The sequence below is a fragment of the Peromyscus californicus genome, unplaced genomic scaffold, assembly GCF_007827085.1.
Source record: "Peromyscus californicus insignis strain IS unplaced genomic scaffold, ASM782708v3 Scaffold_16__1_contigs__length_79575227, whole genome shotgun sequence".
NCBI lineage: Eukaryota > Metazoa > Chordata > Mammalia > Rodentia > Cricetidae > Peromyscus > Peromyscus californicus.
Genome location: NW_026294458.1, coordinates 27,898,674 through 28,016,465, shown reverse-complemented (window position 1 = coordinate 28,016,465; position 117,792 = coordinate 27,898,674). Strand labels below are relative to the sequence as shown.

General features: G+C 43.3%; 2 protein-coding genes across 11 annotated transcripts; both read left to right on the top strand.

Moving 5' to 3' along the window:
* The first annotated feature begins 10,422 nt into the window (after positions 1-10,422).
* Gramd1c (GRAM domain containing 1C) lies at positions 10,423-99,960 on the top strand. 6 transcript variants are annotated; one of them, XM_052740731.1, is made up of 18 exons: positions 10,423-10,521; positions 16,530-16,679; positions 32,079-32,163; positions 45,487-45,590; positions 46,145-46,240; positions 48,134-48,214; positions 65,268-65,386; positions 72,003-72,135; positions 75,722-75,884; positions 82,871-83,008; positions 87,994-88,112; positions 89,671-89,813; positions 90,875-90,978; positions 92,407-92,586; positions 93,770-93,827; positions 96,839-96,949; positions 97,202-97,307; positions 98,138-99,960. In XM_052740731.1, exons 1-18 carry the CDS (start codon positions 10,495-10,497, stop codon positions 98,216-98,218), a joined length of 1,998 nt encoding a protein of 665 aa, XP_052596691.1. In that variant the 5' UTR covers positions 10,423-10,494; the 3' UTR covers positions 98,219-99,960. The 6 variants fall into 6 exon arrangements, with proteins under 6 accessions (XP_052596691.1, XP_052596694.1, XP_052596693.1 ...); XM_052740734.1 differs by lacking the exon at positions 92,407-92,586; XM_052740733.1 differs by lacking the exon at positions 16,530-16,679 and having other exon boundaries at positions 10,480-10,521.
* Positions 99,961-100,535: 575 nt separating this feature from the next.
* Positions 100,536-117,383, top strand: Zdhhc23 (zinc finger DHHC-type palmitoyltransferase 23). Of its 5 annotated transcripts, none has more exons than XM_052740747.1 (5): positions 100,536-100,729; positions 101,300-101,463; positions 106,861-107,571; positions 109,458-109,625; positions 112,372-117,383. In XM_052740747.1, exons 2-5 carry the CDS (start codon positions 101,321-101,323, stop codon positions 112,637-112,639), a joined length of 1,290 nt encoding a protein of 429 aa, XP_052596707.1. In that variant the 5' UTR covers positions 100,536-100,729; positions 101,300-101,320; the 3' UTR covers positions 112,640-117,383. The 5 variants fall into 5 exon arrangements, with proteins under 5 accessions (XP_052596707.1, XP_052596704.1, XP_052596706.1 ...); XM_052740744.1 differs by having other exon boundaries at positions 100,612-100,729; positions 101,199-101,463; XM_052740746.1 differs by having other exon boundaries at positions 100,614-100,892; positions 109,569-109,625.
* The last annotated feature ends 409 nt before the right edge of the window (positions 117,384-117,792 follow it).

Genomic DNA, 117,792 nt, shown 5'->3' with positions numbered 1-117,792 from the left:
ACAGTAATGGACTAAACCTCTGAAACTGAAAGCCAGCATCAATTAAATGTTTTCCATTATAAGAGTTTCTATGGTCATGGTGTATCTTCACAGCAATAGAAACCCTAACTAAGACAAAAATATATCCTTAATTCCAAGTAGTCACATACCAAGGTTAAAGATCAGGTTTTCTCAATGGGGTCATTTTGGAAATGAGAGTTTTAAAAATAAGCAATGAAATGTGTGTGTGTGTGTGTGTGTGTGTGTGTGTGTGTGTGTGTGTGTGTGTTGAAGATCAGAGATGCTAAGTGAAGGAATAAAGAGTCACTCTATATTCTTCATAAATTTTGTCCTTTAAGACAATTTCATAAACACTTGTTTGTAATTCTCTGTGTCTATAGCTAAGCCCACTATTCCATATAAAAAATGCAGTATTTTGGGCATGGTTGTTAATAGACGCTTAAAATTTCAGAGTGTAAATAATATGCCCAATAAGGAAAAATTATATTTTGTTTCTTGAAGGAAAATTTTCAAGACTTGTTCACCATTTTGGGAAGCAATGTCCTTCACTGTTTTCTCTGTTTGCTTTTTAACACAGGGCTCTTGCATGGAGTACTAGCATCACAGTAACTCTATAAACATAAACATCTGATTATGCTTATTAATTAATTAATTGATTAATGTATACCTGCATACATTTATGAATACCACATGTATGCAGGTGCCCATAAAGGTCAGAAGAGGCTGTTAGATCCCCTGGAACTGGCACTAGTGACCTGATATAGGTGCTGGGAACCAAGCCAGGGTCCTTTCCAAGACAGGTAAGCACTCTTAACCACCAAGTCAGCTCTCCATTCCCCATAATTATGTTTTCCTTTGTAGAAATGCTTGCACATTTATATATTGAATTACATATTTCATGACACCTTTCTTATATTTGAGCTAAATGTTACCTTTTATTTATAAAACATGTACCTAAATTATCAATTTTATTTCTGGATAATAAAAAGGAAATGATCAAGCTGTTTGTGGTGGCACACATTGGTATTCCCCACACTTTGGAGGCTGAGAAAGGAGAATCACAAGTTCAGGGCTAGCCTGTGCTACATGGTAAGTCTATCTGAAAATAACAACAACCAAATCCAAAGATATTTTTGGGGCGTTTGAGGGTTGGGGATTTAGCTTATTCTCAGAGTTTCTGGTCACTGTGTAAGAGGACCTGGGTTCTGTCCTACACACACACACACACACACACACACACACACACAGATGCACACACACATATATACACAAATGGACACACACAAAGACACAAAACACACACAGACGTGTACACACCTGCACATATACACAGACACAAACTGCACACACAAGTAGGCACATACACACACAGAGACAGGCATGTACACACACACACACACACACTGCAGTTATTGAAGAACATGTCCGGTAGTTCCATTTGATATGCAATATAATCCTAAAAGTGAAGGGGAGAGTGGGTATCGGAGGGTCACTCACTGCCCCTTCTATGCTACTACATGGCAAGTTCTTGATTGTCTTATGCTACAGAGTGAGAATATATCCCAAAACAAAGCAGACACAGGGTGACCCTGAACACAGCTCCAGGGCCTATAGGGCAACTAAACTGGTCTAATGCATGCACATGTGTGGTTGGAGGAGAAAAAAGAACACTACATGAAGAAATAACTAAAAACCTGATGATGATAAAAAAAAAAACAAACCTCAGATCAAGAAGGTCACTGAAAACCAGACAGGCTGGACACTCTGCAGAACCTCCCCAAGGCACATTAAGATCAAGCTGCTGAAAGCCAGTACAAATGAAAAAGCTTCATGATCATGTGAAAGCAATACAGACTCCATCTTAGGGAAGGGCCACCATCTTAGACCACCTGCTATACTCAGTTCCAGGAAGGATCTCAGGAATGTGCCATGATGACTCGAACAGATACAGGGCAGTATGCTCCTGTAGATATTCTGTCTGCATTTTATGGCCCTTGAAGATAGCTAGATAATCCTGCTGAGCAGTCCAGATAATTCTGTTATGGTTCCCCACCAAAAAGTCTAACTCAATGTTTCCAAATGTGGTTTCGTGCCCAGAGTCTAGACCAATAGTTAAAAAAAAATTACCTTGCCCCATATCCCTTCTACCCAATCCCAAGTTGCCAAAGCATGTAATTCCCAGCTTGCGGTTTTTCCCTATAAAAACTCTATCCCTGGCCCGCTGCCACCGCCACTACCGCATTTCTATCCATCTGCCTGGCGGTGGCCCAGGTTCAAACTTGACAACTAGCCATGACATTTCGTAGAGAAGAAATAGGTAGGGCACAACTGATTGTCATACAACCAAGGTAGTGAGCCCTTAGAAGGTTTTGTCTCCACGTACACTTTACAGAAAAGCCCTTTTAGCAAAACACCTATACACCACACTTACATTGAAGACATTCGCTTTTCTTTATGGAAAATAACTTAATCTTTTTTTTTTTTTTTTTTTTTTTTTTTGGTTTTTTCAAGACAGGGTTTCTCTGTGTAGCTTTGCACCTCTCCGGGAACTCGCTTTGGAGACCAGGCTGGCCTCGAACTCACAGAGATCCGGCTGCCTCTCCCTCCCGAGTGCTGGGATTAAAGGCTTGCGCTACCACCGCCCGGCCCAACTTAATCTTTTAATTTTGTTTTTGAGAAGTATTTTAACTAGCAATGACCCTAGGTTCCAAACAAAGAGGCATTTAAATAATTAGAAGTCAGATTTATTTTTAATTTATTAATGAATAGTATTAAAAATGGTCTTGAGGGCTGGATAGAGACAGATCAGAGGTTAAGAGCACTGGCTGCTCTTTCAGAGGTCCTGAGTTCAATTCCCAAGTAAATAGTGAAAAGTTAGGTCAAAAGGGAAAAAAACTCACAACATATTACATGTAGTAGTTTCTGTTGGAGAACTGGCCTTGGCCTATCACTGGGCCAGTTAGAAGTGGATGGCTAAAGACTCACAGCACTGAAGTGGGTCCTTGGCCCATGGGAGCGGCCATGAGCCCTCTGTCCCTCCAGGATACCAACCCTCCTGCCTCAGAGTGGTAGTCTGTGGTGTCTTCATGCTCCAGAGCGCCTGTGGGGTCAGGCTGAGGCTAAACTTTAGGTGCACCCGCATGGGCGTCTTCTAGTCTCTGCTGCTTTTCTCACTCTCGTGACACCTGAGAAGGTTTCTTCCTGACGTCATCACAAGCATCTCTGTTGGAGGCCCTGCTCTGGCCGACAGAACTGAGGCTCTTCTGTCTTCCATGGGGACCTTTGCTGAGCAGAAAGAGCTGTGGGCTTGCCCAGTCTTTGCCTGGGGTCAGAACAGCGGCTTATACTGAGATGTGCTCATGAAGACAAGACCTTCAAGGGATATGAGAGCAGTGTAGACTTTAGAGCTAGGGATAAGGTTCAGGGGCATGCACAAGGCTCTGTCTTAATCTCTAACACCACCTGCCCTAGAAAAAAAAGGAGTGCAGTATTTCCCCATCAGGACACCGACCAATGTTGTTCATTTAAATTTTCTCCTACAGTATAAATGTATGTGTATGGGCTCTTTTCTTGCATGTATGTCTGTGCACCACATGAGTGCAGGGCCTGCATAGGCCAGAAGAGGGCGTTGGAAGTGAAGATACAGACGGTTATGAGCCACTATGTAGGTACTGGGATTTGAACCCAGGTCTTCTGGAAGAGCAGCCAGTGTTCTTAATCCACTAGGGCATCCTTTCAGACCCCTGTGGTCTTCCATTTTTGTCTCATTCTATATAAATCTTCAGTGTGCAGCTTTTGGGGGTTAGCTGAAGAGAAGATTCGGTCCTCTTTTTTTTTGGGGGGGGGAGGGGTTCTGAGACAGGATTTCTGTGTAGTCCTGGCTGTCCTGGAACTTGCTCTGTAGCCCAGGCTGGCCTCGAACACGCAGAGATCTGCCTGTCTCTGCCTCCTGAGTGCTGGGATTAAAGGTGTGCACCACCAGGCCCAGAATTCTGTTCCAGAATCTAACTCACAGGTAGATTGTTTTCTAAGTTGTGCTTATTTTTAGGTGCGCCATTTTGAGAATGAAGCAAGATTCTCATTGGTATTTGTATTCTCTTCTCCCTTTTCAAGAAACATAGCTACCTTAAATTATCAAGCATTTCATATTTCATACATTTTTAGCACAGGTTTACAATCATTATGAACACCATCTCTCTCTCTCTCTCTCGTGTGTGTGTGTGTGTGTGTGTCTATGTGTGTGAGTATGTATATGTGGGAGGGGTATTTATGTGCCTATGCATGAGGGTGTGTGTGTCTCTGTGTGTGAATGTGTGTGTGAGTATGTGTCTGTGGGTGATTGTGTGTGTGTGTGTCTGTGGGTTATGTGTGTGTGTGTATGTGTCTGTGGGTGTATGTGTGTGTATGTCTGTGGATGTATGTGTGTGTGTGTGTCTGTGGGTGTATGTGCCTATGCATGAGAGTGTGGAGGCCAGAGCTGCTAACATCAGCGGTCTTCCTCTATCATCCTCCATCTTGATTTTTTGAGCCAGGATCTTCTAAGGCACCGAAGCTCACTCACTCAGCTGGACTGGCTGAGCAGCCAGCCCGGAGGCTCTTCCTGTTCCCATCTCCGTGTGCTGGCACTCATGAGGGCACTGCTGTATCTTAGGGGGATACAGGTCCTCAAGCTTGCACCCACAGAACCATCTTCCTACTCTTGTGGACACAAATTCTAGTCTTATCTTCCCTAGGCGGCATTAGCATTTACCCATGAATTATAACTGCTAAATTGCTAGTGGTCTCTAGAGATGTTTATTAAATAGTACTCCAATGACATGTTAGAGCCAATGAAACGGATCCTACGGTTTCTGAAGATGTCTACTCTCTAGGAAGAGTCTTGAATAAAGGAGGCATTTGCAGCTGCTGGCTGCTGGGGAAGGGAGAGTCACTTTTCTTTAGGAATGTGGCCACTGGTAGGTTCCCCAGGCCCCAGTGGATGACACCCACCCATGGGAATATGGGCAGCACTAACTGGACTCAGTGAGCTAAAATAAATAGAACATGAAGTAAGAAGGGAGATGTGATGGGCGGGGAAGTAGCATCCTGGGAGGACATTGGAAGCTGGAATGAGGGGTGGGTATGATCAAGATACATTTTACACATGTATGAAATTTTCAAAGATTGAGTAAAATTAGAAAAAAAAATTTTCAACACATTTAGTGATCTCTGTAATTATGCCATTGATAGTTTATCAGAAAACATTAGCTTATATCTTTGCAATAGCAAAGCAGTTCTTTTTTTTTTTTTTTTTTTTTTTTTTTTTTTTTTTTTTTTGGTTTTTCGAGACAGGGTTTCTCTGTGTAGCTTTGCGCCTGTCCTGGAACTCACTTGGTAGCCCAGGCTGGCCTCGAACTCACAGAGATCCGCCTGGCTCTGCCTCCCGAGTGCTGGGATTAAAGGCGTGCGCCACCACCGCCCGGCGCAAAGCAGTTCTTAAAAGATGCATAGAAACCTTTGAGGATCAGAGAGGGTCAAAAGAAAGGGCGGTTCAAGTCAGCTGTGCCTGTTTATTTAGTAGGAGATGTCATAGTGCAGCCTTAGATAGCATAAGGTATCTCATTTTAGAAACTGGCTCAGGATGGAGTTAAATAATTCACAGTTTAGTGAAACATGAATCGAGGAACCCGGAGCAAGTGACCTAGGAACTCTACAGCTTGTGTTTTTTCCTTTTTCTTTTTACTCGAATACTAATTTCAGCTTCACACTTAGCTTATTTTAGCATTCTAAATTCTGTCCTGTGGCGCTCATGCCTCTACCTAGGAAATCTTGCCTCTCTGGCTACCCTTCTCTTAAACCTCCTTCCTTTCTTGGCCCTTTCCTATCAGGTTATGAGTAAGTTCTGGCTAATTTCATTTTACAAAATCTATCCAAATCATAATAAAACTTTGTCAGTCAACATCCAACAGGCAATATCTAGGCCAAGTATGATGGTACATGCCTTTAATCCTAGCACTTGGGAGACAGAGGTCTGTGAATCTTTGAATTGGAGACAGCCTGGTCTATATAGAAAGTTCTAGGCCAGTCAAGGCTACATGGTGAAACTCTGCCACAAAACAAACAAATAAACAAAAACAAAACAGCTCCAAACAATACCTAAATTAAAAGACCATTGCTTTCATTAATTGTTTGCTTTATTTAATATATGATCTGTATCATACAAAGTAGAAAAATATGATATTTACACAAATAATTTAAAAAATAGTGTATGCACCCGTTACTCGGTTTGAGAAATAGAACATTGGTGTGACATAGAAACCTTTATGTTCCAACCCAACTGTTTCCATTTTCTTTCCCCCAAAGATAAACATTACTTTTGTATTAATCAGTAGTTGTTTTAAAGCTAGGTCATCCACACATGTATCTCTAAATATATTCATGTATAAAAAAAAGAAGAGCTATGAATAGCAAACACCAATCTTACTGTATAAAAAAGCCCTGAGAGATGACTCAGAGGTTAAGAGCACTGAATGACTGTTCTTCCAGAGGTCCTGAGTTCAATTCCCAGCAATCACATGGTGGCTCACAACCATCTGTAATGAGATCTGGTGCCCTCTTCTGGCCTGCAGACATACGTGCAGACAGAACACTGTATACATAATAAATAAATAAATCTAAAAAAAAAAAAAAAAAAGCCGACATCATCACTATCATAGAGGCTTTCAGAGAAAATACAGCTACCAGTGCCTGTGGTCATGATTTGACCTCAGTTGCTTGGGGGTTCATGAGTGTCTATCCAAGAAAGTCAGTGTGAAGGGACCGAGGTTGTCCTGGAAGGTACAAGGCCCTGGTCTTTAGAGCAACTGACCAAAAGGTGCATATTTGGCAAAACTATGGTCAGAGAATGGATTGTCTGATGTTTTCGACTTGTAAACCTTCTACAACTACCTCCAGCTTTCCGGGGCAATCAGGGGAGCCATCTGTGGGGGGAAAGCAGAACACGAAGGACCCTGTCCTGGCTGTGGGAGAGTTCTGTCCTCTGGGAAAAGGGAGGGAGAGGACAACGGGTCTGGGAGAAGATGGGCTCCTCTGGATTCTTTGGTAGGTGGGCCTGCTCCAGTCTGAACCAGTCACCTTCCGTAGCCAGTCCACAGTGGCCATTCTGGAAACGGGCTCCGGCCTCCTCTGGCAATTCTGTTCATCCGTCTGCCTCTGCTTCCCGTTATTTGAGTTCCACATTCAGTTTTTATTTACTTCTCAATAAACGGTTTCTCCAACGCTTTATTTCTCAAGGAGGGTAAGTAGTCATTTTAAGGAGACACTGTACATATGAGAAGTATAATTTGCTGGGAGCCTGGAGGGAGCAATTGACCTGGAACACACCCTTCTCATTCCTCTCCAATTTCAGAGGCATTTTAGTGCAGCTGTTTCTCAGGCTTTTGAGGACTCTGCTGCAAGTCAGCCGGCCCTCAGCCTTCCCCATGCTCAGTTTGGGACACGGCTATCTCAGCTGTATGAATCCATTGCTATTCCTTGCTTCACAGCTTACAGAATTCCCTTGCTTTTATCTTTCCTTGTCCTTTCTGTCTGTGTACAATTCTTCTTTAGTTTTGGTACATTTGAGAAAGAAAATTAAACAAAGTACAGATTGCACTCTCTCACTTAAAAAAAATGATTTATTCTTATGTATGGGAGTGTTTTGCCTGCATGTATATATGTGCACCACACATGTGCCTGGTGCCCTTGGAGGCCAGAAGAGGATGTCGGATGCCCTGGAATTGAGATTATAGACCACTGGAAGCTACTATATTGGTGCTCATAACCTCTCAGTCATCCCTCTGGCCCCGTATTTGCTCACTTTTGATGAGGTGGCAACACTAGAAATATGTGATTTAAAATTATTAGTGGCATTTCTTGAGAACTTTGGACCAAAGCTAATCACACTGAATGTTATGGATTTTTGAAGCCAGATATGGTGGTGCACACTTGTAATCCCAACACTTGGGAAGTAGAGGCAGCAATATTCCTAGGACTGGGGGGGGGGGGGGTACTCTGAGCTACACCATGATGCCCTGTCTCATAAAAGTAAATCTTAAAAAAAAAAAATTGTGAAGCTTCTAAACTCCTTAAAACTATTCACAAAATGAAATATAAGTTAGAGAGCTATACTTCAGGGAACTTTCACTTAGTAAAGAGTAAAATTACAGCATACAGAATACCAGCTTGGTCTGTGGGTCTCTGGGATAGGGTAAGGGGGAAGTCCCACGATGCTATGTGATCCTGGCAATGCACACATGTTCTTTCAACTGATATCTTTACCACCATTTCTGTCCCCCAACTCTCAACCTCTTTCCTTAGTGTCCCATGGAATTCAAGATGAGACATTAACATAATCCCCTTAATTCCAAGTTCTCTGCGTTTCCTACGAAAATTCTCCAAACTCCCTCAGCCTGGCTCGCCTCTGAGGATCTCGTTCTCTCTGCAGGCCGCTCAGGTTGTTTTCTTCCTGAGCGTCACCTGAGGTAGCTGTGTTCATGTCCAGTATAGCTACCCTGTTAGTGATACAAAGCAGACTGGTCCCAGTAGAATGCAGTGCGACAGTGTGCAGCTTCTAACGTTAGGTCATAGAAAGCATCACAGCCTTCACCTATGTCTCTCGGATCACACATTCTGAGGAAAGCCACGGCCACAGCATGAGGACTCACGCTGTCCTGAGGAGAAGCCCCATCGGGGAGGAACCGAGGCCCCAGACCCATAGCCAGTACCAGGCTGCCAGTCCTGTAAGTAAGGCTGTTTGGAAGTCAACGCTCCAAGCTCGGCCAGGCGGTCTGATGACTGGAGCGCCCGCCCCATGGTCACCTAGGGCAGTCTTGTGACTGACCGTGAGCCAGAACTTCCCACCCGTGCTGTTCTCACATCTCTGACCAATGGAAACCACAAGAGATAGTGAGTGACTATTCTCGCTTTCAGATTCTAAGGTTTTGGGTGACGTGTCACGCCATGATAGTCGCTCAAGCACACACCAAAGCCACACAGAAAGGGCAGTTCTCTTCCTTTCCTTCATTCTTAAAACCCCAGCGTTGAAATCTATGCCTGAAAACTGTACCCGGGACTGCTTCTATTATAGCCATCTACCAGCTCGTGCATGTTCCTCTTTTGGTTTTCTTTTTTGAGGGGCGCTGGTTTTGAATCAGGGTCTCATGGAGCTGGACTGACCTCAAACTCATTAGGCAGCAAGGTCCAGCCAAGGCTGGCCTTGAACTCCCAGTCTTGCTGCCTTCACGCCTTAGTGCTATGACTGCTGGCATGTGCCACCATGCCAGGCTGAGGTTTCTTTTCCCACTGAAGCTTATGCTCCTCTCCCTCTTCACGACCTTTCTCTTTCGACAATACTTGTTTCAATAACTAAGACAAGGCTTTCGATTCCAGGCTGCTGCTTTTCTTACCTCTCACCTAATCATCTTAAATAATAGTCAATCACCCACTCTTAACATCATAACTGCAAGCTGTCCACAATCACAGTGCTTTTTCCTTTTCTAGTCCATCACCTCTGTTACCATCCACCCTTCAACCCCATTAGATGTTAACATTGTTCATCCTAACGCTTCCCACTGTTTTATTTTTTATGTTGATTTTTAAAGTAGTGTGTGTGTGTGTGTGTGTGTGTGTGTGTGTGTGTGTGTAGGGTTGTGCACTTGAGTGCCGTGTTGGTGGAAAGCCAGAGGATGTCATGGAGCTTGAGTTAGAGGAGGCTGTGAGTCTCGGGATGGGGGTTCTGAGAAATGAATTCTGATCCTCTCAAGGACTGAAGTATCTCTCCAACCCTCTGGTATTTTTAATATAGTGTGGCAATGCTAGAAGTCAGGCTGTGCCTCTTTACCGGGCTCAGTCTATCTCGTTGTGGTTATTTTAGTACTTGTGGAGTTTGCTTGGTGAGTTTTATAGGTATAAAAGAGAAACATAAAATTTTACCGGAGGCGTTTGCTTGTTTTACTTTTTTCTTATTTTCTTGTGAGACAGGGTCTCACCTGGTCTTGAACTACAATGTGGCCCAGGCTGCTCTCCAGTTCATGGTCTTCCTGCCTCCCTATTGCTAGGATTATGGGTATGTGTTATGCGAACCGCCTGTTTGTTAGTTTTTAAGCGTACAGTTCAGTGACGTCGAGTGCATCCATCCTGGAGAACGACCATTCTATCTTCTTCCCAAACCGAAATTCCAGCCCTAGGAAGGACTGCCACCCCTCTGCCTTTCACAGCGGACCCAGGAGTCTGGGTCAGCAGTTGAGGCTCATCACTGATCCCCACTAAAGTGTGGTGGCCGTCCCGGCTTAACCATTAGCTTTCAAGGTCCTCGCCAAAGGCAATAGTCACTAGCTGCCGCCAGGGGACGCAAAGCGCGCGGGCTGAGCTGGAGGTGGGATTCCGAGGGCCGTGGCCGGGCGCGCGCGTCGGGCACGCGCCTGGCCGGCCCTCTCCCGGCGGGGGCGCGCGGGGGTTCGGCGGGAGGGCGCGGCGATGGAGGGCGCTCTGACGGCCCGCCAGGTAAGCGGCCTCGAGGGGCAGGGTCCCGAGGGGTGGCTCCGCCGCCGCCGGCCGTTTCCGCTGCGCGGTGGTTTGAACCCGCTCCGATTATGAGGGTACTCCCTCCCTTCCCTCTCCTCCCCGATATGCTTCGGCGTAATTCGAAAAGTTGTTACCAAGGAAACAGGTTTTCTGTGTCTCCTGCGAGCCTGATTCCCGGCTGGGCGAGGGTTAAGTGTTTGAATTTGGTCCCCGAAATGCCCCCAGTCCAGATGTCCCAGCCCCAGACCCCAGTGAGTCTGGTTCCGTGGTTGTGATTTTTGACTGGGGGTCCCTCTTGCCAGCCTCCCTTCACCATCATCAGCCCTCGGTTAAAAAGGACTCACAAAGTTTAAATCCCCCAGGTTCTCAACCGAGTTTTCTGGTTTTCAACGAGTCTTGTCGTTTGTTTACTACCTTCTCTGACACATGGGGAAAGTTGGTGATTGGTCTTGAAGGTGGAAGGAAGCCTTTTGTTGCAGGAGACTCAAGGTGCTCAACACTATCCTCACCACATTACGGTGGTGGTGCGTACTTATTTTAGAGAAGTATTTTAGTGCACCGAAGGGTACAGTTCGAACACTTGTTGGGGTGAACAAATGAATGAACGCATTATTTCGCTAGATTCACAACCATTACTATGAAATAGGATACAGGAGAACTCTTTCTGTCAACTGTCAGAGTAAGAGAGTGAACCTATTGGCCGAGTTGGGGTGGGATTGGGGGCGGTGTGTGTGTGGGGTGTCATCCCTTCTGTGGAGTTAAGAGACAGATTGAGAGCGAGGGAGGGACACAGCTAATACGGAACTAATGATGCCACGCTCAAACCTTCAAGGTGTGGAATGATGTGTCTATTCCTGACTTAATTGAGGTCTCTGGGGGAGGGCAGGGAAGGCCTTTCCAGAGCAAGGTAAAGAGCGGGTTCCACTCCTGAGACTGCAGAAAGGGATCTCAGTGAGTTTCTGTAGTTGAACACACAGAGAAACCCTGTCTCGAAAAACCAAAAAAAAAAAAAAAAAAAAAACTAGCTTCCAAGAAAACAAAAAAATTAAATATCATTTTTTTTTTTTTTTTTTTTTTTTTTTTTGGTTTTTCGAGACAGGGTTTCTCTGTGTAGCTTTGCGCCTTTCCTCACTTGGTAGCCCCTGGCTCTGCCTCCTGAGTGCTGGGATTAAAGGCGTGCGCCACCACCGCCCGGCTAAATATCACTTTTGTAAGTCATCCATGGCTTCGAGGGTGACTGAAATGTACCTTTTTTTTTTAAATTGAACTTTTGTTGTGTGTGTATGCAAGTACACACATGTATGCAGATGCATGTATGTACTGTAAGAGTGCTCAGTCACTATGGAAGTCACAAGTGAACTTCACGTGTCATCCCCCAGGTGATACCACCTTGCTGGCTTGAGCGAGGGCCTCCGACTGGCCTGGGCCTTATAGATGAGACTAACCTGGCTGGTCAGGAGACCAAGGAGCCCAGAGGTCTCTGCTTGTTTTCACCCTGCATGCCACCATGCTGGGCCTTTGTGTGTGTGTTTGGGGTGGGGGGCACTCTGGGGATGAATTCAGGTCCTCATGCTAGATGGCAAGCGTTTTACCTAGTATGCTAGCTCCCAGTACTATTTAGCTGGATGTTTACCTTAAGAAAGCTGCCATGCTCACGCTGTGGCCTGCAGCCTGAAGCCAGTGAGAAAAGTGAAAGTTCCGCTGAAAACCTTGCTCAAGAGCTCAGAGTCCTATTTTGATAAACAAAGCCTTGGGCACTGTGGGCATATCTAGAACTCTGTGGAGGGTCAGGAGTGACTGGTGAGGTCTCGTCTTTATAGATTTAGTATAGATAGACACATGTGTGACCTTGCTTTATGCTTTGGGGATCAGTGAAACTGCTCACTCCAGAGGGGCAACACACACCAATGACCTGAGAATCGTTAAAATGTACAGATGCAGCCAGTTGTTGGCCAGAGCATTTCCGTGTTAGTGTTAAGAGGTCTTCCTGAAGTTTCAGTCAGTTGGGTCAACCCTTAGGGCCTGCCCTTTACTAGGGGGATGTCTGGCTAAGGGAGACACAGTAGTCCTCCACAGAGCTCCAACACTTGTAGCAGTGTTGTTGATGCTGTTTGCGAAGTGTCCAAATGCCTGTTGTTGCTCACTCACTTGAACCCAAGTTGCTTCTCTGGAAGACAGACAGTCCAAGAGGGGAATGACTAGACCAGTACTGTGGCCTGTGTAAGCAGTGAGGGCAGGGGGACCACACTCTCTTGCAGTAGTTGTACCACAGAGCCTAGATTTGGCTCAGTTGAGAGCTTGCCTTTAAAGTCTGCATGTGATGGTGTTATGGCTGATATTGTCAACTTGACAGGATCTAAAATACCAAAGAGACAAGGCTCTGGGTGTGTCTGTGAAAAGCTAGACTGGATGAGACCCACCTAAAGTGTGGGTGGTAACTTTTCATGGGCCTGGGTGACCGTGAAGAATTTAAATAAGGCTTTATCTATCTATCTATCTATCTATCTATCTATCTATCTATCTGTCTGTCTGTCTGTCTGTCTGTCTATCTATCTATCTATCTATTTATTTACTCTGTGTGTGTGTGTGTGTGTGTGTGTGTGTGTGTGTGTGTGTGTGTGTGTTGCATGTACATTTTCCACCACGTGGGTTCTGGGTATTGAACTGAAGCCTTTAGGCTTAGCAATGAAATACTGCCACCTGCTGAACCATTCACCAACCCAGGGCAGTGATTTCGATGATCAAAGTCAAAAGAAGCATGCCCAATAACCTTTGCTGTTTGTTTTGTGTTGAGTAACCCCCAGACAATGATGAGTGATGCCTCGCTGGCATTGACGACAGGCACGAAGGTTTGCTAGTGGCTGTATTTCAGTAGACGTTGAAGTTAATTCAGAACTTCAACTCCTATGTTATAGAGACACAAAAGTCAACCTTTTTGTTAAGTCATTTTAAGGACAGAGCCAAAGAGATGGCTCAGTGGTTAAGAGCACTTGCTGCTCTCACAGAGGACAGGGGTTCAATTCTCAGCACCCACATGGGAGCTCACGACCTGGCTCTAGGACATCTGAAGGTACCAGGCATGTACATACTGCACAGACACATATGCAGACAAAACATCATACACAATAAATAAATAAATAAATAAATAAATAAATAAATAAATAAATAAATAAATATTTTTAAAAAAGAAAAGAAACTGGACAAATAATGAAATTTTGAAGGTTTGGGAGAAGGAGTCATATAAAAAGTTCTTTTAATAAATATTGTATTTCTAACTAGGTCAGATTATGGACTTTTGTTTGTTTCTTTTCCCTGTATCCAGGCTTGTCCAGCCCTTCTCTTTGTGGTGGCTGTATTTCATGTAGACGATGCCTTCCTTACCCAATCGTGGGTTATGAACCTCTTCCTCCAGAGAGCCACAGATCAGTATCACCAGGGTGAGGGCCTTCCATGGTGACGTCACAGGGTTTAAAAACCCAAGCTTAAACTGAGTTGACTTACTCCTTTGATGCACACCTGGCGCCCTGTGTGCTCCTGTAACTCCAAGGAACACAGTCTTGTTGTAGCAGAGGGGAAGAGGCCAGCAAGCAGCAGCGATGTTCACAGGGCCTGGTGCATCATGCGCTCTTACAATGCCTGCTGCCCATCATCTTCCCCATCTCCCTTCTAATTACAGCTCTTTCATGAGCAACCACCCAATGGTCCCCTTTGCCTCACAAAGCACAAATCATTTCTCCGAGTCCTCTAGACGGAAGCCTAGGGCCTGCTCAAGACATAGGATTCATTAATTTTAACATCAATGTTTTTATAAACCTAACTTATTCACTAATTTCTCTATCAATGGGCGATGAGGTTTCTACTTTATTATCATTAAAGACATCCTTGATTTCATGCGCATTTTAAGTTGTTGGGTTGTAGTATATTCCTAAAATTAGAGCCTACTGGGCATTACAGATAGTTCTCCAAGGTGGTCATATTCCCGTTACATTGTATTTTAAAATTTTTTATTGTTCCCCAGACCATGAACCTCAGGAGGCTAAGAACTTTGTTTTTCTTATTTTCGGGTTTCTAGTACCAATTAAGCTACCTAGCAGACAGTAGCGGTTGGAAGATATTTGCTACATGGATGAATGATGAATGGTAGAAGCAAAACTTTAGTTTGTCATTGTTGCTTTTGCTCTATTGGGGAGCCCACCACATGTAAACACACACGGAGGCTTGTTATTACTTATGAATGTCTGGCCTTAGCTTCACTTCGTTTCTTGCCAGCTTTCCTTAACTTTAAACTAACCCATCTATCTTTGGCCTTGGGGCTTTTCCTGTTCTCTTACTTCTGTAAGTCTTACTCTTACTCCGTGGCTTGCTGTGAAACTGAGTGACTGGCCTCTGGAGTCCTTCCCTGGCTCCTAGCTCTCCTCTCCGCTCAGATTTCTCCTTCTATATATTCTCTCTGCCTACCAGCCCCGCCTATTTCTCTCTCTTGCCTCACTATTGGCCGTTCAGTTCTTTATTAGACCATGAGGTGTTTTAGACAGGCACAGTAGCACAGTTTCACAGAGTTAAACAAATGCAATATAAACAAAAGTAACACACCTTAAAATAATATTCTATGGCCGGGCGGCAGTGGCGCAAGCCTTTAATCCCAGCGCTTGGGAGGCAGAGCCAGGCAGATCTCTGTGAATTTGAGGCCAACCTGGTCTACAGAGCGAGATCAGGGACAAGCACCAAAACTACTCAGAGAAACCCTATCTCAAAACAAAAACAAAAACAAAAACAAAACAAAAAACCAACAGCAATAATAATAATATTCTGTTGCTTAAGTTTTCCTGCCTGGCCCACAGTCAGGGCAAATCTCTCTCACCTGCCAGTCCCACAGCCGTCAGACCCGACCAAGTAAACACAGAGACTTGTATTGGTTTCAAACTGTATGGCCATGGCAGGCTTCTTGCTAACTGTTCTTTCAGCTTAAATTAATCCATTTTTATAAATCTATACCTTGCCACATGGCTCGTGGCTTACCGGCATCTTCACATGCTGTTTCTCATCGTGGCGGCTGGCAGTGTCTCTCTGACTCAGCCTTCCACTTCCCAGCTTTATTCTCCTCCTTGTCCCGCCTACACTTCCTGCCTAGCCAATGGCCAATCAGTGTTTTAATTATTGACTAATCAGCAACACATTTGACATACAGAACATCCCACAGCAATATTCTTCAACAGTTTCTGTCTTTTGTGTGCATATATTTGTGGGGTGTACATAAGTTTAAGGGTCAATGTAGCATGTCTGCCTCAATCACTCCCTACATTATTTTTTGATGAAGGTCTGTCATTGAACCCAGAGATTGCCAATTCAACAAGATTTACTGGCCCTAGAGATCCACCTTTTGCAGCCCTTCCCAGCACCAGGCACATGCCCAACTTGTATGCGTGTGCTTGGGATTTAAGTCCCGGTCCTCATTCTTGTTCAGGAAGCACATTGTCAGCCGAGCATCTCTTCAGTCTTTGAAGTGCTTAAATATTTTTTTCTTTAGAAATTAACTCATGGGACTGGTGGGATGGTTTAGTGAGTAAAGGTGCCTACCCCCAAGTCTGATCATGTGAGTTTGATCCCTGGGACACACATGATGCAAGGAGAGAACTGATCCCTGGAAGTTGTCTTCTGACCCTCCTCCCCACATACTCAATAAATAATTTAAATGTTTTTAAACAGAAAGCTTAAATTAAATGAATTTTAGCCAGGCAGTGGTGGCGCACGCCTTTAATCCCAGCACTGGGAAGGAAGAGACAAGTGGATCTCCATAAGTTTGAGGCCAGCCTCATCTACAAATCGAGTTCCAGGACAGCCAGAGCTGTTATATAGAGAAACCCTGTCTCGAAACAACTACAAATAAAATAAATTATTTTATTTTAAAAGTAGTTTATATATTTGGAACATGTTTTTCTTTCAGATTGTCATTTGTCAATAAATAAACTGTTGGCATTTATTTGCAGGTAGTAAATGAAGGGGGTTCAAGCCTTGCCACCGCGCTACAGGAAGAGGCTGAGGAAAATCCTAGCCCTGTTGTGGATGAGAATAATACTGTGCCAGCCAAAAAACAGGGACCGAGCACACATAATTGGAGCGGTGACTGGAGCTTTTGGGTAGTATCTTTTAATCTTGAATACAAATTTTCGTTAATTCTCCAACAGTTTATATAATTCTTCGTGATTAGCTTCTAGATTTTAGATGTTGCGACTTGAGAGACCTGATGACATTTCTCAGTATTTCTTCATATGGCCACTAGAAGGCGCTGTTGCCTGGTTGATGGTGTGCAACGGTCCGTTTCAGTTTCCTTGTGAGAACACTGCCACACAATTGGATTGTACTTAGTGTTACCAGCCGTATCGGCAAGAAGCTAACACTGCATAAACTGTGTTTCTAAGTCTCACTGAGAAACAAGCTATTTTATGTAATTTTCATTTAAGGAATCAGTTCCTGTGGCAAACGCGGCTTAACAATGAATGCTCTGCAGTGTGTAATGGCTAGATGCGTTTGAAGTTAGGAGCTTGGGATCTGTTTAAAGCGTAACTCTGTACTCCTTCCAATTTCCTCACATAAAAAGAGACTACGACTTCCTGGTAGGCACACTGAGATTGTAGAGTCTTCTAGAAGAGCATGTCTGTCACTGTGCGAATGCTAACATTTTATCATTTTAATTATTATCGATTATTTAATTAGTTATTTTAATGGGCTCGTTCTAAAGCCAGAAATTCCTATGAGGATTTTGGTACTTGATAGCAATATGATGCCTTACAACTAGAAATGGGTTTAAGGAGCGCTGCACGGCACCCGCAGTTGCCGTACTGGTTCATGGGAAACCCAGTTTCTTGGGTATTCTGTATCTTTGAGAATAGACTTTAAACGGACGTGGTATTGACAGGTTATAAAGATGAGCTCACAGGGTCCCCTTTGTAATGAACAGCCAGTGCACGAATGCTGTTGAATCTTCACACAGCCAGCAAGCTCTTACTTCCTATTAAGGAACTTAACACCATAAGGTTAATTTTAATTTTTGTTGAGCCATAACCTAAGGAAAATATGTAATTGATAAGAAATACACTAAAATGATAACAACTTAAAAATCATGCCATTTTTATCAACTATATCATTCTTGGTCACTTAGAAATCTATATATCATTTAGAAACTTTTTTTTTGGGGGGGGGGAAGAGATAGCATCCTGTATAGCCCAGGCTGGCCTCCTATTTGCTATGCAGCAAGGGCTAGCCTTGGACTCCTGGTTTTTTTTTCTTTTCTCTTTTATTGAAAAGATTTTTTCTCATGTAATATATTCTGATTATGGTTTCCTCTCCCTCTACTCTTCCCAGTTACTCCCCACCTCTCCTCCCATCCGGACCCACTTCCTTTCTATCTCTCATTAGAAAGGAACAGGTTTCTAAGGGATAATAATAATAATAATAATAATAAAATATAACAAAATAAATGATGATAAGATAAATCGAAAGCTATCACATTCAAAGCTGGACAAGACAAACCAACAGATGGAAAAGAGCCCAAGAGAAGGCACAAGAATCAGAGACCCACTAGTTCCCACACTCAGGAGTCCCATAAAAACACTGAACCGGAAGCCATAACATATACACAGAGGACCCGGTGCAGACCCAGGCAGGCCCTGTGTGTGCTGCTTCAGTCTCTGTGAGTTCAGGTGAGCTTTGCTCATATTGATTTAGAGGGCTTTGTCTTCCTGGTGGCCTCCAACCCCCTTCCCTTCTGCAGGGTTCAGAGCAAGCGCTCCCCTGAGCTCTGAGGGGAGGGATTTGATGGAGACATCCCATTCAGGGCTGCTTGTCCCAAGGTCTCTCACTCTCTGTGTAACGTCCATCTAAGCCTTATTTTGATAGCTATGTTATGACTTGAGGAAGCTTCACAGCTGTCTCCAGAGTTAAGCAGCCTTGGTGGCACTTGGATGACTTAAAACAAGAAAAAGAGTAATGAAAGAAAATCAAAACAGCAACAGAATAAGAATTTGGAAATAAGGGGGGGGGATGTGTGTGCAGTAGATGCTCACTACTGAAAGTGTATGTGGGGGCAGCAGAACCGGCGCCATCTACCACGTGAATAAAATACAGTATCTTGAGCCCAATTACTGGATCGAAATCTTTATTTTCACAAGATGTCCAGATGATTTACATGTTTCAAAGTTTGACAAGCACAGGTTGAAAGTTTCAAAGGTCTTCATTGGCTCAGTTTAGGTCCCTACACTAATTACACACAGTTTTAGGATTTTTTTTTGTATAAATTCATGTAGAATGAACTTAACAATCAAAATAACATCTCGAGAGTTTTAGAGACTTTTCCGGAGATTCCTTACCCAGACACCAGAACATTCTAGAACAGAGAAACAAACGAGACCCTGTACAGATTAACCAGGGTTCGGGCTGACATAGCTAGGAATAGGGTAATTCTTAGCATCTTCCCCTGGAGTTTCTTCAGTGTGCTCTTGCCATACTTTAATTAGCTTAAACAAGTTGACTAGATCATTGAAGATGTGATAATGACTTGATGATAATATATGGGAAGCAGCCAGAACTATCAGCAAGCACTCAAGTAGCGTAGTCAGTCACCTGGGCTGCCTAATTGGAAGGCCCGAGGTCTGTGTAGCTCATTGGCTCTGTAGCGCAGACCCACGCTCTGAGAAAAGCTTTGTTGGATGATGTCATCACTGTGCGGCCGACACGAAGTGTGCTAACAGACCCACGTGATGTAGCATCTTTTATCCTGATCAATTGTGATGGGCCGTCCATAGATGTGCGTGTTATATCTTCACACAGCTGGCAGCTGGGCAGGTTTGTTTGCAGTGGCCTTGCCACCGATGAGTGAGCAATGAGCTGTACTGTGATGTGAAGACTGCTGTAGCAGTACTACGAAACAGGAATTTTTTAGCTCCCTATAATCTCACGGAACCACCGCAGTGTGTATAATCTGAATAGTCCACTGGTGAGGAAACATGTCACGCAGCATACAACTGTACTGTAACCAAGAGAAAGGATTTTTAGAAAGTCAGAAGGAAAATGTATATCCAGCCATCTTAAATCTGTCTGTTTCTACCACGGACTCTACCATGTGGCTGTTTTTTCCTTTTCTACGTTCTAGTGAGAAGGTCAGAATTAGTACAATACGATAAGAAGGCTGAGTCCACAGAATTCAAACTCAACACAAGGAAGACCTGGCAGTGTGTCAGGAATGTCCTCATGAGGCACGTGACCTGGTATTTAACCCAAATCAAGAATGTCAGGGCCATTTCAGACTCAATGGATCCAGAGCTGTGTCTTTTCACTTTATGAAAGTTACATTTGTCTCTCTCTTTAAAAATACAACTCTAATAAGTTATTTACTTATTTAATTTTTTTTCAGCAATGCAAGTAAATCCTGAGTGCATGTTAGGTCAGTGGTCCACCACTGAGCTCCACATCTTGGTCCAACAGGTTTGCTTAATAAAGGAATGGATCATAGGGGCTGGAGAGATAGCTCAGAGGTTAAAAGCACTGGCTGTTCTTACAGAGGTCCTGAAGAGGCCCTGAGTTCAATCCCAGCAACCACATGGTGGTTCACAACCACGTATAATGAAATCTGGTGCCCTTTTCTGGCCTTCAGGGACACATGCAGGCAGAACACAATATGCATATTAAATAAATAAGAAAGAAAGAAAGAAAGAAAGAAAGAAAGAAAGAAAGAAAGAAAGAAAGAAAGAAAGAAAGAAAGAAAGAAAAGGAATGGATTGTAAAGGAATAAAACACGGGGGGAGAGAAGTATAGGATAGAAAATACAAATGTATTCTGGTTTGCTGATGTCTTTCTAGGTGGACTAGTAAAGAGATTGCTCTGGAAAACACACAACGAAGCTTCAAAGATGCAGGTCTCCCCCCAGCAAGACCAAGATGTTTTTAGTCTCTTGTAATTTGGAATAGAGGCTGTAGTCCTTAGTTTTGAGTGGGGTATTGAGTGTGTGTGTGTGTGTGTGTGTGTGTGTGTGTGTGTGTGTGTGTGTGTGTGTGTGTGTCCCAGTTCATGTGCCAGTTGGCTCAGGCAGAAGCTGATGAAGGGTCTGGTTTCATGTGGCACATAGCTACCAAAATTTCTTCCCAGAACGCAGTGCCAAGTAGGGTTGTACTTCTTCTCAAACTCCTTGTTAATGGGCTGTGTGGTCCCTCCCTCACTTCCTCCTTTTAATTTCAAGCCTCTAACCCATGGACTCTGGAATGCTAAGTAAATGCTCTCCCACTGAGCTACATCCCCAGCCTGCTCTGTCCTCTCAGTGTCTACGAATGTGTCTCCAGCACTCTAGTAGTGGACGGCCCTGAGCCCTGCTGCCCATCTTCCCATCATCTACAGTTCTGATGCCACTCTTCAGGCCCACAGGGATACACAACTAGAGTTGGTCTCCAGGGGGACAGGCTAGCTGGCACCCTTCACGCCATGGGAGGAGCTGCTGTCATCACCAAAACTGTGGCACAGCTCTAAGACGGTGTCTAGTAATCAAGTCACGGACTTCTTAAGTTTGATGTTTCAATAGCCAAGGGAGATGAGTAATGTAGACTAATGCATATAGGCAATTTTTCTATGGTAGTGAACCTAGAGGGCAGTGTGATATAAGAATGAACTAGACTGAAAATAGAACATGGGAAATAGTGTCTGCTCTGCCCCTAGTGGCTTTACTGCATGGTGACCTAGGATGTCCCAACGCCCACCTGACCTCAGTTGCATCACTTGTAAAACAGAGAAATTGAGTCACAATCTGACGACATCGGTGTGTCTTAGGTCAGTCAGAATGGCATGCCGTTAAACAGAGGGGCTCTTTGTCTTCCCCTCTTGTGAGACTGCTTCAATCCAGGGTCCCAGTTTGATTAAGTCTCCATAGTTGATAGCGAAAGCCACAGCTCCAGATTTTCTTCTTAACTCTAGTTATCAAAGCTAGGACCCTTATATGTATTTATTTATTTGTTTTTAGAGATCCCGATGTTTAACCCTAGAATATGAGAAATGACTTTTATTGTTAACTTTTATACCCCATGAAACCAAAGGTAATAACAAATGAGATTGAAAATAAAGTTAATGGCAGATAAATATTTATACTTTTTGTCTTTTACATGGTAGTAAAGAGTATATGGCAAAAGGAAAAAATATAGTTTTATTTTTTCCTTACCAACTAAAATAATGATGTATCCCTATGTGGATTAAAAGTCCCAGAGGACAAGCAGACAGATCTGCAGTGAGTCTGTTTGTTTAGTTAGCTCTCTTAGTGATGTGCAGTTAGCCACTAGTGGGAGTAGGAAGGGGCCTCTGGGAGTTTGTGCTGTGTGTGTTTAGAAGATGACATAACTCTTAGATGCAGTAGTTCTTTGGATATGGCGTTCATCATTGGGCCATTTATTCTTACGTTGGAAGTTCCTCTTTGAAAATGTTCCTCAACTGTGTATACTCATTTCCTTATTGGCTGGTTTAATTGATGACTTTATTTTACAAGTGAAAAAATCATTTTCTGAAACTTGTAACTAAAATTAAAGTCTATATATTTTCTTTAAGTGGTTGTGATTTTTAATAATCTTAACTAATATACGTAGAGTAGAGGTGATGTGAATCTTAGATATTTGATTTAGAAAGAGAAACGGAAACAAGATGGAGCAGGAGAATTTGTAAAGTGCTTAGAATTAAAATTAATCATGTCTTTCCTTTTGCTCTAAAACATTGAAGAATAAAAGCATCTGTATTTTGATCTACTACATTCAGATAACAGCCAGCACAGGAAAGTCTTTAAGCCAGCTTCTAGGTCCAGTCGTAGTTTTGATTGTCCAGGGAAGCACGTCTTAGTGCTGTCCTTCTCCCTGACTTGTGTTTGTGCTCACAGTGGTCACGGCGAAGCTTCTCTGCTTCCAGGTGGGGATGGAACTCAGCACAGCCCTGATGTATTGGCACATGTAGGATTAATTAATGCAGTACTGTATATTTGTCAAAAGAGGCCCCAGAGGATTAATTAGTGTGTTTGTGATGTGCTTTGGCAAGTTTGGAGAAAAGCTGGCCTGCAGTCACATTGTGTTCCAGGGCAAGCATAGTCCATGTTTATTCAAACCCATAAAGTCTACACACTACGTTTTACTACAATGACTTAAAGAAGGAAGTTGCGCCGGGCGGTGGTGGCGCACGCCTTTAATCCCAGCACTCGGGAGGCAGAGTCAGGCGGATCTCTGTGAGTTCGAGGCCAGCCTGGGCTACCAAGTGAGTTCCAGGAAAGGCGCAAAGCTACACAGAGAAACCCTGTCTCGAAAAACCAAAAAAAAAAAAAAAAAAAAAAAAAAGAAGGAAGTTGCTTTTCAGCTTCATTTTTTTTTTTTTTTTTGTTTTTTTGAGACAGGGTTTCTCCATGTAGTTTTTTTGGTGCCTGTCCTGGATCTCGCTCCATAGACCAGGCTGGCCTCAAACTCACAGAGATCCACCTGGCTCTGCCTCCCAAGTGCTAGGATTAAAGGTGTGCACCACCATTGCCTGGCCATTTTGTTTTTTAAGAGACTTAATTCTATTTGAAAATTACTAGGTATATATGTTAAGCACTATTTTATAAATTGAGGTACGTTCTAGTATTTTTAGATTTAACTATAAAGAAACAGGAATTAGTATTTCTGGCAATAGGAGGAGGGTGCTGTTTAATTTAAATGAACATTTTAGTAAAACTATCTAGACATGATGGATACAATATTACAAACTATGTATGTATTATAAACTATGTATGTTTGGCATATGTGTATGTGCGTGTGTGCACACACCTGAATATACAGGTGTGAAGGCCAGGGGTTGATATTAGGTGGCTTCCCTAGCTGTTTTCCATGTTACTATATGTTTTTACATTTAAATTACATTTTTAAGATTTATTTATTTATGTGTATGGATGTTTTGCCTGCATGCATGTCTGTGCACCATGTTTATGCAGTGCCTGAGGAGGCCAGAAGAGGGCATCAGAGCCCTGGAACTGGAGTTGTAGAGGGTTGTGAGCCACCATGTGGGTGCTAGGAATTAAACCCTGATTCTCTAGAAAACCAGCCAATATTATGAACTACTGAGCCACCTTTCTAGTCCAGATTTAATTTTTAAAATTTCATTTATTTTGCATGCACATATATGTACATGTGTGGACATGTGTGCCATGGTGTATGTAGTCAGAGGACAACTTGCCCCAGTCTCTTCTATTTTTGTAGGACTTAGGGATCAAACTCAGCTCACTAGACTTAATGGCAAGTGCCTTTACACCCCAAGCCTTCCTGCTGGCCCTCTACCTTATTTTTTGAGACAGGGTCTCTCTCTGAACCTAGAGCTCACTGTTTTTGCTAGACTGCCCTATGTAACATGAATTGCTAAATGATCTTATTAATAAAAAAAAAAAAAAGCCAGAGCCAGATATTGGGGTGAAAGCTGAAAGATCAGAGAAACAGAACAAGCCAGCCACATTCTTACCTCTACAAAATCCTCAGCCTCAAGAGAGAGACTTCCTGTTTACTCATACCTTATATACCTTTCTGTGCCATCTTACTTCCTTATTAGTGCTGGGATTAAAGGCAAGTGCCACCATGTCCATTGTGGCCTTGAACTCACAGAGATCCGGATGGATCTCTGCCTCCTGAATGCTAGGATTAAAGGCGTGCGCTATCACTGCCTGACCTCTATGTTTAATATAGTGGCTAGCTTTGTTCTCTGATCCCCAGGTATGCTTTATTGGTGTACACAATGTATCACCACAGCCCCAGGATCTGAAATTCTCTTCCCTCACCCCCCAAAGTTGGGGTTACACATGTGTGCTGTGCATGGCTTCTTATATCTGAATGCAGGTGATCTGAAGTACTCATGCTTGTACAGCACACTTTTCCTCCAAGTCATCTCCCCAGCCATGTTACAGACATGTTTATAATGCTTATCTTGGATTACAAAATAACAAAGAAAGTGCTTAAGGGCTAAAATGAAGAATGAAATGATTACTGGAGGTATAGGCAGGTAGGCTAATGGCAAGGCAGCCCTGAGCAGTTTTCTAATTTCATAGTGACACAGGATAGGAGACAATGCCTTGAACTTACATGGGTTAGGACTGAGAATGCTTCATAAGGCCATGACTCTTGAAGAGTTGCACCTTCTGTGAAATGTTGGCAAGGAAAGAAATCTACCTACATCTTCAAACTGAAGACAGAAACTTGTCTAGCTAAGCCTGGGCTTAGGTGCAGGTAGGAACAAGTTTCTCCTGAAAGTTTGGGAATTGAATACAATATTCTACTAGTTAGCAAAGGGAATGTTGATAAATGACATACTGGGATTCCAAAGTGTGTAGAATACAGCTATGGAGTAGCAGTGGAGATTGTAGTTTGGTGGCTAGCACTGCCTTACATGTATAAGGCCTCAAATTTGCTACTCAGGCCTGAAAAAAATATCAACCTCCAAGTAAGGACTTAACAGAAATTGATAAAAATATAAATGGGTAATAAATTTTAAGGCACCAGGCAGATTTGAGAAACAACAAATCCAAGGACTATATGGAAAATACACATTCATTGAAATAATGATGAAATGCTGAAGAAAGAATAGAACTGTGTATATTACTCAGGTTGTTCACTGAGAAAGAGTGTGAAGGGAGCAACTGTACACATAAGGGGACAATGGACCATCTACTAGGCATTCAAGGGAGCTTCAGAAGGTGGACATGGAAAATGAGCAAGGGACTTGAGAATCAGGAGGCTCAGTGAACCTCTCGCAGGACAGCTTAAGGAACGTGTGAGCAGAGTCATTATGTCAGAAGTGGTAAATGCACCCAGCAAATGAGTGGAGATGAAGACTGTCTTGTTCGTTTATTTGAGTGTCTTTGATATATATCATCGTGTTCTAAGCGAACCACCCTAGGGGTTGCAGTCAGAATGCGAGATGGATATTTTACAGATAAGCCAATGTGTCACGTTATGTCAGGTAGTGATAAGAGCTATGAGAACAAGAAAAGCAATGTGTGAGCGAATGCAGAATATCAACGGGAAGAAGAAGCAGCGCTAGTCAGGAGGCCCAAGCAAGGCTGCACGCACTCGTGGAGGAGGCAGAAGAGAAAACGCAATCGCTTGCAGGAGAAACAGGATTGTTTTCCGGCCTCTGGAAGGGTCCTGCTGCAGAAGGCTCGCTTGAAGCCTGCTGAGGACGTGGGTATAGTGAGTGAGAGGACAAGAAAGATTAAGGAAACTGATCCTAGGATTTTTCAGTGCAACTGGGTAAATTGGGAGCACCCCTCGGAAAGGAGAAAGACCAGAGCGGTAGGTTTTGAGGGGGCAGAATTAAAGGGTTTGTTTTGTTGGTGGCAGAGGTACATATTTGTCACTTGAAAAGAAAAATCTGGTAAGCTATAGGATGCATGACTTAAATCTTAGAAGAGGTTGAAGCTGAAATTGTGATACTTGAAGGATGATATTGAAGAGGATGGGGACGTTTAAGGCAAACTATGACAGAAAGGGAAAAAATGGACTTAGACGTTTAGAATCTCAGATTTGGAAGAACAGAAATTAGCGAAAGAAACAGATTTAGCAAATGAGAAAAAGAACAGAAGAAACTGTAGTGTTCACAAAGGGAAGGGAGGAAGCTTGTTAGGGCGATCGACACACTGTTTGGGTTAGGGGAGACGGGAGGGCTGGCTATTGGATGTGATGATGGGGTTGCGAAGGACATTAAACAGTATAGTTTGGGGCTGGAGAGATGGCTCAGCATTGAGTGTGTACTGCTCCTGCAGAGGCTCTTCAGTTCAGCATTGTAACCACCTGTAACTCCAGCTTCTGGGAATCCATTGGTACCTACACTCATGTGTGCATACTCCCCTTCCCATAATCAAAAGTAAGTCTTTTTTTTTTTTTTTTTTTTTTTTTTTTTTGTTAAGTACAATTTGGCTAGGCATGGTGGCTCATCCCAGTACTCAAAAGGCAAAGGTAGGTGATTTCAAGGTCAGCCAGGTCTACAGAGCAAGTTCCAGGACAGCCAGGGCTACACAGAGAAACCCTGTCTCATCCTTTCCCCTGCAGAAGTTCAATTTGATGGAAAAAAAAAAAAAACCCAACTGGCACACTGGCTTTAGATTGTGGTTCAGATCTTCCTGTGTAAAATTTGACATGTAGTTGTCCGAACAAAGAAAGGACCGAGGGGGGAAAAATCATAACTTATTAAAACCATACTTTCCTAAGGATGCCCATATTACCATTAAAAAAAATACCTTTTGGGGGCTCGGAAAGGAAAAAAATCAGTTATCTACAATGAAATGTCACTGGGTATATCATCCACACTCCAGAGCAGGTCCCATGCCTAGGAGTAGTTGTCCCACACAAAATTGTTGTGGAGTACCCCCCAGAGAAGACTACTTGGACAGGGGCTTAAGCCAATAGAAGTCTTTATTAGCAGGTCATCAGCTACATGGGGTGTCCAGGATCCCAGTGTATCACTGAGCCTTTCTCAGGGTGAGCTTTTAAGCACAAAAAAACATGTCCTAGGTTGACACACTTCCGTTAACAAAAACAGTTAGCCAGAAGCAGAACTGCAGAAGGCAAAAAGCAGGGTTAGTACATTTAGAAACTTCCCCAGAATTATGGACTTTGATGGATTAGGTCTTTGGTTTAGGTCTTTGGTTTAATTTTGGCAGGTGGTGCTGTCTGCATGCTGAGTTTTATGACCTGAATGGTATTTCCATCATGGAGTCAGTTGTGCTAAGGTCTGGGGGCCTCTTACAAAAAAATGGACTCCATGTTTTTGCAAACTTTTTGTTTTATTTTATTTTGTTTTGGTACTTTTTTTTGTCTTACTGGGCTTTTTTGTTTCTTTGTTTTGATTTTCTTTTGGATTTGTTTGTTTTTTGAGAGAGAGAAAGCATGAAGTTGGGTGGGTAGGAAAATGCAGAAGATCTGAAAGGAATTAGGGAGGGAAAAGAATAAGATCAAAATATAATGTATGAAAAAAATTAATAGGAAAACATCTTTTGGGTAAAAGCATGACTAAAAAGAAATCATCTGTTAGTTTACTTTATGTAGCTATAATGAGACCATGGACAAGCTAATTTATAAAAAAAAGAAGAAAGAGAAAAGTATCTCTCGGTTCCAGAAGCTAGCAGGGTCTGCAGGCTGAGAGTCTGGAGTCAGTTGAGGCTGCAGCGTGGAGTCCCGATTGTTTGTCTTGTATCTGACTTGTCTCTGTATCAGCCTATGACCAAGCAGAAGGACAGGAGAGCAAAGGAGGCCACACTGGTTTTGTTAGAACTCACTGTCTTGTAGTTAACCTGCTTCCATGACAACAGTACCAGTGTACTCATGAGCGTTGCCAGCTCTCACACACTACTGTCCTGGAGAGTGAGGGTTGTTTGTTAATTTGTTTGTCTAGTATTGGGCATTGAACCCAGGTTGTCACAAATGCTCTGCCATGAAACCATATCCCCAACCCTGGAAATGAACTTGCCTTTGTGTATGTGTGCATATGTGAAATTTTATCTATAGCCCAAGCTGGCCTGGAACTCACTAGATATCCCAAGACTCACACTTGTGATCCTCCTGCCTTAGCCTCTCAAATACTGGGATTGTAGGCGGGAGGCTCCACTCCAAGCCTCAGATTAAGTTTCTAAAATATGTAATTTGAGGGACCCATTTAAATCATCATGTCAATACCCCCAAAACACCTAAAGAAATATCCAAGCCTTCATGGTTTCACCAAGAAATCTTATAATATTCAAAAATTAAAGTCTAGTTCTGCATGATCTTTTCCAACACTTAGATTTAAAAAGAGCAAATCTCAAGTCATTGTGTGAATCAAGTTTTCCACCATTACAGTGTTTTATAAACTACAGGCAATTTGTAGATGTTCTTTCTCGAGTTGAGGAAGTTCCTTTGTGTTTCTGCTTTGGGGGCAATTTGCTTGTTTGTTTTAATAACAAGTGGACATTGAATTATGTCAAATATTAGTTCCATATCAAGTGAAAGCTGTTAGTCTTTTTTCTTGTTTTAGCTGATTAATACTGTGGATTAAGTTTTGCCTATTAAGCCTGCCGTGGGTCCCTGGGTCATGCTGTATTATTCATTTTTCATATTGCTGAAGGGTATTTGTCACACTTTAAGGATTTTTTGCATCTGTACTCCTGATGACATTTTTCTATCATTTTCTGGCTTTGTAATATTTCTTATCTAGTTTTGATATTAGACCAATACTTGCTTCACACAAGGAATTGAGATTTGTTCTTTTCTAATATTTGGAAAAAACTGTGCAGAACTAGAATTGAGTTTTTAAACATTCAAGATTTCTCCAGTGAAACCATCTAGGCTTAGAGATTTCTGTCTTGGGAAATTTGAAATTGTATATTCAATTTCCTTGTGGGTTGTGTGCTCACTTAAATGAACTATTTCATACTGAGTGAGTCGTAGTAGTTGGTATATTTTGAGGAACCAGGGTGTTCCTCCAAGGTGATACATTTATATGTATAGGGGTATGTCGATTTCCCCTTTTTTTTAATAATAATTGATAATTCATATCTTCTGTTAGTATCCTGTACATGCACAGCTCAGGGTTTTATGTCTTGCATCATCAGCGGATGCTGGTGACTATGTACCCGCCTTAAAAAGCCAGACGCGGACCCCCACCCTCTCTCTCTGTTCTCTCTCCCTCTGTTTCCTGTTCTCTGCTCTGCTCCTGCCCTCTTTCTTTCTCTCCAGGCCTGGCTCTCCTCCCTCCTGTCCCTTCCTGCCTTCTAACAAGCTCTTTGTAACTCTGGTAGTCGTGGCCACGGCCCGTGACTTTTCCACTGGTAACCAGCGCCGGTAACAGATGGTAACTGCCACCAGCACCGTCTGCCTTTCAACTTCTCTCTTTGCTTTTCATCAGTCTTGACAGAAGTTTTCCCACTTAGTTGTTTTAAAAGAATGATCTCTCTCTCATTTATATGTCCTATTGTTTTTGTGTTTCAATTAAAAAAAACCAACTTATTCTTTTCTTTACTATCTATTTTTTTTAATTCAAAATGTATTTTTTTCTCTTCTGAGTTCTTGAGCATGGCACTTAGATCGCCCAGACCCTCCCCTTTTCTCCTCTCACCCTGGCCTCGGTTATGTAGTCTGATTACGCTGAGGCGTCAGATATGATTGCAATTACAAACAGACATTTTATCGTCTGTTGCTCACGTTTCATGTTATATTTGCTCGCTAGTCTCTGTTTATTTATTTGTGTGTCAAACGTTTTAGGCTATTATTTTAATTTTGATTTAAAATTTTTTTTTTTTTTTTTTTTTTTTTTTTTTTTGGTTTTTTTCGAGACAGGGTTTCTCTGTGTAGCTTTGCGCCTTTCCTGGAACTCGCTTTGGAGACCAGGCTGGCCTCGAACTCACAGAGATCTGCCTGGCTCTGCCTCCCGAGTGCTGGGATTAAAGGCGTGCGCCACCACCACCTGGCTTGATTTAAAAATATTTTAAGGTATACATGTGCACGTATAAGCGCACGCATGCGTGTGCGTGTGTGTAAGCTTGTATGTGGAGGCCAGAGGGCAACCTGTGGGAGTCTGTTTTCTCCTCCCGCTATTTGGATCCTGGATATTGAGCGCAGGCGTCAGGCTTAGAAGTAAGTACTTCTACCCACTGTTCTGGTGTTATTCTGTTGCTGTCACAAACACCAGGACCAAAAGCAACTCAGGGAGAAAGGGCTTTATTTGGCTTATACTTCCAGGTCACGGTTCATCACTGAGGGAAGTTTGGTCAGGAACTCAGGTAGGAACTCGAAGCAGAGACCGTGAAAACAGTCTGCTGCCCTTCTCCCCGGCTCGGGCTCAGTTAGCTTTCTGATGACCACAAGAGCACCTGACTGGGAGTGGCCTTGCCCACGGTGGGCTGGGCCCTCCTGCTTCAGTTCATAATCAAGATAATCCTCCACAGACGTGCCCACAGGCCAGTCTGATCAGGGCAATTCCTCAGCTGAGGCTTTCATCTCGGATGGCTCTAAGCTGTCAAGTTGACGGTTGAAGCTAGGCCAACCCCTGAGTTCCTCAAGCATGGTTTTCTTTAGTTCTTTGAACATTTGGCTGATAATTTCTTTGATGTCCTAGGCTCTTAAATCCAATGCCTGGAACCATCAAAGACTGTTTTTTATGGCCTGTTGATTTTTTCTTTCCTGTTACTCCCCATGCTTTATAATTTTCATTGCCAGTGGGATAATTCGAATAGTGTTAGTGATACTGAGGATGAGGGTATCCCCAGTGGGGTTCCAGCTTCTTGAGTCCTGCTACGAAGAATTCACCAGAGACATTTAGACAGTAGCAAGCAAAGTAAAAGAATTTAAAGAAAGATGAACTTCCAAAGAAGGAGGCAGGCTGAAGCAGGCTGGCTGGAGCAGGCTTGAGGATGCCATTTTACAAAGGACCTGGGCTTTTCTGTGTATAATTTGTCTGTTGCATGTAGTTCTGCACAGAACTTCATGTGATGCATGTCATATTATTGTCTTAACCCACCATTTGGGGTGAGGTTTAGTAGTATTATGAGCCCTGGATTGTTTTCAGATACCCTGGAGGGCCTCTGCACCTGTGCCAGTTTGGGTTCGCCTCAGCTGGGGTGTCCAGCCTTTCTCTCTGCCAGAGTACTCTTTCCATATGTCAGTTTTGTAAGGCTTTGCATACGGCCTTCTGGGCCTTGCTCTCTGCCTTACTCGCTTGCCTCATTAGCATCTCTGAATTCTGATTGCATTCTCCCCGCCCAAAGGGTTGTCCTTGTTGATTTTGTTTGTTTACTTAAAAACTCACTAGAGTAAATCTGGGTTTGTCCTATGGCATGGTGGGCCAAATATCTCTGCCTTATTTATTATTGATGTTCTTTTCTTTTTAAGGCTGACTTTCTAGGAGTCACCCTATATATTGGTCAGTGTTTACTAAAATGGTATGTTCATATACAAAAATCTAGAAAGGCTTTTCCTTCTGCTGACAGCCCTGTGTGTGCATTAGGTAATGTGGTTAAAATTCAAGCTCTTCTCATTTGTCCCAGTTAATATGGATTCTCACATCTCTTGTGTTGCTAGGCAGGAATTCGTAGGTAGCTCAGGCTCTCTCCAATATCTGAGGCTCTGTTTGGTCAGGAGTGTATGGACAGTGTCAAGCCCACATGGCCTCATTTCTTTCTAGATCTCTCTAGAGCCAAGGCCCTTACTAATCTCCACTTGGCTTGTTCCATGTTGTTCCATGGGACCATACCCTCAGTCTGCCCAGATGACTTTAGGGTTTTCCCTTTTACATTTAACACAGCTCTTCTGCATTCTCCACACCAGCCCAGCCTTCTCTGTCAACATAGCTGCTAGCTTTCATGGCCTGTCCCACATTCACAGACTATCACACCAATGGCTTTTGAAATGTTCGTGCTTCTTTCATATAAGGACAGAATGTTGACCAAGAGTATATGATTTTTAAGTTTCATTTTGAACGTGTTTTCTAAGCTATTACGAGTGGGAATAAACGGTAACCTAATCTTTTTATCGTTTCAGATCTCGAGTTCCACCTATAAAGACAGGAATGAGGAATACAAACAGCAGTTCACACACCTGCCGGACTCAGAGAAGTTGATAGCAGGTACCCAGAGCTCTCGATGCAGACAAGCGCCACCAGTGACAGTATGGAGAAAACTAGGGCTTCGTGCTAGAGAGCGACTACATGAAGGAAGTGGGGTCCTACTATTACTTACAGTACTGTTAGGAAAGCAGTGTCCTATTTTACAGTTAGGCAAGCTTAAGTCAAGTGTAACCAGGGGAACATTGATTTCCGACCTGTGAGATGCTACGTCCTAAGAAGAAATGTGCCCTCATGGTTTTTCCTGGTACTTCTTTCTTTCTTTCTTTCTTTCTTTCTTTCTTTCTTTCTTTCTTTCTTTCTTTCTTTCTTTCCTCCTTTTTTTTTTAAAAGATGTATTTAATTATGTATACAGTGTCCTGTCAGCACACCAGAAGAGGGCACCAGATCTCATTATAGATGGTTGTGAGCCATCATGTGGTTGCTGAGAATTGAACTCATGACCTCTGGAAGAGTAGCTGGTGCTCTTAACCCCTGAGCCATCTCTCCAGCCCATCCTCGTACTTCTATATATGGCTTTGTAAGGAACATTTAGATTTGCTATTCATCACATAGTTGATGAATAGCATACTCTTCAACAAGTGTACTGATAGAGCGATTTAATAAGAATGTTTGAGGGATACATTTAGGAATGAGCCATTATTCACGTTATGGTTCGTGTAGAGTTTTTTTTGGCATGTAGTTGACCTTTGAGTAGCAAATTTAGTCATTTTCATTACAGAAATGCTTTATTATTTGCATTTGTGCATGTACATGCATATATGTGGGTGCAGTGGCGTATAGGTGTGCATGTGTGTGGAGGCCAGTGTTGAATGTTGTCAAATCAGTTTACCCTGTGTTGAGACTGGGTCTCTCTTTGAACTTGCAGCTCACCAGTCGGCTACATTCCTTCTGTCTTCTTCCCCAGTGCTAAGATTCCAAGCACACTATCATACTCAGCTTTAAATTTTATAAATTTAACTTAATTTTATTTTTGTGTGCATAGGTGTTTACCTGCATGTGTATCTTGGTTCTTGTGTGTGCAGTGCCTTCTGAGGCCAGAAGAGGGCATTGTATCCCTTAGGACTGCAGTTACAGATGGGTGTGGGCCACCATGTAGGTGCCGGGGGATCAAACTTGGGTCCTCAGGAAGAGTAGCCAGTGCTCTTAACCCCAGAGACATGGCTCCAGACCCCACATCTGGGGAATGAAATCAGGTCTGATGGACTTAGGTTGGCCTCAAACTCAGTACGTATCTGAGGGTGGTTTTGAATGCCACACTTTCCACGTGCTGTGATTACAGACAGTTGTCACCCCATCCAGCAGACATAATATACTCTTATGATAAAAATTTCCAATATGAAATTGAAGGAAAAGTGGTGGTGGGGTATGGAAGGATTTTAGAGGGAGCAGAGAGGTAACTGTCTTTTTGTTAAAATGGCATCTTAATTATTAAAAACAATTACAACTCTTTTGCTGTGTTACAAATGTTTCTTGCTCACCTCCCACTTAAAACCAAATGCTTTTCATAGAAACAGTTCTCAAATGTATCCTGTTCATTCCCACCTTGTTTTGTTTTGTTGAGACAGGGTATCGCTCTATACCCCTGGCTGGCCTGGAACAGCTGGTCTTAAACTTGGAGCTATCCTCCTGCCTTTGCCTTCCAAGTACTAGGATTACAAGCGCGTTATCACCATGCATGGTGATTTGTACCTTTTTGAAAGATATTAATTTCATTGGGTAGTGGAAAGTACTTGTTGTAAAACTGGAAAGCTATCCAGGAAACTGCAGAGGAAAATAGTGACCTTTCTATCTGTATAATTTGGCTAGTATTGTAACTTTTATATATTCAGTGTGTGTGTGTGTGTTTATTTTCAAGAGTTACATATTTGCATTTTTTTCTGACGGGTACAGTAAACATGTTTAATGTAGACATTTTAGAAACTGATATAAAGGGGAGAGTGGCCACTCTAGAAACTTTTGGGGTATTGGGATGGTTCTGCATGGTGTTTGGGTGGTGGTTACATGACTGTTCCTTGGTATTGGTCACATGGTATTTGGTGGTGGTTACATGATTGTTCAGTGGTCACATGGTATTTGTTGGTGGTTATGATTGTTCAGTGGTCACATGGTATTTGGTGGTGGTTATGATTGTTCAGTGGTCACATGGTATTTGGCGGTGGTTACGTGACTGTTCAGTGGTCACATGGTATTTGGTGGTGGTTACGTGACTGTTCAGTGGTCACATGGTATTTGGTGGTGGTTACATGACTGTCATTGGTCACATGGTATTTGGTGGTGGTTACATGACTGTCATTGGTCACATGGTATTTGGTGGTGGTTACATGACTGTCATTGGTCACATGGTATTTGGTGGTGGTTACATGATTGTTCAGTGGTCACATGGTATTTGTTGGTGGTTATGATTGTTCAGTGGTCACATGGTATTTGGCGGTGGTTACATGACTGTCATTGGTCACATGGTATTTGGTGGTGGTTACATGACTGTCATTGGTCACATGGTATTTGGTGGTGGTTACATGAGTGTCATTGGTCACATGATATTTGGTGGTGGTTACATGACTGTTCATTGGCCACATCTTTGTTGAGGAACTTGGTTGTTTAAAAATTTTAGTGATAACCAGTGTATCAGGGACATCGCAGGATAGAATGCTAACCGCGACAATGAAGCTAACTGAGTCAGAAATGAGTGGAATGATTCCATCACGGGTGGGTTGGTATATATAATTGCCCTCTGATATGTCAGGAGATTGGTTCCAGGAAGTCCCCATGGATACTCAAGCCCTTATGTAAAGTAGTATAGCATTTACATGGAACCCAACCACATTCTTTTGTGTGCCTTAAACCCTCCCTGGATTACTATTAACGCCTCACACAAAGTAAGTGATATGTAAGTGGTTATTATATGTATTATTTAGAGAATAGTGGCCTGAAGAAAATTTGTGCATGTTCAGTACAGATATAAATTCTTTTAAAAAGAAACATTTAAACTTACCTTTGTGATATACTCTGAAGAGGTAGAACCCAAGGCTATGGAGGGCTGACTCCAGCTGTCTATTCCCTATCTCTGTCTGCTAAGACTCTAGCAGCAGGAAATTTGTCTAGAGCCCATGTCTTGGTTTCTTGAACACCACTCTTCCTGAAGAAACTGCTGGAGCAGTGTGGTGGTTTGAATAGGAGTGGCCTCCATAGACTCATGTGTTTGAATGCCTGGCCCATGGGGAGTGGCACTACTAGGAGGTGTGGCCCTGTTGGAGTAGGTGTGGCCTCTTTGGAGGAAGTGTGTCACTGTGGGGCAGGCTTTGAGGTCTCCTATGATCAAGCTACACCCAGATCCAGTATACAGACTCCTTCTGCTGTCTTTGGATCAAGATGTAGCACTCTCAGCTCCTTCTCCAGCACCATGCTTGTCTGCATGCCACCATGTATCTCCCCATGGCGATAATGGACTAAACCTCTGAAGCCAGTCCCAATGAAATGTTTTCCTTTATAAGAGTTGCGATGGGCATGGTGTCTCTTCACAGCAATGAAACACTGACTAAGACAAACAGTAACAACTCAAGACCAGTGAGGATGGAGCATGTCATTGTTACAGTACCAACAGTGGGTTAAGAAAGTGAAAACAGGCAATAACTTGAAACAGCTCCTGATGTTCAAAGTTAGAATATCTTAAGCAACAAAATAACAATGATTTGGGCTAACAACCGGAAGAATCAGATAAATATCCATGAGTCCATATTGCGATGAATAAATGCTTGAATAATTAAGCAATTATGGAGGAGCAACAGTCTTTCAGAATCCCAAGCATATTTAGGTAATTTATATGCTTGCTAAAATTTTAAGTTTCAGAAGTTTAGGGCCTGGAGAGACAGCTCCTTTAGTGAAGTGTCTGCTGAAGAAACTCAAGGACTTGAGTCTGGATCCTCAAACCCAAATAAAAGCCGTGTGTGGTAATTGCTCTCCTGTGACCCCAGCACGAGGGAGGGGGTAATCACTCTGAGGCTTATATTAATTGTAAATGCTCAGCCAATAGCTCAGGCTTATTACTAACTAGCTCTTACATTTAAGTTGATGCATATTTCTTATTTACCCCCTGCCATGTGGCAGTACCTTTATTAGCAGGGCACGTTCATCTTCTGCTCACTCTGCATCTGCTGGCAACTCCTCAGACTTTGTGATTCTCCTTCCCATCATCCTTAGTTTGGTCATTCCACCTATACTTCCTGCCTGGCTACTGGCCAATCAGCATTTTATTAAACCAGTTCAAGTGACAAAACTTTACAGTGTACAAGAAGATTATTCCATAGTACTCGTGGCCGGTTGTCATAGAAAAATTGATGAACTTTATTTTCAGTGAGAGACCCTGTCTCAAAAAATGAGATGGTTCAGCATTGAAGAGCCTGGGTTCAATTCCCAGCACCCACATTGCAACTCACAACTGTCTGTAACCCCAGTTCCAGGGGACCCGACACCCTCCTGCAGACATACGTACAGGTAAAACACCAATGTACATAACATAAAAATGAAGAAAATACAGGGGCTGGAAATTAATCATTTGGATTTGGCCAATTAGAGGTCACTAGTGACTGAAGAAGAGGAGGCAGCGGCAGCGGCTGTGATGTAGGGAATGAGGTGCACACCTAAAGTTAAGGTCTCCTCAGCTCTTGTTCTCCATACCTACGGATGAGAAGAGTTTCTAAAATACTTTAACTGACCCTGAACATTGATAAAACTAACTTAACCAGCATTAATCCCTGCCTAGCATCTGACATCCTGATGGATAAAGGACCAGTGTCACCAATGGAAACCTTTCTCAAATGTGCACACGCTAACTAACCAGCATTTGGTATTGAACACTGATAACCATATTTTTTTTTTTTTTTGGTTTTTCAAGACAGGGTTTCTCTGTGTAGCTTTGCGCCTTTCCTGGTACTCATTTTGGAGACCAGGCTGGCCTCGAACTCACAGAAATCCGTCTGCCTCCGCCTCCCGAGTGCTGGGATTAAAGGCGTGCGCCACCACCGCCCGGCCTGATAACCATATTTTAAGGACTTATGGCCTCCTCTCACAGATGTAGACCTTGTGATTAGATTGTTAGTCTATCTATCTCACGTGTAAGTGCAAAATTACAGCAATTTCTAACTATCCCATGGAAAAATTTTTCCCATCCACGTCCTAACTAGGTCCAGCCCTGCTTAGTTGTGAAATCAAGCGCATTTGCGATGGTATGACCATAGACATCTTTGAAAATTTCCAATTGTCTGCCTTAGCATGGCTTTTTTTTTTTTTTTTACTCTTAAGACTCACTTGGGCCTTCTCTTTTTTCTTTACTAATCTTGATCAAAGAACTCTTTTTTTTTTTTTTTTGGTTTTTCGAGACAGGGTTTCTCTGTGTAGCTTTGCGCCTTTTTCCTGGAACTCACTTGGTAGCCCAGGCTGGCCTCGAACTCACAGAGATCCGCCTGGCTCTGCCTCCCGAGTGCTGGGATTAAAGGCGTGCGCCACCACCGCCCGGCTTTGATCAAAGAACTCTTAATTAAAATCTATAACTACATTTGAGCCCCCAATTCTACTTGTAGGAAAATGATACTATCGAGGCATATCAATGCCCTCAATGCTTCCAGCTAACCATGAGTATAGCTAGATCAGAGTGAGGCTAGGACATGGAAAGGGGAGCCTTGGGTGAGATGATTAAAATACTGATAGTTGCCAGATGTGGTAGTATGCACCTTTTTTTTTTTTTTTTTTTTTTTTTGTTGGTTTTTCGAGACAGGGTTTCTCTGTGTAGCTTTGCGCTTGTCCTGGAACTCACTTGGTAGTCCAGGCTGGCCTCGAACTCACAGAGATCCGCCTGGCTCTGCCTCCCGAGTGCTGGGATTAAAGGCGTGCGCCACCACCGCCCGGCTTGGTAGTATGCACCTTTAATCCTAGCATTCAGGAGGCAGAGGCTGGTGGATTTCTGTGAGTTTGAGGCCAGCTAGGGCAACACAGACTCTGTTTTAAAAAAGAAAACAAAAAGAGTTGGGCATGTATAGAAATGTCTTGAAACCTATGTTTTATTTGTACGTGTGCTTCACCTGTATGTATGTATGTCACCGTGTGTGTGCTTAGTGCCAGCAGAGGTCAGAAAGTGGCCTCAAACCCCCTCAAATTGGGGTTACAGATGATTGTGAATTTCTTTGTGGGTGCTGGGACCAGAACCTGGGTCCTCTGCAAGAGCAGCAAGTCAACCACTGAGCCATCCCTCCAGCCCCACACTCCTTAGGTCTTATTAGTCAGAAGTCTCTCCAATCTGCCCAGATGTTTTCACAGATACTGGTCATCACGTTTGAAGTAACAGATGGCCCAAATTACACAATGGAAAAACTCAAATTTTCTTTCCCTTTCCCCCTACTCCTCTCTTTTTTCAGTGATTTTTAGCCTTGCAATGATTTGGGTCTGAGTGGCAGGCTAGGCTGGTGTGAGGAAGACTGTATATGGGAAGAGTATGAACTGTGTAGTCTATGGCTGTGAATGAATGAAGGAAGGACTAGACAGACGAAACAGTTGGAATGACTTACCTCTGGAGGTGTATACCTCTGTTCCCCCCAGAGCACTCTTGCCTGTGTGTGGGAAGGTGGGAAGAAGCATGCTGATGGACCCGTCTCATGGGCCACTTTCTGTGCGGTTACAAAACACTCGAGGTAATCAACTTGGAAGAGAAAGGAAGACTGACTTTGGCTCACGGTTTCAGATGTTCCCATTCATGGCCCGTGTTGCCATTGCTTTAGGGCTCGTGTCGAAGCCGTTAATTATTGCAGGGACTGTGTGGTGGAGCAGAAGTCGCCACTCCACAGTGACCCAATTTCCTCCCAATAGGCCCCCCCTAGTTCACGGGTTCCATCACCTCCATGCAGTGCTGCAGGCTGGGAACAAAGCCTTCAACTCACGGCCTTTGGATGACGTACGAGATTTCAAAGGCACTGCCCTCCCATCCTTGCTTGTCAAAAGGTGACGGCTACCCCGTGACACTAACACTCGAAGCAGAGGCTGCGCTCCTTTTATGTGGCCCCACAGTGTCTGTTTTTCTTATAGAGAAGCTGGGGGATTGGTGCTGCCAGTGTTTGGAGAGGAGGTGAGTGTGGCTAAGGCCGGCCCGAGGAGCCTGTCAGTCAGTTCCTGGGTGGCTGTCCCTGTTGCAAACCCACCTCTGTGCACACATAGGGGATGAGGACACCCTCTGCCGCAGCCTTCCGTAGGTTTTGGAGCCGAGGCCCCATTCATTGGTTTTGTTCACTTATTTTATACGAGGGGGGGGGGCATTCATTGGCATTCTAAAACTGTCTATGATCTTCCAGTCTGCTAATGAACCTCCCCCCCCACCCTCAGCACTGTTTTGAGTTTAATTGACCAAATGTCTTCTTTGTTATCTCAAAAGAAGTTTGTAGAAGAAGAAGAAAAAAACACATGTCTAACTAATATCCCTTCCAACCTGCACCAGTTCTATGTACTGCTTTTTTTCTTTTTAAAGTAATGGTATTCATACTTTTACCCTTTTGAAAGAATTATTTAGGAGACTATTCTTTTTCTTGGTCATTTTATTGCTCAAAATTTAATTTTGAGTTTTCTGATTATCTAAGTGAATAAGATTGATGTACAAACAGGATAATGTTCTATTGAGGACATATAATCCAGTACAAAAATCTCTTGCCAACTCAGAGTACCTCTTCATAAAGGCAGAAGAATAAAAAAAAAGCACTTTGTTATTGATTAAACATAAACTAAAATGCGAGCCAGCCATGGTGATACATGTCTGCAAGTCTAACATTTGGAGGCAGAGGATACCAAGTTTCGGGCCAGCCTACGACACATGAGTTCATCACCAACCTGAGCTACACAGAGAGACCCTGTCTGAAAACAATAATAATGAAGTAAAGCATACAAACAAGAATAAAATTCAGAATGTTGTCTGTTTAAGGTCGCAAAAACTGACAGCCAGGCAGATAACAACTGGCTGGAAACTGCTTCTAAAGTTTAGATGTAGCTGGGTGCTGAGGATGCCTTCAGTGTGTAGAGTGCTAGCCTCATGGGTTTCATCCCCAGCACCGTATAAACAGGCCTGCAATTCCAGCCGTGGAGGGGTGCAGGCAGGGGATTAGGGGTTCAAAGTCACCCTTAGCTATAAAGTGAGTTTGAGGCCCGCCTAGCTAGGCTGTATGAGAACCTGTATGAAATGAAGGAAGGAAGGAAGGGAGGGGGGAGGAAGGGAGGAAGAAGAAAGGATGACCAGTCCTGAAATAAGCCAAGTTGACAATCACCATGCCACATTTAATTCATCTCAACTTTACCTAGCGATTGGGGAAACCAGCAGGGACAGCTAGTGGGTAAAATCCCCGGGAAAAGTAAACTCACATCTTTATGACAGAGGTAGTCTTGTGGCTGGAAGCCAGGGAATTTAGGCTCTTATCTTCCTGGATGACTCCTGGGTCCTTGAAGAAACTTCCCTGGGCTGTGAAGCTGGTGAGAAGCCTGTTGGGCTTTTTTTTTTTTTTTTTTTTTTGAGACAGGGTTTCTCTGTGTAGCTTTGCGCCTTTCCTGGAACTCACTTGGTAGCCCAGGCTGGCCTCGAACTCACAGAGATCCGCCTGGCTCTGCCTCCCGAGTGCTGGGATTAAAGGCATGCGCCACCACCGCCCGGCTCTGTTGAGCTTTTTGAAACGATTCAGATCACCTTCAAAGGAGCAGGAAAGGAACTGGTAAGTCATTAAAGAAAATGCCCTAAGAAAAGCCAAAGGGACCGAATATTCTTCTGTTAACATGTTCCAGGTGTGGACTGTGGCTTTCAGTATAGCTAGTATAAAACAGTGCAGGGTGATCTACATAGCGAGGCGGGCACTATCTGACAGGCCGTGACATGTTCCCCTTCCCGTTGCCCCAGGCCTGTTTAATCAGAACTGTAGGGAAGAGCTGGTACTCTGTAGTATCAGCCAGCCAGGTATTTCTGAAGTCTGAGAAGCACTGGATGATAAAAAAAAAAACTTTCAGTGGTTACGATGAAAATGTCATAGCACCTGAAGATGAACTTTAACCCACTGGGTTTGGGAGACACACGTTAGTGAAAGATCAGCCTAATATGCTCAGTTCTTTACTGAGAGTGTTTGTTTGGTGGCATCTCAGTTTCTTGTTTGTTTGTTGTTGTTGTTTTTAACTTTTTCTGAAGGAAGCATTATGAAAGGCTGACTACCTTGCTCAGTTTTCAGTGTTTGCTTAGAACTTTAACACAACTAAGGTTAAGTATTTTGAGGCTTATTCAACTTTTTTGTTGAATTATGTTTGTTTTGTTTGAGACAGGGTCTCGTTATGTAGTCCTGGCTGGCCTGGAACTCCCGGAGATCCACCTGCCTTTGCCTCCTGAGTGCTGGGATTAAAGGCGTACACCACTGTGCCTGACAACTTTTATTTTAAAGTAAAAAAACTTATGCGATTTTAAAATTTAGCAGTTATCTGAATCACCTTACAGAAACTCTTCATACCATGTGTTGTCCGTAGTTTGGCCCTGTGGTTCAAATTAGGCCCTAAGCAGGATCTAAATGGTAGAGGCATGATATTTGTGCTGGTTAGTTTTTACCAGCTCAACATCGACTAGAGTCATCTGGGAAGAGGGACCCTTAACTGAAGAATTGTCTCCATCAAACTGGCCTGTGGAAATGCCTGTGAGCATTTTCTTGATTCAGGATTGATGTGAAAGGGCTCAGATCATGTGAGCAGTGCTAACCCTAGGCAGGTGGTCCTGGGTTGGATAAGAAAGCAAGTTGAGCAAGCCATGGAAATGGAGCCAGTAAACAGTGCTCTTGGATGGTTTCTCTCAGAGTCCTGCTATGATGATAGACCGTGATGTGGAAGTGTAAGCCAAGTTAGCCCTTCCTCTTCTCCCAAGGTCCTTTGGGTCTGTTTATCACAACAACTGAAAGCAAACTAGTCTTTGTTTCTCTTCAGCTGCTCAGACAAAATACCCTGACAAAAGCAACTAGAGGAAAAGGGTTGACCAGCTGTCAGTTCCAGGTTATTATTCCCTACAATGAGGGAGCTGGTTACATCACATCCATAATCAGGAAGACGAGTGATGAATGCATGCCTGCATTTGCTCAATTCTCTCTCTCTCTCTCTCTCTCTCTCTCTCTCTCTCTCTCTCTCTCTCTCTCTCATATCTTACATGGGCTAGGACTGAAACCCAGGGAACAGTGCTTGCTACCCACAATGGTCTAGTCTTTCCACCTTAATCAATGTAATCAAGATAATTCCCTAAAACATGCCCACAGGTCAGTTCAATCTAGATAGTCTCTCACTGAGACGCTTAGGTAATTTTAGATTATGTAAATTGTCAATTAAAACTATCACAATGGTATTATTAACTTGTTTGGTAGGCAATAACATCGTTTCTTCCTTCTTCCTCTCCCCCCTCCCCTCTTCCTCCTCCTCCTCTTCTTCTTAACAGAAGACTTGATTTTAAAAGATTTTAGTGTTGATGTGGAAGGGATCAGCCTGGAAACTGAATTAAATTGTATACAGGTGTGTGTGTGTGTGTGTGTGTGTGTGTGTGTGTGTGTGTGTGTGTGTGTATGTGTGTGTGTGTGCGCGCGCGCGCGCGCATGCATGTGTGTTTTGCTAAGGATACAAACCAGGGCTTTGTGGATGTTAAACATACATGCTAGCATATTCTCTAGCTTCACATATTTTTCTGATCATCCTCTTATTCTTATCCAATATCTAATCAATCACCAATTCCCTATTAGTGCTATTTTCTAAATGTCTCTGAATCTTAACATTTCTGGTCTGAGTCACTATCAACTTTTTCTAAGACTTGTAGTTGACTTCCCAGAATCTGGGGAGGAAGCCCTGAGTGGATGTGTATTGTTGACATGAGCATATCCATGTCAAGGGCCCCAACGCCTCAGATGCATGGGAATGGCAAAGCCTTCCCTAGGTCAGGCTCAGGGAAATGGCAAAGTCTTCCCTGGTCCAAGAAGAGCTTTGACGAAAGATTGACTTTTAGCTAAAACAGTGTATACAGGAACTATCAACAATAGCTTCTTCTTTCCCAATGACTGTAATATGAGACTGTTCTCCTGCAGAACCCCCACCAGGTTAACTAAACCAGCCTCCTTGTTCAGTTGTACATCATAACCCTGCCTCGATTCAGATGCATAAAATAAAAGATATGTCTCCAGGCTGCTGCTGGTGCATCTCCATCAGAGTGCATGACCCACCCAACCCCAGCTTTTCGGTATGTGTGTCTGCTGTTTCTTCACTCCCTGGTGCCCCAGTTAGGTTCATCTCCAAGGTTGTGAGAGGTCACAGCAAAAACCCTTTTCTACAGCCTGAATAAAGTGGTACTTAAAAAACATAGATCTAATCATGTTTCTTCCACTTAAAGCTCAGGAGTTGTACAATGAACTGTGAGACCTTTCAGGGTCCACCTTCTCCAGCTTCTCCTAGTACCCTATCCCTCCCCTCTTGCTTTCTCTTTTGAGGCAGAGTCTACTTACATATCCTAGCTGGCCTGGAACTCACAGGGATCTGTCTGCCCTGCCTCCCGAGCTGGGATTCAAGGTATGTGTCACTATACCCAGCCGGTCTCTCTTAGCTCTCAAACGTGCTATGTGTTTTTCTACCACGGGGCCTTTGCATGTACTGGTCCATCATAATTCTGTCAACTTTTTTTTACTGATCTTCAGATTTTTTTGTCTTTGTTTTTTGAGACAGGGTTTCTCTGTGTAGCCCTGGCTGTTTTGGAACTCTTTCTGTAGACCAGACTGGCCTCAAACTCAGAGATCTGCCTGCCTCCACCTCCTGAGCGCTGGGATTAAAGGTATGTGCCACCACCTCCCCTAATCTTTGGATTCTTTTTAGAAGAATACTTATTCAGGGAAGTCATTCCTGATAATGTTCTCTCTATACCCTCCCCCTTACTCCGGTTATGTTGTAATTTTCTCTGCGCTTTGGTCATCATCATACTTGTGTTTGTATTTGTTGGTGGTTGATCTTTATTGTCAACGTGATTGGATTTGGAATCTCCTAGGAGACACACCTCTGGGTGTGTCTGTGAGCGAATTTCCAGGAGCTTTAACTGCAGGTGGAAAACCCTGAATATGGGTCACACCATCCCATGAGCTGAGTCCTGCCTGTACTGAATAAGGAGGGAAAGTGGGGGAAGGCAGTTAAGTGCTGGCATTCCCCTTTCTCTGCTTCTTCATCACTGACTCGTCTGCTCCACTACCTGCCTTCCTCACCACGAGGGACTGCTTTCCTGAACTGTGTTCATTACTTTTCCTGTTGCTGTGGTAAAATGTCCTTCCTGACAAAAGCAACTTGGAGGAGAACGGCTTCATTTCGGCTCACAGTCCATGATGGTGAGGAAGTGTGGTGATATTTTATTTGTATGTTAATAAATAAAGTTTGCCTGGAGATCAGAGGAAATAGCAAGCCATTAAGTAAACACAAAAGTCAGGCAGTGGTAGCACACACCCTTAATCCGATCACTTGGCAGGCAAGGTCTGCGTGTTCAAGGCCACACTAGGGAACAGAGCCAAGCGTGGTGACACACGCCTTTAATCCCAGGACCAACCATAGAGACCTGGAGGTCTATACAGACAGGCAGTGACAAGGAAGTGAAGTAGCTGGGTTAAGAGCCAGTGAGAGGGCAGAACAACAAGGCAATAAAGGCGCATATTAGACAGGAAGTAGTTCACTTTTGGTAGCTACAGAGCTGTAGAGGTAAGGTTGGTGTCTATTCCTATTTCCCTGATCTCTAAGGCTTTCACCCCTATATTTGGCTCCGTGTTTTTTATTTAATAAAACCATTTAGAAATTTGTCTACAAGGAAGTCATGGCGGCAGGCATTTGAGGCGGCTTGTTACATTGCACTAACAGCCAGAAAGCAGCACGTTTTCTCCATTTCATGTAGTCTGGGACCCCAGCTCATGGACTGGTACTGCCCACATTCATCCAGGGTGGGTCTTACTTCCTCAGTTAATCTGATTGAGGCAATCCCTCACAGGCATTGCCAGGGGCATGTCTCCTGGATTATTCCAGATTCTAGCAGGTTGACAATATTAACCATCACACCTACCTTTCGTTTACAAAGTTCCATGAGGGTAAGCAATATTTCTGGTGCACTTAGTGCTTAACAAAATAGCTGGCATAGAGTATATGAATGAATGAATGAATGAATGAATGAATGAATGAATGAATGAACAGTGATTTCTTTTCACAAGCTGAAGTAGTAGTATAAGGTTTATTCAGTTGTCAGATTTTTTGTGAATAACCTTTTCATTTTTGTCTGCATAGATTATGCTTGTGCCCTTCAGAGGGATATTTTGCTTCAGGGGCGGCTGTACCTTTCAGAAAACTGGCTTTGTTTCTATAGCAACATCTTCAGATGGGAAACTACAGTAAGATACTTTGCATTTGATTTGTTGATACAAATAATTGCATAGTCAGAAATGTACACAATACTCTTAAAAGCAGTTTATTGAGGATAATTCAAAGGTAAAATGGTATGTGTTTGTGTATCTATGTTTATGTAAGTATAATGTATTTTTACGTGCGTAAATGTGTAATGTACTTTTCTAATTTCAATACATCAGGCTCCATTTGTACTTACTACAGTTCGGTTGGAAGGGCTTGATTGCCAAAACCATGGTTACTTGACAGACTGTCTACATTGTTCTCCGAGATTCAATGTGGAACCTGAACTCCCACGGGTCTTTCACATCCAGTCCTAATGTTAGATCCTGGGACTGATGGGCAGAATGCTGAAGGGCTCTGAACGCTGACCTTGATTTTCACAGAGAACACAGCATGTGCTTGTGAACTCCTAAAGCAGGCCTTCAGCCAAATACTCTGGATTAGATTGATGTAACACTTGGTATTTGGGGTTGCATATGCTTCTGAAAATATGAATTTCAGTTTTTAAAAAGTTTTTTGTGTGTGTGTGTGTGTTTAGATTTCTATTGCTTTAAAGAATATAACCTTTATGACCAAGGAGAAAACTGCTCGACTCATCCCAAATGCTATCCAGATCATCACCGAGGGCGAAAAGGTGAGGGACTTATCTATCTTAGCCATATTAATAGCAGGGAGAAATTGTCTCACACTGGTAGCACCGGGGTGTAGGTAGTTCTTGAAGCTACAGTGTCTTGTGGAGACACAGGATATCAGTAACAGATTCTTGTATGTTTAAATGGTTACTATTTACAGAGAAGAAAGAGGACAGCAGGGAGGTGGGAAAAGACAGTGGGAGGTGACTAAGATAAAAGATAATTACGTACATATAAAGATGTCACAATTAAATCCATTTCTTTGAATGCTAATTAAAATAAATAAGGAAATCCAAAAGTGACAGTAGTAATCATTAGGTAACATGATATGTATGCAACAGTGTCTGCAGATTACTGCTGTGGATGTCTTTCTGTATGCTGTGAATATGTGTTGCTCTGATTGGTTGATAAATAAAGCCGGTTGGCCTATGGCAAGGCAGCTTAGGGGCAGGAGGGAAATCCAAACAGACAGGAAGAGAAAGTAGAGGCAAGACAGAGAGCTACCGCCAGGAGAAGCAAGATGTAAGGGTATTGGTAAGCCACAAGCCATGTGGCAAAGTATAGATTTATAGAAATGGGTTAATTTAAGATATAAGAGCTAGCTAGTAAGAGGCCCGCCATAGACCATACAGTTTGTAAGTAATATGAGCCTCTGTGTGTTTAATTGGGTTCAAGCAGCTGCAGGACCTGGTGGGACACAGGAAAACTTTCAGCTACAGATTGCTAGGATGGATCCTCTACAAAGGCTATCTATCAATAGCAGGGCATGGTGGTGCACGCTTTTAATCCCAGCACTCAGGGGGCAGAGGCAGGAGGATCTCTGGGTTCAAGGCCAGCCTGGTCTGCAGAGTGAGTTCCAGGACAGCCAGGGCTGTTATACAAAGAAAACCTGTCTTGACATGCTCACCCCTCCCAATATATATATCGAGAGGTCTCAGATTAATGAATTGAAAAATCTATCTGTGAAAACATTAATACCCAAATCATGTGTGAAATTTTCTTAATCACTCCAGCATAGAACTAACTTCCTCCTCCCTGTAGATCAGCTCTGTGATAAGCAGTCACTGACTAGGCTGATGGAAGAGAAGACCCACTGGGAGGCCTCATTCAAGGATGCCTCTTGCTGCACTTTCTCATTGAAGTCAACTTTAAATATGACTTTACAAAAATAGCTAAATGTAGAGAAAGATACAGTGCTGAAAACAGACACAGAATTACAGATAGAGCATTCTACTGTTTTCTATAACATCAGAAGCCTCAGAGTTTAACTTGAGTGTTTTATGTGCAGAGATCCAATATTTTTGGAGTATTTTTAACACTTGAAAAAGTTGCCTAACTTAAAATTCATATCATTAATATATACATTTCTGAAATCTGCTTGTATTCTTAGTTTATATGTGGCTCAATTGACAGGCATCATATCGCAAAGTTCAGAATAAAATACTTCTGTTTTTCTATAAGTTTATTTAGATTAATTTGAGAAAATTATTATGAACATAAACAGCTGCCTAGTTTTAGCCAATTTCCCTAGTAAATAAGAGCAACACTGTGTTTGAAACTTATGTTTATTATGCTATTGTTACAGGGTAGGGCATATAAAGGAATCTCACTTATGCAGCAATTATTTATTTTTCTTTTAACACAAAGACAAGTGAGACCAGTGTGGGGAGTTGGTAGCTGTGGGCTTTGGTCAGCAGGACCCCACACACCTTCATGACAGAACTGTGATGTGCATGCATAAGCTGAGCAAACCCTTTCCTCCCCAAGTGGCTTTGGTCACGGTGTCTTATCACAGTGATAGAAACCCTAAAACCCTAAGTGCACTTTGTTTATCCAGTGTGTCTGTCCCCTTTGTTTCCATGGTGCTTAATTTGTCCCCTTATTTGTCTTTGTAGTTTTTCTTTACGTCTTTCGGTGCCAGAGACAGGAGCTACCTGAGCATATTTCGGTTGTGGCAGAATGTGTTATTAGATAAGGTAAGTGTTCATCCCAGAGGCCTGCTGTAAGAAGGCACAGGAGGGGCTAGCGTGGACCTACGTAGAATTTGTGCAGAGTCTTTCTTGTTTTCATAAATCTAATTCGGATGACAATTCCGCAATAGAAATTCTTTTGTTGTTGTTGTTTTTATTTTATTTTATTTTATTTTGCTGAGACAGGGTTTCTCTGTTTAACAGCCCTGGCTGTCCTAGCTCTGTAGACCAGGCTGTCTTCGAACTCATAGAGATCAGCCTGCCTCTGCCTCCTGAGTGCTGGGATAAAAGGCATGTGTCACCACCACCTGGCTAACACTTCAAATTCTTTAAAGCAAAAGATCTATAGTTATTTTCATGTTGTTTCTTAAATTTAAAAAAATTGAAGAATTGGATGGGTGTGTGTGGTGTAGCTATTTCTGGCGTTTTATGAGGGTGTTTGGGATTCAAACTTGGGTTCTCCTACTTGTCCAGCAAGCATTTCCTGAGCCGTCATCCCAGCCCCTCAATTGTTGTTGTTCTGGTGGTTGAATCCAGAGCCTCCTGCATGTCCCCCTGAGCCTCATCCTCTACCCCTATGGTTACGTTACTGTGCTAATTATAATCCCTGGGCTACTGACCAAGAAAGAAAAGATAGTAAAGAAACATTAATGAAAGTAAAATGAGAACTATAAAATAAATACATATTTAACACATAAGAAGCCAATATTGGAAACATAAAGGGACACACACATTTGATAAACAAAATACTTTCTGTTGCTGTGATGGAACACCATGACTGAAGCAACTTGGGGAGGAAAGGGTTAATTCAGCTTACGCTTCCACATCACATCCATCATCAAAGGAAATCAGGACAGGAACTCAAACAGGGCAGGAACCTGGAGGCAGGAGCTGATGCAGAGGCCATGCAGGGGGTGCTGCTTACTGGCTTGCTCCTCACAGCTTGCTCAGCCTGCTTTCTTGTAGAACCCAGGACCACCAGCCCAGGCCATTGATGACTAATTAAAAAAATGCCTTACAGGCTTGTCTACTGGATCTTATGGAGACATTTTCTCAATTGAGACTCCCTCCTCTCTGATGACTCTAGTTTGTGTTAAGTTGACATAAAATGGCCAGTACTCTTCCTAAAATGATCTTTTACTAGATATTACTTAAATCCTCATATCACTATAAAGGAGCCAACAGTGCAATCAAGATCCAAAAACTGATGGAATAAAAAAATATATACAGTCTAATTATTTGTGCTATTTGAGACAGAATAGAGTCAAAGAACAAATACCTTGAAAGGGAAAGAAAGAAATAATATTACACACAAACAGAGAACAGTGTTGACAGGGATACCTGGCAAGGCAGTCTTTAAAATTAAAGTGGATAGACAAGGAGTGTATTTGTATTGGTAGAAGGGCCAAATTGTCTGGAATACACAAAAGTTTAAAGTGCCTATGTACCTTGTAACAGAGTCCTAAAGTATATAAAGAAAAAATGAGCAAAATTGGAGGGAGAAATGAACAATTTAGCAGTAAAAGCTTACTTCAAAAACCCCACTTTCAATGATGGGAACAACTGGACCGAGTTCCACAGGGTAAACAGAAGAACACCACCACAAACTAGCCAGGACCAAAGGACACCTATAGAATACTTTATCCAACAGCATCAGATATACATTCTTCTCAAGGGCATGTGGATACTCTCCAGAACAGACCATAATACTAGATTATAAAACAAGTCTTAATACATTCAAAGGGATTAGTGTAATGCAAAATGTATTTTCTGATCACAGTGGAATGAAATTAGGAACCAGAGGTTCACTAGAAAGTACAAGTTAAATAGAACATTCCTAAAGAGCCACTGGGGAAAAGAAGAAATCACAAGGGAAATGTAAAAAAAAAAATCCTTTCACAAGCTAAATGAAAACAAAACTACATCAAATCTCATGGGATACAGCTAAAGCAGCATTTAGAAGGGAAATTATAACTGTAAACACTTGTTACATATTTAAAAGGCTGATCTTGAATCAGTAGCCTACCTTTTGTATTTATGAAACTAGAAAAAGGAGAGCAAATTAACTCCATATAAGCAGAACCAAAGAAACATAAACATTGGAGCAGAAATGAACGAAACAGAGAATAGCAAGATGGGTCCATAGAATGAAAGGTTGTTTTGGAAAACAAATTAAAAATCAACAGACTTTACCTAGATCTATCAAAAGTAAGGGAGAGGGGATGAAACAGTGGTGCATGCCTACGATTCTGACACTGAGGATGCTTGAGCAGATTGGAGAGTTCAAGGGCAGCCTGGGGTAGGTTAGGAAGACCCTGTCTCAACAAACCAAAGAAAGAGAAAGAAAGCAACACAAAATCGGAGCTAAGACTGAAGTGACTGAACTCACAAGTCAAACATCATTTTAAAAACTCAACATTCATTGTTTATTGTGCACATGTGTGTGTGTGTGCGTGCTTATGCAGGGTGTGTGTGTGTGTGTGTATGTGTGTGTGTGTGTGTATGATGACTTGTATTCTTTGTTCACATGTGTGGAGGACTACCATCTTCATATATTACTTGAGCTTGTCAAACCTTTTGATCATTTCATTGTCTTTAGCACTAACATGTAATGCTATTTCAAGTAGGCATTAACTCTTATTTAATAAGAGTGGCCATCTCTGCTCTGTAATGAAACAAGAAATGACGTTGAAACATGTATTTTAAATACTACCTAAAACTATCCTAACTAGAATCTTTAAAAAAGGATGGTGGTGGCACATGCCTTTAATCTCAGCACTTGGAAGGCAAAGCCAGGCAGAACTCTGGGAGTTCGAGGCCAGCCTGGTCTACAGAGCAAGATTCAGGACAGGCACCAAAACCACACAGAGAAACTCTGTCTTGAAAAACAAAAACTATATATATATATATATATATATATATATATATATATATATATATATATATATATAATTTTATTTTATTTTAAGTGTATGTATGTTTTATCTGCACATAAGTCTGTATACCACATGCATGCCTGATGTCCTTGGGGGCTAGGAGAGGGCATCTGATCTCCTGGAACTGGAGTTACGGATAGTTGTGAGCTACCATGTGCGTGTTGGGAATCAAACCTGGGTCCTTTTAAGAACCACCAATGCTCTTAACTGCTGAGCCATCTCTCTAGCCCCTAGCATCTCTCTCTCTCTCTCTCTCTCTCTCTCTCTCTCTCTCTCTCTCTCTCTCTCTCTCTCTTTCTTTTAAAAGTTTATTTTCTTAAAATGTATATGTGTACATGTGTGAGTCTGCATGAATATGTGTGCAGCATTAGTGGGGACCAGAAGAGGGCATCAGATCCCCTGGAAATGGGGGTGTAGGTAGTTGTGAACTACCACTGGGAGATGGAAACTGAATCCAGGTACTCCCCAGGAGCAGTGAAGTGCATCTAACCACTGAAGCATCTTTCTAACTCCCAGAATCTTAAAGACTGTGGAAGTTCCCTAGAATAGAAAGTACAAGTAGGACTAGGGAGATGGCTCCATGGGTCACGTACTTGCTGTGCAAGCATGAGGACCTACGTCTGGACCCTCAGCACCCAGATAAAAACAGGTGTACAATGCACACCTAGGATCCTGTTGCTAAGGAGGCAGAGACAGCAGCACTCTGGGACTTGCTGGTCAGAGACAGCCTTGCTGAGCCAGTGAGCTCCAGGTTCAATGAGAGACTCTGTCTTTAAAAAAAAATGGTAAAAAAGTAGTTGAGGAAGACATCCCAGTGTCAACAACTATCCTGCAGACGAGCCTGCAACAGACAAACTCACGTATATACACACGTGTGTACACATGCATAACACACACACACACACACACACACACACACAACTAAAAAGGCAGGCTGAAGATATAGCTAAGTGCTCGGAGTACCTAGCTTTTGCAATGCCCTAGGTTTGATCTGAGCACTGAGGGAGTGAAGCATTGAGAGGACAGAGAGAACAAAGTAGAAAAACAGAAAGCTACCTTTCTGTGTTTCTTTAGTGAACTTTGAAGAACAATAATAATAACAACATACTAATACAATAATGCTAACTACCATTTATGAAGTTAATAGGTGCTAGGCACAATGCTAGGTAACTGGTATAGTGTTGATAGTCTATAATTTTACAAGCTCCACTTGACTTCTAAAACCTTCCCTGCATTCCTTCCTGTTTTTAGACAGGCTACTGCTAAGTAACCCAGGCTGGCTTTGAACTTGTGTAGCCCAGACTAATCTTGAAACTGTCATTCTTCTGCCTCTGTTTCCTCAAGTGCTAGAATCATATGGAATTATGGTCATCTATTACCATGCTAGGAGGGGTTGGTTAGTTATTGTCAACTTGACATATCTGGGAAGAGGGAATCTTAATTGAGAAAATGCCTCCATTAGATTGTCCTAAAGGTGTTGTTGGCTGGTCTTTGGTCTTTTGCTCTTCTTTTGGTGGGGGGAGCTGCCACCCAGCTCCCAAATAAATCACACATGGAGTCTTATTCTTTTTTTTTTTTTTTTTTTTTTTTTTTGGTTTTTCGAGACAGGGTTTCTCTGTGTAGCTTTGCGCCTTTCCTGGAACTCAATTGGTAGCCCAGGCTGGCCTCGAACTCACAGAGATCCACCGGCCTCTGCCTCCCGAGTGCTGGGATTAAAGGCGTGCGCCACCACCGCCCGGCCTTATTCTTAATTATAAATGCCTGGCCTTAGCTTGGCTTAGTTTCTAGCCAGCTTTCCTTAACTTAAATTATCCTGACTACCTTTTGCTTCTGGGCTTTTCCCGTTCTCTTACTTCTGTAAATCTTACTCTTACTCTGTGGCTTGCTGGATGTGCAGCTGGGTGACTGACCCCTGATGTCCTCCCCTTCTCTGACTCCTTCCCCGCAATCCTTTCTCCTTCTATATCTATCTCTCTGCCTGCCAGCCCCATCTATCCTTTTTCCTGCCTTGCTATTGGCTGTTCAGTTCTTTATTAGACCATCGGGTGTTTTAGACAGGAACAGTAACACAATTTTGCAGAGTTAAACAAATGCAACATAAACAAAAGTAACACACCTTAAAATATTCTACTACATAAAGGCAAGTATGGGGGGGATTTTTCTTGATTAAGGATTGATTTGGGAGGACCTAGCTCACTGGGGACAGTGCCATCCATGGGCAGGTGGTCTTTCGGTGTGTAAGAAAGGAAACTGAGCAGGCTGGTGGGAGCAAGCCAGTAAGCAGGGTTCCTCCATGGTCTCTGCTTCCAGGTTCCCCTGTTAAGTTTCTGCCCTGACTGACCTCATGATTTGGTCATGGTCATTATCACAGCAATAGAAACCCTAACTAAAACATTGGGCTTGCTTTCAGTTTTTGTTTATTTTTGTTTTCAGATTGATAAAAGGCATATTAGATTTATTTTCTTTTCATTGACATAGGGACTTACTATGTAGGCTTGTCTGGCTTGGAACTCACTCTGTAGACCAGGCTGGTCTAGAACTCACAGAGATCCTCCTACCTCTGCCTCCCAAGTGCTGATAATGAAGGTGTGTGCCATGACACCTAGCTCTTGATTTCTTGATCTTGTGTGATATTCTAAAAAAACAAAGAAAAATTTCTAAATATAAATACGTAAATTGTGTTTACTTCTTGAATAAGAAAACTGTAAAAACAAATTGATTTAGAAGAAAGATTTTGTTTGTTTGTTTTTGTCTCATTTTGTGTTTTAAGACAGGATTTGTCTACATAGCTCTGGCTGTCCTGGAACTCACTATATAGACAAGGCTGGCCTCAAACTCACAGAGATCCACCTGCCTCTGCCTTCTTACCTGATTTAAAGAAACGTTTTTATTTGACCAAATTGTGTTTGAGCCACATGTTTTTGCATTTGTTTCATTTATTTTTACAGTAAAATCCACAGAAGAGGGAAAGAGTTAGACTCATACTAGTGCCTTTGAAAAAGAATGTTTATAGAGCTGGGGTGTTAGTTCAGTTAGTAGAATGCTTGCCTAGTATGCACAATGTACTGAGTCCCTGTGATCCCAGCACTGGGGACATGTAAATAGGAGTTCATGACATCCTAAGATACATAGGAAATTCTAGATCAACCTGGAGTACATGAGATCTCCTTGAAAGAAAGAAGAAAAATGTTTTTAATAGAACTATTTTTTTCCAACTCAAGACTTTGTACACTCCATCTGAAAGGATGGTATAGTTCCAATATTAACTCATGATAGGCATCTTCAATGTCTAGATCTGTGTTTATCTGTCAGCCTGCCCATTTTTGAAGTTTTCAGTTTCTACAACCTTTTCCCTGCTTAGCAAGAGCACACTGAGTTCCTGGGACTTTGGGGCCATCTGATGGCACCAGTCTGTGATACAATCAGCGCTTTCTCAGGTCTTTGTCATGAACCGTGCAGCCATAGTTCAAGATAAGGTCCAGGCTCTTCCCCACCCCATCTTCAGCTCATTTCCCTATTTAAACCAGTCCACCTCCTTTACTGGAGCTAGCCAGCCACTTCTGTCTCTTGTGCTTTTTTGATTTGACTTTTGAGACGGTGGCTCACCTTATCGACCATGTTGGTTTTGAACTTGTAATCTTCCTGCCTTTGCCTCCCAAATGCCACCATGCCCAGTTGATTTACATTTTTAAATGGCTAAACACACACACACACCACCAAAGAATAACGCTTCTTGATACTTGTCAATCACATGAAATTCTAAGTTTGGTGCCCATAAATAAAGTTTTATTGGAATGCAGCCATTTTCATTTGTTTGTGTTTTCACATGACACCAGCAGAGTTGAGCATTTGCAACAGAGACCATATGGCTCACCAAGCGTATATTTACTATATGGCCCTTTCCAGACAGTTTGTCCAACCCTCAACAATACTACAGCCAAAGTTGTGCTTTTAAAATATGTGCCTGAGACTGGCTTGTTTCTTGTTACTTTTTATTTTATTTTATTTTGCGGTAGTGGGGGACTTACTTTAGCTTCTTCTTTAATAACTATTGCCCTAAAAGTTTACCTAGGGACTGCATAATCTGGGCCCAGCCCACCTCTCCCAGTACTGGCTCAAATGTTTCAACGTCTTCTCTTAAATGTTCTACTTTTTTTGAGTGTGCAATAGTCTTCAAACATGCTCCGTCTACAACTTGCGCTCTCTAATTTTCCACCCCTTGTCCCAAGTCTCCTTAATAAATCTGAAGCAGCCGTCATCTTTCTTTCCATTTTGCATTTTTTTTTCTTTACAACACTCACAGCAATTACAACTCTCGGTTTCGTTTTTTCGTTCTCCTTGCTTGGGCTATAAACACCTCGAGGGCAAAGGCCGCGTCTGTCTTGTTCACTGTCATACATGCAGTGCCAAAGCTCAGTGTTACCACACAGCTGGTGACATCCATCTCCACTTACTCCACACAGTCTCCACCTGTCAGGCCCTAGGTATCGGTCAGAGTCCACATCAACTGGGTCTCCTTCCTCTCTTCAGTATGCCAGTTTGGGTAATAAGTTGTATGTGACATGTATCAGATATTCACTAAATATATTCGAAGTGTCTCAATTTATCAAAATTGTAAGGATTTAACATCTAAATAAGAAGTATCCCTAATTAACAAAATATTGCAATTCTTTTTTTTTTTTTTTTTTTTTTTTTGGTTTTTCGAGACAGGGTTTCTCTGTGTAGCTTTGCGCCTCTCCTGGAACTCACTTGGTAGTCCAGGCTGGCCTCGAACTCACAGAGATCCGCCTGGCTCTGCCTCCCGAGTGCTGGGATTAAAGGCGTGCGCCACCACCGCCCGGCTGCAATTCTTTTTGTTCAAGGGAAAAGCCAAGGATGGAGAAAAAAATTGTTTCAGAACTATTTAAGGTTCAACCTAAATTAAGTATATATTTAATTGATTTTCTTCCTTTTCTTCTTGTTTCATTTTGAGATGGCACTTTAATTACAATATTTCCCCCTTCCCTTTCGTCCCTCCAAGTCCTCCCATAGAACCCTCTCTCCTCTCCTTCATGGACGGCGTCATTATTCATCAATTGTTATCGTATACATATATGGATTTGTATATACTCATAAAGTCCCATATATAACCTGTTGAGTCCATATAGTACTACATGTATGTGTGTTTTCAGGGTTGACCATTTGACATCGGACAACCAATGTGTTCTTCCCTCTCTCCACCCCTTCTCCCCCTCCCAGCTTTACTCAGCTGCCCATTTTTCTTTGTGTAGGATTGTGGCCTCATGGGCTCCCTCCTAATGGTCTGATGTGCTCATTGGTGTCATGCTTGGTCAGCTCACGTTTGGGCTGTTATGTTGGTGAAACTTTATTGGTATGGCTTCCTATATTATTAGGAGACCTAGTCTAGTCTCACAGCAACCCCCTGATGCTCTGGCTCTTTCCTTCTCTCTGCCTCTTCTTCTGCACTGTCCCCTGACCCTTAGGTGGGAGTGTTTTGTAGCTGTAGGCGTTGGGACTGGGCTCCACAACTCTGCACATTGATTGGTTGTGGTTTTCTGTAGTGGTTTCCACCTGCTGCAAAGAGAAGTTTTCTTGATGAGGAGAGAAGGCTATACTTACAGTTTCAGAGGCTTAGTCCATTACCATCATGGCAGGGAACATGGAATGCAGGAAGACATGGCCCTGTGCTAAGAACTTGACACCTGGATCTACCTACAGGCAGCAGGGAGAGTTTAGTTCATTTTTGACCTCCTAATTATACAGGAAAATTGTTTGAAAAATAATGTATAAAGAAATTCTATTTTTTATTTATTTTATTTATTTTGTTTTTTCGAGACAGGGTTTCTCTGTGTAGCTTTGTGCCTTTCCTGGAACTCACTCTGTAACCCAGGCTGCCTTCAAACTCACAGAGATCCACCTGGCTCTGCCTCCCGAGTGCTGGGATTAAAGGCGTGCGCCACCACCGCCCGGCTTAGAAACTCTATTTTTTTTTAAATAACTAAATTAACAAAACAGGTGCATATTTATGTATAAACATACACATATGTCTGTCAGTAATAACAAGGGTTAAAAATCAAAAGGTTTTTGCTGTTAAAGCTCAGTTGAATTTTTATAGTCTTGTTATTTTGTCATTGGGTTTAGGATTATTATTGTATAGGCTGGATTCACACATACGCAAGCTTTCTTTTGAGCTCTCTTTCTATCTCAGTGTATGTGGGCTCCAGGAAGCCAGCCCTCCTTAGAATTTAAGAGTGCTTCAGTTGGAGAGAGGTCTCAGTGGGTAAAGTGCTTTCTACTGCACTTTAATGAGTGCCTGAGGATCTGAGTTTGCATCCTCAGAGCTCACTAAAGGAGGACACACAAGTGTGTGTCTAGGACACAGTAGCGCATGTCTGTAATCCCATGATGCCTTTCACAATATGGGAGATAAAGACAGGGGAATTCCTGAAAGCTTGCAGGCTGGCATACAGAGCAGGCAACAGGAGACCCTGCCTCAAACAGAGTGTAAGACAAGGTCTCACGCCTGAGATTGTCTTCTGACCTCTACACACACACACACACCCCTGAACACACATATTACACATAAAAAAGATAAAAAAATTAAAAAGTGCATTCTGAGAGTGAATTTTTAGGTCCAGTACCTAATAGAGCAGAAATCTACACTCATGTAAAAGTTTAAGGCTTAGCATGACTTTCAGCGTCATTGCCAATGGCCAAAGGTAGCGCATGTTCTTACACTGAGGCATGAAGTGGTGAGGGGACCTGTTTAAACAGAGACAGGTGTGCCCTCCCTGAGTTCTGATTTGTCACTCCAGATTCCATTCTGAGACCCACTAACTGGAATGGTGATAGAAGCAAGTCTAATTTGTCAAGTGTGTTGGGAAAGAAGAGAGTTTAAAACAACCGACTAAATGCATTACTGTGTATATATAAAGAAAGAAATGTCTGGCGTGGTGGTGCATGCTTTTAATCCCAGCTATTAGGAAGCAGAAGCAGGAGGATCTCTGAGTTAGAGGCCAGCCTGTTGTAAATATTATTTTAAGGTGTGTTACATTTGTTTATGCTGTGGAATATTTGTTTAATGATGCCAAGATGTGTTGCATTCTTATATGTTGCATTTGTTTAACTCTGTGAAGCTGTGTTATTTTGCCTGTCTAAAACACATGGTTGGTCTAATAAAGAGCTGAACAGCCAGTAGCAAGGTAGGAGAAAGGATAGGTTGGGCTGGTAGGCAGAGAGAATAATAGAAGGAGAAATCTGGGAGGAAGAGAAGAGAGATCAAGGAGCAAGAGAAGGAAGAGGACACAAGGGGCCAGCCACCCAGCTACACAACCTGCAACGGAGTAAGAAAGAAAGATATATAGTAATAGGAGAAGGTAAAAGCCCAGAGGCAAAAGGTAGATAGGTTAATTTAGGTTAAGGAAAGCTAGCAAGAAACAAGCCCAAGCTAAGGCTGGGCTTTTATAATTAAGAATAAGCCTCCATGTGTGATTTATTTGGAAGCTGGATGGTGGGATCCCAAAAGACCAAGGAGCAAAGATCCAAAAAGAATAAAAAAACAACCAATAATACCATCCTGGTCTACAAAGTGAGTTCTAGGACAACCAGAGTTACACAGAGAAACCCTGTCTCGACAAACCAAAATAAAATAAAATAAATTGCTAACTAACTAAATAAGTAAAATAAGAATAAAATAAAATAAAGAACATGTCAGCCTAATAGAGGCTTCATTAGACAAAGGCCAAGAATATAGGACAGAAAATTAGGGTGCAGAGGCAGACTTTGACCAGTACAGAAATGTAAGGAGCGAGACAGAGATGAACTATCAGCAAGTCCTTCCCGAAAACCAGCTCCCTTTGCTCAGTCATGCTTATCATTGACTTTCTGATGACAGCTCCACTCCCCCTGAGTGGCAGGCTGGGAGACTGCTAATCTCTAGAAGTCCCTGTGATACTGGAGTGCATTTCCAGCTGAATGAGCATCTGCAGTGTGTGAGCATGTCTCAGGGAGGTCAGCCTGCCTGAGCCCAAGCCCAGGATGTTGCCAAAGCTGAAGCTGTCCTGCAGAGATAGCCATGTGGCACTTCAGTTACTTTTCTGGTGGTAGTCTAAATCATATAAATGCAGCATTTAAACCTACCCTATAAAAAAACACCAAAATTACAATTTTAATTATATTTGCTACATGATAGCCTAAAGTGTAAAAATATGTGTGGTGGTTTGAATAGGTCTGACCCCCATAGACTCATGGTTTGAATGCTTGGGCCATAGGGAGTGGCACTATTAGAGGTGTGGCCTCGTTGGAAGAAGTGTGTCACTGTTGCGGGGGAGGCGACTTTGAGGTCTCCTATGCTCAAGCTATGCCCAGTGTAGCACATAGTGTCTCCTGCCACCTGCGGCTCAAGATGTAGAACTCTCAGCTCCTTCTCCAGCACTATGTCTGTCTGTTGCCATCATGTCCCACCATGGTGTGTCTTTACAGCAATAGAAACCCCAACTAAGACAATATGTATTCCGGTATTGTTCCCCTTTTATTATTATTAGTTTGGCCTTTTTGGTTGGCAGGACCGCTCCATCTATCTTCGGTCCAGTCATCCAAGCCAGAACCTTGGATAAATTCTCGTTTCTTATGTCTTCTTTGCCAATCGTGTCCACTGTCATCAAAGTCCTTATCGGTCACCCACACGGCTCTTTCTAACACTCCACTCTATCCTTGGGGTTGTTGAGTGGAGTTTTAAAAGTGTCTTTTCAAGTACAACTCCAACATCATTCCTTCTCTGCATGAAACCAGGAGTTTATGTTCCACAGTGTAAAGGCTGTGTGATTCAGCCCGGCACGTCGAGCTCTCCATGACCTGGCTCTTCCTCCAGCCTCAGAGCACACACGCTTTTGTCATAGTGACCTACCTGAGTGCCAGGTGGCCCCACTCTCCAGATGCTGGCATCTGCCACACGTTGCTTGTCACAGGCTCATCTTACTTGACTTTTCAACAGTGTTTGGCACCTCTGTCTACTTCCTCCATGAGGAAGAATGTCAGTCTTTCTGGAGTTTTCTCTTAACTCTCTTATTTCCCTGAATAAGACATTTTTGATGTCCACTCCTCTTGTACTTACTCATTGCATCCTAGGCTTCCTTAAGAGTCCAACTTTTTTTTGGCGGGGGGGGGGGGGGGGGGGGGGGGGGGGGCGGCGGGGGGGGCGGGTTCTATTTTCTATTTTAAACATAAATGTAGTGGGTGAAAGGGCTCATGAGTACCAATTGCAGATAAACTTTCTCATGGTTATTTGGTGAGCAGAGGAAGTGTATATGCCTACAGTTTCAGCCAGTGAGAACCTAGTAAAACACCCCAAAGTTTCGCGGTGGAAGCCAGCTTCCGATGGCGGCCTTCACAGGCGGGAGTGGAATTATTATTTTATTTTATATTTTTAATTAGGGTCTTTCCATTCTGTACCTCTGGGATTAAAGGCGTGTACCACCACACCAGACCGGCAGGAGTGGGTGGAATTCTTCAGAGTCATTCTGGTAAAGCCATGGGACTTTAGTAGTCTGAAAAGCCGGTCTTTGTAGTTCATCAAGGGACATTTGACCTGTCTTTGAAAATTTCTACTCACTCCACATGCTATCCACAGACCCCCCCTCCTCCCTCCTCCCACCCCCAGCCCTCTCTCCCAAGCCACCCCGCATACCCACATCCCCCGAATCGAGGTCTCCCATGGGGAGTCAGCAGAGCATAGCACACTGAGCCTAGGCAGGTCCAAGCCCCTTCCCACTGCACCAAGGCTCATATCAGCATTATTCGTAATAGCAAGAACCTTGACCTGTCTTATACACTTGACTAAACTATTGGAGTGAATTGGTAGCAATTAGGGCAAGCTGTGACTTTTCATTTAAAACATTTCTTCTTGGGAGAAATTAGAATTGGTAGATGAGACTGTCCCATTTATTATAGTCAGGACTCTGCCAGGAAATTATTCTGAATGAACTAAAGCCAGAAATATTTTCAAGGGAAAGAATTATTGAGTAAGCAAGATGTCACCTTAAACTTTTCAGTGACGAAAGACATGCTGAATGCTTTACCCGAGTAGCTGGCCCTTCCTGTTCCTCCCCGACATTCCATCTCTGATACTCAGGAGGGTAGGATCTGTTCTAGTCATAAGGGCAGACAGGAGTCTGGTGGGAATACTGGTCAGTAAGTGGTATATGAACAATAATGACTTGCTAGAGTTGAAAAGTGTTGTCATGGGGAAGTTTAAGATTTAACATCGTTGGTTTTCAAGGGGGGTTGAAATAATACTGCAGTAGGTATTTCCCATTAGAGCACACGGGAGATCTTTTCATTTGCAGCCTGGCCCCAATCTGTGTGTCGAAGGGAAGAAATGGGGAACAGGTCCCTTTAAAAAAACACTGTTTACCTATGCTCCTCTGTAGGCGTGGCTTAGGAACCTGTGGAGTGAGGTGTAACTTCAGCTGTGCTTTTGGATCAGCCCCTGGGAAAGAGGGCTGGTGCTCAGAACCCGGAAGCCACAGCTGGGGCTTCAAACTGTCCTCGATCTCGGCTTTTACATGGCAAGGTGCCTCATAACAGAGTAGAAAACTGAAGTAGCGATTTTGCTTAGCTGTTACCAAATTTTTGAAGCTCAACTGTGGATAAAGACTTCATAGACTACTTAGAATACAAAGCTCTCTGGGCCAGCAATTGATCCGCCGACTTCGAGCCCCTATCTGATTACTGCTTGGTTCATCTTTATTTTGCTCAAGTATCTGCAGGCTGAGCCCCGAGCCGCTCCTTTGCAGGTAGGTGGTCAGCTTTCATGTAATATTTAGGTCTTTTTTTTTTTTTTTTTTTCCCCTCTAAGGTTCGGCTGCTAAGTGCTGAAAAAGTTGCGACTCTCAGGCTGGGTGTGTTTGAACAGTGTGATTGTAAATAGCCACGCTTTTGTGACAGTTGGACAACCTGGCAAAAATAGTTATTTTTAACAAGCCAGTAAATCAACACCACCTTGAATTAAACGAGTCTTGCTTTGTTTTCCATTAACCAAGTACGTATTTACATTGGCCTAATGGATCAAAATGTATGTTGAAATTATCTTGCTAATTAACTTAAATAGCATTTTGTTCTTAGTATTTTACTCCCAAGTTGCATTTCTTTTACGATTGATTCGTTGTTTGCTTTCATTTTTATCTTTAGAAATGTCTATTATTTCAAAAAAAGTGTTTGTGACAGGCTAATGACCAATCACAGGTGTGCTGAAAAATTGTCTCCTTTTGGTAATGCTAACCCCCCTTTTATGACATGAACACTGTCTCAAAGATGATGTCTTTGGAAGACTTAGTTAATTCACAGTATGGACTATTGCTATGAAGACAGAGTCTACCCATGAATCTCTGGGGTAGAAGTCAAGTTCTTTTAGGACCAAGGACAGTAGTTTTTTAACTGTCACTAATGGGCCTTTGTATTATTATTCCCTGGATGTTCTGCTTCAGAAGACTTCATCCGGTAAAAAGACAGTTCTAGTAGATAGTAAACATTACAAATGTTTCATTTTCTAGATGTGTTATTTCCAGTTAGAGTTCACCAAACTGAGATTTCCACTCTGTGTTAATACAATTAGTTCCAACCAAAGAGGCTTGTCTTTTTTTTTTTTTTTCTTTTTCTTAGCTCGATTAGTTTCAAAGCAAAGAGGCTTGTCTTTTTTTTTCTTACCTCGACTCCTTTATTGTAGTTATTTGGGTGGATATTTTCTGACATTTTGAAATGTGGCTAATGACATCTGAATTGTCATAAAGTGTTCTTGTGGGGTATGATCATCCGGGCTCGGCAAACAGCGCTCGAAAGCACAGGTTTCCTTTCAAGCGCCCTGCTTCCGAGAAATGTAACAAAGCTCGTCTAGTAAAACGAGGATGCACAGCTACTGGCGGAGGGGAGAAGGCAGGGAAGGGGGAAGGAAGGGGTGTTTGCTGTAGGGAACATCAGGGCTGGATTCAGGGCATGTATACATTTGACCCCATTAAATATTTTTATAGTCGACTTCCTAACTGCGAAACATTGCTCTAGTTGGGCTAACAGATGATTTGCTGGCTTTGTAACAAACATTGCTTACAGTCATGTATTCCTTCTTTATTTATGGGTTGGTTGTCTTTTCCCCATCTCTTCTCATTTCTCCTTCCCCACATCTGTCTTTCCATCATCTTACCCAGAAGCCCTTCTCCGCTGTGGAGCTTCATCCGGCCACCCTGATCCTCAGTACTGTTTCCTTCCTTTTCTCTCCCCCATCCCACTGAATCTACAGCCCATTCACACATGATAATGTGTGTCTTACTTAATAGTGCCCGATATCACTTCAAATATATTAGAAGTACTTGATGCGGAGATTGTTTTACCCTTAGACTCTAGTGCGCTGCCACACGCTTCCTTCCCCATAAATAGCTGTGGAATGGATGAAAGATCTTGTTGACAGTTGCTTCAGGTACCATGCTGCCTCTCTCTTGTCTTGCTTAATCATATAACTAACTGTAATGCTTCCAGAATCCAGTCTGTTAGTTACTAGAATATGATGTTTTTGTTTTGCTATATAGTTTACAGCTTGCTGTATTAGGTGATTAAATTGTTTTTGTTTTGCTTTGTTTTATTTTCTCGAGACAGGGTTTCTCTGTTTAGATCCAGCTGTCCTGGAACTTACTCTGTAGACCAGGCTGGCCTTGAATTCACAGAGATCCACTTGCCTCTGCCTCCTGAGCACTGTGATTAAAGGCATGTGCCACCATCGCCAGATATGATTAAGATCTTTTTTTAGTGTGTGTGTGTGTGTGTGTGTGTGTGTGTGTGTGTGTGTGTGTGTGCGCGATGCCCATGGAGTCCAGAAGGGAGTGTCAGATCCTTTGGTACTGGAAGTATAGGTGTTTGTGAGCCGCCTAATTCAGAGCTAGGATCTGACCTTTGGTCCTCTGGAAGAGCAGTCAGCACTGTGAACCACATAGCCATTTCTCTGCTGTTTTTGCTGAGTTTAACACTAATACGCTATCTATATGCAAGCTGGACTTTATTAAAAGTAAATTAGTACTCTGAAGACAGTTTTCTTACCTTTTCTATTTTAGGACAATATAATTTAGAGCTCACTGGTGTACAGAGTCCCAAAGATGCTTAAAATATTCAGATATAATAGTGAATTAACAGTTTCCATTCTGCTGGGCAGTGGTGGCGCACGCCTTTAGTCCCAGCACTCAGGAGGCAGAGGCAGGTGGATCTCTATGAGTTCGAGGCCAGCCTGGTCTACAGAACGAGTTCCAGGACATGCTCCAAAGCTACACAGACAAACCCTGTCTCAAAAAAAAAAAGTTTCCATTCTGAGTTGACATTTAGAACTCTGAATGGTGATTGTAGGTTGTGTGCATTTTAGATCAGTAATTGCCAGAAACAATAAATAACTTACGTTTATAAAAAGAACACTTTAAGCATTTTACTTCACATTTTACTTTATTGCATACTTTGAAAACCCACCATTTTCTAAGTGGCATGTGCCTTTTAGTCCCAACTGCTTTGGAGGATAGCTTGAGCCCAAATCAGCCTGGACAACACATTTAAACCCCATCTTAGGGGGAACATTATTTATATATGTTTATCCATTTCTTGTATCAACTCTTTACTTACTAAATTTTTACCTGCGTGTAGGCCTCTGCACCACTTGTTTGCCTGAGATGACCAGAAGGTCCCCTGGAACTGGACTTAGAGATGGTGGTGAGCCACCACGTGGGTGCTGGGAGTCAAACCCAGGTCCTCTAGAAGAGCAACCAGTGCTCTTATCCATGGAGCCATCTCTTCATCTTTCCTGTGTCAACTCTTATCAGATGGGCATTATTAACTCTTCTTTTGAGGCACTGGGACTTGAACTCAGAGCCTTGCACATGCTAAACAACTCTCTAGCACTAAGCTATATGCCCAGCTCTCATTGACCCATTTTTTTATAGGAAACAGAAAATACAGGGACCAATAGGCCAAAAATTTACCAAAGCCACACCTTGAATGCTTATACCATGGGTTCTTTAACTTTGACCTTTGTGCTTTGAATTGCTAGTACGTTATCTGTTGTATTTTCCAATACCCATGCAATGTTTCTGTTATTTTAGAGCCTGACCAGACAGGAATTCTGGCAACTGCTCCAGCAGAACTATGGCACGGAGCTGGGCTTAAATGCTGAAGAAATGGAAAACTTGTCATTGTCAATAGAAGAAAATGTGCAGCCAAGGTACAGTGAGGTGACTTAAAACGGCAAGGTGCATTATGAATCATTAAAATGGAATTATTTTAGGTTCTTCTAATTCTGAGTTTCGATTAGTTTATCATTTGGTGCAGTTTGCCTTGTTGGTAGGGTAGGGTTTAAGTTGGGGGAGGAGAGAATCATTTACTAAACTGGTAAGCAAAAGTGGGACATGAAGGCATATTGACGAAGCTATGATTCCTAGGATTTGCTTAATTTTAGAAACCCTTTTTATTAAGGATCTGGAGTAGGAACTGGTGAGGTCTCTGAGCTTACAGGAGCCATCGGAGCAGTGAAGGGCTCAGGTGGTTTCGTGACTTCTCCTCGAGGACTCGCTAGCATAGTGACATGTGCTGGGCACTCAGTAAACATCGACCACGTTAGTGAGAAGAGCTGACAGCCCCATGGAGATGTGAGCTACGACAGTGCAGGGGTCGCGTGGTGCTACGGTGTGAGGAAGAAATGAGTAGAGAAATGTCATCTTGACATACATTCATTAAGAAGTGCGAACATGCCGGGCGGTGGTGGCGCACGCCTTTAATCCCAGCACTCGGGAGGCAGAGCCAGACGGATCTCTGTGAGTTCGAGACCAGCCTGGGCTACCAAGTGAGTTCCAGGAAAGGCGCAAATCTACACAGAGAAATCCTGTCTCGAAAAACCAAAAAAAAAAAAAAAAAAGGAATCATTTAAGCCGGGCGGTGGTGGCGCACGCCTTTAATCCCAGCACTCGGGAGGCAGAGCCAGACGGATCTCTGTGAGTTCGAGACCAGCCTGGGCTACCAAGTGAGTCCCAGGAAAGGCGCAAAGCTACACAGAGAAACCCTGTCTCGAAAAACCAAAAAAAAAAAAAAAAAAAAAAAAGAAGTGCGAACATTTTATAAACTGTACAAGGGCACATGTGCCTTATCCAATGTTAATTGAGGCCATAGCAATCAAAACAAGGATAATACATTAACATTCTGTAGCAAACATTCTGCTAAGTGAGAGAAGCCAAGACCCAAAGACCAGCTCTTGATGTTTTGGTTGTGAATCTAGCCGTTAACGGCTGAGCCGTCTCTCCAGCCCTCCAAATCTTACGTAAACATGTTGAAAGTCTTAATACATACACAAATGTTTTCCTCCCCTGGGCAGTCCTCTGTTCTGCTACTCCAACCTATATCGTCTCAGTTTACATCAATAATTTATAGTCTTTTTTTTACATGATTGCACATGCATATTTTATTACTTTTCCATAAAGTTCAATTTTTTTCCATTGCACTGTTGTCATTATAAAGTTTACTAGTCTTGGGTATCAAAACTGTGTAGAAAATCAGCTTACTCATGCAGAGGGCCTTGGATTGTAGTCAATAAGGTCTGGATTGTGGTTTGTAGCTGAGATATCTCAGGCAAGTCTTTGGGCTTTTCTGATGCTCAGTTTAATCATCTATGAACACAAGGCGGTTACATTCGGTGGCTTTAAGATCTCTGCCCACTTGTGGACTTTGTGGTCTCTGAATCAGAGAAGAATAAAAATTTTGAGCAAGTGTTTCATACACATTTAGGGTCACCGGTGAAGCTGCATTCTCTTCTCCTGCAGACTGTTTCCTGAGTAAGTGTGTAGCAGGACCTTCATGCCCAATTCCCTCTTGCTTGCTCTTTGAACCTTTACCTCCTCAGCTCTCCATATTCTTTTTCTCTAGTCTCATTCTTGCTTTCCTTTTGTTCCTTTCCTCTCTCTGTTCTTACCTCCATCCTCCTTAAACTCTGGAGATGTCCATAGTCCCACGGTGAGCTATTTCAGGGATCCATATTTTTTCATTCTCTCAGTCCCCATGGAGCCCCACCATTCTGCCTGTCCAGGAGTGAGCTGGCTGCTGGTCTGCTAACCGTTGTTTTGGCAGAGTTAAATAGGGCTTGTGCTGGTTCGTTTTATGTCAACTTGACATAAGCTAAAGTCCTCTGAGAGGAGGCGTCTTAGTTAGGGTTTCTATTGCTGTGAAGAGACACCATGACCACGGCAACTCTTATAAAGGAAAACATTCGATTGGGGTTAGCTTACAGTTTTAGAGGTTCAGTCCATTACCATCATGGTGGAGAGCGTGGCTGTGTATAGGCAGATGTGGTGCTGGAGCAGCTGAGAGTCCTACATCATACAGGCAACAGGAAGTTGACTGACTGTCACACTGAGGGAAGCTTGAGCAAAAGAGACCTCAAAGCCGGCTTCCACAGTGACACATTTCCTCCAAGTCCACGTCTCCTAATAATGTCACTCCCTTTGGGAGCCATTTTCTTTCATACCACCACATTCCACTCCCTGGCCCCTGAAGGCTTGTAGCCATATCACAAAGCAAAAATGCAGTCCAACTTGTATAAAGTTCTAAAAGTCTCTATAGTCTTTAACAGTCTCAAACTTGTTTCAAATCCAAAGTCTCTTCTGAGATATATGGCAATCTCTCAACTGTAATCCCCTATAAATCAAAATGAAGAAACAGATCACATACTTCCAACATATAATGGCACAGGATATACATTACCATTCCAAATGTAGGGAAGGGAGCATAGCGAGGAAGTACGGGACCAAAGCATGACCAAAAACCAGCTGGACAAACTCCAAACTGCATCTCCATGTCTGATGTCAAAACGCTCTTCATATCTCCAACTCGGTTCAGCTTTGTTACTGCAACACAGTTCTTTCTCTTGGACTGGTTCCACTCCCTGTTAACAGCTCTCCTTGCCAGGTATCTTTCTCATCTCTAATATCTTGGCTTCTCCAAGGCAATCCAGGCTTCAACTTCACAGCTTCATAAAATGGCCCCTCTAGGCCTCCATTCAGGGACACCACTGACACATGCCTGCCCTCAGCAGCTTTCCTTAAATGTAGGGGCAAATTCCATAGCCCATTTCTTCTATCCTTAACTCTAAAGCCAGAATCATGTGACTGAAGCTGCCAAGTTCTGCTGCTTACTGGGGCTGGAACATGGCCCCCTAGTTCAATTACATCTTCACCAACTTCACTGCCTAAGCCTAGCTGTTCTGAAACTTGTTCTCTAGACCAGGCTGGCCTCAAACTCAGAGATCTGAAAGCCTCTACCTTCCTAGTGCTGGGATTAAAGGCGTGCCCCACGACACCTGGCTCTAAGCTTTTCTTTAGTTCCTTTTCACAAGTTGGAAACTTAGTTGAATGGGATCTTGCCCTGAGGTCACCACTCCCTTTATTCCATTTCTTAATCCAGTTATCTCCTTGAACACAGAATTTAGCTCTATTCTACCTCCTGGTGCTCTTTTCCTCCTCAAAATTTTCATTATAAGTCTTTATTAGAGTTAACACTAGTAACCACAAAACAGAATCTATACTAGGCTGTTTTGAGTTTTCCTCTGCCAATGGAATTAATCACATTTTTTTTTTACTTTAGACACAGGCAGACTCCTTGGACCAGGGCAAAAGGCAGTCACTTTCCTCACCAAAATATCACAAGAACAATCTCTAGGCAACATACTAAAACTCTTCTCCTCTGAAATGTCAAGTGAGCTCCCCATAGTTCAAATAACTCTTAGCACAATTGTCTTTCCTGCTCCTGCTAGCATGGCTCATTAAGCAGTGCTTAAAGCCTTCTACTGTCTAATGCTGTGGAGTAAGCCTTCTGTACACTGTGAACATATATTACTCTCATTGGTTACTAAAGAACTGACTGGCCAGTATCCAGGCAGAAAATATAGACAGGACAGCCAAATTGAGAATGCTGGGAGGAAGAAGGGCAGAGTATGGAGTCACCAAGAGACACAGAGGGAGCAAGACATACTAGAGGACAGGTAAAGCCATGAGCTACACTGCAGCACCTATACTAATAGAAATGGGTTAATTTAAGTGGTAAGCGATAGTTAGTAACAAGTCTGAGCTATTGGCCGAGCATTTGTAATTAATATAAGCCTCTGTGTGGTTACTTGGGACTGGCAGCTGGGAAAGAAAACTCAACCTACACCAAAACCCAAATTCCTCCAAACAAATACATGGTCAGGCCCATCACAGTAATACCCCAGTCAAACTGGTACCAACTTCTGTCCTAGTTAGGGTTTCTATTGCTGGGAAGAGACACCATGACCACAGCAATTTTTAAAGAGAAAATATTTAATTGGGGTGGCTCCCTTACAGTTTCAGAGGTTCAGTCCATTATGATCATGACCGGGAGCATGGCAGTGTGTAGGCAGTGTGTAGGCAGACGTGGGGCTGGAGCAGCTGAGAGTCTTACGTCTTGCAGGCAACAGGAAGTTGACTGACTGTCACACTGAGGGAAACTTGAGCAAAAGAGCCCACCCCCCCATGATGACACGCTTCCTCCAACAAGGCCACTACCCCTAATAGTGCCACTCCCTTTGGGTGCCATTTTCTTTCAAACCACCACAAGAGGGAACCTCAATTAAGAAAATGCCTCTCGGCCTGGCGGTGGTGGCACACCTTTAATCCCAGCACTTGGGAGGCAGAGGCAGGTAGATCTCTGTGAGTTCAAGGCCAGCCTGGTCTCCAAAGCAAGTTCCAGGAAAGGCGCAAAGCTACACAGAGAAACCCTGTCTTGAAAAACCAAAAAAAAAAAAGAAAGAAAGAAAATGCCTCTATAAGATAGTGCTGTAGGCAAGTCTTTAGGGTATTTTCTTAATAGTGATTGATGGGGGAAAGCCCAGCCTATTGTGGCTGGTACCATCTCTGGACTGGTGGTCCTAGATTCTAGAAGAAAGTAGGCTGAGCCATATGGAGCCATGTGGAGCAAGCCAGTAGCCAGTAAGCAGCACCCCTCCATGGCCTCTGCATCAGCTCCTGCCTCCAGGTTCCTGTCCTTTTTTTTTTTTTTTTTTGAGTTCCTGTCATGACATGCTTCAATGATAAACTATGATGTGGAAGTGTAAGCCAAATAAACCCTTTCCAAGTTGCTTTGGTCATAGTGTTTCATCACAACAATAACAACCCTATCTAGGACAGGAATGACATAACTTTTACCTTTTTAAATTTATCTATTGGGGTGATATTGCATAAGACATTAGGCTGATACTTTTATTTAAATCTATGTGTATACATAATAATTATTACATGGGAATAATATTTGATGATAGATTACTGGAAGTTAGATTTGTTATGCTCCTTATATATAATAGCTGGCCATGGAAAAACAAAAGCAGATCTTAGAACATTTGCTGTGGTCTTGGCTCCACAACCATGGGAAAGCTGTATTTCTACAGCTTGTTCTCAGGGTTAAACAGCTGTGTCAGTAGCAATGGGGGCTTTCAGCAGCCAGTAGCCTGAGGAGCCCACAGTACCCTTAGGGACCTCAACTCAGGTCAAGCTGGATCCTCATCACAGAAAAGAATTTCAGGACGAGCCAGAGCAAAGCAAGTTTTTTAAGTAGATAAGATGATAGGAGCTAGTACATGCTTAGATTTAAGCATGGCGGTGGGGCAAAAAGAGAGATCTACCTTTTAGGAAAAAAGAACACATCTAAAACATGGGTGTGGGGCTTCTCAAGAGAGCTATGCTTTGTTTTCTTTGCAGTGGATGTGTGTATTCATGGTATGGACATTTCCAAAGTTATATTGTTTAAAGGTTATAATCATTACAAAGCTGAAAGCTGAACAAAGTTTAAAAGTTAAGTTTTAGAGATTAAGTGAGACTATGTGAGCTGGCTAGTTATTTCACTTAAAGAATTTTCTTTTGTAAAAGAAACTATAATGTGACTTCATGTGGTGTGTTGTTTAGATCTGGGGATGAGAGGAATGTCGGTACTGTTAAACCACAGGCTATAAACATTCTCATCCTAACTAAGCATGGATGGTTTGTTTGAACATCCTTGTACTATCTTTACAGGTAGTTTTTGTTTGTTTGTTTGTTGTTTGAGACAGGATTTGTGTCGTCCTAGCTGTCCTGGAACTCACCCAGCTCTGTACACCAGGCTGGCCCTGAACTCACAGAGATCTGCCTCCCTCTGCCTCCTGAGTGCTAGAGTTAAAAGTGTGTGCCACCACACCTGGCTCTTTGCCAGCAGTTTTGATTTTCTTGTTTGTGTTGAAGTTTCTTGACCCTCAGCTAGAAGGAAATGCAAACTGGATCTCCGAGGGAGGGGCCTATTTCCCTTCCCACAGCCCCTTGTTTTTCAAGTCCTTGTGTCCAGCCTCAGCCTGACTGATGGCCACTCTATTCAGACATGAGGAGCTTCCGCCTCCTAGAGGGCCTGGCCACCTCCACTGAGACTATGTCAGAAGCAAGACTTGTAAAATTGACTTCGGGTACCCAAGGGCATCCAACCCAAACATCTTCCTCAACCGTTGAAGCTCTGGTTTTACAACTCGACCTTAAACAAGCCATATGCATCTGATCAGCTCCTGCTGGGGCTATTTGTACTTGATTATATTTTCAGTAGTTTCTGGATGTGTGGATTTGCATGGGAGCATATGTTTTATTTTCAAGAATAAAGCCAGCTGGTGTCTCTAAGAGGATAGCTGTTATAATGGGAGCTGGTTACACCGTAACAAGCTATTCTTTGTTGAGATGACTCAGACTAGCAAAGACCTCGGAGAGGAACACCAAGGACTGTATGCCTAGAGGTGACCTTATGCTTCTGTAATGCTGTGTTTCCTATAGAAGTCCAGGAAGAAGCAGTGTGGATGACTCCGGCGAAAGAGATGAAAAGTTCTCCAAGGCCATCAGCTTAACGCAGGAGTCAATCAACCAAGTTTCGGAAACTGAGTCCCTGGATGGAAACTCACCGAAAAGAGTTAGTATTTGCTGCTCCTTAAGACCTACACCTGAGACTGATATGTGTTAATCATACCATGAGATCAAGGAAAAAATGCAGGCTATTCAAAATGTTGAAAAGCTTGGGATGTCTGGCTGCTACTTTATTTTTAGGAAGAGAGTTTAAGTCTCTAAGTACCAGAGGTTATGTGGGGGAAAGCATGTGGTATTCTTCAAAGATGGCTAGGGCGCGAGCGACCAACAGGTACCTAAGCAACGTATATCATGACACTAAGTACTGTTTAAAATATAACAAGACACAGAAATCTGTAGTCAGCAGGATTTCCCCAAGGTGAAGGAATGCATGTGGTGGAGAAAGTCTGGTTCGAATGGGGAGAGATGGGCCTTGAGCACAGCTGGGTCACAGAGAACACGTCCTGTCTTCCTTTTAGGAGAAACTTCTTAGCTATCACATTAAAGAGAACAACCCAGCTGATGACTGGACTTTTCAATTAGCTGGTGAGCTTCATTTTCTTCAAGTATCATAAGTATACTAGTTTTAAATTTTATTGAGTTTCAGTCACTCGGAGTCATGATTATTATTTTGACTTTTTTAGACAGGGTCTTGCCATGTATCTCAGACTGACCTCAGTCTGTGAGCGGAGTTCCTCACTCTCCGTAGGGCTAGGGCTATGGGCTCATGATTACTGTTGTTATTGGACACTCAGTGTGTCCCCTCTGCTGGTGGCAGCCCCTGCAGAGGGGCTGCTCTCTTTTTTAAATGACCAGTAATCTCTCATGCTCCCCGCCCCCCCTTTTTTTTTCCTGGCATAGCAGTGTGTCCCATGCACATCATTTTCCTGATGTACCATTTTCTTAGGGAAGAACATGGTATTTAGAGGCCACCTTCTAAGCGCTGAGTGCTTTAACACAGCTTTTCTTGTTTGGGGCCTGCAGCTGGATTTACGGGATTTTAGAGCAGCATTTGAGCCGCACACCCTGCCGCTGCCACTTGCTAATGGCACCGTGTTTAGTAAGTTAACTGCTTAAGCTTCCTTCACCTTTGTTTTCTCAATTATAAAGTGAGAGTAAAAACTCACAGAATTTCTAAAATAATACTGAAATGAAGCTGGGCGATACTAGCACATGCCTTTAATCCCAGCACTCAGGAGGCAGAGGCAGGTAGATCTCTATGAGTTCGAGCCCAGCCTGGTCTACAGAGCTAGTTCTGTAACAGCCAAGGGCTACACAAGCAACTCAGTCTCAAGAAACCAGAAAGAAAAAAAAAATTGGTAGCTATGAAGGTACTGAGAACAATTCCTAGCATTCCTTAAGTGTCCTAAAACCATAGAGTGTTGTAATTGGAAGTGAGCCTGCATGTTCTTAGCAATGGTCCTTTTTTTAGACCCCTCAGGTGCACCTAGCATCTACTCTGGGAAAATGTTGGGGAAACACTGACATGGAATTTATTCACGTGAAAAGCTCCCCCCCCCACCGAGTTCCACACTTATTTTAGACAACCGTCCTTCATTAAACATTTATGTCAGCCTACTTTTATAAAACGTATCCAGTAATAGACACTTAGGGATCTACTACTGCACAAGGAATGCCATTCTGGAAGTTTATCTTTGCCTGTGAAACACTCAGTCAGGGGAGGTAACAAGATGGGGGGCTTCTTGCAGTCTCATTAGAGAAGTGGGTTCTCAGGACTCCAGTCTGGGTCTTAGTCCTTCCAACTTCCCCCACCCCCGTCTGCTATGGCTCCTCTGGGAATACTTAGTCTGTTGGTTCTTACCGCAAGTGCTGGCCCTAAAAGAAGTTGCCTGTTCTCTTAGTAGTGAATGAGGTGTAAGAGAGTGCAATAGACCAGTCACTTGCTTCTTGATGTTTAGGACAGAGGTTTTCAAGTTTTGGAAGCTGGGTTTTTTTTCCAAGGAGCATTATGGTGAGAGTCTCAGGTGTTAGAAGTTAGCAAATGTTGTCTGTCTTTCACTTTGATGTTTTACTTTTATCAAATTGAAAATAACAAAAATCAGAAACAACTGTTTTTCAAATGGAAGCATGCTCGTTGTAGAATAATATTCCTTGGAAAATACAGGAAAATATCTGAAGATAAAAACAATACAAATCCAACACTTGTTACCTTTCATGTGGGTATCTGTATTCCTATAATAGGATATATAATTTAGTTAACAGGAGGAGAAATACATGTATGGAGCTCTGCTCAGCTGTTCCGGAGGCCCTGGGTCTGCTAAATATGCATACTGCTTTCTCCGGTGGAACTCCCAAATACCAAATATGTCACCTCTTGATTTTAGCTGTACTCTCTGCTTGAAGAATCCGTTCTCTGGGTAGGGTAGTCTAACGCTTTAGTAAGTTCTGACCTGGGTTCCAGTTACCACTCAGCTTCCCAACTGGCCAGTGGAAAGCTGTGTCCTCTCTGGAGCTGAGTGACTATTCAGTGCCAAGCAAGCATCTTCTAGCTCAGAAAGGAGAAGGGCTGGGCATGTGTTTTGTGTGTCCTTTCATTTGTGAGCACACAGTGCAAAAAAGGAATGTTTCTACATATTTAATGCAGACTCTTTCCTTATCTTACTAACTATAGTTAATTCTGTTTGAGTTACAACAATAGCATTTATCTTTAATGTCTATCATTTAATTTACTATCGAAATAACACGTCCTTATTACACATGCCCAGAGAGTATACATGTCATATTTTGGTATATTTTAATTCCTTATCTCTTAGTCTCTCAATAGGACCAGTAGGGCCAGTTTGTTGTGAAGTCACTCTCTCCTCTCCCCACCACACTCCTGGGTGACTTCTATCTCTCTATTTTCTTTCCACTTCTATTTCAGTTATTGATTTTGAGAGATGGTCATAGGTGGATTTTTCTGTCCCTCCTGCCAGCTCCCAAATCACAACATGGAGACTTATTATTAATTATGAAAGTTCAACTGATAGCTTAGGCTTGTTTCTAACTAGCTCTTATAACTTAACTTAATGCACTTCTATTCATTTGCTTTCTGCCTTGTGGCTTTATTACCTTTGCTCTGTGCTGCCCATGCTGCTTTCCTGTTTCCTCCGTCTCTGGCTGGAGACTCTCCATGTCTCTGCCCTTCTTCCCAGCATCCTCTCTGCCCCCAAAACTCTGCCTAGCTATTGCTGTTGGGCTTTTTATTAAACCAATCTGAGTGACAAATCTTCCCAGTGTACAAAAAGATTATTCCAGAGCAGACAGGTGAGAAGTGGGCACCGGATAAGGAAAAAACTGGGTTTGGTTTCTCTCCCTTGCCAACTCCAAAGACCTGATTGTCCCTTATTTTTGCCTTCTGTCCCCTTTCCTGTCTGCTTCAGCCACTCACATGCTGTTAACTTTCTTTGAGTCCCTTTTATATGATATTCTTCATAATTTGTCCTTCATTACTGTGTGAAAATCCTTTAGGAAGACCTTTATTATCTACTAACATGCCAAGGGTAGCAGTCAATCTTAACAGAATGCTGTAAACATGTTTCAAAAAGCAGCATTTCAAGCCTTTACTCTTAATATTTAATATTAAAGTTCTTACTGTAAGACCTAAGCTTAAATAAGTTTTTGACTTTTAAACTGAATTGTTTGTCTTTTAGGGGTTAGGAAAAGAAGAGCCCCAGAATGAGAAACATCTGAAGAAAAGCCTTTCGCTGGCTTCGGGAAAGAGGTTAAGTAGAGCGTCCTCCAAATCACTGGACTTGAATAAGAATGAGTACCTTTCTCTGGACAAAAGCAGCACTTCAGATTCTGTTGACGAAGGTAAAGAATTTACTTAACAGAATTCCAGGCATGGCTTCTAATGTTTACCCTTGTGTTAGGGGTGTGCAGAGTAAGAATATGCTTGTGGCAGCCTGGCCCTATAGAGAACCAGAAAAGGAAGGAATGCATATAGAACGCAGGAGAACGGTTTGTCAGTCTGGCCCATCTTCATGCCTCTCAAAGCCTGGAATTTGAAAGTCTCCATCAGATTGACTTATAATTGAAAGCTTTCAGGAATAGCGAGTCAGGGCACAGTGAGATATCTCAGTGCTAGCAATCTTGAGTTCAACCCCCAGCACCCACATGACAGAGCCAGCTTTGGTGGCCACGCTGGTGCAGGTCTGTACTCCCAAAAAAAGAGGTGGGGACGGACAGATCGTTGGCCTCACTGCCAGGCAGCCTAGCCTAATCAGCAAGCTCCAGGTCCCAATGAGAGATGAAACCATGTCTCAAAAAATAAAGATGGATGTCTCCTGAGGAACCACACGGAAAAATCGTCCTCTGGATTTCACAGATACACACACACACACACACACACACACACACACACACACACGCACACGTGTACACACACATACGAACATATATGGACACATACGCACACACACATATATAAAAGCAAGTAGTCATGGCAGCTGCACATTCTGAGATGAATATTAATTTAAATTACCATGTGGCTTCCAATAGGAAATAAAATGTCTAGAAGCAACTCTTTTTATTTAAAAGATTACTTAGAAGATTATTATTCCGTTCTGTATGGATGAAGTTACTGTTAAATTTTAGATTACTTTTGAGAAATATTTAAAAGTAACTTAGAAGGCAGACACATGGTCACATCCTCACAATTACTTCTGGACTGTCTCCATTAGGATCAATATCCATTGAATTTTTAAATTTTGTTTTTGTTTTATTTGTTTTTCAAGACAGGGCTTCTCTGTGTAGCCCTGACTGTCTTGGGACTCACTCTGTAGATCAGGTTGGCCAAGAACTCACAGAGATCCACCTGCTTCTGCCTCTCTAGTGCTGAGATTAACGGTGTACACCATCACTGCCTGACACATTTTTTAAATTTAAATTTATTTTCAAATAACATTTATTTATTTATTTTGTTTATTAAATTTTTGTTTTGAGACAGGGATTCTCTGAGTAGCCCTGCCTGTCCTGGAACTCACTTTGTAGCCCAGGTTGGCCTCAAAGTCAGAGATCCTCCTGCCTCTGCCTTCCAAGTGCTGGGATTAAAGGCATGTGCCACCACCACCTGGTTCAAATCACTTTTAAAGAACATTCTGTAGTTGAAATGTTTTTAGGAAGACAACTGCTAATAATATTCCATATGGTATTTAAAAATAGCTTATGGAGCCAGTGATGTCGCTCTGTGGGTAAAGGTACTTGCCATTAAGCCAAATAACTTGAGTTCAGTCCTTGCAATCCACATAATGGAAGGAGGAAATGGACCCCTGCAAGCTGTGCTTTGACCTGCATGTGTCCAATGGCCCGTGTCCCTGCCCCACAATAAGTAAATGAAATGTAAAAAATAGTCATTTGGTTTTAGAAGACCAGTAGATTTAGCTAGACCCTAATGACAGTGAATAACCAGAATCTTTACTGAAAGAAAGGCCTTCTGGGTATCAAATGTGTTGTACTCTGGCTGGTATGTTTATTGTGGGCTTTATATTGTTGCATGGGCCCAACAAATAGCATCCTTCCTGCTATCCCTACTGTAAAAAAAAAAAGGGAAAAGAAACAAAGAGCAAGTCAGAGAGACCAAAATAGTACCAAAATAACCACTGATGGCGACCAAGTTAGCGGATAATCCGCTTACATGTGCCAGAGGTAACAAGACTATTGGCTGAGCTGAGAATGAGGATGACTTACATCAGTCAGGCCGGCCACTCTCCCGAGAGGAAGAGGGGAGTCAGCCATGGAGCAGCTGCAGCTGCTGAGGGTACCTAGACTTCACAACACAGGACAGACATGCACAGAGCCTGCCTGGTAATGCCTCTTCCATGCTTACACATTATAGTAGGTGGCATGGGTGGCCATGACAGATACTTCAGTTCGTGTGGCTCAGAAGAGAACAATGTAATTCCTTACAGTTCTGCGGGACCAAAGTCACAGGTCAGGCCCAGCAGCATTGCATTCTGGTGAGGACACTCTTGCTGGCTGTAGGTAGCTACCTCCTTGCCCTTTCCTCAGTGAATACCCAGGAGGTGAGGCAGCAGAAGAGGGAAGCAGGGAATAGTTAAGAATATAACAATAAGGGAAAAAAAAAAAAAGATGTCGATGGGAAAGTTATCAGCAAACCATGCTCCCTATTTTCTCTAAGTGCTCATAACCTGTGGTGCGTCCTATTTATTACCTAGTAGGTTTTATAAGAAGTCTTTCTTGAAAATATGAAGATCGCCGACTGACATTGAAGTCGGTACAGTAGGCATGATGGGACTGTTGAGTAGCGCGGCCTTAGGAGGCTTCCAGGCTTTGTGTACTGTGCTTTCCGATGAGTGGATGTGAATGAGTCATGAGCTGCCTGACTGAACTTGACTCTAGGAAGGTCTATTCTGGCCCCCAGTGGCCAAGTAGGCAAGTGACACCAAACAAGGAATTATTTTCTCTTTCATTAAACCTGCTCTTAAGAATTGTCCTTAAAAAGTCATTTCATTATTGAGTTCCTGGAAAAGCAACATTAAAACTCGAAAGCTGTACACACATCTAGGGATAATGGAAAGACAATAGTGTGTAGTTACTGTACACGGGCTCTGGCCACCGCTTGGTTTGCCAGTGAACATTTACAGGCCGTTTTCTCTAAAGTGTCCTTAAGGTGTAGGGGTGAGTTTGTCTTGTTAGACACTCATTAGATAATAACTTAGGTGGTCCCACTGTTTTCCCTAATTGAGTTTCAAATCCCAGGCTCATCCGAGTTTTCAAATGAGTATGATGATGACTCTGTTTTTCTCTTTTCTCAAGGTTGTAAAATGATGAACTAGGGAGAAAGTGGGAAAGGTCAACCGGAGTAGACCAAGCCGGGAGATTGGGGCGTTGATGTGGGTTAGAGGGAGCTGGCTGGGCACAGCTCTCTTCAGCCCAAACATTAGTTAGTTTTGTTGTCATTATTTGGTGATACAGGGTCTCACTGTGTAGCCCTGGCTGTCCTGAAACTGTTCATGTAGCTCAGGCTGGCCTTGGACTTCCAGGACCCTCCTGCCCTCCACCCCCCAAACCCCGGGTGTCAGGATGATGTATGCACCATCATGCTGGCTAAAATGGAGCACTTTGATCTGCTTTTGAACATAAAGAAAAATGAGAAAACCCCACCCTGCCTTTTGTATCACATTTATGCTGCAGTTTTGGGGAAGGAACACTGGATTATTTTGACATAGAGATTTACTCTAGCATCACACATCTCTGATGAAATGGATTAAAACAGAGTCTCATGCTACTGTCTCATGGAGAAAATCAATGTGCCCTCCCAAACTCAATCCTTACCTATGTAGGACAATTTTATGCATCCTCAAAACAACTGGCAGTGTACGTTTGGAGTTTCATGTTACTGTATTCCCCTTATATTCATTTGCCTCCTTCCAAATTATTTCTACTGGCTACCTTCAAACTGATACTTTACAAAAATGTTTTAAATCATGTGTGTTTGTGTGTGTATGTGCATGCAACTGCTGGTGTCCACAGAAGTAGGAGGGTCCTTGGGTCTCCAGGAGCTGGAGTTACAGGTGGCTGTGAGTTGCCCAGTGTGGGTGCTGGGATCCAATCTTGGGTCCTCTGGAAAGCAACTGCCTCCCTCGTTCCTTAGCTGATACTTTTGAAGCAATAATTTTTCCCTATATTGACAAAAGTACCCTGCTCCTGAGTTGAGCAGTGTCCTTTCTTTATTTAAAAGATACCACCTGTCAACTCACTATGCTACAGCAATATTATTGGTGGTGTTCTTTGGAGAGAATTGAAATGTCAAAAATCTCACAAATGAGTAACCCAAAGCAGGAACAATTTATTTCATTTACTTAGTTCCTTGAGCAAATTTCCATGCAGACTATATTATTAATTTCTGATACTGATATAGTAAATTTCACTTTTATCAGTCATAATTCAGAATCCATCACCTAATGGGGCTTAGGAGAAACATGAAACTAGAAGCGTATAATCTTTCCATTTTCAATATGAATAGGAAGCTCACTTTTGAAGTTATAAAACAGGGCCCCTTAAGAGAAATGGCTGCTTCTAGGTATAGAGAAAATATCAGATGCACTTGGTATATATTGCATTCAACTTTAAAAAAATTTGTGCAGTTGCCGGGCGGTGGTGGCACACGCCTTTAATCCCAGCACTTGGGAGGCAGAGGCAGGCGGATCTCTGTGAGTTCGAGGCCAGCCTGGTCTAGAGAGCGAGATCCAGGAAAGGCCCAAAGCTGCACAGAGAAACCCTGTCTCGAAAAACCTAAAAAAAAAAAAAAAAAAAAAAAATTGTGCAGCAAAAAAAAACCAGTGAGTGATAAGACATCCGACAGAATAAGAGGGAGTCTTTTCCATATCCAACAGTGATTAATATCCACAAAATATTGAAGAATTAAATGGCCAAAGAGCAAGTGATTCAGTTAATAAGTGGACAAATGAGCTGAAAAACCACTTTTCAAATAATGAAGTATAAATGGTCAATAAATGCACATGAAAATCTTCAACATTCTTAGGGGAAGACTGCATTGATAGGTTAGGGAGCAGAGCTCATTTGTTAGAGTGCTTGCCTAGCACATTCCCCAAGCTCTGGATTTGGTCCCCAGCATTGTGTGAAATAGACATGGTGACACAGGCCTGCAATCCTAGTAATAGGAACTCAGAGGCAGAAAGGTCAGAAGTTCGAGATCATCCTCAGCCACACAGTAAGTTTGAGGCCAGCATGTGCTCTATGAAACTCTGCCTCAAACAAGTGAACAAACAACAACAGACAACCACCCCCCCCCATCCCAAACCCAACCAACCCAAAATAGTTACACCGAGATTCCATCTCACCCCAGTCAGAACGGCTATCATCAAGAAAACCAACAAACAAAAACCCAGCAGACATTAAAGGGGGTGTGGGAGATACAGAACTCTTCTGCATATATAATTAGTCTTTTCTGGGGTATGTGCCCCCTCAGATAAAAGCCAGGGCTTCTTCTAGCATCCCTTCCTTGCTCAGCTTTATCACGGCATCATTCACAACAGCCAAGAGCACTACAGCCTTACAATATTCTTTCCCCCAAACCGCTCTTCTAGTTTATTCATGAAAAACACCAGGCAAGCCCAGATTGAAGATCATTATGTAAAATAACATGGCTAGCACTCTTCTAGGGTTCAAGGGCATAACAAGCATAAAGTATGAGAAGGCATAATTAGAACCCAAGATTAGACTCCACTAAGGAGATATAATAACTGAGCGCAACGTAGTGTTTTGGGTTGGATCCTTGTGTAGAAAGGATTTTCTGAATTCTTTTGAATTCAGATTGATTGAATTCTATTGAATCATCTATAGCTGTTTGCTTCCATTGTGATATTCGACTTATTTTTATCGTGAACATGTAATACCTCTGTGTCAGTGAAAGCTCCTTCCCAAGCCTAGCAGGGAGGCTAGCTTACAGAACTTTAGCAAATTGCCTAATTTCAGCGATGATTTCTACACCCAAGGAGCTCTTTGAAATTTCAGTGAATTGTTCTGCCTGTAAGTGGTGTTTTTACAAGAGGAAGGTAAATCGGTATCTACATGGCATTTGTAAATGCTCTACACACAAATCAATAGGGAGGGAGCAAGCAGCAGTGGTGGGGGAAGGCTTGGATGCTCTTCGGGTTTGTAGACCATGTCTTGTTTAACCACACTGGTTCCTGTAGGTTAATATTGACATAGCCGTCACACAGATAACCCTTGAAGCTTGGTTTCTGATGTTTGGAGCTCTCGTCATGTTTTTTTTTTTTTTTTTTTTTTTTTTTTTTAATTGTGTATTGGTGGAGGATAAGGCTTGAGACAATAACTAGTCACTGTCCTCAGATCATTAAAATTTTGTGTTGTGTTTTTTCCACCATTTCCATTATATGCCAGGCTTCTATTCCTGCCCTTTTTATTTCTATCCCCCCCCCCCTTTTTTTAATGGTCTTTTCAGTTAGACTCTTTCTGGCAATGTAAAACGAAGGGTACTTTTTTGTGTGCTGGAGTGGATTCAAATTCCAGAGCAGTCAGTCCTGACTTTGGTTGGCATCTTGGCAAGTCTCTCTCCACCATAGAGGAAGATAATAATGTCACTTCTAATATGCACAAAGGACAGTATAAGGCTGAGAAGCATCAGTGCTGGACGGTGATTAGCGCAGTGGCTGACATATAAAGGACTATGTGAACATCAGAAGAGCTGAACAGACATTAATTCATTTGCTGCGGTAATTTTCAGCAGATACGTAACTATCAAGTTCCCAGGGGGAGGAAGTACTGTTCCACTGGACATTATTCAGTTTTGGAGAATACTTTCCAGGAGGAATTGTTATTCCCACTTTAATGTAGGGTGTTGAAAATACACTATGAATATAGTGATCCCTATCTGGGGCAGGCAGCAGTAAACCAAGTGAGATCATTTGGGCCAATGTATTAGTGCATGCAGCAAATAGAACCACCGATGACTTAATATTTCCTGAATGTATTCAGTGGTATAACTTGAAATGGCTATAGTAGATACTATTTCTTTTATCACTTATGAAACATTCATTTGCGTGGTATCTTATAGAAGGAGTTTGATTTTATTCCAGTTAAGTATTTCTGCACATGTGAGGTTTTAACAATTGAAAATGGTGATCTTATTTAGTCAACTACATATGCTTATGCTTAATATTATTCAAAAGTAGGACAATCACATTTAAAATCTGTTTTGTATCAAGACCAAAATAAAGTATATCCCTCCCCCCAAATATTGAAATTACCTTTCCTTAATTTCTTCTCCTCTGGTTTGTGTTTTGTTTTTCTAGAAAATATTCCTGAGAAAGATCTTCAAGGAAGACTTTATATCAATCGAGTTTTTCACATCAGTGCTGAGAGAATGTTTGAATTGCTCTTCACTAGATCACACTTTATGCAGAGATTTACTAATTCTAGAAATATAATAGGTTGGTCTTCTGTTCTTACCTAATAATGAATTTGGGAGGTTTATCTTTAGAGGGTTGACACTGATGTTGTGTGTGTGTGTGGGTGGGTTGGGGGCATTAGACAGACTTTAATTATAAGGTGCTGATTTTAAAACTGGGATTTAAATGTTTGGTTAAATTCACATGTGAACAATATAATTGTTTAATTAGGTAAGTGCTACTTAAAGTTGGATTTATATCCTTTAAAAAACTGCAGTTATAAAAAAAAAACTGCAGTTATTCATCAATGTATCTATTTGGTTGTCGAACCCAATTCGAAAGGGTTCCACTATGTGAGAACTGGATGCAGGTGGAGTGCAAACTGAAGCAACCACTTGGTCAAATGGCCTGGAGTATCTATTACAGCTATTAGTCCCCGGACTCAGTCCTTCCACTCGGAGGAACACGTTCATCAGAAATGGGTGTGTGCACTCTGACAGACACATACTGGGATCATAGCAGCATTTATGATCTCAAACACCCATCAGTAATAGAGTAACAAATTAAAGTTTCCACTAAAGAATTCTATATACCAATGCAAACGACCATGAATTCCCACTTAGGACTGTGAGTAAATCCCATAGACACAGAGTTAAGCAAAAGAAGCTAGATACAAAGTGTGCATGCCATGCAATTTCTTTACAGAGATACAGAAGTCAGTGTGGTCATTGCTTTGTGGAGGGGTAGGTGGGTAAAGCCTGGAGGTTGATTTTGGATGCAGATAAGTTTTATCTATGAGTTGGAATAGTAGTGCCTGTGTGTGTTTCCTTGGTGAAAATAATGGAGCTTGTCCTTCTGATCACAGTGCCTATAATATAACAAAACATACAGTTTTATGGAGCTGATTACACTATCAGAAGAATTTCAATGCTCATGTGATAAAAGTTCTACTTCGTTAAACATGTCAAATACGTTTATAGTAAGTTTAAGAAGTGAGTTTATAGCTGGGCGGTGGTGGCGCACGCCTTTAATCCCAGCACTCGGGAGGCAGAGCCAGGCGGATCTCTGTGAGTTCAAGGCCAGCCTGGGCTACCAAGTGAGTTCCAGGAAAGGCACAAAGCTACACAGAGAAATCCTGTCTCGAAAAACCAAAAAAAAAAAAAAAAAAAAAAAGAGTGAGTTTATATCAAATGTTCCAGATATTTTTTAACTTTAAGAGTCAACCACGCCGGGCGGTGGTGGCGCACGCCTTTAATCCCAGCACTCGGGAGGCAGAGCCAGGTGGATCTCTGTGAGTTCGAGGCCAGCCTGGACTACCAAGTGAGTCCCAGGAAAGGCACAAAGCTACACAGAGAAACCCTGTCTCAAAAAACCAAAAAAAAAAAAAAAAAGAGTCAACCACATAAAATTAGAACACAGTAGCAGTAGACATTTGTACAAGGTAAGCCATTGGACACGGTCAGTAGATCAATTCTATAACCTAAGGATTTTTGTTAACTATTAAGTTATTTGAGTCTTTCACAAAACACAAGTACATGTCCATAGGTAAGATCAACGATATGGAATCCAGGACCCAAAATGAATGTTCTAATTCACAGTAGAGTAGCAAAGGGATTCTGTTGATATGGAACTTTGTGATTATATCCCGAGTTTCATGGCTTTAAGAATAATTTTTCTATTTCCCATTAAAATATGGAATATCTAGGAGATGTAAGTTGTCCTCTGCCCAGTGGCTCATATTTAATTTAACTACATTTCTTTTGAATCCATTTTGTACTTTGATATTCATTTCTGTCTGGAGGACTTGATACTTGTGAAGAGTTAGGTATGGTCCATCCCATGTTTGCTAAGCAACGGCTGCTGCTGTGGCTTTGGCCTTTTTATGTCTTGGAAGGAGCACAGGTTATTAAAATTGATATGAAGAAAAGTTTGCTTTTTGCAGCACAACTACATTTGTTGTCTAGTATCTATCTGACCTCAACATGGATGATTAGATCCACTCTCTGGTGTCATAAATAGCTTTGGGAACCAAAGGCTTCCGGCTTCCTCTAAAGTCTGGACAGTTATAGGCACATTACAGGGGAGTCCTGGAATGAGTCAAGAGGCTTTTCTCCAAAGGATAATTTGCTCATGACTATAATTCATACTGTTATTCTTAGAACCTGCTACCTAGTATTTTTTTCTTTCTCTCTTCCTCCTTCTCTTCCTCCTTCTCCTCCTCCTCCTCTTCCTCCTCCATCTTCTTCTCTTTTTTTACAGTGTGCATGTATACTTGAGTGTGCATGTGCATGTGTGGAGGTCAGAAGACAACTTGTAAGAGTTGGTTTTCTCCTTCCATCTTGTGGGTTTAGAAAATCAAACTTGGGTTGGCAGGGTCAGTGTCAAGCATCTTTACCTGCTGTAATGGTTTGAATGAAAAATGTCCCCAATCAGCATTTGAATACCAGGTCTCCAGATGGTGGTGCTGTTTGCAGAGGCTGTAGAATTTTTAAGAAGTGTAGTCTTGCTGGAGGAAGTATGTCACTGGGGGCTAGGGTCATGGTATTTTATCATGGCAACAAAATGACTAAGATATCTCCTGAGCCATCTCACCAGCCCCATAGATCTAATTTATCTTAATAAGGAACTTTTAAATTGGCAGTCTCTTTAATTTCTATTTACAGTTGCATGGCATCATTTCTAATTAAAAACTCAATTTAAAATATTTTTCATTTAGATAAATGTAAATCTTCAGAGAAGCTACATGACTAGTATAATAACATCCATATTTGCTTTACCTGGGCTTCTCAGATTTTAAAGTTGTGATGAAATGTACATGATATAAAGCTTATGATTTATAAGCGTACAGTTCAGAGGCATTACATACGTTCACCACTGTGTAGCTATCACCACATTCAACTCCAGACCATTCTCTTCAACCCAAATGGAAACCGAACCTGTAAATGATAACTCTCATTTGGCTCCTCACCAGATCCTGAGGGACCATAGTTCCACCTTTTATATTTGTGAACTTAACTACTCAGGCCACTTCATAATAATAATAATAAGTAACTTTTAGCTACTGTGAAAGAAGCACTGCCCTGGCCATTCATAAACATCTACTGAAGTCCTCACTTTGATTTCTGCTCACTCTAGGTTAGTTGTCTCGAAGCAGATTGTCGCATCACAGGGTGACTTGGTTTATTTTCTTTGAGGCTCAGCCACTCTGTGCTCTATAATCATACCATTCTACAGTCCCATAGCAGTGCAGAGAGACTCTCAGTTTTGCCACAGAATCTACTTCTAGTCTTATACAGTAGCCACACTCATGGGCGTAAAGCTTCACCAACTTACATCGTTTGTTTTTCAAAAACAAGAGATTCTTAAAGTATTCTGCAACTCCTATCTTTTTCATTTTTTAAACATTAGCTCCATAAAAAAAAGACAGTGTATTCTTTTGTCTGTTGCTATTTTCTTGCAATTTTATTCTTGATGTTTTATCTGACAAAGAACTTTACTTCAGTATTGAGGGAGGACTGACTCTTCCAATATGATGCCAATCAGAAGGTGTTCTGGCAAATAATAATTAATTGAATAGGCCCTGTTGGTAACATGCTAAAAATCCAAGTGTAACATGCATGGGAAAATAGATCTTGATTGTTGCTTTACTTTAATCGAATGGAACTTCAATAATGAGATTCAATGATAATTGTTGAGCCTGTTTCTGATTAACAGTGGATTTTTTGTGTGTGTTTTCCTGGACTGGTTTTTTGTTGTTGTTGTTTTTGGTTTTTATTGGGGTTTTTTTGTTTGTTTGTCTTTGTTTTTGTTTTCTTACTCTTTAGCTCTTTGCTCTTTACTCTTTGGGGAGCCTGCCACCCAGCTCCCAAATAAATTAGATATGGAGGCTTATTATTATTTATAAATGCTGGCCTTAGCTTGGCTTGTTTCTAGCCAGCTTTTCTCAAATTATCCCTTCTACCTTTTGCCTCTGGGCTTTTACCTTTCTCTGTATCTTTTCCTTACTTTGTTCTCTGTGTCTGGCTGTGTAGCTAGACCCTTGCGTCCTCCTCTACTCCTTTTCTTGTTCCTTGATCCTGTTAGGATCCTGCCCTCACTCTTCCAGGTCTGGTGTCTTATGTCATGTCATTAGCGGGCACAGGCAACTGCGTACCAGCCTTAAAAAGCTGGATGCGCCGGGCGGTGGTGGCGCACGCCTTTAATCCCAGCACTCGGGAGGCAGAGCCAGGCGGATCTCTGTGAGTTCGAGGCCAGCCTGGGCTACCAAGTGAGTTCCAGGACAGGCGCAAAGCTACACAGAGAAACCCTGTCTCGAAAAACCAAAAAAAAAAAAAAAAAGCTGGATGCAGACCCCCACACTCTCTGCTCTGTGCTCTCTCTCTGCTCTCTGCTCTGCTCCCTCCCCCCTTCCCTCCCCCACCAGGCCTGGCTCCCCTCCTTCCCTCTCCCCCCTTCCCTCCTAATAAAGCTCTAAAAAGTACCACTGGGTTCTGTTGTGACTGTGACCTTTCCAAGGTAACCAGCACCTATTACTATTAGATCCTCTCTTCCCAGGTTTCCCCTTCTATTTATTCTCCCTGCCTGCCAGCCCCGCCCATCCTCTCTCCTACCTCGCTATTGCCCATTCAACTCTTTATTAGACCCATCAGAGTTTTAGACAGGCACAGTAACACAGCTTCACAGAGTTAATGCAACATAAAAGAATGTAACACATCTTTGCATCATTAAAACAAATGTTCCACAGCATAAACAAATGTAATACATCTTAAAATAATATTCCACAATGTATGACCAAATAGTTTGAAAAAGTACTTTAAAATTAAGTGTATGTTTTTTTTTTTAAATGAATGCTTAAACATGCTGTATTTATAGCATGTGCTGAATGGTAGACTCAATGGTATGTGATGTTGTCTTTTTAAATGTAGTAAAACTTTGACAGATACTCAAAGGATTGCTTCTAAATATTTATATAATTTCCAAACTACACCTTTGATTCCACTTAAAGTTTCTTTGTTTGCTCTGATTAGATGTGGTATGTACCCCCTGGACAATTGAGTCCGGAGGCGATCAGCTGAGAACCATGACCTACACTATAGTCCTCAGTAACCCACTTACAGGAAAATGTACTGCCGCCACAGAAAAACAGGTATGTGACTCTGTCAGGCTTCCAGAGGAGTCATGCCCCTAGCGTGAGAGATGATGCCTGCCACAGGCAACAACTTATGAGACAGTTTCACCCAATCCCTGGCAAGGGATGATGAACTGTCACAGGTCAGAAGGGGCTCTAAAGCCCAGAAAGCACAGCCTCCCATGCCTGGTCAAATAGAGCACCTGCTGGAGAGAATCTGTGAGAGCTGAGGAACATTTATGTGGTTGGCCCATAGAATCTCAGGCATGCTTGACAAGCACTCTACCCCCGAGCGGTGTTCTCCAGCCTGCAGTTATATTTTTTTAAAGACAGGATGATTATTTATTTATTTATTTATTTATTTATTTATTTATTTATTTATTTATTGTTTAGAGACAGGGTTTTTCTGTGTAGCCCTGGCTGTCCTAGAACTTGCTCTGTAGACCAGGCTGGCCTTGAACTCACAGACATCCACCTGCCTCTGTCTTCCAAGTGCTGGGATTAAAGCATGTACCACCACTACCTGGCCAAGGATATTTATTTTTAAAAGGTACATACAAATGAGTTTATAACAATGTAAACTGAAGTATTGTCTACAATTATACTAATACCTCAGATGTCTTTGAACACTAGCACTGAGGAGGGAGACTGGCAGAGGACAGAGAGGGGCTGGCAGACAGGGCAGTAGTTAGCATGGTTAAGGGGAGTTGATGAGCTCGTGAGGGTTCGAGAACCCTCTTTCCGTCTTGTGCGTGTCTACAGTTTTTCATAGTAGATTTTAAAATGAGCGCTTCTAAAATCGAATTTATAGGATCATGTCAGGGGGAAAGCCAAAGAGCGAGGTGGCTGCTGTAACGTATGGGAAAGCATAGGAGTTTGAAAAACTAAGTACAAGCCATACTCTTCTGCAGGACTGGTGCGGCACTGGCTTAGAGTGGCGTGTGTTGGGCCAGTCTGAGCAGAAGGATTGTGATGTTGCGGTACCTTGCAAACGGCTGTGATCACCCGAAGGTGGTGTGCTGTTAATAGTTTTCTCCATCAGTGTCAAAGCAAATGTGACTCCCTTATCTTTCCTAACATTTCAGTAGATTGTCACATAGATAGGAAGAGATCAGAATTTTGGTGTCGGAGAGTCTTCTACAAACTTAGAAGCCAGGCCTTCCTCCTTCAAGGATGGGTACGAGAGCAGTCAAAATGAGAAAGGCTGAGCTGACACATCCCCCAAATCCTGTTGAGGGAAAGTGATGTTCTGTCCAGTTGCTCCACTTCTTTGCTTTTTTTTTCCTTCCTGTGATGACATTTGGTTTTGTTAAGCTTTGATGAATGTGCGAGTTGTGGCCCTTGTATTATTCAATGGATTTTTAAATTGTCAATTTAATGTTTAATTTACAACTCATTGTAGCCAATAAACACAGAAAGATGATGTGATTTATTTCTCATTCTGCCCCAGCTTGTCGTAAGATTTTTGATGTCTGTTGTATTTGTGAGAAGGAACTTCAGCATATATGTTCTAAATTGCTGAGAACATAAAAATATCGAAAATATGCATGTAAGCGTTTCTATCTTATTTTGGCAGACACTGTATAAAGAAAGTCGGGAAGCACAATTTTATTTAGTAGATGCAGAAGTACTGACGCATGATGTTCCCTACCATGACTACTTCTATACGCTGACTCGATACTGTATTGTCGGATCTGCAAAGCAGAGTTGCAAGCTGAGGTGAGGTGTTGCAAGTGCATGGTTTAAAGTAGGCTATGGTATGTTGTGTGACATTAGCCCTGAAGTCTTAGTCAAGCACAACAAAGCTTTTACTTCTTGCCTAAATGACGTGGCCAGAAGTGGTCAGGAGAAAGGTGGAAATCCTCACTCAAGACTGAAACTGATAAAGGCTTGAAATTCTGGGCTACACAGTCTAGAACAAGTGTCCTTCAGTTGACACAGGAAGAAAAAGTGTAGAATTGGCCACAACCAGTTACATGACCCAGTCTAAGGGCCACAGGGGCCAGAGTTCCAAAGGAACACATGGTGGGCAGCAAGGACCCTGCTGCAGTGGGAAGGGAAGAATACTGGTGCCTTGATGAGCCATGGCCAGCATAGGCTTTGCTTGGTGCTAATTTATAGACTTACTTCCAACTAGTGTGTGATCACTAGAGATCTTCTGCCCCCTCCCAGGCACTTAGAAATGTATTCAATTTCTCTCTCTCTCTCTCCCTCTCTGACTCTCCTTTTCCCCCTCCCTCCCTCCCTCCCTCCCTCCCTTCCTCCCTCTCTTCCTCCCTTCCTCCCTCCCTTCCTCCCTCCCTCTCTCCCTCCTCTTCCTTTCCTTTCCTTTTTTTTTTTTTTAAAACAAAACAAAAAACAGGGTTTCTCTGTGTAGCCCTAGCTGTCCTTGAACTCGCTCTATAGACTTGGCTGGTCTCGAACTCACAGAGATTCAGCTGCTTCTGCCTCCTGAGTACTGGGATTAAAGGCATGCGCCACCACCGCCAGCTTAATTTCTTAGCATTTATTGAAGCCTTCATTGCTATTTAGGTGAGGGGAGAGTATTACCATTTGATGAGGTTTATTAGCAGCTCATAATGGCTTTTTAAAGAAGAACAAACATTATTTTATAATAATGACATTTCATTCTTTCGGCTTTCCACAGAAAGCAATCTTACGTTTCATTGCAGTGGGATAGTTGAGGTAGTCTATGGCCACACTCCCCTGAATGCGCCTGATTTCTTCTGCTGCCTAAAGTCTGTCTCTAAAAAAATATTCTTTCCTTCTCATCCTCTCAGAATTTCCGCAGACTTGAAATACAGGAAACAACCATGGGGCATTATCAAGTCTTTAATTGAGAAGAATTCCTGGAGTTCACTGGAGAACTATTTCAAACAGCTTGGTCTGTAAAGTGTTGATGAATCTGGTTTGTTGTTGTTGTTTTGGTTTTTGGTTTTGTTTTGTTTTAAATCAAGGTCACATTTACTAGCAAATGGGCTGTTCTTCATTAGGACATGTAGAGGGCCAGGAGATGCTCCTGGAATGACTCACTGAAGTGGCTTCAGTGCCTTACTTGCTCTGTCGATGGCAGGCTTTTAAAATGTCAGCTATGGTTGCTCTAACAGCACTTACTGAATGCTTATTATATGCCCATGCCATGATTAAAATGTACATCATAGTGTTAACATTTCATACTTATAACAGCCCTGTGAAGTATAGCTATGATTGGGTTTTCCCATTTTACTCCAGAGGAAATCAAAGCAGTCTGGCTAAGGGACTTGTCCAAGATCACACACTGCTTGCCTTTGCAAGGAGCTGGGAGGCTGACCCCAGCGAGGGATTACAAAACTAGGTATAGACCCACCTGTCCTCTCTCACATCTGCAGAGCCCCAGACCACAGCTGTCTTCTTGGCTGCAGCTTTCCTGGGCTTACGTGGGCCCGCTTGGCAATGGTGCTCTGTTTATATATGGATTTGGTGGAGGTGAACACTGGTGGCTGACCGTGAGAAGCAATGCAGCTGTTGAGCTGGGATATTTCTTAATGTATACACAAGGGAACACCGCACATATGTGAACATAATTAATTTTACTGAAAGAAAAGCTGGAGGCCAATTGGCTCAAGCGACTTAGGCTGCATGGTTTATTCTGCTGGTCATTTGTCCTCTGGCTCTTTTCCCTTTGACTGCTTCATTATTAAACTTCTCATCAGCAGCAGAGAAAATGAAGCTTAAACATTAGCTTGGCCACTGGGTAATGAGCTTTCGATGAATAAACTGAGAAAGGAAAGGGTTGAAATCGATGACAAAAATGGGCTTTTTAGGTTGTTTGAAGATTCCCTTTGCCAATGTTTCTTTCCAAACCTTAGAACTTCTACACGTTACTCTTTGCTTTGGGGTTAGGACGCACTAGACCCTGTCTCGGAACCCTTTCTAACGATCTCATGGAAGTGTGCAGAGCTGTTGTTTCCATAACTGAAGCCATTATGTTAATATTTAATATAGGACGTAGCAAGTTTCCACGGATGATCCCATCACTTATTGATACACATTCTTCCTAGAATAATGAAGCCTCATTATAGGGCCATTATACTCTCTAAAGCTTTTAATTAAGAATAAAGTTTGAATCTTGCCTGTAAAACCTAAGATATGGTTAGAAAAGATTGTCAAGGCTCAAACAAGCACACCTGTGCATGCACACATGCGTGGGCACACACACACACACACACACACACACACACACACACACACACACACACACACACACACTACTTGGGTCTTATAGTTGAGAAGGCTTCCTCCTTATCCTATTGTTTTAAATTTTTCATCTTAGAATCAGATTTATTAATGGAAGAGTCTGTATCAAATCAATCCATTGAAGACCCTGGAAAACTCAGTAACCTACGACGGAGAAGGCGGACCTTGAACCGAACAACCACAGAAACAGTTCCTAAGTTGCCCTCCCCACGTTCTCCCATAGATATGGGCTTCGAGGCCAAAGGGGACATTACAGGTAGCTGTCTCTGCCAAACAGACAAAAGATTTTAGCCTGAGGATACATGAGGTGCCTCTTATTTATGAAGAATGTCACTTAAGGAAGTCTGCCTTTCTCTCCTTTTTGGTAATGTTTATTATACTCTGAGTTTCTTAACGACAGCTACTATAGAAGCCTAAAGGAACAGTTGGGACATGACAGGCATATGGCCAGTAGAGTATTTTATTTGGCCCACAGAGCATTTAAACGTTTTAGGTTGGCTGTACTGGTACGTGCCGTTAATCCCTGCACTCAGAGACAGAGGCAGGCAGATCTCGGTGAAATTGAGGCCAGCTGGTCTGCCTCGTGAGTTCCAAGGCAGCCAGAACTACATACTGAGATGCTGCCTCAAAAAGAAAAAAAAAAAGGATATTTAAATAAAATCTCAAGTCTGGTGGCCCTGTACCAAATCCCTTCATAACAGCATTTGGTTGGGGCTGCTCAGAGCCGCCCCTTTCAGACTGTCTCTGCTGTCCAGCTGGCTGCCGTCCCCAACATGAGTCACTAAACTCAAGCTTCTGGACAGCTCACTTGTTTATATCCTGCTTAACACATACAGATACCTGATGTTTAATGCTGAGTGTAGTGTTGGGGGCTAGCCTAGGCAAACCGCAGAGACGGAACTTGACTTTCAGTCTTGCAGACTTCTCACTATTACTGCCGTTCCCGCCCCCCTCACAGGTCTAAATCTGTCCACCCTTCCTACGCTCTCACATTATCAAGCCCCCACTGGATGTTTAGTTTTGTGTAACTAGGTCTAGCCACTGATTAAGATCAATGGCTTTTTAATTTTGAAATGTAAAGGTTTAGGTCACAGTGATTGGTGATTTTTTTTTTTTAAGGAGAGAAACACTGTATATCAACTCAATTGTTCTTAGCAGAAATAGTACTTAGCTGTCTATTATGTATTATGTATTGAATTATTTAATTTCATAGTAAATTAATTTGTAACATATCTCAAAGAATTGCCATGGGTTATCTCCTTTTAGGTTTGTTTCACATTTTACCCAGGGTACCATGAGGTTTTGTTTTTTTTTAAAGTGTAGAGACTTCACTGTAAATCATTTTGTCTTTACAAATGACGTCTTTTTTCCAGTTAATTTCAGGTGATTATTAATTTTCAATAATGTTCACAGTGCTTGCTCTCACCTTTCACTTACAGGAAAGAGAAAGACTGTGGATAGCTGTGACACCGCTCTGATTGTGGTGATGAGTGTTTTGTGAGTATCCGATGTACTTACTTGGTTTATAGCTCCATTTGTTTTTAAATAGTTCCCGAGAGAACTGGAAGGCATTCAATAGTTTATTCTTATCTTATGTGTATTTCTTATGTTTATTCTTATCTTAGTGCTTTGTCTGTGTGTACAGTGCCTATGGGGGACAGAAGAGGGTGTGGATCCTTTGGAACTGGATTTACAGAGGTTGTGAGCTGCTATGTGGGTGCTGGGAATGAAACTCCAGAGCTCAGAAGAGCAGCCAGTGTCCTTAACCACTGAGCCATCTCAACAGCGATGCATTTGTGTTTTACTGGGTAGAAATGGCCACTATTGACTATTGTTGACCTATAAAAACAGTCTTATAGGTTCTGGTGTGATAGGATTTCATGCATGATTTTTCAGAATTGTTAAATTTGACAGAATATAAAATATACACTAAGCATTCAAAAAAAAACCAATTTGACTTATTGCTATGAACTCTGGGTTTTTATGGGAAGTCCCATAAATTTAAAGAAAATAAGTGTTAGTAAAATTCCAATAATATTATTCTATTTTGTCTAAATAGATCAGTGGTTCTCATTTTTATGCAAATAAGAATCATTTGGGCTGGGCGGTGGTGGCGCATGCCTTTAATCCCAGCACTCAGGAGGCAGAGGCAGGCAGATCTCTGTGAGTTGGAGGCCAGCCAGGTCTCCAAAGTGAGTTCCAGGAAAGGCGCAAAGCTACACAGAGAAACCCTGTCTTGAAAAACCAAAAAAAAAAAAAAAGACTCATTTGGAGTTTGCTAAAATGCAGAGTTTTCAGCCCTGGTCTCAAAGGTTGATTCAGTAGACTTTGAATATTGATCAGAAATTTTTTTAAACATTTAACAATTTTTAAAATTTATTTTTATGTGTCTGAGTGTTTTGCCTGCATGCCTTTCTGTGTACCACATGCATGCCTGGTGATTATGAAGGCCAGACGAGAGTGTTGGATAACTTGGGACTGGAGTTAGAGACAGTTGTGAGCAGCCATGTGGGTGCTGGATATCAAATCTGGGTTCTCTGGAAGAGCAGCTAGTGATGAATTTTTGTTTTGTTTTGTTTTGTTTTGTTTTTCGAGACAGAGTTTCTCTGTGTAGCTTTTGAGCCTGTCCTGGAACTCGCAGAGATCCGCCTGCCTCTGCCTCCCGAGTGCTAGGATCAAAAAGGCCTGTGCCACCACCGCCCAGCTGCTAGTGATGAATTTTAAAGCACATACTCTAGGTTATTCTGAAATGAGTGATCTAAACATCATATCATGAAAAATATTAAGCAGTTAATCTGAAGCTTTTGGTGCACTCTAGGAACCTAGCTAGCAAGGTTCATTTACAAGCTCTAATTCTTCTCTTTTTCTTTCTTTCTTTCTTTTTTTTTTTTTTTTTGTTTTGTTTTTCAAGACAGGGTTTCTCTCTGTAGCTTTGGAGCCTGTCCTGGAACTCACTTTGCAGACCAGGTTGGCCTCAGATTCACAGAGATCTGCCTGCCTCTGCCTCCTGAGTGGTGGGATTCATGGGCCACCACTGCCCTGCTGAGCTCTAAATTGTACATGGCTGTGTGTGAGCCTTGAGGGAGTTCCTTGGTTATATAAATGGTTCTGACTCCATGATAGATTGGGTGATAATTTTTGGAATGAAGCTCTTAGCTACTTTTCCTTACTACAGATTTCAAAATAAGCAGAAAATACTTGTTATCCTTATTAGTGTTGGTTGTTTTTTTGAGATAGGGGCTTACTAGAAAGTCTTGGTTAGCCTTGAACTATCTTATCATCCTCCTGCCTCAACTTCCTTTAGGCTGGGACAGTCTGCATACACCACTGCTCTCAGATCTCCCTTTGAGTTTTAGAAATGGTTTTCAGATTCTAATTAAGTCAGTTTATTGGATGACAAATATCATTATATTACTTTGCAGGAAAATACATTTACATTCAAATATGGAAGTGTGTATGTGTGTATCACTTCAGTGCCATGATAATTTTACAGACTTGATTTTCTTGTTACTTTTAGTTTTTTCATACACCATATGTATCTATATACTTTTCCATCTTCTGTGCTGCTTGGAATCAAACCCAGGGTTCTGTTCATGCTAAGTAAGAACTCTGTCACTGAGCTATATCCTCAGACCCAATAGGTCTAATTTGAGGCAGGTAAATCTTTTAACAAAATAAAATAAGTAAAGACATATGATACTACTTATCAGTTTGTATACATGTGGAATGAGGTCTGGATTAATTTGAAAGTCTGCTGTTAAAAACAAAACATTACTTTTGCATGTAAAATTTTATATTTACCATTATTAATATATATTTGGATTTATCTGGTACTTCCTTTGTTCAAGATTAACAAGGAGTCTTGCTGAATATATATATATATATATATATATATATATATATATATATATATATATGCAACTTTTTTGCTTCCACTGGGAATAAAAGATAACATTGTGATGTCCCTAAAATCAGCTGCATATTGATCTTCATTTCATTTTTAAAATGCAGTATTATGGTGTATAATTGCTTAAGCCAACATAACCCAAAAATAGACCCTGGAAGCTTACCTGGTAGATTTCTAAACTGGGTTGCACAACCCTGGCTGGGATTCGAGGACAGGGGTCAGAGGCAACCAGTGAGCTGAGGTTGTTCAAGGACTTTTCTTATCACACTAGTCATTTTCCATCATTGTCTTTGACACCCATGTAATATTTGAAGGTAATTATTTTATATGATGAAATGGGGATAATTTATTTAAGTAACGAGAAAGTGGTCTAGATCATATACAGTTGGGAGCTTTTGCATATACGTTATTTTACTTCCTTCATTTTGGGTGGTAGAGGAGAGTGTTGGGGTGGGGTCTGGCTTTGTAGACCAAGCTGCCTTGTGGTCTTGAATCACCATAGCTCCTCCTGCCCCTGCCCTCTCTGGGAGCTGGGCTACCTCTGCAGAGAGGCCTGCAGCAGGTCAGTGCAGGTTAACCAGCTGCCATCTCCTCTGCACAGTTTGCTCTTGCTAGTTCTGCTGAACATGACGCTGTTTCTGAAGTTGTCAAAGATAGAACACGCCGCTCAGTCCTTCTACCGGCTCCATCTCCAAGAAGAGAAATCTTTAAAGTAAGCACCCCACCCCAGCCCGGGCTGTTTCCACCACCTGTTTCTTCGTCATAGAAAATTTAATTTTAGAAATTCTGGTCTGCTATATCTTGTAGTCATACATGCTTCGTTTTATTTTTTTATTTTTTATTTTGTGCAGGGGTGGTGGTGGCGGGGTTTGATTTTTGTGTTTTGTTTGCAATCCACGGGGCACAATAATTTCTGTAAATAATAAGCTATTTTCATGATTTTTAAGATTTTCTTTTCTTCCAGTTTAGCCTCTGATAGGTTCTCAAGAACAGAAAATATTCAAAAGAACAAAGATCAGGCCCACCGTTTAAAAGGAGTGCTCCAAGATTCCATAGTGATGTTGGAACAGGTAGGCCAGTCTGCTGTTCACACCCCAGGGGTGTGAATGGGCAGGTCCTCAGCTGGTCCTCTTTAGATGTACCTTCTCCGCAGTTGCTTAGTAACTCTCTCCTCCCACTTTATCATCCTCTCAGTGGTTGACCAGGCCTTATAGAGAAGAGAAACCTTCTGTTCTTCTTCTATAACCATACCTATAAATTATCCTATCCTTCAACCCTGTGTTCTCTGTGACTAGTTCCAGGAACATTTTGGCTCAGCATTGTGTGCTCCATGTTTAGCACAGGGCCCAGCATGAAACAGATACACCAGGTTTGTTGAACAGATGAACGAATACAGTAAGGAAGAAGATACATTTCTTGGTCTCACGTTGCTTCCAGTCTTATCAGAGAAGTCAAGTGTCCAATAGGTTGTCAAATCTGTTTTGGAAAGTACAAAGTTAAGTAGGATAGAAGTGGGAAGTAGGGTAGCACTCCCGGAGTCCAGAGGCAGGGTCTTCGGGGAAGGTTATATGGGGCCGGCAGGTATAGGTAAGGGTTAGAACAGTGAGGGGGATGCTGGATGGATTAGGAAGATGTGGCTTAGCTGCGGGGCTCGAGGTGTTCAGGGGAGGGAGAGTGAAGAGACCGCTGAGCCTTGAGAAACCTCTAAGAAAACAAACCTTTCCCTTTGGATAATTAGATGGACTCCCTGGAAAGCGCAGCCTTCCAGCACCTGGTAAGCACGCTGTAGAATTCACGCAGCAGATACAGGAGAATCAGGCATCTGGTGGTCAGTGTTTTACTTTTGGAGTAAAGTAACCAGTACGAATTGAAGTCTGATTTTCGACCCTTTTGTTTACAGCTGAAGAGTTCACTCCTTATGCTTCAGAAAACCTTTGACTTACTAAATAGGAACAAGACCGGGGTGGCTGTGGAGAGCTAGTGTTGAGATGAGCAATCAAAGAGACACCTGGACCTAGAAGACAACATCTGGAAGGAAATCGAGCACGAAAACTGTCACCGTCATAGGAACATTTCTGATATTTTTATTGCCGGATTTCTACTAGGAGAACTTATTTAAATAACATTTACTTGGTGATTACCCTCCAATAGCCTTAAGACTCTGTCTTTTCACTTCTTATAGATATTTTTAAGCTGTGAATTTCTCCAGTGAACCATGAAATATATTTTAGAATTGAAGTCCTGTGCCACAAAAGGGGAAGGGAGCCACCCTGCACATGGTGGCTTTTCTTCTATACTGAGGCTTGTAACTTGACCCTTTAAATTTATCTGTTAGCACAGACTCCCTGTGTGCCCTGTGGGCTGTGTTCATTGCTGCGTTTAAGAGCCTAAAAAGCTAAAGAAGAAACCCCTCAATCATTTCTCACTTTAGAGGGTCAGTTTCTAGGCACGTACATTCCAGGTTTGTATCTTTAAGTCTCTTCATGGATCTGGCATTCAAGGTCAGTGGTCAAACCCTTTGAACCTCTGTGTTGTCTGAAAGATTCATTGGCCATGCTGTATCTTACTGAAGGAATACACACACACCCCTTATATGTACCAAAGGTGAGATTATTCTTCATATATCAAACAGGACAGTAATTTAGGAGAAGGCAGTGTGTAGGATACCAATGCTCAGAATGAACTCTTTTTAGTTTTAGAAGCCAGAAGATTATGATAAAATCTGGGCATTTCATGAAGGGTCAGATGAATCCATGGACTCTGCTTGGATTCAGCTTAGCAGTGCCCATGGTGGAAGTGACCCATCTGATTGAAAACAATCTATCATTTTTCATTCTTTACACATGTGTGTAGCTTGTCTTGTTGGCAAATTATAAGCTAGGCTCCACAATAAAGCCTGTAGGGTACATGCACACTGAAGTTATGAGGCACAAGCTTGGGCTTTCAGGAAAGCTTCTTAGGCATTTATCACAGCACAAGAGGTTTGTGAAAATAAGGACTTGGTGACCTGACTTGAAATCAGCTCCAACCTTCAGCATTTAGGAAAAGTTCAGGACATATTTAGTTTGGTTCTCTAGAGGTCTTTCTTTGGAATACGCACATCATGCACACATACTGCATGGTTTTGTTTGTTTGTTTGTTTTTTGAGACAGGGTGTCTCTGTGTAGTTCCGGCGAACTTGCCTTGTAGACTGGCCTTGCACTCACAGAGATCTGCCTGCCTCTGCCTCCTGAGTGCTGCTGGGATTAAAGGTGTGCGCCACCACCCGGGCATATATTCTTCTTGTTTGAACAACCATTACCTTTAGCGGAATGTTTCCCCAGTGTCACCAGAGCCAAATGGCATGGCTAACAACATTTCTGAGATGCCTGCAAGGAAAGAAAATACTGACTAGAGGGAAGTGGGTTTCTCTGGACCAATCCCAACTAATCTACCTGCAAGAGGGTACAGAGTAGTAAGGCCCGTTTGTTTTCTTTTTGTTAAGGACATATGAAGTATCTAGCTGTGAGCAAGAGTGACTGGATGAGAAACTTGAAATTATTAAATTTAGAAAAATGTTAACTGTCAAAGTGAATGTTTTTGTGGTTTCTCTCAAACTACTTTATAATATACCTCAAAGATTACCAACGTTGCTTTGTAGATAAAAGATGAAATGTGTATGCAGAATTAATAAAATCTGAATCTGTTATGTAGTCTGACTTCAATAAAATCCCCAATATCTAAGTTGTCCATTTTCCTTCTGTTTCTGCTTAAAAGCCAAACCACACCTAGAAAGCCTGGGGTAGTGAAAACCTGTATCTAGGTCCACAGTTCTCACAGATTTGTGCCGCTATAAAACCCGGAGAGGTCTCTCTGGGCAATTTCATTGCCAATGCGCAGACTTCTGAAGCACAAGTACCAGAGAGGCCTGGCTGGCTGGAAGGCAGACCCAACCTCCAGGACTCAAGAGCGTGAACAAGTTGGGTAAGCCAGGACCTGGGAGCAGCAGCTGCTGGCCTAAAAGGGCAGGTGGGCGACTTGTGGGGTGGCACCCCAGCACAGGGCGGTGCAGATCGAACCCAACGCCTGTTGCGGGCGCAGGGGAACGGTTGGTGGCCGGCGAACGGCGAACGCACGCAGCGCGCGAACCCCTGGGTCTGGTCCCTTCCCCTGCCAGCACCCCGGGGGGCCCGGCGCGCAGGTACCGGGTGGCCGGGAGCGCGGCGGGGGAGGGGCCTCGCGGGCAGGCGGCGCACGTGCGGGCGGGCGGCGGGATCCCGGCGCCGGGGGGCGGGGCACCCGGAAGCGCGCGCCGACCTGCGGAGCGGCGGCGGCGGCGGCGGCGGCGGCCGGGGGCGACTGGATCGCGAAGGCAGAGGCGCGCGCACACCGGCGGTGCACACAGGTGGGCGAGTCCGCCCTGCACCGCCGAGCCCGCGGTGCTGGGTCCGAGACGCAGCCGCGCCCAGAGCAGCCGGTCCTCCTCCCGGTCCCCGCCTTCGTCGGAGGGCAGGTAACTTCTCAGCCAAGGTCATTCTCCAGGCCCGCCCACGCCCTCGGAGCGGCTGGCTCGGAGTGGGCTGGACGGCGATCTCGGGGCTGCCGGGGACTCCTGGCCAGCCCGGGGCGGGTGGATGGTCGCAGCGCCGGGGCGTCGCTTGCCGGCACCTGCGAGGGTGAGTTTCCACGGCGCGCAGCCTCGGGGTGGGGACCGCCCGGCTCTACCCAGCCGGCACCCGCAGGTGAACTGGGCCGCCCTAGCCCTGCTGTCCCGGGCCGCGTGGTCGGCTGTCGCCATGGGAACGGCTGGTACCCAGATGCTGCTAGCCTAGCTGGGAAGGGAAGGTGAAGATACCCATAGCCCCAGGAATCAAGGAGCCCCCTTTCAGGACATGCGGAGCCAGAAAAACCTGATGGAAACAGGACCCCTCCCCCCTTTCTTTTCATTTATTTTTTATTTTATTTTTTTTTTTATTGCTCAGGCGTTGGCGTTAATCACAAGCGAGGATGTGTTTACAGGATGTGAGTTGAGTTCTTGCCACCTTTACCTTCTGAGAGCTTCTTGTGCCTCTCATGGTGACAGGTGCAAACACTGAAGGGCACTATGAAGCCAGTTAAAAAAAAGAAAACCGAGGAACCCGAGTTGGAGCCCCTGTGCTGCTGTGAGTATATAGATCGAAATGGGGAAAAGAACCACGTGGCTGCCTGTTTGTGTGATTGTCAAGACCTCGATGAAGGCTGTGACAGGTAAGCATACCGTTTTCAGAGGCTGCCCCCGCTAGTTCTGCCGAGACCTACCGTATCTTCTCTCAGGTTTACCATCCAGAATGCTAGAATTTGCTTTTGACTCTATTCCAGAGGATCTAAAATAGAGAATTGTTTTTGATGTCGGGTGAAGATTTTATAAAAATGAGGTATGTAGCCGTCCACAGCTGTCCAGTTCAGTCCATGAGGACTCAAGAGTTTTCTTTCTAAAGGATGATGAAAGGGAGAACACGCAGACCAGGGGATAGTGGGAAATTCAGTGTGCTAAGGAACACGAACTAGCCCAAACCGCACGTTTAAATGAACATTCAGGAAAGTTGTTATATTCTCAGTGATCTTAGTGGAGTCCATGCAAGGGACCGTTCCCACTTGGTCACATGGGTCTTGGAGGTTGAAAGATGGTTTTCTGCTTGGTTTACCCCCTGTTTCCAGGAAGAAAGGTCATGTACACCCCACAGACACTGTTTTAATACCATCTTGATTGTAGTCTTGTCTTATCTTGGGGCCTTTATTTTCACCACCATGTCAGTGATGGAAACTGCTATCTAGAAGGATACCTTTTAGCGTCAATGAGAAACATTTTGTATCAAGCAGCAATGGACTGCTTTGAGCCATTTTTCTAAAAATACATTTTAAATGTCTACTTATGGAAAGCATAATGTGAGAGGAAGAGGGATGTTGGAGACAAGCTTTTCCCAGAAGCAGCCCCTTCTGGCTACAAAGTCACGGTTACTGTAGATTGTTAATCTAGCCATGAAAAAGCTTTCCCTGGGGATCACTGCAGTCTTCTCTTCAAGCCCGTAACCTCTTTATAGTTGTTCCTTGTCTTTTTTTTGTAGGCAGCCTTAAATATCGCTTCTTTAGACTTAGTCTAAAATCCATACTGAGAAAAGAGAGCACTTTGCACTAATGAATGGAGAAATGATGCTGTCTCCATAATGGCTGCCGCCCAGGACCGCGGCTTTTCCGTTAGCTTTGCCCACTCTTCCTCTCTCCTAGCCCTTGAAACCTGGGCTGTCCCCTGAGCTCTCCCCTCCCCGCCATGTCTCCCTTTTTCCCTGGAGACAGGCTTCCCTGTCCCCACTGACCCTGCTGCCCTGTGACTCCAGGTAATCCTCTCCCAGTCACTTTCAAGTTGAGTCCTGCTCAAAACAATTGTCCAAAGTGATTTTTACCTAAACTACCTTAACTCTCTTGCCTGTCTTAGTCCACTTAGGCTGCTGCAACAAAATGCTTCAGAGTGGGTACAAGTGATAGAAGTGGATTGCCTACAGTTCTGGAGATGGAGAAATCCAAGTCAGAAGTGCTGGCAGATTTAGTATCTGGTGTGAACCCTCCTCCTCATAGACGGCATCATCTTGCTACATCCCCACATGGCAAAAGGGATGGATGACCTGCCTGCCTTGGTCTTCTTTCGTGTGGATGTTAATCTCATTCATGCTCTATCTTGTTGACTCCATCACTTCCTAAAAGCCCTACCTCTTAATAAGATTGTATTGGGGATTAAATTTGGACTAAATGAATTTTAGTGGGTTACAGATATTCAGGTCTTAGCAGTCTACGTTTGCCCCCTCCAAATGAATGTCTTCACAATCAAAAATACGTTCCTTACCTACCAACAACCTCAGATATTTAATTGTACAAGTGTCAGCACAGACATGTTAAGTCTGGACAGTGGTCTGAATGACATTGTCTAAATCAGAAACAGGAGAAACTCATGAAGGACTTATGCAGTGTCCTTCAGCTACGGGCCTGTGGATAAAAGGCTGTGGGCAAAAGACAGGCTAAGAGTACTTCTTGCTTTTGTAGAGGACCAGGGTTCAATTCCCAGCATCCACATGGCAGCTTAAAACTGCCTGTAATTCCAGTCCCAAGGGATCCAACACCCTCCTCTGACCTCAGTGGGCATGAGGCATACACACGATTCACATACATATATGCAGGTGAAACACATGTACACATAAAATAATAATAATAAAAAATAGCCAGGCAGTGGTGGCACACACCTTTAATCCCAGCACTCGGGAGGCAGGAGCAGGCAGATTTCTGTGAGTTCGAGGCCAGCCTGGTGTCTGGTCTACATTGTGAGTTCCAGGACAGGCTCCAAAGCTACACAGAGAAACCCTATTTTGGGGAGGCGGGGGGGGGGGGGGGGGGGGGGGGGCGGGGGAGAGAAATAAAGAAAAAAAAAGAAGTAACATTTGCATACTTTCAAAACACAATAGTGGGACATTCATTGAAAAGAAATTCCCATGGCAAAAATGAGAAATGGGAAAGAAACCGGAGAAGACAGGTCCCATTCCCACAGGGCAAATGACGTGTTTATGATTCAAGTCTTTGTTTGTTTGTTTTTTGGAGACAGGGTTTCTCTGTGTAACGATACAAGTCTTGAAGATAATATTTGACTGTATAGCCCACCTTCCAGACACACTGAACTAGAAGTCGGGCCCCGAAGCTTACAGCTCACCACACACCTTTCATGTGTTAGAGTCTTGTGCCTTCACAGAGGTTGTGGGCTGCTAGGTCCACCATTTCTGGGGTCTTGGTCAGTTCTTCCCCTACAGCTTTACCAGGCATTGCCTAGTGAGGTTCTCTGCAGTGGTCCCATGCCCATGGGTACACAGGACAATACCTTAGTGAGGGCTCCATGGGGTGACTCCACTCTGTGGTACTTCTTGGCCTCAGCCTTGATGTTCTCTGGAACATTCTTTGACATCTACCTGGATATAGCCATGCCCCCGCAGCTCTTGTATTCTGTAGGGCTGTAGAATTGGGAACATACGATGCCGCCCAAGTTTACTACTGATGTCCTTGGGAGTAGTGGCCCCTGCAGCCTTCTCAGGAGCCACGCCTGGGGTTTCTGTAGACGCTACACTAGAATGTAGGGAGTAGAGACTTGATGGGGTACTAGGCAGCGAGCCCTGAGGTTTCATGGGCGTTCTGAGCCATTTCCTGTGAAACCATGGTGTCATCGAGGCCCACGCATTCCAGGCTTATGATAGGAGTGCAGCCTCAGCCCTCGAACTGTTTTAAGGGTCGTCCTCTCATTGTCCTGATGCGTAGCGCAGGGCCAAGCCCTCGTGATCTTACGATGCACTCTCGCACAGGCTTTCACAGTTGTTATCGTTTAGACAGGCTAAGAAGGCCAAGAACTTTCCAGATCTTCAGGTTCTGTTTCCTCTTTGGTTATGCATTATGCCTTTTGTTTGTTTGTCTTCTTTGCTTTCTGAGACAGGGTCTGTCTGTGTAGCCTTGGCTGTTCTGGAACTCGCTCTGCAGACCTTGCTGGCCTCGAACTCACAGAAAATCTTCCTGCCTCTGCCTCCTGAGTGCTGGGAGTAAAGGTATGTGCCACCACCGCCTGGCTGTATACATTATGTCCTTCAAGTCAGTGTGTGTGTGTGTGTGTGTGTTATATGTATTGTATGTGTATGTGCACATGTGTGCTCCTTGTGGACAGTGGTTGATGTCAGGTGTCTTTCTGAATTGTTTCTCTGCCTTATTTTTTTTTCCAGACAGTGCCTCTCACTGAACCTAGAGCTCCTCAGTTGGCCAGACTAGCTGACCAGCCATCTCCAGAGTCCTCCTGTCTGCTGCTCCCAGTGCAGCAGTAGGATTACAAGCTCACAGCACCATGCCTCTCTATTTCCATAATGTATGTGCCTGTGTGTACATGCATGTCCCATGGTTTTCATGTGGAGGTCAGAGGACAACCTGCCACCGTGTGGACCCTGAGGGGATTGAACTCAAGTCATCAGCCATGGTGGCAAGCACCCTTACCCATTGCCCTCTTGCTAGCCCCATGTTGCTTGGGTGCTGGGAATCCAAACTCAGTCCTCCTGCTGTCATGCAAATACTTTGCCAACTGAGCCGTCTTCCTAGCCCCTCATCATTATTAATTATTATTATTATTATGAATTATTGTTTGTATATGTATTTATGTGTAGGCCAAAGGTGTGTCAGATGTCTTATGCATTTGATCCCCAACCCTAATTTCTGAGACGGTCTCTTCACTAACTCCGGAGCTCACTGACTGGGTAGACTGGGTAGCCAGTGAGCTCTGGAGATCCACTGCCACCTCCCGAGTGCTGGGGTTACAAATGCATATCATCGGACCTGCCTTTGACATGGGTACTGGGAATCCAGACTCGTGCCCTCCTATTGCCCACTGGGCATCTATCTCCCCAGCCTCTCATCTCTTTACTCACATGTGAGCATAAGAATTTAGGGAAATTGTGTGGCACCCTGAACGCTTTGATTAGAGACTCCTATCAATATTCAGTCCATTGTTCTTCAATCCTACCTTCTACAAAACGCTAGGACACGAACACAGTTCAGCCACCTACCTCATAAATGGTGCTTTCTTGCTATGTTGTTTAGCCTCTTTTATAAAGGGTCTAATCCCATCCATGAGGACTTTCCTGTCATGACCAAATCACCTCTTATGAGACCACCCTCCTGAAGCTCTCACTATATTGTTGACTCTGGCCTTACATGGCTGGGATCAGTAATCCTCCTGCCGCAGGCCTTCATGCAACTGTAAATAAAGGTGTGTGCCACCATGTCCAGTAGCCTCACCACTTATACTCAGGTGTTAAGGGTTAGGTTTTAAAACTGGAACATTCAGATAGCAGCATGCCTAACTGTGCGAAGTCAGCAGACACTGTTCTTGGGAGTCACTGGGTTTATTTTAGTTTCTTCTTCATTCTTGCTTATGCAGACTCCTGTCTGTGACAGCCCGCTTCACTCCCAGGGCCCAGGACACGCTCTGAACTGCACCCATTTCTCTTGGCTGAAACACCCCCTTCTTTGCTAGCTGACCATCAAGGTTTAAGCACAGACCACACCTTTCCACTAAGCACCCTTTGATCTCTGTGCCCTGAGCTTTTAAGAGTTCATTGGGCACTCGGGAGGCAGAGCCAGGCGGATCTCTGTGAGTTCAAGGCCAGCCTGGACTACCAAGTGAGTTCCAGGAAAGGCGCAAAGCTACACAGAGAAACCCTGTCTCGAAAAACCAAAAAAAAAAAAAAAAGAGTTCATTGGAAGATCATGGCCGCTCACCTGATACTTTTTGAATTCTCACTGTCAGTTTTTTTTTAAAGATTCACGTGAGTGTACACCCACTCAGGTCTAGACATTTGTATGGAATATGTGCATATACCTGCGTATTTAAGGAAGAATGCCGATCGTTACGTTTATAAACATTATCTTCCTATATAAAAAGGATACACACAAGTCTGAAAAGCTTGTGTTTAGTAGTGAGGGAATAAAATGTTGGCTTTTGGTGTCATCATTTATGCTGCTCTTTGACATCTGGGGCCCTGTAGTTTTTAATTCACAAATTCACGTGATGCCCATTCTTCTGCTCTCTCTGAATAGATGGCTCACCTGTAAATCAGTGCGGCCAGAGACTTGTGAAAGAATCACAGATACCATTTCTGATCGCCTCCGAATTCCTTGGCTTAGAGGAGCCAAGAAAGTTAACATTAGCATCGTCCCGCCGCTCGTGCTTCTGCCGGTTTTCCTTCACGTGGCTTCCTGGCACTTCCTGCTTGGGGTGGTGGTTCTGATCTCCCTTCCCGTGCTGGCGCTCTGGTACTACTACCTCACTCACAGAAGGAAAGAGCAGACACTGTTTTTCCTGAGCCTTGGACTGTTCTCACTGGGCTACATGTACTATGTGTTCCTGCGGGAAGTGGTTCCCAAAGGGCGTGTAGGGCCTGCTCAGCTGGCTCTTCTTACCTGCGGGCTACTCCTGATACTCTTAGCCTTGTACCGAGCCAAGAAGGATCCAGGCTACCTCAGCAATCCAGCATGCAATGACAGATCCCCAAGCAACAGCCAGATCGAATGCCCCATCAGAAAAGGGCAGGAGAAGACCAAAGGGTTCCCCGGAACAGATACCTCGGGGAGCCTCAACAACCGCACGCTGAAGGATGATATTAAGGGCTCCTCCAGGGTGGGACTTGACAGCCCTGCCAAGGTGAAGGAGGACTGGTGTGCCAAGTGCCAGCTAGTACGACCCGCCCGGGCATGGCATTGCCGGATATGTGGTATCTGTGTAAGGAGAATGGATCATCATTGTGTCTGGTATGTTGGAAAAATCTGGAAGCCCAGAAACTAAATTCATAGCCTCCCCATATTTGATCTTCCTTTGTGCTGTCCTAAGACGTCTCTTTTTCCCGGTTTTACACCTTGTAGATATTTGTAGGCTGTGAGGATGTTCCCGCTTAGTCATCAGGTTTTTTGAGTTTCACAGATTTAGTGCCTTCAATTTCCTGAAGGAGATCAGACGAAAAACTTCGGGAGTCCCGTCCACCCCCCCCCCACGCCCCCCCCCCCCCACCCCGCCTTTCCTTCCAATTTTCCTTTGGTTGATTAAAACAAGAAGAATGTATCAGGGACTGTGGAGATGGCTCAGTTGGTAAAATGCTTGCCAGGCCAGCACGAGGACCTGCGTCTCTCCTCAACACTCACATGCGAAGGCCGCGTGTAGTGTGGCATGTGCTTTTTTTCCCCAGCACCGGGAAGGCAGAGGCAGGAGAATCACTGGGGCTTGCTGGCCATCCCATCTAGCTGAATTAGCAAGTTGCTGGTTCAGTGAGAGACCCTGCCCCAGAAAATAGGTGGAGGATGACTGAGGAAGACACCGGCATCAACCTCTGTTTCCACATGCAAGTGTAGACGCCTGCTCACCTACGAGCACATGCGGTCCCTGTTTTCAAGTGACTCTGCTGTGTTCTTGCTGTGTACATCCTTAGTCATTTGTTGCACACAGAGATTTCCGCTCGCCATTGTAGCTGAGGTCCTATCAGATATCCCTTTATTGGTTACCTGCCAGGACATGGGCTTTGTTTTGTACCTTCAAGCTGGCTAGTGACAAGGAAAGTCACATCAGGTCCATAACATATGAAGTGCAGCATCTAAAATTTCACCGAGTGATGCTGAAGGGATGTTAGGACTCAGCTGTGAATGCTGTGAGTAGCAGGTGTGCCGTTGTGTCGCTCTCGGGGCAGTTCTGGTTAATGAACTGCACTCTAGGCCTGCAGAGAACAGGAGAGAGAGTCTAGGGAATGCTCGGAGGGTATTGAAATGGCCAAGTGCATGGCCCTAGGACGGGGACACCTCTTTTCTGGGACTTGTCGTTAAGTGTAAAGGGCTGTTTTTAGCTTTACATTTGCCATTTATCCCCATTGTGTGCATGTGCACGTGATGTGTTGGCCCATTTCCAAACGCTCGTTTGCAGAATCTGACGGTTTGTCCTGTAGGAAACCTCTTGCCACTGAGCATCCTGGGATGCTTGGGCAGAAGAGTGGTGGCCTGTGTCCCCTGCCTGCCTTGACAGAGCCCATGACATAGGACCATTTTTTTATCTGACCGGCTTCATAATATCGTGTTCTCCATGCTGCTGCACCCTAGTTTCAACTGCTTTGGATCCCTTTGTTGCTTCATACGTACTTAACGTATTTTCCAATTTTGTGCAGTGTTTCTGACTGTACTTTTACAGTTTTCATAACTGCTTAATCTCAACTTTCCTCATAGCTGGGTGATAGACCTCACATTAATATTTAGAAACAGGGGCTGGGGTGTAGCCCAATGGTAGAGTGTCTGCATAACATGAACCAGGTTCAATCCCCAGCACCACATAAAAAACCCACATGTGCATATGTATTAATTATATATGTTCATATATGTATAAGCTCTGTATCTAGATGGCTAATTTGTCAGCTGGCTGCTGCTTTTTTTTTTTTTAAGTCATGGCTTTAAACTAAGTGATAATGGTTCTACTCTTCCATAGAAAAGATAAGACTTTGTCACACAGTAGAAAAGGTTTTGTTTCCCTAAAATTGAAAACTAGGATGACTTAGTGTTTCAGAACTGAAGTTCCTACTGTCCCTATTTTAAAGGCTTTCTTGTTTATTGTGTGGGTTATCCGAGATGTTTTCAAATGTGTTTTCCCCCTCTGCTGTTTTGAGGATAAACAGCTGCGTTGGAGAATCAAATCATCAAGCATTTATACTTGCCCTTTTGATCTTCTTGCTCACTTCCGTGTACGGGATATCGCTGACCTTGAACACCATTTGTAGGGATAGAAGCCTCTTCACAGCCCTCTTCTACTGTCCTGGAGTTTATGCAAATTACAGGTAAGTTGTGGAACCCTCTGTTAAGAGGGGCCAGCCGGGAAGTAATCATTGTTGCCGGAAAGAGGCAGTTATTTGCTCCTAAGTTAGCTGTTCTCAATCAAAGCATAGAGCAGGCTTTGGAGACGCTGGGCATCCCTAAATTTGCCAACCAAGCTGTGCAGGGGTTGGGGGTGTGTTCTAGGGTGATTATCAGAAGCACCCATTGATGGCGCACACCTTTAATCCTAACGCTTGGGGTGCAGAAGCAGGTGGATCTCTCTGAGTTTGAGGACAGCTGCTTCTACAAATCAAGTTCTAAGACAGTCAGGGCCACATAGAGAGATCCTGTCTCAACAAACAAACAAACAAACAAACAAACTGGCCTTGGCTGTATCGGGAACTCCCACAGCGGAGACGTTCCGGGCGCCTGTGGTCTCAGCGGGGATCCTTCTGAGAGATGCTCACGTCTTCTCTCTAACCTCTCATGGTTTGTTCTGCTCTAATTTCTTTCTTTCTTTTTTTTTTTAAATTCACCACTCATGATTACTGCGCTATCTAGGTCAAGATTCCTTAGGCGTCATTAGGTGGGAACCCATTTATAAACTGTGCAGATTCCCATGCAGTGGTGGAAGTGGGATTCTCATAGTTGGTCTTGCTCCCCCTACCCTCCCACACCAAGGGTCCTCTTGCCTCCCCCACTCCCACAGATCTCCTACACACCAAGGGTGGTTTTCCCCCTCATCCCCACACACCAAGGGTGCTCTTGCCCCCGACCCTCACCCACTCCCACACACCAAGGGTGCTCTTGCCCCCCCCCTCCATCCCAGGGTGCTTCCCGCCCATACTGTTTCTTTGGTTCTCCTCTTCCTTCTCACTCCTTGTTCTCCAGAGCAATTTCTGCTTTTGCTATTGTTGTGCCCAAATTGCGGGGACTCTCAAAAGACCACCACGGAGACTGAATCCCATATTTTAAGCTTGGAGCTTGGTCTCTCTGTCTGTCCGAGGCAGTGGTGAGAGGCAGAGAGCCCCGAGCTCTGGCAACGTGAGATTTTTATCATAGCAGAGGTTGGGGTGAGGGGATTTCCAGGGTTCAGGACCCTGGTTGACTGACATCTGTCTAGGGATATAGGTGTGTGCTAGGAATGTTTGGAATGTCAGGTATTTCCCCCTTAGTGCAGGCCCTCTCTAGGCAGGGTCAGTTTATGGCTTTTCTTGGATCTGGGTGTTGCCTACCAGTAATCCTGTCACAGAAGCTGTGTCTAGGCCTCTAAGCCTTCATGGCAGCTGTGTGGTCAAGCTGTCTTGGGCCCCCCCACAGCTACCAGGCACCCTGTGTGTTGTTAGTTCTTATTAGTCTGTGGCAGAGCCCCCCACTCCAGGTTTAGATATTACAGATATTTTAGAGAGGTTATTAGCCCTCCCTTCTTGTGGTAACTTTCTGCTCTAGACATGTGGATAGTCTTGGCCAACACAAGGGTGATAAGTGTAACACAAAGAGTCTATGTGCTTCGTGGGGTAACGGGGTGCCTGGTCCCTCCATTACTTCTCACCCCAGTCTATGCAGTGATTGCTGTCACCTCAGCTTAGGGTGAAGTTTTGGATTTGTAATCTGTGAGGTCCTGTTTAACTTTGCAAATGAAGAGTGTTGTGAAAAAGTGAGAGAGAGGCCTTGGCGGGTGGAGCCAAGGTGCCCCACGGTGGGTTAGAGACAGACGCCATGCAGACAGCACTCAGTGGAGAGTTTTATTTGGTGGGGGAAAGAGAAAGATAGGGGGAGAGAGGAAGAGAGGGGGGAGGGGGGGAGGAGAGAGAGGAAAGGAGGGGGGAGGTGTGCACTACCTTGTGGTGAGGGGGAAGAGAGAGCGAAGGGGGAGGAGTCCTTTCTTAAAGGGACCAAACATAGGATGACATCAGGAACTAGGCGGGCCAGGCTGTGATCTGTTTATTGGCCAGGATTCCGAGAAGTGGCTCTGAATGCTGACAAAGAGCCAGTGATCTCTTTCCACTCTTCACTTGTGCATGTCTAAATGAACATGACCTGCTCTTTGATTATACTAACAGGCAGCCCCAGCCCACAGTTCATGAAGGAGCCCGGAAGATGGTTTCCTGCCCTGTGTGATTTGGTTTGAAATGTTAGGTTCATACAGCTCTTTTTTATTTTTGTGAATGCATGCCAAGTATGTGTGGCTGCTCACAGAGGCCAGAAGGGGGCATCTGAGCCCCGGGAACTGAAATTGCAGGTGGTAGTGAGCTAACTCCCTGGGGTGCTGGGAACTGCCCTCACATTTTCTGGAAGAACAGCAGGCACTCTTAAACCCCGGGGCCCTGCTCCAGCCTGGCTCCTACATAGAAGTAAAGGGCTGTTAATGGTGGGGGTTGTCCTTGTAGTGTTCAGTCGGCACTGGACCGCACACAGAACGTTAGTCCTGTTCTTAGATTTCCATCTCCAGCTTCCTAGAGGACACCAGTAATGATCTGGAACCTCTGCTTTCTCGGGAGTTAGCCACAACCTAGGAATCGCTCCTTCATTCAACAGGTGCTGAATGCCTGCTGTCACGTGCTGCAAGTATAATAAAAACAATCTTTGCTAAATATACCATGCTAGAAAAATACGTACTAGCAATCCAGAGGAAAATTAAAAGGGTTCAACTGGGCATTAGCATTCTGAGGCTACTATGATATCCTCTAATCGAGACTGGAGAGGATGCTCAGGTCCTTACTAAGGAGTATATATAAGTGTTCAGAAAGGTTCCTTTCTCCAACGCAGCTCGGCTCTGTCCTTCACCTGTGTGTGGTACTCCGTGATCATCACAGCGGGCATGGCCTACATCTTCCTCATCCAGCTGATAAACATCAGCTACAACGTGACCGAGAGGGAAGTCCAGCAGGCCCTTCGGCAGAAGACAGGCCGCCGGCTCCTCTGTGGGCTCATCGTGGACACAGGCCAGTACAACAGGGGCTTTCTGCGCAACTGGTACCAGTTCTCCACCCTGGGCGCGCACACGGTCCACGCCCCTGCCGAGGACATTGTCTGAAGTGCCTTCCGTGCAGCTCTGAGGGACACTCCTTTCTCTGTCCTTCCATTTCACACTTCAGTGTCCACGCAGGATTCACCGTCATCACCCTCCTCTCAGAGGTACTGCAGGGCCATGCTCAGGTTTGAAGAAAGGACTGAAGAAAAGGAGCTTTTTCTTCTGACTTCCTAACTTAAGGGATTTGAATACTGAAGCTGCAGGAGTAGAGCCATTCCTTTGCAGTCACCTTGCTGAAGCTGCAAAGGATGTGGATTACTCATGCACAGGCCAGTAGGAGGAGTTTCTGTCCATCCAGTTGAGGAAAAGCGTTAGTTCAAGGGACATTTCCTAGCCCTCCTTTCAATTCTTAATAGCCATATGACCCCTCGGTAGTCACTTTCCCAAGTCTCAGGTTCATCTGGATGGGGGCTTCTGCTGCCTGGCTACCTCACGGAGCATCCACGAGGGCCACCTGAGGAGGGACCTGGAAAGCACTCCGGTCCAACTCAGGCATTTGGAGGTATCAGGTGTTATTAGGGAATCCCTAAGACTGAAGCAGACTGCTTGTCGATCAGAATACTGAAGCCAATATTACGATGTTATAGAAATTCTCCTGAAGTGTTAGACCTTGTTCTCACGGATCAGAGGTGATAAGCGATTGATGCTGGTCGTCTCGTCTTGAGAAGGGCAGCTGACGAAGGGATAATGACTATCCCCGCAGTGTGGCGTGGGGAGAAATGTAAGTGACGAGTGTTTATTAATGTATCATTTTAGGTTTACTGTAATTCTAACAAACAATGTTTGCTTTCCCTCCTTCCACATTTCACCTGGTGAGGTGCTAGCACACTGGTGGCCGGAAGGGGAGGAACTGTCCTGTGAGAACATTTTACCCTCTTTCCTGGCTAGGGAGGCTGATTAATATCAAGGGCTTGATTTATTTTTTTATTATTGTGCGTGTATTTCTAGTGCTGTAGGTTTATAGCACAAAATGGGAACTTCTGTCTGGCATGAACTCTCTCTGGGTGACTGACACTTTCCCAATCCACATTGTGTCTTGTTCCCCTTTCCTACTAAAAGTATCTCTCTAGGAGAGAGCAACAGGGTACGTGCGCTTTCCAATAATGGACAGATTGCTGCTTTCTAGCTCTCCCCGATACCGAACGGTCCCTTTGTGTCTCAGAACTGTAACCTAGGAAAGATTGTCTATTTCTGCAGGATGGGCATCTTTCGGCCATAGAGATGGGAGAGTCCTAAGAGGAAAACTGCCTCTTGACGTGTTTGGTTTTTACACATGTACTTTCCTGGGATCCCAAAGATCAAAGACACTTTGTGAGACCTTAAATTTGCCTTGGCCTTGTTGCTTCATAGAGGGGAAACAGTGCTGCATTTCCCCCTTTTGTGCCTGCTGATAAGCGTCGAGAGGAATCCCAGGGCCTCTGCAGTTAGCCCTGGTCCTTTGCAGAGTGCCACCACCCTTAGGCTGGCGTTAGCCAGGGCTCTCCTGAGGACAGGGGCCACATTTTCATCCAGGTGTGTCATTGCTCTCCCCAGAGAGCTACTGTTTAACAAACAATAGACTCCATATTCTACTGGGGTTAGCCAGAGAGAGCCTGGGGGTGTTTGCAGCTTCTACAGCGATGCCTGTCCCTGGCCTAGAGTCAGACGTTCATTTAGAATGAAAGTTGGCTTGGATACGACTAATTTCCGTGTGGGTTTTAGGTAAGAGAGATGGTAGTAATGTCAGACAGCTTACGTGGGCAGAAATTGGTAGTTTTCATGTCTCTTGAATGCCAGGTATCTAGCCAACTCGGAACCTCTAGCTCTGCTGACATATATAGAAGTTGTGTAGTCAGTACTTGTAGCCTGCCTCATCTTCAGCAGCTGTGCTGATGTGACGTGATGGTGAGCGCTACACCAAGACCCGTCACTGGGAGAATGAGGAATGACCGCTGCCTTTCTCAGAGTTGGCCACTCAAGGGTCAATTCCCCTCACATGGATGGGGGGATTCCTTGTTGGCTCTGGGACTCACTGGAATGAAGATGCTTCAGTTTCTCTTCTGTTTAGACTTTCTTTGTGTGTGTGTGTGTGTGTGTGTGTGTGTGTGTGTGTGTGTGTGTGTGTGTGTGTCTGTCTCTGTGTCTGTGTCTGGAGTTATAGGCATCCGTGAGCTACCTGCTGTGGGTGCTGAAGCTGAACCCGGTCCTCTGGAAGAGCTGCATGTGCTCTCAACTGCTGAGTCATCTCTCCAGCCCGAAGCTTATGTTTCTGGAGAACTGATTGGTGGCTTTCAAAAGAAAGTCAAACCTGTAAGAAGATCCTTGTTGTGTGGATCTTTCAGCCTTCTCATCCCTGCTTCCTTACTAAAAGTATCTCTCTAGGAGAGAGCAACAGGGTACGTGCGCTTTCCAATAATGGACAGATTGCTGCTTTCTAGCTCTCCCCGATACCGAACGGTCCCTTTGTGTCTCAGAACTGTAACCTAGGAAAGATTGTCTATTTCTGCAGGATGGGCATCTTTCAGCCATAGAGATGGGAGAGTCCTAAGAGGAAAACTGCCTCTTGACGTGTTTGGTTTTTACACATGTACTTTTCTGGGATCCCAAAGATCAAAGACACTTTGTGAGACCTTAAATTTGCCTTGGCCTTGTTGCTTCATGGAGGGGAAACAGGAAATACACACTCAGCCTTCTGAAGTGCCTGTTTCTAGGAGACAGGAAACCAGGGGCTGTCACAGCAACCTCCACTAGGCCCCAGGCCATCTTCAGCATATATTCCTAGACTTTTGAGCTTGCTTATGAGCTCTAGTTGTTTGTGGGATTTTGTTGTAGGCCTTAGTATTCTCCAGGTGGTAAAAGATTTAACTGGAGTCTTTAAAAGGTCAAGGCCTTGCCAGTGGTGGTACATGCCTTTAATCCCAGCACCTGGGAGGCAGAAGCAGGTGGATCTCTGAGTTCAAGGCCAGCCTGGTCTACAGAGTTCCAGGACAGCCAGGGCTACACAGAGAAATCCTGTCTTGAACAAAACCAAAAAACCACCCATCCAACCAACAACAACAAAAAAGAGCCAGGCCTTTGTGAATGGGCTGTCCGAAGCATCCAGTGTGGCTAAGCCACCAGTCCCTTGACCATGGGAGAAAGTGCTCCTCAGAAATGTGACTCAGAGAAGCAGGCTCTCTCTCTTGGCCTACAGCTGAACTTCATAAAGACCCATTCTGTCCCGATCCCTTACATAACCACCACACCACCGCACTACCACACCACCACACCACCGCACTACCACACCACCACACCACCGCACTACCACACCACCACACCACCACACCACCACACCACCGCACTACCACACCACCACACCACCACACCACCACACCACCGCACTACCACACCACCACACCACCACTCACGGGCGGGCTACTCTGAAGGCCGCTAAAATGAAGCCTTAAGCATGTTTCGGGGACAGTGCCGTGAGTTTCTCCAGCCACATAGTTGTGTAGGATATTGTAAATCTCTGCTCTCCAAGTGGCACCTTCCTCTGGGGAATGCATTGATTGTTGTCTACTGTACTATCTGCCTAGAAGGAAGATTGCTGTCAACTTCCTCGCCTGCAATAGTCCTTGGGACTTCTAATATTTTTAGCAAGAGAAAACTTTGTATACTAGAACCTTCCACTGCCAGAAAACACAATGCCAGTAAGAGTCTGTAATACTCCATCTGCCCGACAGACTTACTTCCTTTGGGTAGGACATGAGCTGTTTATTATAAAGCTCAACTGACAAGCAAAACCCTGTGGACGCACAGCTTTACCCGTGAAGTTTAAGAAGTAATGCTCTGAGCATCCCCTCATCTCTTTAAACTAGCTAGCTAGGTTTCTATGACTTCACTTCCTGTTAGCCATACTTGGATACCCTGCCTTTCAAAAAGGAGACTTTTATCCAAACAAGTAGTGGATGTGACTTGTGCTGGAGGCACCTGCTTGGAACCCGGTTTGCTTAGCAGCATTTGACAAGTCAACTGTTTCCTGTTACACATGCAGAGGTCGTTCGGGAAGAATGGAAACCATGTCAAACTGAACACTGAATGAAACTCACGATGTTCTGGTGAATGTTCGCTGAGATTCATGTAACTGTTCTGAAGAGGCAGCTGACCTGAGTCCTGACACTGGTGGACAGTCATCTGCACTTGAACTGGCTCTGACATTTCACTGTAGGGACGGCGGGCTGATTGGGGAGCAAAGCCCGTGGCTTGCTCCAGCTTGGGCTTGTGATTCATTAGGACTGGAGCCTTCCTGGGGTGCTTTTCACCTTTAGAGACTCATATTTCAAGGCAAAGCTTTGAAACCAGGGATAGTCTGCTTTAATGATACAAATACAATTTTGATGTTTTTCAGGCAAAGCCATTGACAAATGCCATGTGAGAGCAACAAGCTCATTTGTGGTGCCAGGGTCTGGGTGAGTGGATGATCTGTTAGGGCTTTGGGGCCTTTTCATTTGATCTAATTTCGGGGTCTGACATTAGACCAAGTGAAACCCAGGAATGAGTTTAATGTTAAATACAATATTTAATATGATGAAGTAGGATTCCTGAAGCCAAGCTGGGGGCTAAGGCCTGGACAGTTGGCACTCTGTACCTGTACCCACACCCTCTCCCCTCAGACTCAGGCGCAAGGCCTTTTAAATGGAGATTTTACAAACTACTGCCATTTGTGCAAAACAGGGTCCTGTGACAAGCCGTTTAAAAGGGAAATAAAGTGCTTTCTTTACAGAAACTGTTGGTGATTTTCATGTGTCCTCAAAGTGTTTTGCCTTGAAAACCATAAGCTGTGCCGCCTCCTGGTACCTCTTTGTCCCCATCCTGTGGTCCTTTGCTGACCCTAAACTTCCTCTTCCCTTCCCTGGTTCTGTAGATCAGATACTGTCTATTCAGGCAATGGTTAGCTTCACCACGGCCCATCAAGACTGACCATTGAGAGTGGGCTATAAGCTGGCACTGTGGCCCAGTCAAAGTATGTGTCCCCAAAAAGCAATTTCTGGGTGGTGCTGAGGGTGAAGCAAAGATAAAGTTTAAGATAGAAAACTTAATTTTATATGACTTATTTAAGACATGTTTACTGAAGGAATTCACCCTCTTCTGCGGGCTTGTCATTAAATTAATATGTAGTTTTGACTTTTTAAGTT

Excerpts from the sequence above, each read along its gene's own strand:
- Gramd1c (XM_052740731.1), top strand. The coding sequence starts at position 10,495 with ATGGAGGGCGCTCTGACGGCCCGCCAG. Across the intron at positions 90,979-92,406 it reads GAACTATTTCAAACAGCTTG|AATCAGATTTATTAATGGAA; the intron begins GTCTGTAAAGTG and ends TTTTCATCTTAG. Across the intron at positions 92,587-93,769 it reads GGCCAAAGGGGACATTACAG|GAAAGAGAAAGACTGTGGAT; the intron begins GTAGCTGTCTCT and ends TTTCACTTACAG.
- Zdhhc23 (XM_052740742.1), top strand. The coding sequence starts at position 100,851 with ATGGTCGCAGCGCCGGGGCGTCGCTTGCCGGCACCTGCGAGG. Across the intron at positions 100,893-101,299 it reads GCTTGCCGGCACCTGCGAGG|GTGCAAACACTGAAGGGCAC; the intron begins GTGAGTTTCCAC and ends TCATGGTGACAG. Across the intron at positions 107,572-109,457 it reads ATGGATCATCATTGTGTCTG|GATAAACAGCTGCGTTGGAG; the intron begins GTATGTTGGAAA and ends TGCTGTTTTGAG.